We start from the raw sequence: 144,179 nt of genomic DNA, 5'->3' as shown, positions 1-144,179 counted from the left end.
GCATATCCATATGACTAACACGAAACCCAGCTACCAGCATTTAGAAAGTCCTTCCCCAGTGTGTTTTGTTTAGGATTAATTTTAAAAAGGAGTGCCATAATTTTTGAAGAGGGAACTTGCACAGGATATGGTTGGCAGACAGCTCTAAGCCGTACATTCGCTCTCCTTATTGCCCCCAGAGCTAAGATGTTTTAAAAGACAAGTGCATCCATCTGAACATACATGCTGTCCCTGTTCTGCACTTTTCAAGCAGTTTGGCCAGAGCAAAGAAGCTTTGACATGGATGGAGGAATCCCCTGAGAACTGCAAAAATGAGAAGAAGGGAAGGATTTGAAGTCTGCAGTCCCACAGGGATGCAAAATAGGCAAAAATTCAGTGAGTAAATGTCAGTTCTGAAGACATGATGCCTAAAAAACTCCTCAGGAAAAAAATCAAGTGGATTCACATCCTGATGGACCTACATGGCACCGGGGATAAAGAAGGACCCCACAGATGATGTATACTGAGCACGCAGAACTGAGTATATAACAGAAAAATTGATGATTCCATTTTTTCTTTGTGCTTTTATGCATTCAGTTGCAATGAGAATTGAATAAGCTATACTATTTTAATAGAAAAATTTTAATTTTAAAACCCCCAAATTAATTCCAGGCTGTTAGACCGGTTCCATTAGATTTAGTGGCTTTGTTCAATGATCTTCACCAATCACAGTCTAAGGGCCTAATTTGAGAAATAACAATACTATGTAGGCAGGGGGTAGAGCTGTGACAGTAGCATTAGCCATAGAGCGTGGGACAAAACCGAATGACCCACCTTCACGCAACAGCAGCTCAACAAGACTTTTTATATCTCAACAGAGGTAGGATGCTGGTGCTGGTGTTGGTGCTGCTCTTCTCAGAAAAGGAGGATGTTTGTTGTCTCTCAGGTTGTTCTGATTACATTACAAGGTACCAGATTATCCAGTTCCAGGTGAGATCCACAGTGGATGGTGATAATTTCACTGACAGGTCTATACTTCAGCTTGGGTTGCTGGCATACCCCCTTGACATGTGCTGCAAGATAGGTAAGAAAACACATCCAGCTCCTGCCATTCATTATCAGTCTGACTGATGGGGAGCTGCATGGGTCTCACTGCATCTGCAGAGATGAAAGGCACCTCTCCTCCCATGTCTGGGTCTCAGTAGCCGTCTCCTAAAAAGAGCCTTAGTTCACCAAATAGCTCATTGCTCATAAGCAGTTGTATTATCTACTGGCTTGCAGTGGAATATGATCAAAGAAAGTGGTAACACATAAGTAAATGCCCTCCTTGGGCTTTACAGTAAGGTTATGTTTGTGTATTGAGGTTTACATGCACGCATTTTCTGGCTGAGCCACAAGGAAAGATGAATGAGGAAGGATTTAGCCAGATGGGACTTTGCCACGCTTGCCGAGATGCATCCAACTTTTTAAAGCAAGAAGGCAAAACCAGAATGAAACTGTGGAATTACCTGTTGGTTTCATCTGTATCCTCAGATGCCATGTGGAAATAGATGTGGAGAAGGGTCAGCTACCTCAACCTGAGCAAAATCTAACACAGGAGAGCAGATTGGACTAATTCTGCTGGCCATTCCTTGGGTTAGCTTGTTACCCTTTCAATGAACAGGCATTATTGATGCCTTGCAATATTTTATATGATTAGTTTTAGAAGTCATTCATGAAGCAAAAACCTGCACAAGAATTGCAGTATAAAACACAATAAGAAACAGTTCCTGCTTCCCCAAAAGTGTGTGTAGCAAATGGCTAGAATAAAAATTGTGGCAGAGACGGTAAGAAAGAACCAGAAACAACATTCAGGTCTTTGCAGTCCCTTTTCTGTGCCATATCAGACAGACCATATTGAATAGCCCATGGAAAAATAATTACATTTGGAATGAAGTGGCATTAAGAGAAAAATTGCAAATTCATTCCCCGAGTAGCTCCTCTGAAGCTGGTGGAGTTGCCCTAGGGATGAATTTGGTCAGGTATATGTCAACTGGCCATAAGACATAATTGAACTTCTACCTTTGCCAAATGAGCAAATATACACACACCATTTATTGCTGGTTCTGTTGGTTTAAGAGGTGCTCTGTATTTCAAAGCTAACATTCGTACTGCTTGTTGCTGTGGTTGTCTCTTATTAACACAGCAAATAGCTAATGAAAATCTATGGTCTTGGAAAAACCCAGCTCATAAGTTAGGACTTTAAATTAGTCTGCCTGTCATGTATACGCAGCATGGTACCCCTCTACTTTTTGTCTCATTCAGTCAGCCCATTTATAAGGACACAAAATCACCGGGTACAAAGGTTGCAAGGAAAATTTTTTCCAAGAGGAAACAAGCCTGGCTCAGCTGCAAACAGCTCATGCTCTATTTAAAGTCAGGCAGCATTCATTTCTCATGCCAGAGAACCCGATTCATCCAGGGCGTTACTCCACAAACACCAGCAAAGTTCCACCAGAGGCTAATTTAGTCTGAAGTACTTTAAAAGCTTGCTTAATTTATACATGTTTCAGTTTGGCTTTAAAGCCGTCAGCCCCTTTGCTTTGCCCGCTGTCTTCTCCTGCAGGGCAGGGTGCTGCTGCACTGACTCCCCTCAGCCCAGGGCAGTGGGGCTCGTCCTTGCTGTCCCTTGGCAGAGCTCAGAGGGAGATGGCTGAACACTATCTCCTTTCTGAGCCTCTGTCCTTCCTCAAGTGTCCTGTGCTGCAGAAAATGTGAGAGCAGCCAGGCAATGCTAACAACGTGACCTGTTCAGCAGGCAAGTCTGTCTCCAGTTTTGGGTAGGCATATTCTGAGATGACACTTCCTTCAAGGAAGCCAAGTTTGTTTTGAATAACAAGGTAATATCTCTTACATACGTCCATTTAGCACAGTCTTTCATTGCCACAGATGCAAGGACAAGTTTGTGTAAAGCAATAACAAACTGTTAAGTTCATCTCAGCAAAAATTCCCATCCTGCACCAAACACTAATTTAACCCTAACATTTAAACAACATAAAAAAGTTGGATTGTCTGAAGTGTCCTTTAGCTTCTTTTAATCTTGAATGTAACACATACATCTCTTAACAGAACATTGGACTTGTGAACGTCCACTCTAAAGATGCCATTAACACACGGTATGAAAGCTTGGCCCACTGATGAGGAGATTGCATCCAAGCTGTAGTCACCCGGCTTTTCCTAACGGGAGCTATATGCAGGTCAGATTTGCAGAAGCTCCTCCCAGGCTAATTAAAGCTCTGAGCTGTTAGGATTTTTTAAACAAGGTTTCTGGCCCTTTACAAAACATGTGTGCTATATATCCTTAAACATGACATGTTTTCCTCAAGGAGTTCCTTGTCAAGAATCTTTGTATTTAATAGCGGGTGATGATGAGAATATGCCCTAAATGAAACGTAATTGAAAATGAGATTATGTAACTTTACTTCCTCAGTAAGTAGACTTTCCCTTGACATATTGTAGTCAGGTTTTGCACTGAAGTCTTTAATGTTAAGCAAACTGACAAATACAAGATTTCTGTGAGAAATTAAAAAAGCCCACCGAGATCTGATTTACATCTGCTGGTCTTCGGCAGCAGGAGGAAGCAGAGCTGTGTTCCAGAGGAGCAGACTTGAAAGAATAAAATCCAGTGGGTGACGAATTATAAGAAAAGTTAGTTTAGTGTAAAAATCCTGATGTCACTCAAATCAGACATCAAAACAAACAAGCTTTAATTTACTAATTACCCTATTGGCTGTCAAATAAAATTTTAGTCACTATTAGCACAGCTGCATACGCTCCTTTGCAGCAGCTCTTGAAGAAAATGGACAGAGTTTTTGTTTGATTATAGACAGTTAAATGGAATGTGGGTTTTTTTTTTTCTATCCAGGCTTAAGAACATGAGGCAATATTTTGCCTGAAGATTTTCATACCCTTTCAGCAGGAGTCTGATTAGCTGATTCTCCCATTCAAACAAAAAAATAAGTGTTAATTTACAGTTTTGAATAACACACGAGTCCCTACACTTTAAGTGTCCATGCACTGTCAAAACAATAATGGAGTTTGTTGCTTACAAAATACCCGCTTCCAAAAACACTATAAAGAAAAACTAGTGTGCTACTCTTTCAATGGACCCAATTTTTTTGTTGCACTTAGTCTGTGATTCTGCAAATGATATTATTGCTGGGAAAAAACTCTGTGTTGGGAGCTCCTTTTTTATTTATTTATTTTTTAACCTTTAGAGACTGACAATTTGCACTACTGAGTAGCTATGGTAATAAAAGTTATTCTTCTCTGGTTGCAAAAACTGATAGGAGTTAACACCAGCGAACAGTTTCATTCACCATGTTTATCATAAACATGCAGCAGGGTTACTAGCTTGCTGGGTTTAGTTGAAATACTCTAGGTTTCCCTTGTACAGCTCCTTTCTAGGAATTATGCTGCTACCTGCTCCACCTTTCCCATGTTTGGCAGGGGGAGTAACACTTCTGTGCTTGAGTGCAGGCCACGTGTGAACGAAATGATCAGTAAAAGTAATTACAGTATCAACAGGAGCTAAGCTTCTGCTAATACTGCTGTTCCCATCTCAATTTTCAGTTAAACCAAAACACTTTCTAAAGTGTCTAGGGATGAGGCTTAGGCATCTGATATTCAGATTAGAAATATCTTTTTGCTGGGGTGGTCCCCTCTGGCCGTGTATTTAAATATATATCCAGGTGGAAGGAGATGCAGCTTTGGGTAGAATAATTGCTCCTGCTGTGCTGTGGAAGTTATGATAATGCACTTATGGGAATCACAACCATAGCAGCTCAGCAGTGTTTGAATGGCCAAGGAGAGAAAGAAATAAAACAGCTGTTGATCTTTGAGCCGAACAAATAAAAACCACTCAGATTTTGTTGCTGCAGCTTGCTGACACAGGTCCTGCACCTGAGAAGCTGTGATACACTGGTCAAGCCTATGCAAGAGGGAACTGGGACTTGATCTGAACACAGTTGCACCATGTTACATTACATGAGAGGAAGAGGCAGCCTCGATACAGAGGGTCACTTCCTTACTCCCCCATCTGTGGGGCAGTTAAATGTGGGACAAAAATTCTTTCTGACTGGTAGATTTGCACATCTGCATCTCTGAACACTGCAACAGGTGAGTAGAATGACCCTTCTTCTTTGTATATTTTCATCTGCTTAGCTAGGTTTGTTGACTAGAGCTTCACTGTGATTTAGGACAGTCAACAAACCAGAATTTTCCTTGTATGAGAACTGAAGATGACCTCTACAGCGTATTCCTTAGCAAACAGGTAATTCCACCAGTCTATACCCTTTCTTACATTTTGCATGAAAAGTTACTATTTTCTTTGTCTACTGCATGTTCACTTCATTATCCTTAGAGGTTGCACCCGAGGCTTAGAGATGAAGGAGGGCACAAAGAGGAAGGCAGCAGAGTGCCGCCATGGCAGCCGTGGCCCCTCATTCCCAGCAGGGTGAATGCCAAGACCATCCTGCTGAAACTCTCCAAGTCCAAACCATGGGTTTTACATTTGTGCAGTGGTAAATACGCATGTACGTGAATGGAACTGCAAGTGCTCTGAAGCATTAATAGACTGGGGAGCTGGTACCTGTTACTGAGGAGCTGGGGGCTCCCAGGGACCTCCTGGCATCAGTTTTGACCCTTAATGTCCCAATTGAGGTAAATAGGATACCACCTTGACAGTTTAAATAACTCCAAACTCAGGATGGGCTGAGCCCCATAGGCACAGTTACGCAGAATGGGCTGGGACAACCTCTCTTCTCAGGTTCCACACCAGATGTATGACTACTCAGGCTTCAGTTTGTCATTGGGGGGTAAGGGGCACAGACTGGGGACCTCCAATCAATGTGCCATGGGCTGTTCTGGTCCTGAGGCTGGCTGGCATGGGATGGCCTGTGTCCATGTTATTAAGCTGTCCCTCCCCCCCAAGACAATTTAAAAGGACGAATGATTGATTTCTAGTGCCTGGAAACATTCTTCGGTACTATTTAATTTATTAGTATGGACAGAGTTAACGTGAACTTACTAACAACCAAGTCCAGACAAGGAGCTGCAGTCCAGCTGTGGAGGAGGAGCATCATCAGCCACCCACAGCCAGGAGGCAACAGCAGAGGGATCAGAAGTATTGCTCCAATTTACAGCAATACTGCTGGTTTGCTGTGTTTGCTGTTCCCTATACCAGGAAAATTTAGCTTTTATCTCCTTTTGGACTCAATGGCTATGAGAGGAGAAATATTGCCACGTCTGAGCACTCAGCCATGTCATCAGGTTTCAGGGTTCCTTTCATGGGATAGAGGTTGAGCCTACATTATTTAAGTAGCTGTTTACACCCAGCCACCCATATCTCCAAGCACTAGGTTATTGCTGCATATATTCTGGAATAAATCTATGTGAAATCAGAGAGCCAGTTTTTCCATTTTTGGTAACTAAGTTATTTTAAAAATGTGGAAAACCCACTTATCTCTGGTCATATGCATGCAAATCTTATACAACTTTTAATTAACAGAAGGGATAATTCATGATGATGGAGTGCAGTCTGCCAACTTTTCATGACAATGCCATCAAACCCTAGCATACAGCTCCCTCCATTAGAATAACACATTTGAGCAGCCCCAGTGGAGTCCTCTGGCCTTTCCAGTGAAGCTAACACCTATTTTTTCTTTTATTTGTGCTAGTCTGTTCCTTGGACTCTTCTTATCATGCACATATACCATTTTCTAGCCTGATTCTCCCCTGTAGTACTTAGCTGGACGCTCCTCATCCTAAATCATCATCTATAGGCAAGGATGAAGAATTCATTTTGGCTGAGACTGGGAGGAAAGTTTTGCTTGCTATCTATCATCTATCTATCTATCTATCTATCTATCTATCTATCTATCTATCTATCTACCTACCTATCTAATTCCTTCCTGGGTCTTTTTGTCCAGGGTTTGCTCTGTTTTTTATCTTATCCCCTGCATTGCTTTGTCCATGTATCCCCAGGATCCTTTTTTTCCTGTCAGTGCCTGAATGTCCTGTCCCATTCTGCATGGTATATTCTTTGCTTTTCTATTTCCTGTGTTTACCAGTCCTCATGTAGCCTCATAGCTTAGAGAAATCGATGTAAAATTATTTTCCCATTACATGTGCTCATTTTCTTTCTATGACTGCTGCATTTTCTACTTCTTATCTGTATTAGTATGTAAATATAATTTCAGATTCCCTTTATTTAAAAGAGGGGCAGCTAGCACAAATGGCCAGCAGAGCTATTGAAAAGCCACCACAGGACATACATCTATATGAAAGAATACACTGCTTTTTGATAACGGTAGTTGCAAGGTCATTAGTGGCAGGAACAGGAGACAAACAGTGTTAATAATAGGCTAGTGGGGAACTGAAGGGACTTCATGCTTCCCATGAAAGCTTTTAGGACTTTTTTGCAAATCCTTCCCTAACAGGAAAGGGATGAGTGGACTGGGAGATTTCCTCCACTCTGGGTAGTTCTTGGGTACACCATAGCCAAAGCAGGATGCTATAAGGATCAGTGTTTTCTAACCCGGCCTATGAATAAGTTATACATTGACCATGGAGGCAACAGAGCCACCTTTGTCTGCCCTCTCCTACCTGCAGACCTCCAAATTCAGAGAGGATTTAGATTATATCTTTCAGAGTAATTGCAGAGATCCTCACTCAATGGGGAAAACAGAGGGATTATAAGAGATGGAAGAAGACAACAGAGAAAGTTACAGTATGTTTCCTTTGACCCTTTGCATATGAAGTCTTAGTATTCACAGGCCTCATCCACCTGGATGGAGGTGCGTGAGGTGGCTCATTCCCATGTGACTGTGACCTAGAATTCGGCTCAATGACATAACTGGTTTAAAAACTTGGGAACATAATTTTCTCCAACAGTAGCTCAATTAAGAATGTCAAGTACTTGGGATCTGGCTTCCATTTCTGCTATTTACAAGTTTAATTTAGGTTGTGTTAGACCTCTATGAACTTCCAAATAAGCAATTGTGATCAGCTGTTCACCGACCAGCTGATCAAGAACGGCTTGTTTAATTAGGGAAGAAGAGTAATTAGCTTGTCAACATTTAAACCCCAGAAGTCTGTAGCAAAAGGGTACATCGAAGGATTCCTATCACCGTATTTATTGACCTTTAAACCCTTCAGCTCTTCTGTCATTGATGTTTAATCGAGTCACTTAGGCTGTCAGGCTAATAATTAAGATAATGAAGTAGACTAGGACCTTGCTTTACTACTTTGTTATTCTAACACTAATTTTAGAATGCTAAAAATAGGTTCACTAAAAATAAGACATTGTGGGTGGGTTTTTCTCCTAAAACAATTGAGCTTCTGTTACTTCCCTCCTGAAACTATTAAGACATTATTAGATTTCAAAGAAGTTGTTTTGTAGGAAATGTTAATCATAATTTTTATAGTGAAGAAAGATCGGATTTGTTGCTTGTTTACAAACACGTTTCTAAACATGAAGGGAAAATCACACTTAGGGTTGAATAAGTGCATCAGGAAGGTGAGTCTTTTTTTTTGGAAGGACAGCATCTTTAAAAATCAAAGTCATTGCAGCAGAAGCGATTGCTGCTAAAATGTTTTAATATTATGCTGATTGAATGGGGTGTCGGTAAGGACAATTCATGTTCTCCAGATATTCATCTGAGCAGGTTTTTTTAACCTTGAGTTGCTCAAATTTATTTTTAAGCATGATTATGTTTACTAAATTTCAGTGTGCACACACTTCGGCTTCAGATAATGTTGATATAGCTGCAATTTATTTATCCTTAGGTTATTGGTATATTTGCTTAACCTTACAATCATTTTAATATAGTTGTATTTTGTTATAGCTAGCAGTATGCACAGATGAAATCCGTGTATGACTTTGCAGGAAAAAACATGTTACTAGAATCAAATTCTGAGGAGAAATAGAAAGCATCTAAATATGCTTTTAAAAATATTTGCTTGACATATTTTTAGCAAATCACTTTCTGCAAAAACCTTCCTCTATTTTGGTTATATTTGCAGATTTTTTTCACACAAAAGCCCAGTCTCTTCTGATACTCCTTCATGCCCAGAATGCTAAATCTATCTATGAATTTTTGCTGTTCTTTTAAAATATACGACATTTTCTTCTCCAATCTAGATAATAACCTAGATATTAATATTTATAGGTATATATATTTATATAGATATATAGGTATATCTCTTTCTCTCTATATATAATATACATATAATGTCTAGATAATAATCCAATAATGTACCCTTAATACCAGAAAAGAGCTCTATGAGATTTCAGGCAGTGAAGAACATTGAGAAATATGTTTTTTAAGGAAATGTATCAGAGGCTGTTTTGTGCATAGGAAAATTGTGTTTCAATGAGATTTTACTTAATGGGAACAACATAAAATAAATTCCTTACACTTTGGATGTTTTGTCCCCCAAACTTTTATCTCTTCTTAATTTTAAAATCCTCTGCTACAGCACAGCAGTTTGACCTGTCAGCTTAGCAGCCGTAAAGACGCCTGGCTATTTTATTGGCTGTCAGGTCAGCTATTGCTAATTTTACTTTTTCCTCCTGTTGAGAAAAATAGCTTCCTGAGTTCCCATCTCTTCAGAAGGAATAAATTCTCCGAAATGGAAGCTGTGACGACAGCCTTGGATGTCCTAGAGCCTGACAAATTTCTCAGATTCTCATTTTGGAGCGATTGTACTAGATAGGGGGAATAATGCTATCGTTACTCAGAGTCTGTTGAAATCCCTCTCCCTCCCAGCCCCCTCCTGACTTGTGATTTAATACAGTGTGCTATGTCTAACAAAAAACTCCTTCAGGCTGAAACTGTATCAGTTTTATTTGTCTGGTAACCACTGTGCACACATTAAGACACAATACAAACAACAGCAATGTCTTTGAGGCTGTATCCATTATTTTCTGCACTTTCTTACAGTGCTTAAACCTGGTGGCAGCTTCAGCGTTAAATAATTCAGAGCACTTCTATGCTCCTGCATGGTGGCGGCTTGTACCCTCTTCTGGGTCACATCTTTCTCCTTGTGGATCCCTGGCTTTGAATGAGATGAGGTTTTGCTTTTAGTGAAAAGTTCTTTCTGGAATTTCTTCACTATTACTCCAGGCCATGCAGGCTGTCAAAAGCTTCATTCAGTAGCAAGATTTTTATCTGACCAAGCTAACTCATGCTGACCTCTCCCCAGAGGCCATCCTTATGAAGGTACAGTCCCCTGCATCACTGTTATCTTCTGACACATCAATTCCCATACTTCCCTTTAACATCAACAGCTCTTGAAGCTGGTAGGCAGCATGGAGCATCAGCCTCATGAGATACTTTTCTATTTTCAGTCCACAGAATCCTTTTGTCAAACATTCACGAGTTCCTCAAGTTGCAGTTTTAGGGAACAAGGGAGTTCTGATATAGAGATGAGGGAATATCAGAGATAACCACAATTCCCAGGTACACTGACTCTCCCTGTGCTCATCAGGATTGCTTACTGAGCTTTATGCTGTAAAATGAGATGTCATTTTGGTGCCCTGTTTTGTGGCTGCTGGTAAAAAGCACATGAGAGCACACATGCCTGGGAAAGCAATATCTGCATGTCAACGTGCCTGCCGTCAATGGATATCTCAGTTATGCATGGCTCTGGTGGAATATATAACAGAGTATTATTCCCAGTACTTCCCATACAGAGAAAAGATCTTTTGTGTCATCAAGTGCACCACATATAGATTGCAGAACTGCTGCAGACAGTGGACTTGGGGGTTGCTATTTCATAATAAGATATACACCTAGAGAAATACATATCCATTATTAAGCCAAGAGGATAGTTTTTTTCCCTTAATTTGCAAGTGTTCTGGTATTCCACAAATGATAAATTTTGCAGTTTTTAAGAATTTTGCTTCTGCAGGCATGTTACATTAAGTCCATACTTTACCTGCATCTCAAAATTATTTCTCTGATAAGCATCCTCTCCACTCACTAATGATAATTCTGAATTTGTCCTTGACAGATACCTGGTATGCATCTCTGTCCACATTGAAACAGATGCTGCACTTTACTTTGTTTTTTATTTCTCTTAGAGGTTATATTATCAGGAAATTCACTACTTCCATCCAAACTTGCAGGCTTTCCCAGCTAGCATTGGGCTAATCAGCACCTCACTAGACTAAGCTTACACAGGAGCCTAGTCTCTGACCTCCGTGCAGCTGAGAGCTGTTTGCACCACTGGTTACAAGGGAACAAGGATTGTGTTCGCAGCCCTGCTGTTCTGACCCCAAAGAACACAGTTAAGGACATATTCCCTGCCTATATATTGCATATATACATAAACACAGCCTCACACAAACAGAGGTACAGGAGGCACTCATCTACACTGTGTAGTGCTCCTTCGCATCCTTGCTTGCACACTGAGTGTGCGGTGCCTCCAGGTGCTCCCTGCTGTGAGCACCTCCACTTACCAGCACAAACCTCCTGTGACAACTCATCTGAGCCTACACCTCTGTGCCCTTACACTAAGTCTTTGCTCCCAGACACAATGTGTTACTTCACTTCTGACATACAGGCAGGGAACTCAGCCCTCCTGTCTGCTGGATTGACCATGCAGATGTCCAGCTATCTCTGCCACCCTCAGGACATCAATCCCACACCACATTCCCAGTGCACCAACAGGTTTTGTACCTGGATAAAAGCTGTTTGTTTTTGTCTCTTGCTGACAGCTACCTGTTGCAAGATGGCATATGCCTCATCTGAGGAAGGGCTTACCTGACCTCCATAAATCCCAGAAATGTCCTCCCTCCTCTGCCCAAATAGCTGACGACATGTTCTTGGGCAAGACTGGACTCTGCTCCTCTCTGGCCAGGCCCCTTGGCTCCACTAGAAAGAAGCAATTGAGGCCTTGGCCTATGGACTGCAGAGCAGATGGGGAACACTAGCATTGTACTGGCTTCAGAGTCCTGCATAGCAGAAGGGAGTCAGACAGTGTCACTGCAACATATAGAAGCAAACTAGCTGTAAGCTCTTTCCAAAATTAGTTTTTTACCCTGTAAGCTCTTTCCAAAATTAGTTTTTTACCCATGTTCCCCCTTCCCTTTGTTACAAAGAGACACTGTAAAACAAACGTTACTACTGGGAACCCGCTGCAGACTTGCTGCATGACTTTCCTACTCTTAGGTAGATGTCTTGACTACCTTATAAAGACATCTCCCTGGCACTAGGCTTAGGCACCTGCATCCTGCCCTAGATGGCAGTAGTAGGTAAAAGAGAGACACGGAGCATTTGTCTTCAGTGTGTATCCTACCCTGGAAATGACACTGCAGCAATGCTTAAGCCTGTATTTAACAATGCACACGGAAATGAAAACTTATTTAGGTTGCACTGTCAGTATGTTGTAGGCACACCAAGATGAAAAACCTTACTATTTCTGCTCATAGTCAGAGTCCATTTCTCAAGGCATATTAAGATTCCTCTTGCATATTATCTTCTATAGAACATAATTATACGAGCCCCTCATTAGTGAATAGATTTCAGTGTCTGATGCTGCACCACTCTGGGCTTACTACAGAAGGCTTAAACTACCTCACGCTGGGTTGCAAGTAGCACATGCTCGTACACTGGTGACTTGGGTTAGTGCTGGTTCAGCACTACTCTGAGTAACACTGCAGACACTCATCCAGCCTCCTGTATTTGCATTCCTGGATATTTCAGGAACACATCTGAGTTGCATGCTTCACCGCAGCTGTATTGACTCTGAAAGAGAAATGATGGCCTTAAAAAAAACCTATGTCTCTAGCTCAGTGAAGGGATTTCCAGATTCCGAACTGAGCTTCTTTAATGTCAGAGATATTATAGATTCTCTTCAGGTACTCAAAAGCTATTCCTTTTGTTTAGAAAACACCTTTATTAGACTCTAGGTACCTCAGAAATATTTTGCCATGAAAAAAAGCTCAAGTAACTAAGAACTTTGAAGGAAGCCAGAGTCTTCACCACAGATGCCTTTAATCTGAGAAATACCTATGCTTTTATTTATACATCTGTATTATATATATGTGGGTATGTCTGTGCATACACACATGAAGATATTTATTTTAGAAGGGTTTTAAATGTATTCATAGTTTTTCTTTCAACATGGATCCTTTTCTTACATTTGCACTCATCGTACTTAAAAAATTTATAAATGAAATGGTACCAAAATTTACAATTCATAGTTTTTTTAATCTCACACATTTTAAAAATAGCTGCTTTTCCCTTTGTGGGAATGCAGTGGCATCCTGCCATCGCCTATGCGCACAACTGCCTGGCTGTGGGATTCACTAAGCAGGCAAAGCTGAAACAGTCTAAACGACTATATGATTTAATGAATTTGACTTGAATGTATGATAATATAAACACAGTGTATATGCAGCTGATGTGTCACAGGGGATAAAGGCTTTCCTAGCTACTACAGTAGCAGCACCACATTTTCCTGACAACAGCATGATGACTGCATTTTTGAATGCTTGAGTAAAGAAAGGGTTTGTATGTACAGGGAGAGCTTGGTTTTCTCTGGAATAGCTGGACGTCCTGTAGGTGCTGAGCTCAGCTTACATAAGATTTTTCTCAGAAGGCAAGCTCGGAGTTGGCTTTATGTCCACAAGTCGGTATTTGTTCTCTTCTCTGTGCCAAATCCTTCATGCTCCTGTGTACCAAATTGATCACTGGTTTATTATTGTGAAAACAATAATTTGAGTCCATATTTCAGCTAGCAGTTTCTTTTTTATTTCCTCTTTTTTCCCCTATTGCTTGTAGTTTGCCAGTGTTTGCCTCTGTGAAGTGACTTAAGCATACACATATCCCTGGACATATCCCAGACTGGTTAATGATACCCTTCCTACCCCGAATGATTCATCCTTTGCTTCCAAAATGGGAAGTCATTTCTCTTTTCCTCTCCTAAGGACTCTCATGTAGTACTGCTGAAGAAAAACTATCTGCTATATTTAAATGGCATGCGTGGCTATATTTCACTGGTATTTGAACAGCCTTTTCAGGACTGCTTCAGATGAAAGCACACGGTGTGTATTCCTGTTGGTATTAGCCAGAAATGCCACAGAAAAACTTTATATACAAGCGGATGCAGATATTGCTCCCTAAGCAAGCTCCTGGGGCGGACATCCAAAGGATCTTGGTGCTGCTTGTCTTCTTCAGCCTGCTACTGGCATACAAAGCCCAGCTGCTGTACCTAGAACAGACCAGCTTCCAGAGCAGCCTTGATTCTCCAACAGACAGCTCTCAGCCCAGGGCCGTGACACTGCTTTGCAGGACCTTAGAAGGTATCTTTGAGAGAGGACTTTTTGAAGTCCTGTTGCCACTTGCTAGTTCCCACCAACTGGACATACAAATAGAAGCTGCTGAGATTCTCCAAAGTAAGCAGGATTCTCTTCAGATGATGTCTGAGGGTCACGAGATTTTTCAGAAGAAAATTTCTGGTGAGCAGATATTGTGGCACCAAAGTTTTTTAAAATCTGCTAATCTCAACAATAGTCTCTCATGAATAAGAATAGGCACTTAATTAAGTGGAACCATGGTGCCATGACTTCCAGCTGAGATTTAGCTAGAATGTTTCAAAAGTGTCTGTCACTAATATCTAAACACTGTGCAGGGATTATAAAAATGCACGGAGAGCCACTCAGAAGGACAGAAGATCAATTCAGAGATGAGAAGTCATACCATATTTCATCAAATATAATTCTATTCATTTATTCAGTTGTAGCCCTTTGCCAGCCATTGTAGGAAGCAACAAATGTGTTATTCAGAAGACACGAGGCTCCTCCTAGAATAAGTGAATAGCACTGGCTCAAATCCCACTCAAAATTTCTGGGCTCACCAAACAGCATCCCAAGGGCCCTCAGAAGATGATGGCTCCACACGTGAAAGTGCAGAGGTTATGCACCAATGGGAGACCCTTCACTGGGGGAATGGTGCTTAGCTTAGGAATGCACACACTATCATGTCTGGGGCTACACACTGGCATCCCTTAGAAGGAACATCCCTGCAGACAAGTGCCCCATTATCGAACTACTTCCCCCAGGCTGTACAGTTTTACAGGCTTAGTGTGATTACATTTGACCTGCCTTCAAGTCCTTGAAAAGTGCCACTTCTTCCTGTTCTGCCAATTCCCTGCCTGAACCAGCCATGGTAACCCTTTGGTGCACACAGAGAGGTCACTCAGCTCTGCCACTGTCCTCATACCTCTTCCCTTCACAAGCTCTGTTCAGTGCTTCTAGCTCGAGGACTACCACAGCTCCCCTAGGCAACATCCACCACAACACAGACCTTTTCTGCTCTCTTTCTTCCATCTGTTCTTCTCAACCTCTCCACCAGTTCTGCGGTTCTGTCACAGAACCAGTGTTGCAGAAGCACTAGTCTTTCTCATTCTGTCCTTCCCTGTGTAGCAGGTCACTGCAGTGCTAGCAGGCTCGTACTGCTGAGCTCTTCCAGCACATCATGTAGGATTCTGTCTGTCTGACCTGGTTCACCTAATGTTTTCCTGCAGGTTTTGGAAGGAAGTAAAGAGAAATCAGTCTCTGTGACTGTACAAGGCCTTTTTGCTCTGTTATCAGTGGTAGAAAATCTGATTAATCAATGAATTACAAACTCAAACAAGTGTTGAATGAAAACCATGTGCTTGTAATGTGCTCTGAAGTTCAGGAGCACTCAGGAGGACGTAGAAGAGCAACAGGAGAACCACAGGGCTGAGATCTCTCCCTGGAAAATGTGATGTATTGCCTTCTGAGTGGTCATGTCATAGGACAGTCAACAAAAAGCTCTCAGAAAGATCCCTCTCACTACACTGCAGCATTGGATCAAAGGAAGCATCTTATCAGATCTCTTTGCCCATCCTGAGAAGGCATGGCAGGTGAAGCAAGCATATGGGACTGCTGGGTCACACCAATGAAACATGTTTGTTTAATGTCTTTTTTCTCAAATCCTGAAAAGATATCCCAGCTTATATCCAAAATTCATATAAAGATCAGAAGTATTTAACTCAGGTTTGGTGTAATCTATTACAAAAAGAAAAGCTGTAAAAGGTAAATTTAAGCTCAAACTTCGAAATGTACAGAATGCAAAACTGGACACTGAAAGGACAAAGAGCTGACTTTGTAATAGCCTAGCTTTTCAATATGTTTGCACAGAAGTCTTCACAATAAAAGAGGGCTGATAATCTTGCTAATTCTTTCAACCTTATCATGGATTTTTAAGTACTTAAAAAGTCAAATGATAACACACTTCCATTGCAAGTCTTGAAATTCCGTTTTAAAAAGATTATTATAAATTTCATAGCAAATGAAAATCTCATATTGTTTGAGTGTTTATCTCATTCACTCTTGGCCATAGTGGGTTAAAACAGAATATAGCAGGCATATACTTGTCTAGGAGCAGGGCAGAAATAGCCACTTTTATCATGAAAGACACTGGATGTAACTACAGAGTCAAATACTACCCTCAATTCTGGAGATGAATCAAGAAATAAAGAGGTTTAGATCCCATTTACTGCAATATTTTTTCTTATCTAATGTAGGCAATGGAAGTAATTTCATGGGCACTAAGCCTTGCCTCTTTGCTTGAATGAAAACAACATGGAAGTATTCTGTAACCACCAACATAAATCTGGGTAGTCTTCCCAAAGAAATCAGCCAGCTGACCAGGGAGAATGATTAGGCACTTTGCCTATGTGTCTTCACTGCTAAGTAAATCCTAATGTGCACAAAGAATTAGCAGCTGGGCTTTGTCAATGTATTAACTCCTGGTTTAATGGTTCTCACACAGAAGTAAAAAGGAGGCTTTCTTGTTATAATGACAAATATCATTGGCATCACCGAGAACAGCACAAGCAGAACTGAGTGATTTTGAAAATCCCACCAACTGTATTTTCAAACCAGAAGCAGCTTCACTGGCGAGTTGTGCACTATCATATAACATAATCAGCACAAACATCTTTTGTGCTTAGACTACAAGATAAGAAAGAGAAAAGGGAAGATGGGATGGAAGAATGTTTGACATGCAAGGTGGAGTGCATTGCGCTGCATTTCTTCCCTCTGCTAAAGCAACATTTACTATTTTGTCCTTTTTTTTCTCCTATTTCCTTTTTACATCATTACCAAAGCAAAGTTGGTTATTTTTGTCACTGTAGCATCTTTACCCCAGCCAGACACTGAGCTGAATAACCACCTGAATCCACTGCCAAGCCCACTCTGTGGATGAGCTGGCAGAGGATGCTGTTGGAGGCGAGCAGCCAGGACCCCCTCCCGAGACACTACATCTTGTCCTCACACTGCCTGTGTGCCCTTGCTCACCTTGGGCCATGGCCTCCCACCTGGATGGTGGCTTTGGGCTTCCAGCAAAACAGGATAGTGGTAAAGGAGCCTTTTGGTTGCTTGATCCCATTCACAGACTGGATCCATCTAGGCCTCATCACCCACCAGAGACTGTTTATTTTTTCACGTCTGTCACTGGCTTCATGGCAAAAGCTGTAAATACTGCTTTTTATCCTGCTTAAAACTCAGAAGGAAAGTGAATGTTGTCTTAGAACCTTCCAGACTAAACTCCTTTGAGAGGAAAACAAAACATATTTTGCATCCAGTTACTAAGATTTTTCCCCAGTGTGTGTGAAGGGCTATTTTGCAGAGGTGGAAAAGGTCCATGGCCCATAGGCCTACTGATATGGGGTGCTCATACCCTCTGGCTGGCTCAAAGCAGCAGCAGGGATGTTTATTAACCTCCCCAAGAATGGAAATTTCTGCATCTATACTATATTCAAAACACTTTTAATGGGATCACTGAAAAACCAGGTAAAGGATTAGTGTGCAGCTACTGGCAGCACAAGAGACCAGGAGGAAATAGAGTAGATTATATTCACTGAGGGATCAAAGGGTTTGGTGGGAGAACTTTGTGCTGATCAGGTGTGAGGCCAGGACTGCAAAGTGAAGAGCTCAGCCTGATGCTCATTTCAAGAAAAGAGTTATAAAAGAAAGTAAAAATCAAAGTATAGCAAAAAATGAGTGGGAACTTCAGGGACTCAGCATTTGTCCTTTTGAAGGTTCTCCACAACTTTGAGATAGCCATGGCACAGGCACAGTTTGCAGGAAAAGCCTTCTTTTATTCTTTTGGGGAGCTTTTTGCTTTCTCATTCTGAATTTGTGTAGCAACAGCTTAGTGAAGTGTGTTTTGGAATTGAGAGAATATGCTTGTTCATTTACTCAGACACTGGTTCAAAATAGCATATCCTTCCAGTCATGGAATATAATGGTCAAGAAATAATAAAGGCACAGAAATATGCATCATTGTGGTAGTATTTTGCTTTTTTATCCCATTTCAATGTTTGTCACAGTTTCTCTTGCATGGATTTTCTGCACAGATTTCCTCTCCTCTTTGTTTCTGCTAAGTGGCCTTTCAGCAGAAGCCCCTTTGCTTTGCAGTGACCATCGGCACACAACACAGAGAAAAGGTGGAGTGGGCAGGGATGCTGCAGGGAGCCTGGGCAAGTGCATGCACCTTCACAGTCTCTTCCTCTTCTACACCTCCACTGCATGAGCCATAGCTGCTCCTCTGTGCTTTGGAGAGGTCCCTTTTCTCCAAGCACTGACACCCTATCATTTAACACGAGATGAACAGAAACAGTGATTTGGTGTTGACTTAGCCCCAACTGCTCACCTATGGAGCTGGATCATGGGTGTAAGTCTCTGCAAATAGGCACTGGGCTAGGGAAAAACTGTTCGGATATTGCAATTGTAAAAGCTTACATGTAAATGTGAGTGATTGTACATGCTTACAATTACTAATTTCTGCTAGTAGGTAAACAGAAATGTCAGTGGTTAGGGAATAAACAGATTTACACATCCTGTGTGGAAACCCGGGGCTGTGCACTTCTTCCATTGTTTGCTATTTACATTATAAAAATCAAATTGACAGTTAGGATGCCAGAGGTTAAAAATATTCTGCAAACTTAGCTGAAAAAAACCCAACTGTCAAGAGTTCAGGTATTTTCTATTTTATTTTATGTGCTGTCAGTAATACATTCACACTTCAAGAGGCTCTCGTATAAATATTTGCTTGCAAATGCCAGCAGAACGGAAAACTGCATAGTGACTCCTGATGCTTTGAATTCGGATCAAGACTAAACTGACCAACTGTTTTAAATGGAATGCCTTGGTAAATCCAAACAATCTCATTTACTCTTTATTGTCCAAGTATCTGTGGAAAAAGTGTTTACTTTGAATTTTGAATAAGCCCCTATATTTTCAAGTATCCTCTGCAATGTGGTATAGTTAGAGAGCTGCATCCTCAAATGTAAATCAGAATAACTGCAGTGAACTTACAGGAGAGATATTGGTATAAATGAGTTGAAGATCTGGCCAGCCTAATCTCTGTGAAGAATTACCTGTTTTATTTTTAAGCTGTTGGTAAATGAAGTTAAACTGTGATGTGATAGTAATAATGTAATTGGTAATTGGCTTCTAAGCTTTAACAGATTCTTATTGTAATAGCTATTCGGAGGCAAATCAATGGCCTTCACTGATGACTTACAAATACACTCTGAAATATCCTCTTTCTTTTGCTGTGGATGTTCAGAGGTTCAGGGTCAGAAAAATTAACTTTTCTTCCCTGTGGACTCCTGTCTGAAACCTCAACTGTCTTGAGATCAAAGAAGGTCCCTTGTCTCTGTTGTCATTTTGAGTGACAGAACAGCAATATGCAATTCAGTAGATCAACCCCTACTATGAAAATGATAATACCTCCTCCTTAGTTAGATCAGTAAAATCAAAGTGATGGTCTAACACAACTTAATTTCATCCTTCAGAAAGACGTCATTCTTGAGCTCGCTGTAGCTTCAGAGATCTTTTGTTGGTGACTGTTTCCTAATTAACCATTTCACTGCCCAAACCTGTGCTTCCTTTGTCTGTTATCACTACACTGCATTTATTTTTTCATTTGCTTCTTTTTACCCCATCTTCTGATAGCTGGAAATTTTTAATGAAACAATTCAGAGGGAAACCTGCTTATGGAGGCCATCAGGAAGCAGTGAATTTTTGTGGCAGCAGGGTCAGAAACCCAAATTTCTGTAAAATCTGCAAACAGTGTCAGTGAAATTCTTCCTAAATCTGTGTGTGTGTCACAGAGATCTTCCTGGGGTCACAAAACCCCATTTTACATGCTACAAGAGCAACCTGCTTTGTTAAAGCTCAGCACTGGTGAACTGGTGTAGATGAGAAGCACAACTGAGCTTTTGGACTGTATCTGGGAGGTGATTTTACAAGGCATCTGGGGGAGGCCACAGATCCACTGGAAAAAAAGAAAGTGTACAACCTCCCTTTTGAAAGTGTGGTCACCAGTTTTCCTGTAGTTAAATTTCTCCTACAGGCTCACTTTTAGATATGCTTAATCCTGAGTGTACTGGAGGTGTGAACAGTAGGATACACACTTGGAATATTTCTAGCATTTTGTCACATTTGTGATCCCAACATCTATGCAGCTGGGATTTGTAGCTGGAAATTGAAGAATGACCATGTGGGATCAACTGATTTGCTCTGCAGTAGGAACCAGTATCAGCTGCTTCAAAGGATGATGCCCAAATCCTTGCAATAAGGTTTTACAGCACAGTGTGTCCCTAAGGCAGTTTACCTCTCAGCTGTGCTTGTTAAGGATGGTTCATGGAAAGGCATGCAATTCTGAAGTTCTTGTTATTTAATTAAAAATATTTTCCTGCTATGAAAGTTCTACAGAAATATACTGTTCATGTAAATGTCCAATGCTTGCTTCTTTGTGTTTTTAATCTTGTTAAATTACTGGCATCAGGTTAACTTCAGTAACAGGCTCCCAGTTTCCCTAGCACTTCCAGGCAAAAGTAGTTCTGCCTTTCTGCCTGTCTGGAGATGAGAATACTCTTTCCAAATCTTGCCTTTGCAGGAAGGTCTGAGAATTACTTAGATGAAAGCCAACTATTCATAAGACATGGCTACCTCTAAGCACACCAGTTCCACCACCCACTTCATAATTTCACAAGTGCTCTTCTAAACTCATGGGGGACAAGAAAGAAGTAGCTAGGGCAAGAAAAGAGAGGGATTTCATTTTAAAAGAGTATCCTTTGCCTTACCTTTCAGGAAGAAGAGAAAGATCCAGAGAAATATTTATAGAACATCAGTCAATGAGTGAGCAACAGTTCATTAGTGAGGAACATCAGTTAATGAGTGATTCCTTCCCTGCTTTTAAATTATTTTTTGTTTTTTATTTACTTCCTTACTTTGGCCAATTTTTCTATTTGTCTTGCCAATAGCTTGTATGGTCCTTGACCCAAAATGTGAAAGTATTATTTCTATTTAGTTTGAATGGTAGATTCCCTTTCTCTGATTGCTCCTATAGCTGCTCTCACTCAGAAGGACCCAACACACTGAGTTATCTGATGTCTATTTTGTTACGACCACGTATTTGTGTTACTGTGGCCTTAAACACCTGCCTTGGTCTTAGGATTAATGACCTTAGGTTGGGTGCTAAGTCCAGCAGGGAGTCAGTTCTACTTTGCACTAATGCACTGTACAGCAAGTAAATCATTTTAAGGCCATGAGCATTGCCAGAGTAGTACAGGAAGGTCAGGCTCAGAGTATCTGTGAACTTTGGCATGACGCATTTGTTAACTTTTCCCCCTCAAACTACAAGACTAGCCAAGGCTGAAGCAGAGGCACTTCTGCTGTCTTATATCACCAGTTCTGATAAATTCACACTGTCCCTTTAGCACTGCAAACTGTCCACACAAACCCTATCTTTCACCAGCCTTCAAGCTTCCAGCTACCAATGCCTGTAGTTGCTGGGAGGAGGACTGGAGGACTGGAGGATGCAGAGCTGTGGCACTTCCTTTGGTCTCTCAGGGAAGTCTCTTCACATTTGATCAATCAAGCCATGTACACTCTGTATCATGATGACATGTCATGTCAGCTGGATAATAAAGTGCCACCTTAAAACCGGAGGCAGTGCAATAAGATACTCTTCACTGTTCCTAACTGCCCTGTCTGATTTTGGAGGTAGAAGCATGTACTGTTTGAGATGCTGGCCTGTATAATGTACGAGCTGCTGCCTATCTGAAAGCAAGTGGAAATGATAAAACCATGTGTATTATGAAAACAAACCACTGGTTTTATTTATTGATAGTATTTCCTCACAAGATTTTTCCATAGGCACAAATTCCTGTGACGTTTTCAGGCTCCTGTACCTAAAATACCTGGATATTCATTTCCGTCTGATGAGAACAAGAGATTGTTTCATGTCACAGCATTGGATTTGCTCAATTTGCCCAACTGAGTTAATGTCAGGATTTTGTTTATGTTGAAAGTTCAGGATGCTTATTAGCTTTTGGGAGAAAACACAAAAGCCCTATTATATACCTCTACTGTATTAAAAAAAAAATCTTTGATGTGCTAAGTATGCAACTTTTTGAAGTTTCAAATAGTATAGTAGGCGAAGCGTGGAGCAGGGAGCCTTTACTTTGGTCCCTGAGACTATTGACCTGTGATCTCATGCAATAAGCAACTAATAAAAGCAAAGTTTAGATACTGGAACAGATTTCCTTATAAAATTAGACATTTTCTCCCCTCTAGTATCGCAAGTCAGGGTATGTTTGTAATTGTTTTAGCAGCCTCAGAGTCTCAGCAACTCCTGCATGCTTATAGAAATTAAACTACTTTCAAAGGGAATAGCAAGCTGTACAGTCAGAGAGAGAGAGAGTTTAAAACCCTTCACATTCATTAAAATGTATTTGAAGAATGATAAATCTTCTCTGCATGTCAGACAGCCATCTTTTCTGCCTTATTTTAAAAGCTACTTTTCAGAGATCGGAGAGTAAACAAGTATGCAAAGGCTTCTTTAACTGCACAATCTTTTTAGTTCCCTCCTCCTCTTCTAATAAAAGAGTGTTTATGGCTTCATACACAGGACTGGAAAGAAAAGGATGCCAGTAAGAAAGATTAAAGGTATAAAAACCACAGGCTACATTTAAAACTTACTTTAAAAAGCTTTATTCAATAAACAATATTAAAATTAATTCATTTCCCTTTTTGTTAAAACCAAACTATTTGTAACTTCTTTTTTGGTTTCACATTTATATGATTTTATTACTTGGCATCAGCTTTTATCCAGACCTAATGAAGGTTTGGCAAAACAGAAGTGCAGTAATGGCATTTTCTGTGTTAACTGAACATACAACATCAGATGATATGTTTTAGAAAAAATTTCACATTTAACTAGAAGACTAAACAACTTTATGCAGACAGCATTAATTGATCCTAATTCCTTGATGTTAAGTGGGATAGCTGCTTCTACTGTCAGATCTAGGGTACTGTTTTCATAAACACAGATTATTTAGAAAGAGAAGGAAAATCTTCAAGCATTGTAACTGTCACCATTCATTGGCCTCACTAAGGCAGAAACAATCTACATTACCAGACTCCCATAATTTTCTTTTCAACTTGCCTAACCATAAAACTATAAGGTACCATGTCTATATTGTCCTCAGTGAAGGACTATATCATTTATGTATTTTTAGGATATGGTATTAAGAATGCTACACTAATTTAGTTGAAAGGAGACATAAACCACATGTAATATATTTTGTAATTATGGCAACTGACTTTGCTCATTCTCTGTGTTCAGCCATGCCTCCTATTCAGGGCAAAGGGAACAATGTTGCTCTATATTCCCTCTGGTATGTGTACCATGGGAGTCATCATCTGCTTTAATATTGCTGGCCACCTTCAGGTAGTCCTTTCACCTTCCCTTTCACTCACAGTTGCCCCTGTGCTCTGACAGCCACAGTAAATACCTCATCCTGAGCCATCCTAAATCCACTCCTGATTCCATCTGACCTTCTAACCATGATTTTCATGCAAAGCAAATATGCCCTAAATGATCTGGGGTTGTGCATTGTCCTGCCTTTCCTACAGACAAAAAGCCTTTGGATGTAAGAATCACCTTTTCGAGAGGCATCTTGCATCTACTCTGAAAATAGGTAGATACCTAATGATTTTCTGATATCTTTAGAGCACCAAGTATCACCCTTAGCATATCACAACAAATAGCAAGTTTTTTTTTTGAGAAAACATTCAGAGAGATAAAGCATTATCTGAGGACTTAATTTCAATTCCTTCTCTCATAGGTTTTCTGCATGACCTCAGGACATTGTGTTAGGATAAAATTTCCAAGAGGGTTTTGGACATTAAGCCTAGATCTAGAAAAAGGCTTATGTGATTAAAATGGAACTTAGGGAGGTTTTAAGTACCCGTGACCGAGACTGCAATCCTGCCAATTCCTGCTCAACTACAGCTTAACCTTGGAGGCACCTAAGGAGCATATGGGCCTGAATTTTTATCTTTATGTTTTCTTAAAATGCTTAAGCAGTGTAAGGTACTGCAAAAGACATGAAGACACCTATTCTGAAGCACACAAACCTCCTTTAGCGGTATATATGTAAAATAAATACCTAGTGAAAGGGACAGTGGTTTGACCATAGGGACTGGGTGCCTGTTTTCTTTTAATTCTGAGGTTGTAAGTGATAATATTAGTGACTTAAAATTAACAAGGCTGCAATATTCAGATAGTCCCAGGCCAAATTCCCAGTTATTTTAGTAGGAGCTGACAGCCCATACAATTCTGAGATTTGCTTTTTGGGTGCATAACCTGTTTTTGAAGATGTGACTTACATAATTTTGGCAATGTTACTTGCATTATATGGACCTCAGTTATTCATCTGCAAAACGGGCTTGAAGGTGCTACCCTGCTAACCAAGATTTTAAGCTGGTAAGTACATTAAAAAAAAGTGTAGCTCCTAGGCACAAATGGAAATCTGTAGCAGAGTAGTTTGGGTTTAATTCTACCCAGTTAAAATTCATGTTACATTAAAAATAATTTTAAGTGCAGAATAGCCCCAGGAAGTATTAGGAATGAAAAATGCATAATGGTGAGTGCTGGAATTGCTATGAAACAACCACCTTAATATTCTGGCCCTTCTCTGAAATTTGGACATGAGCACTGCCTTTTTTCTTAAGCTATTAAATCAAATTTGTCAAAAAAGGAGAGCAAACAAGTGCCACATATCAAAAAATGGATGAATAGCTCCTCAAAAGTCTTTTGACATCTGACAGAGTAGTGTATTTGTTGTGCTAATGTGACAGTTATTTGTGCAAAGCTATATGCTGGTCACAGCAAATTATGTACACTGTAGTTTTGAGGGAATTATTATATTTTGAAAAATGTCTCACTGATGGTCTGCAGAATCCACACAAAGAATAGGTATCTAAATATTGCATACATCTTCCTGATATAAAGAGATATTGACCCCTGGAACCAACGAGATCTTAAAGCCAGCATTATTTCTTTTCAATCTGGCACACTTAAAGTTGGTTTTGTTTTGTTTTCTAGGCAGTTGTTTTACTAGGTAAGAAACCATGTTCATTATTTATGCATTATTTCCTCCTTGCTTATATGTGTCTTGTCCAAATTAGTTTAAAGGAATGCTTAACAAGGAATCTTTGGGAACCAGTTTTTTTTTTTTAAATTGTTTCACAGTCTTACTGACATTTCTGCTTGGAACTTACTCCTGTGACTGCTCTCAAAGACATAATTTATTCAAATAATCACATTAATCTTTAATAACTGCAACAGTTCCCATCCAAGACTTTTCATTGTAACAGGCAGTGCTTAATCCAGCTCTCTACTCTCTTCCTTTTGCCTCCTCCACACTCACTCATGCTAGACATCTTGCTCTTCATTTGCCCCCCCAGGCTTCCTAGCCCCAGGTGACCACCAATACCAGAAAATACTGTGAGATCATCCTGGAGCTCAGCTTCTGGCCAGGCAGGTGAGGAAGCTGACAAACTTAGCTGCTTCTGTGAGTTATTTGTCCTGCAGCTATGAGAAGCTCTTCCTGACCACGCTGGTGTATGCCTGGGGGACACCTCTACTCAAGACTTCTTGCTGTCCTCACACCAACTTCTTTCTGCAGAGCTCCTGCTCCACGAGCACCGAGGACAAAACAAGTAAGCATCTTGACAATATATATTTTGCAGAGCAAGTCACTGAGACTGCATCACTGCCTTGCTAAGCCCTGTTTTACCTTACGTACTCTTGCCTGCTTCTTGCTAGCTTAAGCAGCTCCTGCCTGCACACTGTCCTGTTTAGCAACAGCCACTCTCAGCTGCTGCCCTGGCTCTCTGTGTGGAAGACTTTTCGGCTTGCTGTGTATACTGAGCTGGTTGTTTGGTTTGCAGGGTTTTCCATATCTGAGCTCAGCTGTGTGGTTTGTTTAGCTCTTGGAGACTGGGGTTGAGCATTTGAATTCCTAGGTCTTGTGTGTCTGAAGCGAACCAGCTTGGTTTTACAAAAATATTCTATGGTATGACAGGGTCTTGAATAGTCATCAGTGTTCAGCAGCAATGCCAGACAGCAGTATCCACAGGAACCGGGTAATCAATGGAGATTCTAGTCATTGACATGCTAATGGTATAAAAAATTAACTCATTCTAGGAAAATTAATGGTACTTTTTTCAAAAAGGTTGTGATGTCAATATTGATAAGTGCCCCTTGGAATATTAGCATAATGGAAACATTAGTGATGGCTGTGTCCCTCAGGGAAGAAAATAATCTGTCACAAGGAAACATAATGGTAAACTAGTTACAGTATAATAAAAACAGCATATACTTAAACCTAAAGGCTTATTTGTATGTTACAATTACTACAAAACCTCTTACTGTATAATTGCTAATGACTTAATCAAGTGTTTGAATTTCAAGCCCCCTCCATGGCAGCAAATTAAGACCTTTTGAAACTGGAAGTTCTTTGGGGCAGGCACCTATTTTTGAGAATGGGCATGTGTACTGCACTGCAAAAGCCCACCCAGCTCTTTGGGCTTAGGATATCTCAATAATGTGAACAGTCATTAAGACTAGACCTCTCAGGCACTCAGATGAAGAAGAAGGATTTGCCTTCTAGGGGTCACACAGTGTGTCACAGCTCACTAGAATATATATAATGAGGTATGACATTTATGCCATATTATCTTCCACTAATTGGTCATTACATTGTTTTTCCTTACTTTTTTTTGGAAAGTAAAGTTATAATACGTGTACATTTTTTAAGTATCTGAAATGACATGATTTTTCACACCTTGCCGGCAGGAAGATATCAATAAACACAAGCAGTTAAATTTATTTTTATGTGATTTTCTATAAGCTAACATTGATAAAAATATCTCTGCTAACTCCTCTTTCCAGCTTTCTGTAGGAGAGGAGATGCTGGTTTATTCAGGAGCTCTACTTCCTTTACTGTAAGAGTCCTCTGTTGCACATAAATTAGTCTGGATAAATATGAACTGTGTTGAGAAAGTTACTCCAGAAACGCTGGTATGTTGATGTCTGAGAGTCATGCAGCCAGTGGGAGCAAAGATGTATAGCGCTGTCATTTTTCACTGGGGGAACAAAGGGACACACTAAGTTACTACGTCTCTTCTTTGTTGATATTGGACACTTATTCCGGACAAAGTGATCCAGAGGAAGATAAATAAAAAGACTTTGATTTTTCAAAATAGTGACTTTGAATTGGCCGGAAAAGAAAAATAAAGCAAGCCAGTACCATGTTACCACATGCCAGGAGACAGTGGTAAGTTTTTATTTTTATAGCACATTCTGGAAAACATCAGGGAAGGAAAAAAGTATCATAGAATCACATAATTATAATCCTCCATATTAGGAATTAAAATACATTTTTATTTCACTTCTCTTATGTTGTATTTTAGAAGCTTTTGTACATCTTAGATAAATAACAATACTAAAAGTTAAAGAGATGGATGAAAAAAAGAAATATAAAATATGTTTGCATTTTGATGAAAGGAAAATTTCAAAGTAAATCTGCCTCAGTTTCTGTACTTATACATTCAAAAATTGTCTTTGATGTTTCTGTTGGCTGTAATGGGGCTCTGGGACACATAGGAAGCTCTCCCCACGTGACTGATTGCAGAACTGAGACTTTATGTGGTAGGTCTTTGAATGTTCATCACTTTACAGAGAAAAGGCTCTGGTCTGCTGGTTACCGCAGTGTAACCAATGCAAGTCTAGAAAAAGGGGAAATGGAAGAACTGCATCATTTTAGTCCTTGTGTCCAAAATAGTAAGTCCATTAAAATGTCAGCTACATAATATACTTTTTGTTATTTTACAGTGAAAGTGGCTTCTGGGCTTTTGTGGAAACCTTCATTCTTCCTTCTAAAGTTTATAAAAACTCTGTCAGTCTTAGATTTGATCCTAAATGACCTCGGCTGACCTCAGTGGACTACAGATGTGGATTCTTCTGGCCCCGCTGCCATGCATTTTGTCATTGCCTTCAAGATCTTACCTGTGAAAGGGTAGCTGGACTGCGCTGTGAAACCAGTCTGACATTCCATAGACCTGAGCACCATTGAGAACCGAGTGCACCTTGTAAATAAGAGAAAAGCAGAAGCTGAAGCTTCTTCAAGCCAGGGTGGTAACAAGCTAAACCAGTGCTGCAAAGCCACATGGCTACAAGAGTTTCACGTGATGTGACGATAGAAGGGCCAATGTGTGCCTAAAATGGGCATATTACAACAGTTCATCATTACTGAACATGACTAATAATTGCCTATTGATAATTCCATTGAATGAAATCCCTTTTATATCGGCATAAAGGTTATTCTCACACAGTGTAGTGTATTACCAGCAGAGAAGTTCCCACTTGTTCCCAGCAAACCAACTTGGACATCAGAAGCAATACAATCATATTTTCCAATGCTGATGCAAGTGGTACAATGCCCCTGTCTCATCAGCATGCCTCAAACACAAGATAAATGGAACAAAAACTGTGACCAAAGCACCAAACACTCCACAGAGGTTATTTCAGAGTTATTTCCGATGGTAAAGAAAATGACAAGCAGATCTCTAATATTTTTTTAGATGAGGCAGAATTTATAAATTACATATATATTTTTGCCTTTTAAATAAATAAATAAACAAACACATTTTTAAAATCCTACTGATTGATTATATCACCCCTAACACAGAGAAGGCCCAGTCTCTGCTGGAGTCACTGCTGCTAATATAAAAGGAATGAAAGAAAACACCAGTAGTAATGAACAGCTGACAACCTAACTGGGGCATTCAAATGCTTAGAAACCCATGGCCTTTAGGAAAAAGTGAAATCAAAGAGATCATAAAGTTATCAGGTCTTTTGAAGTAATACAAATATTTGCAATCAACTCTGAAAGTAAAGAGGTAACTTATCTGATGAACAAAGCACCTAAAAGAAGGGAAAAAATGATGACGCAATATAAAGAGAGAACTTATTTCAGGATGTATGCACAGCAACAGTCTTTCTGTCTCAGGCAATACAGTATTCTTATTACTCAGAAGTAGTCATTCTTTCAAATCATAATAAACATTACCTACAGAACACAGTTTTGAGTTAAAAAAAAAAATCCCAGAAAGAAAAATTCACTGGAGAGAAGTTATCTTCTCTTGGCTCCAGCAGCATTTTCTAAAATTCAAACACAAATTGTGGGCTCAACACAGTTTTATTCTAGTAAATGTAACAGGATGGGATCTTTAGTATTCATAACAAAAAATAATAATCCTTTTGGACTTTTACTGAGTACTTTAATGCAGCAGCATTTTGTAGTGGTGTGTTCTAAAATGCAATTATGTGCAATGGAGAAGGGCATCTCTTTTTGTAGTTTTAGATATATTACCTTTCAATTTCTTTGAAAGTCAATCTGCTCTTCCATTTTTTAGAAAGAAGAGACTACCAAATCACTTTTTTTTCTGGAACAATCCTTTTCTTACAATATAACAACCATCTCCTTTGTGAAATTAATACCTTCAGCTGTTATCATTGTCCCTTCAAACTCTTCTCTTTTCAACCCTCTATCACCTTGACTTTTGCGTGCTTTTGCTTGATCAGTGTTTTGTGATTGACATTATGGAAATCAAATATATGATATCCACAGTCAGATATCAACAAATACAACTGTATCAGAAATGCCAGAATGGTTTATTGCTATAATTCCAGATACATTATATGGACTATTATCCGCTTTCATTCTTAATAACCTTCCATGTTGTTTGCTTCTGCATTCTGTTTTCTCCCTGGCAGACTTTGATGTTTCTAGCAGGATGCTGAAAGCAGTCTCAGGACTCTACATGAGATGGAGTGGGCTAAAAGGAGCAGGTACCCTTTCACAACAATTTTCTGCATTTTTTTAATATCACAGAGTGAGACAGCCTTTACAGAGAGAGAGGAAGTACACAGACTAGCATTTAAAATACATTCCTCCTGCTCACCATCACTCCTATTTCCTATAGACCCTAAAGAGTCAAGTTCTTAAACTTCTGAAGCGATTTCCCCACCATTTCCTTCATGCACATGTCCTCTTCACCCTTGTTATACATCAAAAAGGAATCCCCGTGGACTTGTTTCGGCTACCCATAGCTGTAAAGAGGCAAAAGAAATGCAGATAAAAACAAAATAAAATTTAGGTGTAATATTATGAATATTTTCTTAATAGCAGAATTTCTTACCAGTTTCTAAGGTAAATGTTGACATCTGTATCACTTAAATCCATTCCAGCTGGACTGGACAAACCACTAAGAAACTGAATAGGGTGGTCCCATCCTTTGGATGCAAATGGCTTAAATAGTCATTGCTATCTCCACTTTCTAGGATTTACAACAGACAGCTTTTAGACAATCAGATAGGATCCTTTATATGAATGTGGATTTGTCTAAGCAAAGCTCACAGCAAATCATCAGAGAGATGCTGGAATTTGTAGTTATTCAGTTGAGGAGACACACTTCTGAAAATCGCTTCCTGAATCGGTTACAACTATGGTATGACATGAGTGAAGGACACATGAGTGGAGATGAAGAGGATACCCCTGTCATGGCATTCTCATAGCTAGTGGTTAACTACTATAAATGCCAGAACACAGAGTGTGGGCAAATATCAGCTTTACTTAAAGCTGTAGTCTGTATATAGGTTTTGGATCAATGTCTAATTTTATTTTAGAGTCTTTTCCACTACAGCAAATTATCCTGTTGATTCCAGAAGGATGTTAACTCACATAAATCAAGGCCACTAGATCTGCTCTGAAGAATGAGTTGTTTCCTTAACAAAGTCTTGCTGTGCATATCTTTAAATCTGAAATTCTAAGCATTGCTTATGCTGTCATACACCCCTTGGCAGAAATTGCCTGCATGGGACCTTAAGGAAAATACACATCACAAAAATGTCCCAGTGAGTAAACATGTTTGTGACCTGAATCCACTTTTGCTTTCTAAAGGCTAGTTTGACAGAGTCACAAAACCTCAGACTCCCCCGGTTCATTCATTGCAATTGTTGTTCATAGCTGTGGTTGTTTTCCTTCCGATGCTCATTCTCCTTTTCCTGCTCTGTGGACTGTTTTGCACAGTTCACTCAGGCCATGAAAATAGCTTCCCCTGGAAAACAACACTGAAGATCTGCAGCTTAAAAATATCACAGCGGTACAGAAAGGATTGCAGAAAAACAGAAGAAAAAGAAAAGTTTTCAGGAATGTCTTTCAGCTTGAAAAGTGGTCCTCTTCACTGAAGGTGATACACTGAAGATAAACTGATTTTCTCAGAACTATCAATAGATACCTGTAATGGAAGAATACTTTCGTATTTGCTTTGCATTAATGAGAGCTACAATTTACAGTTAACAATGCCTTCAGGTTAAAATAAGAGCACTGTTTTGTTTTGTTTCTTGCGGAGTAGTGCACATTAACAATTTATAATTAATTGACCTGTAATTGAACCTTTCAGGTCAGCCTTTGGTTTATTCTTGGCTAACTTTGTCCTTCAACAGCAGTAGCTTTAACAATCATTTTTTTGTGCATCTATTAAAAATCTTTTACCATGACTTCCAGCTAAACAGCCTGGCTACTGCAGCTTGAACTCAGAATTTCTCCCAGGCATCAAATGAAAACAGTTGCATATATGTGATTTCCACTCCAGAGAACTGTAGGAATACATTGCAGCACACTGAAATTTCAGTTCCCACTAAAAATGAATGGTGTGTATTGTCAATGCAATCTATTTTTATTTTTACTTATTCATCAAAAGGACTGTGCAAACCTAAAGGTGGGATCTGTGATTCTTTCTAAGACTGACTTTTAAATTCAGGACTACACCACTCTCACCCATGAAACTAATTATGCTTTAGGGTACCGATCATCATGAGGAATGAATTCTGTGACAAAACCATTAAGAAATAGTGTATCCTTACATAACACTGCTAAAACATGAGTGTTTAAATAGCAAATGCAATCCATGAGATTTTGTTTTTAAGTCCGGGATCATAACTTTAACATCAGAAGTTGTATTCAAGTAAGTGTTTTCTATTTTCCCTGGCAGTGTAGAATTGATACCTCTTTTGCATTTGCAAATATAGATTCGTAACCCATTTGCACCCTACATCTACAATTAGTTCTAAATTAAGAACAATTACATCCGTACAACTGGATGGCAGCTGAAGCAAAAGGCAACAAAGAAACTAGTGATTTGTACAAATCCCATTTCTAGTTGGAAAGCTTTAGATTATTACACAACTACTTCTACAACTACGTAAAAAAACATTTTGCTTCAGAAACTTTGGTTCTGTCTTGCAAAGCAAATATTCTTAATGTGTTTTAATTTTCTGTCATTCTCTAAGGACAAATGTACCTCTGTTTGAGACTTTACAGTGTCTGATCAATGATTGTTTCAAGGGATGTCAAGACTGTCTACACAGCCCATTCTGTGAAGTCATTTACTTTTCTAGAAGACTGAACGTACAAAGCATTTTAATTCTGACAACGAAAAAAACCAAACAACAAACAGCTCTTTCTCTGAGCTACTTCGTGTAACCTGTCCTTTTCTTCAAAGCAAGTGGAATCTCTCATCTAGCCCTTTGATGCAACAAGCAATCACATTTATTTTTCAGGTGTTGTACTGTTTCTAATTGTACCTACTTACATTCTGTGTCTCAAAACCCAAAAAGAATGCAATAAAGGAAAAAAAAAAAGATTATACAAATAACTTACCCATCACACAATTGGCAATAAAATACAGGGTTTTTTGGGCATTTTCCATTATAAGATCTTGGTTTCAATTGCTTACAGATTAACCCATCACTCTGGGCCACAATATTCCATGGTAACTGGCTGGCTTACAGTGACTGTTTTTGAGTTTTAGAAAAACCAATGCAGTCATTTTGAAGAACAAGATGAAAAGAATGTGTTTTCAATGGTATGGAATTTTCAGAAAGTTACCTGCAGCATCCACCATACTTTGGAACACATGCACGAAAACTAATACACATTTAATGCTTGTGTTAGGGATGTGCTTTAGGACCTCATGCCAGTAAAATGACTTAATTTGGACAAGATTTTGAAAACTTTGGAAAAGGTGAAATCTGCAGATCAGCAGTAATGGTTTGCTCAGGGTTGGTAGCTAAATTCTTAAAATATTTGTTCTACATTGGGCCTGCAGGGGAAGGATGTAGGCTCTCTGAATTTCCATGGAATGATTGTTCTTTGCTATTGTTGGCTAATGCAGCATTTGAGATCCAAACTGAAATTAGAGAGTTTCTTTTCTGCTTCCAGTAAACAACAGAGTATAAATGCCTCATCTAGGGAACAAAAGTAACAACCCAGAAACGTTGTGTTGGGAAACAGCAGCAGAGTTTGAGGTAAGAAAACTGAGACTGAAGGAGAGGAGTCATTGACAAGATGCAAAGGGAATGGCAAAGGACTTCAATCACTGTGCTAAGGAAACTAGATCAACTGAAGAGGAATGAGTTTGCAAATACCAGGATCAGAAGCGAGTCAGAGTGGGGAAGGCTGCACAAAGGCAGGAATAATGAAATGGGGACCTAGAAGAAAAAGAAAAATTGGTCAGATACGACGTTTCATAAAGAGTAGATGTCGGGGAAAGACCAAGATATTTACTGCACCAGAGCAAAACGAGTTAGGAATAAATCAGCAGCCACCAAGCAACTGGGGGGCACTGCAATTTCCTTCTGCAGGTATTTCTGAAGCTTTCACAAGCTGTCATGTACCACACTGTGTGAAAATCTGTTCAGTGTTCAAAGTCCATGATAGATCAAGCCCTCTGAGGCAGTGCTAATCCCTGGCCCGTAAAACCTTGGGTGAACTATGAACTAAGCTGCTCTGCTCTAACAGAAACAGGCCAGGTAAGGACAGGAGTGCATACATTACCCTGAGTGCCTGCAGAGCTGTGTAGGGAGGCTGTTGTGGAGTTACAGTGCTGCCAGACTCTATTAATGAAAAAAACAGCTTTGGGATCACATTCCCATCATTTAATGGATCTGAGACAGAGAATTTAGGGTATCTCTTTCTGTAGTACTAGGCAGGTTATGAAAAGACCTGACTAGGCATTTCAGACCCTCTAACAGAAGCTGGATACAGGTTAGTTATGCAAAGAGAGGCAGAGGTACTGACCTCTGAAAAGCTGGCAGGAGTACTTGGAATCCCCCCTGATACGCAGAAAGTAGCTGACAAGTAATGATTAACAGATTCCATATATCAACCCTAGATCATGTAATGATTGTGTTAATGATTTACATAAGCATTTCTAACTTGGTTGCAACAAAGTGAGTATCTTTCATTTTAGCAGCAAGAATATAGATCTGCCTGAAGGAAAATTGGAAGCTTAACTATTGGGATGCTTGACCTAAGTATCTGAAGTTCCTCACTGAAATACAGAGTGAGATCTTAGATGCTCAGGCTCGACTTAATCACTCGTTGAATGTTTCTTTCCTCCAGACATAATACTTCAACTTGGACTAATAAGACTCTCAAAAGATTTGTTTCGTTAAGCTTCACTTAAAATAAGCCAATGCAAAATTATATAGACAATCCCACAAAAAATGATCAGAACTTATCTCCTCAGTTCTTGTCCAAAAAGTACTGAACAACAGGCTCTGCAACAGGCACTGCAGGTTAGCAAACTCGGGTCTTTCAGAATAAAAGGGAGAGCATGTTCTGGAGCTGAAGGTTATTTTCTGCTCATGGCCAGCCTTTGCAGGATATGGGTCTCCTACTTGATATCAAGTACAACAAAGGAATACAGAGAAGGCTGTTAGTTTGCTTAGTTTTTAAGGTCAAATACTGAATAAACACAGCCAGAATCTTCACTATATACCCAGGAGCTTCTTTGGAACCAATGCAAGCCTGACAGAGTGGGAGATAAGCATCGCATTTTGCAACCACCTAGAGTCAAGAAGTCTGACAGATGTGTTTCATTCAGTACCAGAGTTCCAGCTGCTAAGTGTTATTCTGTATGGGTTTCTGAACAATATAACATTAGAGGCTTCTTCAGCAGTCTCCTAAAGCCACAATTCCCCAACAAGCCATACAGTTAAATAGACATCAATACTCTTCTGAAGTTCCAAACGTTCTTCAGGTGCAACTGCTATGTTGACCTCATCAAGCTCAGTCTTAAAGAGGCAAAATGTAAGTGAGTAGATCCACACTCAAAGAAAGTGCCAGTCCCTTATGGAAGAATAACCAGCCTGTAGCTCCTCTGTGCTGGTTATCATTTTAGCATCTGTGTTGTGCCAGAGGGTTCAGCAAAAGTTTCGTGTGTTCTCTCTGTCAATACAGACTACCTATTTGCGCTATCTGGCTGGATCTATTAATGAGCCTTGCAGTGATTGCACATGATCTGTACTGAAAGGGAAATATTAGAAGAGGAAAGTACATAGGACTCCAGTGCATTTTATGACTACTTTTGTGATGCTCCTACAGAGGACTAAATTAATGGATTCCCTTACCAGGTGATGAACATTTCAATGACGTGCACTTTAAGCCATTCTTTATTAATATAAACAAGCAAAGCAGTAATGACAAAGTGGTTCTCCTTACCATGGCAGACATGAACACTTCTTCCCTTTTGCAAGTTTTTCTCTCTTTTTCTGGAAAAGGACACTTTGGTGACTCACATCTGTTACTGCAGTAGAAGCAGTGGAAAAGAAGAGCTGGATGGATTCTTTTCTGCCACATATATCACCCACAATATCTAATAGAGGATAAATCATATTCTAGGATGGGAATTTTCCTATTGATTTCAGTAAGCATAGCAGGGGATTTTCTGTATTTGTTGTTTAAATCTTGCTACACACACAAATAGTGGACTAAACAATCAAAACATCTGTCTCAGGTCAACTTTCAGGAACTTAGCCGAAAGCCCCTAAAATCTCCTTTTGATACGTAGAGTGTGGACATCTGGCTGGAAAAGCTCTAAGCCACTGAACACAAAAGCTGAAAGACATATTTTTATTAAGTCACCACTGATCATATGGCTCACCCTGAAATATTATGCCTGAAGCATGAAACCATAAATCCAGATGGTTTCTTCCCACCTTTCCAAGGCTGGTTCCAACCAAGCTGAAAACAACAGCAAACCAAATTATAAGAGGAAGCAATCTATCAAACAAGCAGCTATTCAAGCAGAGGAACCCAGAAAGTCTGATTTCATGTGGATTCTTCTGGAGTTTAAAGAGTATTTGGGCTGACTTCTTCCTCTGTGGTTAGGCTTTCTTAGGGTATGGATTCTTTGGAGCTTATTAAGAGATGTGTAGTCTGTTCTTCAGCAGATGCACTAAAAAGTCTTTATTCTTTACCAGGATGCTGTTTCTTTTACAAAATCCTCTGAGACTGCTGCTTTTCAGGCCTGGTTGAAACTGGCCAACAGCTGACTTTTGACCAGACACATACAAAACCAATGTGATCAGCTTTTCTAGGTAATGAAATTAAAAACAAGTGCTCTGAGTAATTAGAAGGTATCATCTTCTGTAGGTAAACACACTTGTTATCAATGCTGCCAGTCTTGTAAGTCATTAAAAACCTTTTGAACTTTTGTCTCTATTCTGCTTGTTTTAACAAAGCAAATACCAATAGCTGTCACACACTAGTAACTAGAGCTGTAAACACCTAGGTGGGTGATATCTCTAGAGTCTAAGCAAAGCACTAAAACAGAGGAAAAACTCCAGCTGACTTTATGGGATTTTAAACTAGACCATCTTTCTTCAGCTATGGAAAAAGATTAGCTCATTATGGGTCCTCTGAAAATGTGTACTAATAGCTACTAGCCAGTAAATCACAGAATCACAGAATCCCAAGGGTTGGAAGGGACCTCGAAAGATCATCTAATCCAACCCCCCTGCAAGAGCAGGGTAACCTAGAGTACATCACACAGGAACTTGTCCAGGCGGGCCTTGAATATCTCCAATGTAGGAGACTCCACAACCTCCCTGGGCAACCTGTTCCAGTGCTCTGTCACTCTTACAGTAAAGAAGTTCTTCCTGATGTTAACGTGGAACCTCCTATGCTCCAGTTTACACCCATTGCCCCTTGTCCTATCACTGGATATCACTGAAAAAAGCCTAGCTCCATCATCCTGACACCCACCCTTTACATATTTGTAAACACTGCTGAGGTCACCCCTCAGTCTCCTCCAAGCTAAAGAGACCCAGCTCCCTCAGCCTCTCCTTATAAGGGAGGTGTTCCACTCCCTTAATCATCTTTGTGGCTCTGCGCTGGACTCTTTCAAGCAATTCCCTGTCCTTCTTGAACTGAGGGGCCCAGAACTGGACGCAATATTCCAGATGTGGCTTCACCAAGGCAGAGTAGAGGGGGAGGAGAACTGTGGAAAATAAAAAAGGATGAGTTTTGGCTAGAGAATGAAAGAAAACACTGAGTTTCAAGATGACCAAATATTTGTATTTTGACACACATAAGTTTGTTGAAGCTAAGAGAAACTCAGTACTTTGTACAAAAATTTGCAGAGGTTCTATTCCTGCAAAATCTTGGCTAATTAAAATCCAGCTGTCCTCTTGCACACAATGTATGATCAGTGTGTGTAGATATTCATACCTACACTTTACAGACACACTATTACACTAGTAAATGATGCCACGCTTCTCCTATGAGTTAAGTTTAGTGAAAGTAGTGTGTCTATTCAAATACACTAACATTCAGGCAAATGGATTTATTAACAGATTTCAATATATCTTGTTATGGATAATGCTTTATATTCCAGGCATTTTGGTACTAGGTTAACTTTATAAATAGCAAATTAATTTACTGTGTTGAAAATCTGATCTACTGTTGCTCTTTATTTTGCAATGATTCACAGATTTATTAATTTATTTTTTTTCTCTTCATAAGTGCTTCAGAATTGAGAAGTTCTAATTCTTCTTTTGGCATTTTAAGTTTATGTGGCAATTTTGTTTACTTAACAAATAAAATTGCAAGAAAAAGGTCATTTACCCCTTGATAAACTTCCATCTTGTCAACTTCTGTCTATGAATAATGGCCAGTGAGCATGCAAAGCAGCTGGTACAAATTGGATCTGGTGTAAGCAGAAACAATTCTGATGGTATTGTTAGGAGCTGGCATTTGCACTTATGCAAATCTTTTACTGGTTCAGAATAACAATGATTTAATGCAGCAGCACAGTTCAGCACTTGACATGCAAACACAACTGTTACTGTAGTTTATTTTTTTTGTACTCCCCTTATGAAAGAAAAACCAAGAAAAATATTGGTAACTCCTGTTTCTGTAATACCATTTACATTCACTACTTAGCTTTAAAAATGTGACACTATTAGTACACAGTGTGATAAATATTCTAAGCATACACAACTTGTGCTAGGTGATAAAATATTCTGAGCATGTCCTAAAATGATTCTCTCATCAGAGGTGGCTTGTTACCTTCACCATCAGCAGATACTGATAATTAATCAGCTGAAATGAATCTTTACAGAATAAACAAATCTGTTATACATGAAGGATGATTATGTTCTTTTGGCTGTGAAGATTTTTCATAACTTATTCATGCCAATGGTGTGCCTGAGGTATGAAGTATTTTTCACTTATTAAATAAATATAGCATCTTTTGTTTGGCATGTATCCCCTCTGTTTTGTGGGCTTTACCAATGTAAATCGGCACAAATCTATCGGCTATGCTGATCTACATCAGCAGAAGAATTAACCCTCTATTCATCATCAGCATCAATATTTCCTGAGTTATTTCAGATGCATTTCTAAAACACAGACCTGGTAAAGCACTTTCGACTGTTCCATTTTAACAGCAATGTCTGTGTAAATGCTATTATCAGCCATAAGACAGAATCACAGCTGTCTCCTTTCAACTTTGTGAATTCTACTCTCCTGAAGACGAAATACACACAGTGGGGGATAGTGTCGTATTTTGAGATGGGAAAGCCATGAAAATATGCTACCATTTGTATGGATTTTAAAATGAATTCATATTTCTACACTGCTTTTATGTTCGCTTTTCTGTGAACTATTTAAACAACCCATTTGGTTTTTCACTGGCAGATAAATTTTAGTCATGCATGTGAAAGTACTTGAAAATCTTATGTTCTAAGGAACAGGAAACAATATCATGTTTGGGTGACCTCTACAATCACAGATAAACAACAGGGTTTAAATTACAAATATGTGTAATAAGTTAAAATAAAGGTAAAAAAATGAAACAATTACAATTGTCAATGTTATAAAATAATAGAAAAACAGCAAATATACTTGAGGAAATCATGATCTGTTGTGAATGTGTTTCAAACAGAGAAAGAAGAATTGCAAATGATTCATCCAGACTGAGTCATGCTTTATTTTATTAGAGAAATTCTCAGGGTTAGGCCTACTGTGTGAGCACAAATTCTTGGATAAGATTCACTAGAACTGATGTGCTAACTCACATCAGCCAGACATCCTTTATTAAAAACAGACAAAAAAAACCCCAACAAACTTCCCCCCCCAGTCTAAACACAAAAACACAGAACAACAGAAAACCCTAACCAAACCCTTGACCTAAGGAAGGGAATGCTAATTCATGCCTTTCCTAGAGGCTTCACTGAGGGAGAGGAGTCAATAGAGTTTTAAGGACTATTTAAATAAAATCTGCTCATGAAAACCTTGTGCTCATTTCTTTCAAACATTCAGCCCTTTCCCACTGGCCACTTGTTTATTTGTACAATAAGCTATACCTATAGGAAGACATACTTGGTGCAAGTTTTATGGTAAGTTATCATACAGCATGTTATCCATATAACACAAAGGAAGCTGTCTGGAAGAGTTACTATGTTGTGGGGCAGACAGAAGGTATACTGAGGAAAACAGCTCAATAATTTGGGTACTATCATAAGTCTTGTGTGTCTTGGGTCAGTCTTTGGTTTACCTCAGCCTTTCACTGAGTTACAAGGTGCACCCAAATCTTTCCAGATCCAGTTCTTTCCAGATCTCTCCAGATGTACTCAGACAATTCCAGATCCAGGAAGATATTTTCTTGCCTTTAAGCTACATACTGCAACACCTACATTTCAGGCATCTGTCTGTCAGTGCAGAATCCAGATCACTGTAAGAGAAATCATAGGAGTTATGAATGTCAGAACAAGGCCTAAATTGCTAGTAGTCTGAGCTCTGCCTTACACTAGTCAACAGAAAAATGCTGATTCTTTATCAGCCTTTTATCAAGCCTAAAAATCATTAGCCCCAGGCTGTCAGTCTCCCCAGGCTAATCTTCAATAAGCTCAACAAAGATCATAAAGTCATAGAATCATAGAGTAGTTAGGGTTGGAAAAGGACCTTAAGATCATCTAGTTCCAACCCCACTGCCATGGGCAGGGAGGTACCTACTGAGATACAGTTGCTTTGCTATACAGTACCGTAATAGTTAAAACAGCAAGCTGTGAATCATCTATCATTCTCTCTTCTACATGAAAACAGTCAAAGCCTGAGTTTTCACTTCAGTGACAGTGTCCAGATACTAGGTTGTAGCTTATTTTGGAAACAAGCTACAGGTTGTCCTGCAAAACCTATTCTCACATTTAGAAACAAGAAGATGGCACAAGAAGGAGCTAACTCTAGGTCTTTTCTCATTGCAGAGGCGAGTCCTGGAATGAGTTTTCTGAGTTTTATGCGTAAGACAAAGATGTTGGTTGACGAGACACAGTCTCCTAACTTCTCCAAGAAATGCTTATATTTTTTGTAATGAAAACTGACTCAGTATTTTACCCTCATCCCATTGCAGTTTAACATAAAGAAAGAGTCATGCTTCTCTCCAGTCCAGCTGTTCTTGGATTCTCCTCTGCACAATGACACAGCTTCAGTAGAAAGAATGAAAAATGTTCCTCCCTTATTCCCCAGAGCAGTCTACGGCTTTGTGGTTAACACATACTGAAAGGAGTATGATACATGGGCCTGAACCTAACCTCAGCCATCAGCGGACTTTGAAAACAAGTTGCTTATGTAGCCAAAGAGAGTGCTGTAATCCACTGTGGTCATATTGCATGCCATTTTAAAAGTGAGCAGTAGCCTTTACTGCCTTTTCTATGAAGATAAGGAACCTGGACACAGCCAAAGACCTGCCAGGCCAAAACCTTTATGCTGATTGCACTCAGGTTTTCATGCAAGCTAGGCAATGATCAAGGTCCTTGTCAGAACCAAGACACTGCTGAAGGCAGGACTTAGGTCAGCTGGTGCTCTTGAAGGCTGGGAAATTAAGTTGATTCAGACTTGATACAGGAAGGGATGTCTACAGGTCATCTAGTCCACTCTCCCTGCAATAGACAGGGACATCTTCAACTAGATCAGGTTGCTCAGGGCCCCATCCAACCTGATGGGTAAATTCAGACTAGATATAAGGAAAAAAGTTTTTACAGCGAGGGTGCTGAAATGCAGGAACAGGTTGCCCAAACAGGTAGTAGATACCCATCCCTGGAAACAGTCAAGGTCAGGTTGGACTGGGCTCTAAACTGTACTGATTTTCTTAGCAGTATTAATATGGGAGGAAAAAAAATCCCACTGAAGCCTGTTTTCACAAAAATAAAGCTCAACAGGACAGACTTTCAGCCTCATATATAAATATATTGGCTTCTGTATATCCACAGAATGTTGTGTTTGTATTCTAAGACAATTCTTATGCTATTTTCTTCCTGTCATTTTTCTCTTCTTAGTGGTATTATTAAAATAATCCAAGATTGTTTTCTGTTGTTGATAAATGGACTGCTATTATCTATTCATTTATGACAAGGTGACAGTATTTACTTATCTAGTTTACAGATAGGCACTACATAATCTGTTTTTCCCGTTCATTTGAAAGGTGTGGTTGGAGGAAGGTTCCAAGTCTGCTTTGCGCAAATGACTGTTTTCTGGGTCAGGGAGACGCAGCAAGAAGAAAAAGGCTGTGCTGTCTCACGGAAAAGCTGTGTACATGCAGCAGGCACATGGATGTGGGGCAGGTAGAAAAGGAAGAGAACGCAGTGAGTGGGAGGGTTTTTATAAGAAGCAGATTGGAAGGCTGATGAGAATTGAAGGAGGCAGATATGTTGCCAGGCCTTGCAGGTGATGGAAGAAACTTTCAAGGGACATGAGAAGACTGTACAATTTGCTGAAAACCGGCATGTTATTTATTAATTGGATTGAAAGCAAACATAAAAAGAGCCATCCTGCAAAAATCTATAGTGGGCAGATGCATTTATGAATCTATATAATTTCTATACTGTATCCCTCTAAGAATTAAAAACAGTTAAAGAGTTAACTCTTCTGATTTATATTGTAACAGATCTGTCTTGGAGATCCTTCGCCTTTTTAATATATTTACGATACTCTCTTTAGTGAAAGTGCTGGAAGATCTACCTCAAAGCTATGACTAACCCAATACCCCATTATAAACACAAAACCTCATCCTGAGCTACTCTTATAAGCACCCTTTAGTTACATGCACAAGACAAGCCTGCACTACCAACCTCAGGTCAGCCTGAAATCCCCTAAAGGGCCAGAAGCTCCGAGGCCAGTCACAGCGGGCATCGGCAGGGCCCTGGCCACAGCCTGTGCGCCAAGTGGTATGCTGCCAAACACGCGCAGACAGGCTGTCTGTAGACAAGTCTGCAAACTGTCTGTGAGGCTGAGTGTGCCATACTTGTGGTCACATTGGGTACAGCCGTGGACTCTAGTGGAGCCGCTTACGTGTCAGGTTCACATGGAGTTAGGAACTAGACTGGTTTTGAAAGCATGGTTCGTTCTTGGGACATCCTAGAATGAAGCCTTGGGATACAGCAATTGGATGAAAGATCCCTCAAACAGCAGTCTGACTTGCACGGTGGTACACAGCTCTGGGCAGGGTTTGCTGAGGGGTGCAGCACCAGCCTCACCTCTGTGAAGGTGTTTCCCATGCTTCCACTGCTTGCCCAGGTGCCCGGAGGCATTTCCTCACTTTAATAATGAAAGTCACATTATAATAGGTAACACGGTCACTTGGGACTCTCCAGCAGCCAGAGGGGCTGCAGGGCCCGTCAGGACTCCACGTGCCCTTGGGGTGACCCGGAGGTTGACAGGCCACCAGCCATAAGCTGAGAAGACACGAGGCAAATCGGGTGTCCCTCAGCGGGGAGAGGCAATGCCCGCCCTGAAACGCCTGCAGCCCGCTGCTGCCTCAGGCCGCACCTCCCGGCGCCGCGCCTCGCTGACCGCAGACCCGCTGCCCGCCGCGGGTACAGGCAGTGCCGGCCCGGGCGATCACGCGGGCCGCAGCCGGGCCGGGCGCGGTGCAGCCAATGGGCCGTGCCTGGGAGAGCGGTGACGGCCGGCGCTGGCGGGCTGGTGCGCAGGCGGGGAAGCTGCCTGCCGCGGTCGGAAGGGAGGGGAGGGGAGGGGAGGAGGGGAAGGGACGGGAAGGGGGTGGCCGCGCCGGGCACAGCATGGCTGCCAAGGTAAGTCACCGCCGGCGGCGGACGGGGAGGCGGCGCGGGCGGCGAGCTCCCGGCGTGCGCCAGCGCGGCCGTTGGCGGCGGGGAAGGGGCCGCGGCGGGAGGCAGGCTGGCGGCCGCCGCGTTTGACCTCGGGCCTGTCCTTGGCGAAACCCGGCGGGTGGCGCCGGCTCCTCCTCGCGGCGCCGCGGCCCGGGAGGAGGAGGCAGAAGGCGGGTGGGCTGCAGGGCCGAGAGGGGCCCGGGCCGGGCCGGGTGCAGGGCAGCGGGGACATCCCCACCTGCCAGCCGCGGGGAGCGGGCCTGCGCTCTGCTCGCCATGCACCATCCGCGGGTGCTGCCTGCGGGGTGCAAGGTAGCTGGTCCCGCCGGCCGGGTGGCCCTCACCGGTGCGGCCCTCACGCTGCCCCGCCGGCAGCTCCTCCAAGCGCGGTTAGGCCCAGCCGTGCTTCGGTGAGCGCCCCTCTAGACACATACTTGCACAGTATAGGCATGCATAAACGTATACATCCATATGTGTTGTGTGTACACCTATTTTTTTTGGGAAGATGCAGTGGGTCCTTACGACCGCGGCTGGCAGGTCAGGACCTCATGGGGCTAGCCATAGGTAGTGATGTTGGTGCCCTTGCAGGTCTTAGCATGATAGTCTGCTTTTGCTTTTTCTCCCATTTCCCCCATATACCTGTTTTTATCTTCTGTTTTCACATTCAGTTATAATTTCCAACAGTATTGCTTCTTAATGCTCTCCTGTCTGATACCTGTTAGGGTTTTCTGGTGTTTCAGAAGGATAAATTAATTGAAATACTTTCATCAGTTGTTTGATAACACACTTCCACCTCAGAAAAATAAATATTAGCCTTTACTTGAATCAGGGCCATATGAAAAGTTAGGTATTCCATTTCCAATGACAGATAAAATTCTGTGTGGTTTTGGTGTTTCAAAACCTACTACTAGGCCTTAATTTCTTGAATACTGAGACTTAAATTGAGCCAAATCCTGGTCTTGTTGGAGTCAGTGATGAGACTTGCATCAAGGAAACATCATAAAACTTACCCAAACAACGCAAAGCCTCACGTGTACTTGGTGTGAGCAGTCATGCATTCTGTTATCTCGGTGAGTCCATGACAGCTGTTGTCAGCACCTACCTCACTAAGAACTTGGGTAATCTGGAATGCATGCTGTTTTAATGGATTGGGCAGTATGTGCTAGGGTATATGAAACAGTCATCCCCAAACATTATGTTTATTATTTATAAATCTTAATTACCCTGTCTAGCTTTTTGATTTTTTTTTTCTTTTGGATTGCCCACTGGTTCAGTTGCATCTTACCAAACTGTCATTGTTAAAAGACTTAAAAGTCTTCCATTCACTGAATTTATGAACCTGTTGCTCATCTTTTCCTCTCCAAGCAGCAGTTCTTAATCTGCAATGCATTTGAATTCACACTAGTCACATATGCTTTAAAAATGTTGTACATGTGATAAATGTTTGTCTAATCAGGTAGATATGTGTGCACTATGCTACTTTGTTGCATGGTATCCTTCTTTTGGCTTGGCTTACTACACAGCTCAAATCACCAGAATCTATCCAAGCATATGTTGGAAAGTCTCACAGTTAAGGAGGAACTGAATTGAATATGGTAGGTTTCTGATTAGGCTTGGCAGAGAAATACCTGATAAAGAGAGTAATGGCTTGTCACTAGTGTCATGAGCATCCTTGGTGCATTGCAAGAGGGAGATACAGCACTTTGTACTACAGTGTTTACAGCCCTCACATAGCTTCAAAAGAAGGCTTCTAGCTGCAGGTTAGAACGTGTTTTGAGAGACTTATGTTAAAAAAAAACAACAAAAGAGCAGAACTAGGAGCAGCTAGAATGGATTAATTATTAAGTTACCTTGTGAGACTTCAAGGGTTTTTATCTTCCTGAGGTGAAAGAGTTGCCGTTAAACACTGGTGAATTTCTATTTTTATTGAAGTCACTGGCAAAATGTAAGTAGCATTTTGTACTCTGATGATAACTGAGTCTGAGCTCAGGTTCTGCAAGCACACATATGAATAACTTTGCCATGTAAAGAGTTTCTGGGCCTGAAGTTACTCACATGTGCTTGCAGGCACGGGCCTTGATTTGTGTTCTAACTTCCCCACTGATGCATCTCAGTAATGTTTGCCTTTTTCACCTCAGCCAAACAATGGACTGGTGAGTCGAATGATTTTTCTAAAATCCTTTCAGTACCTTTTCCTTGTCAGTATCCTGCATGACTGCTTCCTTTAATTTTTTTATTATAACCTTTTAGACATATGAGTCTTTGGGATTGAATATAATTGTGCTTCACTTGCAAGATTTCAAATGTTGACATTTTAAGCAGACTCCAGGAGTTCAGTCTGTCAAAAGGAAAACCCAAACGGGATACTGTTAAGGCCACATAGTTAAGTACTCAAGTATCAAGAAATGGGCAAAACTTTTATGCATGAAATCTTTAAAGGTCCTCAACAATGCCATTTTATTTTCTTTGTTGTATGTTACTCAGTGTCTTGCAATTTACACAACGTTTTAAACGGCGTATATTGCACATCAGTGTATTTTCTTAATATTTGAAAACATTTTCTGAAAGTGTTTTGTGAAAATTGCTCTGTAAATTATATTTGCACAGATTGCCAGTAAAAACGCAGCTGAGATGTTGCAGTAAATTTTTACCCCATTGGTAACTAAATTACCACCCTAGGTACTGGCTTCTTTCTCTGAATTGCAGAGAAAGCAGGCTATGTGGAAAGCCTTTCTGGTAATGAATGTACAGAGCAATAATGATCTATATGGTGTGTTATGCTCCATTTCTTCATTTTGAGTGTGATTACATTTTAACAATGTAATCATAAAGTTTTTTCTGCCCATTATCCACATACTTTTAGAGAGAAGTTACATAGTCTAGTTAATGCCCTTGGTATTCACCTGATGTGTATTTTACAGAAAAATTAACTGTGCCTGTTGTGTCAATGTAAGCTACCTTTGGTCCATGTACTGCTACGCAGTTCTGGGTATAGCTGTTACCTTACGCATGTGCCAACTGTGATTTACTATCTTTCTAAAGTCCTGCTGCTTGGTAATATATAAACTTATTTTCAGTGGAAGTTCTAAGGTACTTCTCAAGGAGACCACTTTCCATGGCAAATTTTGCCTTTGCCATGGTGCTACTTTTGTCTGTTCAACTTAAGATCAGAAATGAATATTTATGATTGGAGCTAGTATATATATATTATATTTAAACTTTGTATTTCATAACCACTAAGCTACATTCAGAACACTTAAAAATTGCATAATGGAAATTCCAAACTTAAATAATTTCAATAGATTAAAGTAGATAAACAATTGGAAACTGTAAAGCAGTGGACTGACTTAGCATGGAAGCACTTATACTTCATTAAGCTTCATCTCTGCAGTGGACAGTGTATGAATAAATTTTGACACTTGTCTTAAACTGCATATTATTCATATATGAGTTGATATTTAAATACTGTGGAATATCTCTGATTTCTAATGTAATTGTGCATGTGTGAACTTTTATCTGTTGGGCACATACTGGTTACCTCTATTACTCAGAATGTATGAGTTATTTTAAGATTATTGTCTTATGAACAAAGTGAACACGGATACTACATGTGAAAAAGCTAGTTGTAGCATGACTGTTCGAGTGAAGGCATGAACCTTACATCAGTACCTGGTGGGACCACTTGCATGTTTGATTTTAAGTGCATGTGTAAGTCTTCTGAAGAACAAATGCCTGTCAAAAATATGTCAATAAGGTAACACAAGAAATTTGTTGCTGACATACTTACATGGTAATATTTGGAATGTTTCTAATGCAAAGTAAAGAAAATCTGTTTTGCAGGTTTTTTATATTTAACATTCTTTAATTCTCTTTGTGCTTGTGTTTTTCTGGGGCTGTTTCCTAAGAAAGCTGTATCAATTATATGTTCTTTCTGGTTGCTGCCATATTTACCTATAAAATCCTAAACCTTAAATATCAAAAAAAGTTTGTCCCCATCATAGGTTCTTTGTATGTGTTGGTGTTAATATAGTCAGACATTTCCCACTAAGCAACTCAGTCCTGCAAGAGGCATCACTTTGAATGAATTAGAGTTTGATGAAATATTGATGCCACTGCCCTTGGCTCTGTGGGCCTTTTTGTGTGCCGAAATGATCCAATTCCTGCACTGAATGGTGTGAATTAATGAGGTTTGGACAAGCAGTGGCTGAAATACAAACACCATGGCAATTCAATTTTAGGTGAATATGATTTCAAACAATGCCAGAAGTGTTAGATGCTGGTGCAGCCATGCCACCTTTATTATTTTGCTGCCATTCACACCCAGTGTGTCCCTTTGTGCATTTTATAGCTCCATCATGCCTTTTCATTCATCTCCTCCCATGCTTATGTCCCCTGTGCTATCAGTAGCATGGGGGTGCCTGAGAACAGACTGAATGGGATCATGCCATTTTCCCCTTCCTCCATCAAACTGGAAGAGAAGAATTGCATTGCATTGCATGTCATTTTTTTTGAGTCCTCAGAAAGGAACAGGTGAGGGATCTTAGCATTGTGATGGGTTGCTGTGTCCATGAGAGGAGTGGAGTCCCTTATGGACAGGTTCCAGCTGCTCAGTGAAATCAAAATTGTGGGGGAAAAGTGGTTGGTGAGTCAGGAGAGAACAATCTCTGTTTCCCTGAAGCATCATTGTGTTTGTGTACTGTAGAATTAATAGTGTCATGACACTTAATGGCACCACAGTAATTTTTTGTGGTGTGATAACACCTCATAAGATCCATGTGGAAAGTGATGTGTAGTTTTGGAACTGCACGTAAGTGTGTAAATTGTTAAGACACCTTATGTATCATAAGACTTTTTTCCACTTTCCCCCTCAGAAAAAAAGCCATGTATTTATGCTGCTTATGACTTGTTACTGCACCTTGACTTCTTAAGAGACTAGAATTTGCCTGTTAAAGGGACACTGGATTTCTGTGAGCACTGATAACTTAAGACCTTTTCTAAGTGCAAGGTAGCATGCATACTGTCTAACTGAAACAGAGGAGAAAGCAGATAATTTATTCCTCTTCCCTGTCCTCCTCACCATTGTTTGCGTGTTTGGTTTCATTCTGTTTCTTTTACTGCACAGGTCTTTTCTTATGACATTTACCCCTAGGAGGACTACTTGAGTCCTAGTGCCATGAGGTGCACAGCAACTTAAGGGGCCCACTGGCAAGAATAATGCCAGGGAAAACACTCATGGAGCAACTATTGTGGAAAAAGTCCATACAGCACTGTTTTGCAGTGAACACCGAGTTATTACACTGGGGGTTTTGCCTCCACTGAGTTTTATCTATTTCCTTTTGCTGCTTCCACCCCCCCTTCCTCCTCCCTTCATTGTCAGAGCAAGGCAGGGGCAAGAGGAGGTGGTGCAAGAAGTTGGTTTATGTCTTTGGTATGTTAGAGAAGTACTGATGGGATCACGTGTTGCACCTGCCAGTAGTTGTTACAGTTTTTTGAAACTTGCTCTTTTCCATTATGATGTCCCTGTAAGAGGATTTGCTGGATGACCTCACTTCATGTCTAGCTCTAGCAGAGTGTTACTGGACCCAACACTTACGTGTGTATCCTTACACGCATCTCGTCTGTTGTGATGTCCACGGGAAAGCATTTAAAGTTACCTGGATCTTACCACTTTGGGAAGTGAATTCTTCCTTCTATGCAGTTTTGTGTTCCGGGAGTTTAAAGAAGCTCTTCTAAGTGTGCTTCAAATGATACGTTAAAGGCGCTCTTCCTGATTCTATAATGTAGACAAGCTTACAGCCCTGAATGTTAACAGTGTGTCTTCTGACCAGCTTGTTTAGGCCAGTATCTATTTTATTTATCTATGTTGTCCAAGGACTATGAGAAGGAGGTATGTGGTACTGTATTTCCTGGAAGATGGCATGAATGTGCTGCTTGACTTTCGCTTAATTTTTGCTTTTGACCTGTGGAATTGCTTCTGCTTTGGCTATAGAATGGCTTCATCATACTGAATAGAGTTTGTGTGTTTGTATGGTGCCAAACCTGAACTTGCATGAAGCCTCTGGGCACTACTGTGACTCTGATAATCATGCTACTTTGCTTCATCTACAGCACAATATTCAGAAACAATGATATTTTATGGTGGTGGATAACTAGGGGTAGTAAAATGTAAGGTTACATTTTTTTTCTGGTGAATTCTCTTTTTGGTAAGTATCTGTAACTCAGTCATTTGCAGGGAGATAAGAGGTCTTTATAAAAACACTCTGTCTTCTATTGCTTTGGAATAAAGCAATTTCAACTCAGGCTTTGTTAAAACACTTAAAGGAACACTCTCTGTTTTCATAACATTTCATGCTATTTACAATACCTTAGAAACATTCAATTGCAGTTATATTCTTTACCAAAAACGTTACTTGGCCTGCCCAAAATCCAGTCTGTTAAAGAATGAAATTGCCCTTGAGGAGTGGGTTGTTGGAATTTTTCTTCTTCTCTAAAGAAGTCAAAAAAGGAACATCTGAGAGTGGAGGAGTGAACATGTGTACACCAAACTATGTTTGGAGAAGAGACAGAAGGAACAGAGCTTGCCACAAGCCTGATCAAACTCCTCGGGTTAGGGAGTTGTGGGGTGCCCAACCTCAGCTGCTGGGTTCATATTCTTCCGGTGTCTTGCATGCTTGGGCAACCTGCAAGAACTATTTCTATACTGACTAGTAAGTTCACTTTTTGGGTCTCCTTGGAGATCTGCCTTACTTCTTGGCTTACTCTTGGCCATGTGAAACCAGAGCCTGGAGTTTAGGCTGATAAGGGTTTTTTGGTGTTCTCTAGATGAACATCTCCCTGCCTTTTATCTACTTGGCTTTGTAAGTAGAATTAGGAAACCTCTCTGAGGTGGCCTGCAACAGATACCACAACAGCCAGTGTGCTGACTAGGGAGCATCTAAGTCAGCCAGTGGGAAATGAAAAAGGTGGGGATGTCAAACAGCAAAGCTTAATCTCTGTTGTAGTTAGCAACATGAGGACCAGGGTGAAGAGTAGGCTAAGAATTAGGGCACCTATCTGGGAGGTGGGATATTTGGATTTTTTTGATTCAGTGGTGTTTATGTATTTTGCAGGAATGTTACTTCTACATGCCACAGCTTCAGAAGGTTGTGGTCCTTGATGCTTGCTACAGCTAAGCCAATGCACATTAGATGTGTTGCATGCATGGTTGCTGGGCTGAGTGGGGATGCCTTATCAGTGGGCCTGAACTGTCTGTACATGCTGAGCCAGGGCTGTGGCTGTTCTGGATATACACCTCTGGAATACTGTAAATCTTAAATTGCATGTACCTTTCTGCTCAGACAAGGATTGTCTCTTGCATCATGCTGTGACTGAGGTAATGGAGTGTGCTGATGGGTCTGACCCTTGAAGGCCGAGCTAAGTGGAGTTTGCAAATACACAAACATCATTTTTATTTATATAGAGTGCAATGAGATTGGCAGACTTGTGCCCAGACAGCCAACCCTTTTAAAAATAATTCTTAAATCTTTTCAGTATTATCATTGCTTTCGTAGTTTTAGGAGGGTGACAGTTCTTTTTTGGGGTCCAAATGTAGGCTGGACCAGGCATATGGGACTGTTTCTTTGCCTGTTTTGCCTTCCTAATGATGCTGGGCTGATTGTCTCTCGGCTGAACTCTCCTGTAGCTGTCCTATTGGTTGGGTTGATGTGGAGAGATACCTGTTTACTTCCTGAACCAGGAACAGGTTACTGTGTTTTTTAAAAGCCAGTGGTAGACATGAAGCTGTGATTCAACATGGATAATAGTAAACATTGAGTAGCAATAGTAGGGTAATGTAATGGTGCTGGGGTGAATGCTTAGGATAGTTAACTCACTTGGCAAGAAATAGCCCAGCTTTTTTTTTTTTTAATATACGGACTTAAACTGGTTTTGCTTCCTTTAAATCATATCAGTTCCCTAATATGGAACTATAATAGTAATGATATGCTGCTTTTCTAGCAAAGCATTGTAAAGTTATGTGGATGGCATGCTCTAATGTAGCAGTGAGCACAGAAATGCCTTAAGCTAGAAATGTGCAAAGGGTTGTCTTGTATGACAACTGTAGAACCATTTACTGCCTTGCGTTTATAGATATTTGTGCATTTTCCACTGTTCAGCAAAGAAATGAGAAGAATATTTTTTTTTACCAGAATTAGGTCTGCAATTTGCTGTGGAACAGGTAGTTTGTTCACTGACAGCCCTTCATGCTTGTCTCATGATGCTATAACCATAGGGGTGCTAGAGCTTTTCCCCTAAATGTAAGAGACATGGTGCAAGAATGTAACCATGGGGATATAACTGTAAGTTTCGCATAGGCAAAATTGTGAGGTTGTCAATTGTCAATTGGTCAACTGATACACCCACTAGTTATTTAAATGCCAGTGGGCAACAGTCAATTTAAATGTTCAGAAGCAGGAAAGTAAAAATGGAATGGAAACACCAAGAAAAGTATGTCACCATTTTCCTCTTAAATATTTATACTGAAGTCTTCGAAAGTCTTTTGTCCCATTTTCTCTATGTAGCCCAGTAACTCTACTGATGGGAGTGTTTTTGAAAGGCAAACTGTGATGTGAATTTTCCATGGAAGCAGAAATAAAAAAATCAGACTACCCTTGCAAATGATTTAGTGTTGTGTTGTTTCTGGTTTTTGGAAGATATGTCTCTGATTGGCTTATTTATCTATTCAAATGTGAACTGACTTTGCTGTAGAAGGAATAACTGCCTCTTGTTGTAGGCAAGTTTATGGTTGCATTTGCCCTGATTAGCCTGGCTGGTCCCTATGTGTTTTTCTAGCAGTGCTGGTCAATTATAGCTAAACACCACACACAGAAGATGGCTGCAGTCTTAGGCTGCAGGAGTCAGGCAGCTGGTGAAATCCTAACTCTGAGGCATTTTTCCTCCTTTAAAAATATGGGAGAGTAAAAGGGTGAACATTAATGGTGAAGATGATGGAACCTTGCACATGATGCAGTAATCCTTATGATTTTATTCTTAGATTGGTAGATTTTGGATTACTGATGCACATGTGAATTGTTAAGCAATATGGCATTTTATGAATTATCCATATTAAAATGTATAAAGGTAAAAATGAAGACCCTACAAATTTGTGTTAAGGTTACTTTTGCCTTTATGGCTGTGACTCCCACATCACGTCAGTCTTGCTCCCTACCAGCCAGTCCATGTTAGCATAAGTAATGTTGTTGCTTTATTTATCTCTTCAGCAAGAGACTCAGTCTCAAAGTCTTTGGACCAGAACTGGGGGGAAGTTAATATCCCTTTGGGAACAGGCACCTGGACCTTGTATAGGAGTCCTTACTTTGTTGTTTGTATTTTTTTTTTTTAATCCCAAATATCATATTTCCACAATTTATCCAATTTAAGGTTATTGTGATAAATAGTATTATTGCAACTTGTGATTGCTTTATTCTAACATATGTTTCCATTCTTAAGTGACACATTTTCTTTACTCTCCACATCTCCCGTATGGGGGATGAAGAGTGCTTTTATCCCTACAGCAGCCTTTCAGTTTGTGTTTCACAGTTTGTGATTCTTCTTAAGCACCATTGCTTGAGTTTACTGAATTTAGGTGTAGACTTTTTGGGAATCTGGGGCTTGCCATCAGTTAGAGCTTCATTTTGTTTTAGTTAGGGCATAGTTACACCACAGTGTTTGCTGTGAAAGCTGAGAATTTTGGTTCTCACCCAAGATGTCAGTTAACTAGTGTCCAAATAGCTCTTGTTTTCAGTAGATGTTCCAGATTTTAGTCTCCATAGTCTTTCCACGTTTTTGGCATTCTTACCATTAATATTTTGGATAGTTGTAATTGCAGCAAATAGGGCAGATAACTGCTCTTGAAACTGTTAATTCTTGCTCCACAAACTGTCCTTATGGCAGGTGAAGACTTCCTAGTTGTATTAGTGCTATTTTAATTATTATTTCTCTTTGATTAAAAATAGGTACAAAGAGTGGAAAAAGATGTTGACAGTGCATCTTAGAGCATACTGCTAGATTAATTAGATTTGATGCAGTGTGGGGAGAAACGCACAGATGTGTCTTTATTCAGACATATAGGATCACCTTATTTGTGAAGTGCAATGATTCACAGGAAGCAGATCAAGAATGTACTACTTCAGCACCTCTTTCTGGTATCTGGGACAGGAACGTCTGACAGCAAAACAGTCTGGTCAGGAAGGCAAATGGTTACTGATGCATTGTAAATTGAAGAAGAGTCTTTCAAAACCTGACCTTTTAAATAAGTGCATTAAATGTTTTTTGACTAGTTTATCCTGTTTTCTAAAAGCTGGCAGAATACAGAATTAAATTCACCTGCCGAGGTCTGAGTTCTGGTAAACCAGCAATGATAATCCTAGAGTTGTAGTTATCCGTTGAACTATCATTAGCTGAGATTAGCCGCAAATTATATAGCTGGAACTTGATTATGTCTTCTGTTCAAAACAGAAATATTAAGAAAATAGTTTTACTTGAAGGGTATTAGCATGTAGTCTTTAATTTTTTTCCAGTCTTCAGGTCCCACCGTATATCAATCCCATGTGAAGATAATACACTCTAAAACTCTTCAGCTCTAGTTAAAAAAAAAAAAATCTCATGAGTATAAAAATTTCAAGGCTTTTAAAGGCTATTTTTGCAATTATAGGAACCTATCAGAAGAGTAATACATGTGCTTTTTACAGCTATGATTTTTATATCCTTGATGATTAGGGCAATTGAAGAATTGCAAAGAGCAACCTTAATTCCAGAGCTAGAATATGGAAGAAAGTGTCATGTAACTAGATGACCATAGTTATTAGACAACCTTATAAACAGGTAGAAGCAGACTTTTTTTCCCCCTCCTCCTTCAGATGCCTTTATCTAATTAGTGCTCTGGAGTATTAAAACCTTGGCTGTTGAGCGAAACATCTGCTGAGGAAATTTAAAACATTTCTGAGCAGTTGTGGACCTGTACAGGGAGAGAAGTGCAGGGGATCAAACTCTGAATGCTTCTGATAGAGTTGAACAAGGTATTTTTTTAATCTGAAAACTTCAGGAGAAGGATGAGAGTTCCATTTGTTATTTCCCCAGTAGAGTTTATTCTTTCTCTCTCTGCATTTGTGACACAGTTGTCTTGTTGGTACTTCCTTCATAAGTGAAATTGATTTACTGGAATTCAGATTATTGTATTGAATGCCATTGACCACAGATTTTTCCAGCTTCATGCACAAGTTTGTATTTATCTTTTAACGTATTTCAGTTTCTGTAGGTAAGTACTGCCTGATCTTTATTTACTGAGGGTTTAGAAATGTGCCTTCCTAGAGCCCAGTTTAATTTCTGTCAAAGAGAATAAGTTTAAACTTACCAGGAACTGGAATATTCAAAGAAGGTTCCTTGGCATGTTGGAGTTCTTTTTGGTTTTTGGTTTTTTTTTAGTGCTAGCTTTGCAGAGATGAGGAGAGAGCAACAACTAGCATTCTGCTCTTTGTTTTTCTTTCTGGCTTTGTGTACTGGGGAAAATGTCTGTAGATTTCAGAATATGGAGTCATAGAAGAGCACACATTGTTCTGCCTTTTTCCTGATAGTTTTTGCATACTGCCTAGAAGTGCACCTAATCAACAGGGGAGGATGCTCACACAAGGATGATCCCATGCCAAATGCCAATCATCCAGCCAGCAGGAGGAAGAAATTATAATTGTCTTCGTATTTATGTTGCTATTTCTTATCCCAATTTGCCTGAACTCTCTCAGGCAATAGACTTATCACTTATTTGGGGTTTTGGGGTTTTGCCTCACTCAATGGATGTTTAATTCTGGGAACTTAGCAAATGTGCTCACTTCATCTAAGTGAAGTGGTAAAATAGAATAGTTTTAAAGGAATAAATTAGAGTAAATTATTCAGTGTTGGAGTAGCTTGAGCGGCATTTGACTGTATCTTTTGTCAAGGATTGATAGGTGTTAATCAAAATGCAGGTAACATCTCCAAAACATAAAAGGCCATTGGCAGGATCATGACACAGATATTCTGTGCCAGTGCACGCAGCTCTAGTTTGGAGGTCTGTATTCAAATGTGTGCACACATGGTGGTTTCTTGCACTGAGAAATGACATCTCCTGCTTTAATGCTTCTTCCAACTTTTGCATGTTTCTGGTGTGGCTTTGTGTTTTTTTTTCCTACAATTCACATGCACCAGATGCCCACTACACCTTCTTAGTTGAGTCTCCGGACTTGTGTGTGGTGTTACAATGTGGGAAAGAGACTAGGATGTTGTCCTGTATCAGTACCAGGTCAGAAGGCTCCCTCCTTACAGGACTTAATTGAAAGGTATTTCCTGCAGTAGCAGTCTAGTGTTGTCATGTATGCTTTGTTAAGTGACTTTCCTGGGTCATCCATACATCCCGTGACCTGATAGATAGATCTGATTTTAGGATAGCAGAAAAGAGGTCTGAAAATTAGAATTGCTGAACTAACAGCAGGCTGTTTATTATTGTTATCATCTTTGCCTTAGGAGTATGAACCATTTCCGGTCTGCCCTGGATCCTTGGCTACTAAAACCTCTTGGTCACGTATTTTATTATTGTAGGTTTTTATCATGTTTGACAACTACTGTTTGATGGAACATCACTGATTTAACAAATCTTTAGTAGAAGAAGCCCTTAAGTGAGGCACTGAGTATGAAAAGCCATTAGAAAAAACTGTGGTATGTAAAAATACAGTGACTGGTTGATTCCTGCTCTCAGCCCATTGTGCAGTCTGAATCTGACTAGAGAAATCTTCACGTGTTTAGGGAAGAAATTTTTGAATAATTTCACATTTCCATTAAAATAGTTTTTGTCACTGACATCAAGTCAGCCTTCCTCCTTCCTGTCACTTCACCTGTCTAACGCAGCATGCCATTGTGTGTCAGTCTAACTGGAAACTACTTTCTAAAGATCATGAATTAGTCCCATGTTGATGCTGTTTAAAAGGAAGAAAAACATGGCAACAACAAACTTCCTACAAATACTTTTACTCTGTTCACACGCCCAAATCAGTTACTCAGTCTGCATCTTTTCTTTCAAGACTGACTGGTGTGAAGCAGTGGATTCAGGCTTTTCTGCATTGTGAACACTGTGCTACAAAAGTTTTGGGCTTCTCTCTTCTCACACTAAAGAAAATAAGGCACTGGAACAAGTTGCACACAGGAGGTAGTAAATGCTTCATCCCTAGCAGTGTTCAGAGCCAGTGCTGGACAGAGCCTTGGGTGATATGGTGTAGTGTGAGGCGTCCCTGCCCATGGCAGAGGGCTGGAACTAGATGATCTTAAGGTCCTTTCCAACCCAAACCATTCTATTATTCTATGGTAGCAGCGGTAAACCTCTTGCGATTTGCTTTTGGTGTTCTGTTACATGTAACTTACAGATTCAGTATCTCAGTTATGAGAATAGCCCAAACACTTAATTCTCAAGTGTTTAAATATTTAACCCAAATAATGTAGAATTAAAATAGCACTTACTACTTCCTTATTCTGTATGCCATTGACAAGGATAGTAAACCAGCTTTTTCCCTTATTCTTGTGGCTGGGTGGGGTAAGGCAGAAAAAAGAACTTTTGAAAATTATGGAAGGAGCTTAGCAAAGTATGCACAAAAATACACTGTTTTCCTTCAGTGCTCTTAGAAACTTTTATACACAATATGAGTCTACAATTCTTTTATGGCTTTGAAAGCCTTGGTATGGCTTCGAAAGCCTTGGTGTACTTTGTGTTGAGTGTGACCCACAGTTTGATTAAACAAAGGTATATGTCATGAAAATCAGTGTGAGATCTCTTGGCTTTTCTCATTGCTGTTTGAAGACTTTCTGGGCTGGGAGGGATTGTGAAAGCTGTGAAGGGTAACTACTGATAGATCGTCCAGAGTATTTATGAGGCAAAGCATTGTCTTTTGTGCATTTCAAAGGGCTGGATCAACTGGTCAGGAAAAAGTTTCTGGAATTTTACTGTTCTGGACAGCTGATTACAAAAAGTGAACTACATTGTCAACTGATACCAGTGACATACTGTGGGGTGACAGATGTATTGCTCTGAATTCAGGTCAGGGTGCTGACATCAACCCAAGTATCCAAGGAATTAAATGGAAGATCTCCTATTTAGATATTAAAAGAATAGTGCCAGAATTTCTCTAGTATCTTAAACTCTACTCTGCATTTGGTTAATCTGGTATTTTTAGGTCTTGGTTTAACTGCAGTGCCCCCAAAGAAGATGGAAATACCTTTCTGGGAGGTGGGGGAGGAATTCTATTTAATTCTGTTTTCCCCTCTGCTAAGGATGCCTACCTGAATGTAATTTTAGAGATTTTTTTTTTCTTAATTCCTATCTTTAAATCAGAATGCTCAGTTTGACATCATCATCGTTTCCACTACAGCCAAATGAGCTCACAAAGATACTTTGAAGGAAATGCAGTAGGAGTAAATTTAATGTTTTAATGAAACTGTTATTGCTTTGTGCAAATATATGTAGTGGAATAGACTCACAGATGAGAAGCCCAGATCATTCAAACTAAAATCATAATGGTTTCTAATTAAAATGTATTAAAATGCTGGAAATGTTTCTGCAGTTTCTGAAGAAGATGAGAAGGTTTTAATTATTGTTGTCAGGTATCTTACAACTTTACGAATCACGGAGAGTTATTGTGAACTATTTAACAATTTTGACTGAGTTGCGGCAAGTCAGTGGCAGATAAACCTTTAGTATTACAGTCACTGTCTTACATAAATGATTTAGATCTCTATTAGATTATTTGATATTCCCTGCAAATTGTTTCCAAGTACCCTTTTTGATAGGTTCAGCTTTCAGTTTGGGTCCTTAACAAAGATTAAAGCCAGGTTGAACAGGGCTTTGAGCAACCTGGTCTAGTGGAAGGAGCCCACGGCAGGGGATTGGAACTGGGCAATCTTTAAGGTCCTTTCCAACCCAACCTATTATGTGATTCTCTGAAGGTCACATGCTCACAGTGACCTGTGACAACTGTGTAATCTGCTAAAATTTACAAACAAAACATTTGTTTACTGACCTTTGAATAAAATAAAATGTTAAACTGCCTTTACTTTGTAATTGCCCTGTCTGCAGGGTGATGAACTAATAATTTTAAACTGAAACACATATGATGGCAGTCAGACAAACAGTGATACCATTGCCTGCAGGCAAAAGAAGAGTATGTTTGCAAACTCATATTTTGGCATATGTATTTTGAGATGACAGGTAAAAATTGTCAAGGGGGAGACAGGTATTTTGTTATGTGAAAGTCTAGGTTTTACATAGTCAGGTTGACTGGGAAAATTGTGGTTATCTGGGAAAGGTGGATAGTTACTTTGATTACTTTAGCTTTTGCATAGTATGTCCATGCATCTCATGACCCAATACTCAGCTGTGCTGAGTGCTGTGCAGATGAAAAATAAAAGAAAAAAGAATATTATCTTTTTCCTTATTGTTTTAAGTAGCACAGTGTTATTATTTGCCCAAGTATGTGATGAATTTCTGCTGTAATTTTCATTAGCTTTGAGGAAGGGTTCCTCAAGAAGATTTCCTTTGAGTCTCATCATTTAAAGCCTTTACTAAGTTTGCTTTGTGTGTGTGATGCTGTTTCCATTCTGTGGTTGTCTGTTGTTCTTTTTAAGGTAGTAGAATTGGATCCATGCACACATAAGGATTCATACCCCCTCCCACATCCTTCCCAGTTCTTTGGGCTGCTGAGGTGTAGCATTTTAAAGAGAATTGAGTAGATGGATTTGAGTATAAATAGGATCTTGAAAAGTGAACTTCTGTGTTCAAATAAGAAAACACAACATGAAAACAAAATATATTTGACTGTCAAGTTATTCCTACATAATTCCTGTCATGCAATTATTAATCAAGACATGTAATGTATAGGAACTTTGCTCCAGCACATTTCTTTTCCTTGCTTATTCACAAGCGTGAAGTTGCAAATAACAGCAGTTAACTCTAGCAAAATTTGAGACAGACCTTTCACAATTTATAGGCATGGATTGCACATCCATATAATTTCTTTTTTTTTTTCCTTATCATGGAATTAGTAGCTGTTTTAAGAGCAGATCATTCTGTTATGATATCCCTGTATGGCACTGCTCCAGGTTTGCTTCAAAGGGTAGCAGGTTTTTGTTTATTGCTGCAAATGGTCCTGCTCACTCACTGGGACCTTGTGCCACAGTATAACTTCCATTGCACTGACATCCAGGAATCATGGTGAAACCTTTTGTAACACTGTTCAAGGTGTCTTGGAACCTTGAGCACCAGGAGCATGGGGACTTTGGAGAGCCGTGTGACTTTTATGTTCCATTCAGTGATGGCTCTCCCAGAGCTCACTCATACTCTGCACAGCTGTGAGATGATGCTTCTTGCCACCTTGTGAGAACCATGCTGTTAGACAGCCTTCTGTCTTAATTGTGACTTGCCTGTAGCTTACTCCTGGTCCAAATACATGTTTAATGCTAATAACATTGGATGCCAGGTAAAATTAATGATGCTCTAATAGTCTGCCACTTCTCCTGAATAGTTTTTGAGTGATAACAGGTATCTAATCATGCTTCCTTTAGGAACTGCTTTTGATCTTGCTGTTACGCTGGAGAATTTTCCTATCCGTTGCTTCTCTGAGTGAGATGACTATTTTTCTGCCAGATGTAAGCTGGAAATTTAGCTCTAGAAGGCAAATTGCCAGCACTGGGGTGACTGTTTTTGGAAGACAAACATGAGGAAGTTGATATCTTGAGGTTATGGCCTGTGCATTGGTTGTACAGTATCACTGTTTATAACATAACAAGTGCTGGGAGAATCAAAAGGGAGCATTGATAAACTCAGGTGAGGTAGCCACTAAATGTTTCAGCAGGTTGACATTTGTCATGATTAGCTATGCCTTTGTTTCTGAAAGGTGAAAGGAAGCAAAAGGGAGAGCAAAGTAAGAGTGTTAGCATCTGTCATCCCACCCATTTATGGTGAACAGGAAGGTTTTTTATGAAAAAATACCCATGAGTGAATGGAAATGACATTTGATCATTCACTTTAGTAGCTCATTTGGAAATAAACTGTTTTATTGAAGAACCCCTAATATGTCTTATGTGTAATTACTGCATTTCTGAAAGTGAGTGGTGAGCTCTGGTTTGCTGAGATACACTGGGGTATGTTAATATTACATAACCGCCATAGCAAAGTAGGTTGCTTGTGTATCTTTGGATCACAGTCCTGAAGATCATCTGAGTAACAATGTCTTGTAGAGCAGCTGTGAAACAGTAGGGAATATTACTTTGAGGAAGAATATGGACTGGTACAGTCAGAGTACTGTAGCACTTTATCATAGATAGGTAGAGAAAGTGAATGAATGGAAAAGCTGAACTTTTTCTGATATTTCTGATGGCAACATGAAAATTGAAAGAGGAGTTTCTGGTTTTCACAAAGAGTTGATTTTCAGGTTCAGTTTCTCGCTGTAGTGTAGTACATCATGTTCTGTTGTAGGAATTACAGCAGTTGCTTCTATGTCCTAGTCCAGAGGCTTACTATGAACTAATAGTCCACTTTATTCCTAACTGCATCTTCTAATACATGCTTGAAGTTTGGAGTGGATAATATTGGTCACAGTATGACTCTTGTTAAACAATTTTGCTGAGCAATGGCAATGTCTAGCTACTTTTAAAAACCTTATCATCGGGCTAGTTTTATGGTCTGGTCCCTCTGTTTTCCAGGTCTTTAAGTAAGAAAATTGTAGAGGTACGCAGTCGAAATGTATTTTAGCATTAATTAGGTATCTTTGGAATTTCTTGTAGTAGTTTTCCTTAAGATATATACTGCTCCCACCTTAGTTTCTTTACCTGCTTGGAAGCATTGTGCAAACTAGACAAGCCTTTTCCTATGTGTATGTATGTGATCAGTTTCTGTGCAAAAATGCTATAATTTATTGGGAATCTCCTTGTGTGAGAACTGTCTGACGAACAAGCCAGCTGCATTTGCTTTGGGACTTTGAAAGCAGGATCAAAGCTAGCAGGTAATTGCCCAATAAAGTATGTCTGTTAGCTTTGATGCACTTGGGGGAAGTGAGGCTTCCACTTACCATGGTGCAGAAGCCAGACTGGGAATTGCCCAGAGATCTATAATTGTGACAGAGTGAAGATGGATGTGAATGCTTCTGCTTGGGATTTGCTGTCTCTGTTAGCTAGCAAATTTTGTTCTGCTTCAGCATTGTGTGGGGTAGACTCATAACAACTATCTGGCTTCAGTTGTGTTAATTCTGTATCTCTATGCACTGAATTGAGCTGTAGGATCTGAGAAGACTTTGTTGATTAGTGTTAGTAACATTTCTTAGCTTAGTTAAGTGTTACTAGACAAAAGAATACAGTAACTGCTACTTAGGGTAGGGTTACACTTTTGCAAAATACAATGTTCAACTCAGGATGAGAACTGTTCCTAGTAAATAAATGGTTCTCAAAGCTGGATGTGCACAGACTGAAGATTGAGTGTACCTGCTTAGTAGTTACCAACTTCTTTTACAGTGCTTTTTACCCTAAGCCTTAGGTAGGTATGCCAAATGCCATCTGAGTATGATGTCCTAGGAGAAATACTCAGCTTACCATTAGGGACATCTGGCAAGAAGGTTCTTTTTGATCTACATTCTATGCCAGCTCTCCTGGCAGTTGCCTGGTTCCCTGGTTGGTGAGCTGATCCACAACTTGCTTTCAAACTTGCCCATGATGCTGAGTTCTCTGTAGTTGGCTTTCCATTGCAGACCACAGTCACGTTCTTTCACTTAGATTCTGTCAAGCAGAAGGAACAGCAGTGCTTTTCCTGAGGTGAGAATAGGTAAAAGCATGTTGGGCTAATGAAAAATGGTTATTTGTGCAGCTGAAACAGGAGGCAGTGCCCTGGGGCAGGTGTTGGTGCTGAACACTTATTACTTCTGATGCTGTATGTAATGATGGAAAATGACCAAGGGGAGTTCTTAGGTTAGAAGAATGGTTGTGTATGTTTGTGGTAGTATCATTGTAAATATGGAAGAAGGGCAATTCTCATCTAAGTAAGCAAGTTAGTTGTATTGCAGTACAAACTGGAGTGTTGTTTTAGCAGAATACTTAGTATGTACAGATTTCTGGTCTGAATTCAGACTTGGCCAGAAACTGTGCTTTAATTGGTTTCCAATATTCCAGTCATTCATTTAAACAAGAATGTAAGGTCAGGCCCTGGTTTGATCTCCTTTGGAGTTGCACATTTTGAGTGTATATGTATACTTTTAGCCAGAAGGAAACATTATGATGATCTAATCTGACCTTTTACATAAACTGGGCCACATGTGTTCTTGTGTTACAGGTGGACTCAATAACTTGTGATGAAACTAAAGAGTACCTCTAGAAGACATGAGGTTTCAATTCTTGATTTGAAGTCTTTTAGTGGTGCCATATACATTATGTTCTTTAGTTGCGTTTATGAATGGAAGAACTTTTAAAAAATAATCTAAATTTCAACATGAAGCTACTAGAGCTTGTGATCACTTGTAATAAAACATTTTCTCTCTTTCTATGTTCCTATAGATAGTGTTCTCTAGAATTAAACAGGCTGAGCTCAGCAGTGCCTGGCAGTGATGCAGTCCTACCACAGCCCTATTTTTCTACTTGGAGAAGGGCTATTCTCCAGCATCTTACCAGCTTGCTGTCGGGAGTTTTTAAAGGCAGTGAGGTAGAGGGGGACATATGTATCTCTGTCAGCTTTCACCTTCACACTTAAGCTCTATTCAGATTAGTGAGGAATAAACAATATAAAAATATTTATCTCTTTATCTTTGATTGGTACTTGCTGTTGTCTCAGTAAACCTTCTGAAATACTGTAGCAAATCCCAAGTATTCCTGGTTCCCAGTCACCCCTCGGCTCTATCCAAGTGGTGGCTACTAAGTGGTCTTTACAATAAGGTGAGAATGTCAGGCATTTTATATTTGCCATTAGGTTAATGCTATATTGGCATTTATTCTAATTTTCCTACTGCCCTTTTTCTCTTATGCCCACTCATGCTGTTGTTCCGTACTGGGTGGAGCACACTGCATTATTAGTTCTTTTGTACCTTTTGATACCACTTACCATCTGACAACCTGTTGTTTCTGTATTGTGTATGACAAATATATTGATAGAGTTGATTGGAAATGTAACATAATTTTCTTTGATTCCCTATAGATTCTGTTTTCTTGTGTTTTGTTGTGAAGTTGTATTTTTCTGGGAAGAGTCTGTTTGCATTTGTTGTTGGGGATGAAAATGAGACTGAAAATGCATGTCAGTGTAAATTGAGCATAAGTCAACAAGGAGAAAAGAGCTCTGCTGGAGAAAATGGGCTGGAATTAAGATCAAGGTGCAAGGGAGTCTAAGGATATGAGCAGCTCCAGCTTGCAAATCAACCCATGTTTTACTGTCCCTCACTTTTACAGAGCTTTCCCTTTCTTTGTGCACCCTCTGTCTCCCTTTTCTGAACATCATTGCTAATGGGAGGGATTCAGCATTTTGAAATTCAGTTCTTATGTTGCCTATGCTGGCTTGTTCTTCAGATACATTATAATGCACATACACACCTAGTATGTTGGCTAACTTTCAAGTATCTACCTTAGGAATGAAAATCCCTGCTGACATCTTCTGTACACTTTCCCAGTCTTTTCCATAGCATGTCCTGACCTTGTTATAATCCTGCACTTCAGTTTCTGTACTCCCTGTTGTCTCTATTTTTTTTTAAATACATGTTGTTTGTTGGAGAGCCTTCTGCACCGAACCTTACTTAATGAAGGTTACTGGGTTTTTTTTGCAGTGTTAGTGTCTGTTACAAATCATCTCTTTGTAAAGAGCAGTAACACATTATTTCCCTCAGATCTGCTTTATGAAATGCATCTTCACACAACTCATGCCTACCAGCTCAGATTGGTTTTACCTTGGGCTGTTTTTTGTCTTTAGAGATAAGATAAAGTAAAAAATGGAGAACTGTTTCTAGTAAGAAAATATCACCTAAGCCCAGTTGTATGAAAATCAGTAAATATCACCTGAGTTGACGGATGGAGAAGCAGCTTGTGTGTGTGGGTTGCCTGTCAGCAGGCATGCTACCTGTTGGCTTGCAGTCTTGTTGGCATCAGGTTACTTAGCCCACCTTCAGCTGCTAACGTAAGTGGGAACACTTTTTGGAATGGTATTGAAAGCAATATTTCGACCTTTTCCAGAAGAAGAATCTGCTAGTAATGCCTGTCATTGGGATCGGTTCTTGTGTCTGTGTGTGCAGCTTCACCTTTGCCCACAGCAGGGGGATGGATGAAAGGCTAAATTACGTACTTCTCCTCTTAGCCCTGTGTGGCTGCATGAGCATCAGTCCTCCAGAATCGGTAACATAACCTAATAGAAGCTCTTTTCTTTAACTGGAGTCAAGCAAACCTTTCAAAATTTAAATTGGTGGATGACACGTGGACAAGCCAGTTGACATGATGCAAACCATTTCCTTCCTCTCCTGTGTCCTGGGAAATGGAAGAGTGTGGAAATAGACTGTGGGAAATGAAGGGAAGCCATGGTCCACAGCTGCTGATTTTGATGCCTGTCTGCAGTGCCTCAATGCATTCATTGACCTGGCCAGCTTCAATATATTTCTGTATATGGTTTGAAAGAATCTTGCTGTAAAAAAGCTGTGAGAAGCCCCATGGCTGAAAAATGGCAGCTGACCTCTGAGCACATTTTATCTCTGAAGTTTCTCAAGATTGTTAATGTCAGTGAAACCAAAGGAAAAAGAGTAAGTTAAGTTACCAGCGTGTACTCTTTTCCTTTCTTTGTCTCATCCCTGATTTCTTTAGGCTTAGATTTCTGGGACAGGATAAAATTTAAACTTTAAGGCAGGTAAAGTGTGATGCTGATACATTTTTAATTGCTAAAGGTCTTTGGAGCATCTTTTGTTTGCCTATATAGTGGCAAGATTCTGAATTGCAGCAGTATAGAAATTTTGGGGTATTTTTCTTTCTGCAAAGTTCCCAATTGTTCTAGAGTGCCAGATTTTTCCAAATGGGTTTAAATTAAATCTCTGCTTACTACACAGTGGTTACATTTAGGACAGCTTGTACTTTAGGAAATACACTTTTTTAGATTCCCAGGTTCACAATTACGCTTTGATTTTTTGCAACTGCCTCCGCTCGTATTTCTGCACAAACACAGAATTGGAGCTCCAGCTGTGGACTCTGTCAGTTGAGTCCTAGTATAATGTCAGGTGGGTTTTTTCCCTTTTAAAAATGAAAAACAAACCCAAGCTTCTAAATTTTTTTAAGAAACCTTATTCCTATACTTTTCTTAAAATATTCTGGGTTTTTTTTTGGAGGGAATGTTGTCTTTTTTTTTTCTTTTTTTAGTTTTTAAATGACCCATTTAGAGTGAGGAAAATCTTACTAAAGATTCTTCGTTAAATTTACATGTGAGAATATGATGCTGTTGTAAAGACTTGAACAGTTTCCTACCATTTTCTGCAGTACTCTAGTGTGCTACTAGAAATGCGCTTGCAGTCACATTCACCTTTTATGGTCTGGCATTGCTCTGGTGAGTCCAGAGAAGTAGTAGTCACATTTTATTGACAATGTTTCTGATATTTAGTTCTTAGGTGAGGGTAGGATTTTACGTCTTGCCCTGTGGCTGTTTATTCTCCATTACAGAGTCATTTTTACAAGTTTTCTTTAAAATGCAGGTTTGCTTGTGAAGTAATTTTTTTATGAAATTAGAAGTAGATTTATGTGCTGAATTGACTTAGATGATTGTTGCTATGTTGGCAAGCAAGATTTTATCAAAGAATCCTGAAGGAGGAAAGGGAAACTAATAGCAGACACAGACTGAGGGAATGAATTTACGTAATGCCAAAAGCAGCAAATGGAAGGCATGGTATGCCAGCAAAGAAAATACCTGATGAGCTTACTCCATAGTGAATATAGAATATTTCTTAATTCAGTATTTTTTTTTGGGAAAAAAAATTAATTACTTTAGGTTTGTGGTGCTAAGTGTAACTTAGATTTTAGCTGGAACTGGCAAGTTGTCTGATCTGCAGAAGAATCTAAATAGTTTAAAATGTTGCAAGTAGGAGGCAGAAGTACCAATGAACCAAATAATTACATTGGAATTCAGAATTTTAGGAAGTTGCTTTTTTGTAGCAGTTTGTGTGTTTTATTCTTGCCATCTATCAGTTGGGGGCTGCATATGGTACTCTGAAATCCTGAGATGAAAGTATAAAAATCCATATGATAAAAATGGTATAATGCGGAATCCCAGCAGAGAGGTATGTTGGAAAGATTTGATACTTGAATGTCTTTGCGACTTGTTAATGTGTGCTTGTTTAAGAATGGCAGGGTTGCATAAGGGAAGCAGTTACAACAAAATGTTGAATAACAGTGTAAATGTGAAATGAGTAAAATAAGCATGGCCAGCTAAAGCAGTACCTAATTTATCTAAGGTGATCGTTTATTTTCATCACTTGTTCTGTTGTTTGAATGCTTCCTTTTAAATGACACTTTGACATCTTTTGTATAAATTACGCATATTGATGTAATTGTATTTACTTGTAGGTGGCTCAAACCAAGAGAGCTGATCCAGCTGAGTTGAAAACAATATTTTTGAAGGTATGTATAAAGTAAATATTTTACTCCTTCTGCTTAAATTTTTCATCTTTTGCTTCGTTATTGCAGCATACAACTCTTGATAGCTTTTCCAACCATTAATCATTCACTGTATTATTACCATGTTAGACTTAAATACCATTATCAGAATTGAACAATGCTCACCAAGAAATCAGATACATTCCTGAGTGATTATTGTATTGACTCAGAAGAAGTATTACTATCTTAGAAAAAAAACCTAATTGTTCAGAGAATGTGGTGGGAGTTTCAGTACTGTTCGTACATGTGGTAAAATGTTCATGCAGACACCTTGCTGTTAGACCACTTGGTAAACTTTTTTCTCCCATCCTTTCTTCTTTCTTTCCTTCTGTCAGGGTAATCTCTGCTTCTCTGAATAGTAGAAGTGTTGGGAAGATCACCTTGTGAAGTGGTGTCTGTATTTGTAATTTAACTAATATTGCACCTGTGTTGGACTGCTGTAGAAGTATTCCAGTAAAGAAATTACTCCAGTACTTGTTTGTATACTTGAGAGAAGGGTGCTGTAGTATTTTGCTGGAAATTGGCTTTCTTTGACCCATTTCCTGAATTTAAGTTCCTAAATTAAGGAATTGAAATATTCCTAACCTTCCTAAGGTTTACTAATACAGTGTCTGTATTAATTTGGTAGTCTGGTATGAAAAAAGAGTATAGAAATCGGTGGGCCTGAAGAGTGTATATGAGGTGAGTGCCACAGTGCTACAGGGGGCTGTTGCATTGATATTATATCTATGAAGGTGTTTTGTTCCTTAAGAGAGCTCATATTTTTCCAAGTTCCTCCCTCCACCTTCTCTTTCCAGCTTTGTGCCCCACTCTCCATGTACTTTTTTGCATGTTTTCCATTGTCCCTTGTGAGCTATTATTAACAATATGTGTAGGTGTCGCTATGTATGTTGCCAGTATTTATAGTTTTATCATATACTGTCAGTATTTATAGCTCTGAAATCAGATTTTCAGTTGAGAAAGCCAGGATTTAATTTACTAAGTCCTGGAACATTTATCTGTCAGGAGAGCAGAAAGGCTTGAAAAAGAATGGGGTAATTTTGCAGGTAAATCCATGAAGAACAGGAGCAAGGCAGCAAAAAAGGCAGACAGGGAGTAGACCTCTGACCCAAGAAGATGGTAGCATTGAGGAAGAGAATAAACATGGTAAAGAGAAGCCTGGTCCCTTTTTACAACATGAAGCAGTGCTCAGTTGTGCTGAGGCTTGGTTGGTTGGTTGGTTTGCTGAGAATAGTGTGAAAATTGTTTCCTACCTGCCTGTGGGTATTCACCTCACTTGTATTTCTGAGGATTTGTACTTCAGTTAAGAATTAAAAAATATGATTGCCAGGTAGGAATGGTATTCTCTGTGAACCTGTCAGTTTAAATACAGGTGGTTACAGTCAGCTGTTAGAATATTTAGTACATCAAACCCACAATAAAATGTTTGCAAATCTTATTTTAAAATGGGGTTGAACTGGTTAATGCTTGACTATCTAAAATGTAGGTAAATAAGTTACCAAAAAGCCATTAAGTACTATTGTATAATATCAAGTTCTCTGTGGGTATAATTGCCAAAGTGGGGAAAAATACAGTTGTGAGGAACCATTTTTTAAATGTCTCTCCTCCAAAACCAATAGAATTGATGTTTTTCTCTTTTTGTTATGATAATTTCCAAGAGTAACTCTACTTTTTCTAAGTCTTCTGCCATAACCCTTAAGAGATTAGATTTTAGTCAAAGTGATCAAGCTGACATTTTCCAAGGTCATTTTCTATATGTAGTATAGAGTACGTGGTTGGATTTCAAATACACTTCAGTAAATCACAATGACAAGAAACAGGGGGACACTGAAACCTTGTGCTGTTTTCTGTTATTGAGTGCCCTAGCAGGGGGTTAGCCTGGATGAAAAAAATGAAATATAGAAGCATAGGCTGGCTGACTTATTTGATTTGTTTCTCAATAGCAGCTGTGTTAAAAGTTTCAGGGACTGGGATTCTGAAAGATTCTGTCTCCTTGCAAATTATTACACTGGAATCAATTGATCTGCTGGTTCTTATAAAAGTATACAATTCGAAATTCCTTGCAGTGTATCAACTAGAATGCTTGTGTTACAAGCAGTGCCTATTGAAACAGGAATCCTTAAATGCTAACCAATATATATAGATGCCAAAGCAAGTTATGGTGTTTTGATTTCTTTCTCTGAAGCTTTGTTTTTTGAAGATACTGCTGTATCTGAAGACTGTATTTATATAGCACTGGAAGAAAATATTCTACTTACTGTTACACTTTGGCATCCCTCTGAGAGTTATATACCTACAGCAGGTATAACGGTACTCTGCAGGCACCAGCGTGGTGGTGTAAAATGGAAACTGGCAGTTTCCTTCCCTTAGCAGAGGCATAGCAATGTGAAACAAAACATGTCTTTGAAGTACACTACAAAATACCAATAAGCATCTAATTTGTTTACTACTTCAATGTGGATAATGCTTTGTGGGGAGCTGCAACAATGGTTTACCATCCTGCCTTGCCTTAGAAAAAAAAAAGAAATTAGCAGTTGTTTCCCTGTGCTCAGTGCACATCTGTCATCCCAAGACAGACCTGTTTCCCTTAAAAATAACAAATGGTTCTGCAAATGTTGCCTGGGATTTCTTCCTCTTAATTATTGTCCTTTTTTCTTTGATTAATTAAAAAGCATTTCTGGGTTGATTTCAGATTTACCCTGTAGAAGAAGCGAAGGCTTTAAATTTGAGTGATGACTGAGGAATCAGTGTAACACAATTACACTGTGTGAAACACAGTTTCATTTATTTATGCGTTATCTTAAAAATATCTTAATATGCCTTTTCCTTGATATGTAACATGTTACTGGAGGCTTCCCTTGGGAGCAAACATGCTTGGGTCTGTTGATAGCTGTTTTCTGGAGCAGTTTGCCATTAGTTATGGTATAAAGCAGGAGTAATGTATGCCAGGAGTGTTTGATAAGATGTTGGACCTCTTTTCTTGTTTCTGCAGTGTGCTGATCTGTCAAAGGTCTTGTTTGCTGTTACATTTTTCTGCAAAAATGCTGTTCTCTGGCCTTCTTTCAGCAGTTCAACCAAGGAGTATCTGTAGATTCTCCTTTACTTAGGGATCAGTTGTAGCTGAAGGTGATGCTGTGTTCCTCCAAAACAGCACCCCCAAGTGGATAGTTTTGTGGGATCGTTGACTCCACTAGCACTGCAGTGTCTAAACTCATCCCGAAGTAGAATGGCTACACAAAGGAATTTTTTCAGATAAGTAAGACATGCTGGAGTATCCTGTTGCTGTCAGTCTTCCAGTGAGCCTGAGATGCCAAATCCATGCATCCAAACACGCGTGTGCTTGTTCGACTTCAAAAAAGCATTTGGTACTGGAGCATTTCTAGACTGCCATGGGGAAATTGTTGACATAAACAAAAAATAATATATCTGCAACTCTTCTGCCTAGGAAGCCAAGCCTTCAGCTTACTCCTTCCTGTTTGGGTGTAGTTGCTGTAGGTTCTTCAGAACAGGACTGTCGTCTGCTGTAACATAAGCCTGCTCCTGATTGGAAACTATGGTGGTGGTAATAAATGCCTTGGGAAGGATGTATTTGAGGCACTAAATATTGTATTCATTTAACAGTATGCAAGTGTGGAGAAGAATGGCGAATTCTTCATGTCTCCTAATGACTTTGTCACACGGTATCTGAAGATAATTGGGGATGGTTTGCCTAATGCAAGCACTGTACAGCTCCTTGCAGGTGTGGTGGATCAGACAAAAGATGGGTAAGTGTTTTTTTGTGGTTTTCTTCTTTTCTCCTTCTGTTTTTCTGTTGTTCATGTGAAAAACACAAAACCATTCTTCTAGAAAAGTCTGATCCCTGTAGGGTGGTGGGGTTGAGTTTTGTTTTGGTTCCAGGCTCCCCACCTACCCCCACAGATACATAAAGGAATACAGTATCCTTTAAGTGGAAAGAGTAGAAACAGGGTTTTGGGCTGCAGGTGCCACTTAGCTGAGCAAAGCTTTTTCTGTCTACTATGTATTTTTAATTCACTGAAGCTTTCATGTTTGTTGGCTGGCTCCCTTAATTCCTGCTTTTCTTTCCTTCTGTCAGTCTTTCTGTCTCTGTTTACTTTGTATATCTGTCACAGGCGCATTCAAATAGCAATCCAAAATAAGTTTAGATGGTGTAGGAAGAGATCATCCAATAAAGTGCCCCTGCTTTGTTTTGCTATAGCACTGTTAAGGGTTTTTGCCTGTTTTTTCCCTTAAGAGGGAGGAGGAGTACATAAGGTATTTAGGGAGCCACTTTGCAATTTTGGGAAGACAGCAGTGAAGTTGGTTGCACATGGTTTGCATTTGAAAGGCTGACTTTGCCAATAGGCAAGATTAGCTACCCCTCCATCTTCCTCCCCCCCTTCTTTAATGAAATCCTAGCTTTTGCTTTTGGTACTTGCCCAGGCAAGCTGTCTTTTCACCCTTATGAATGCATTTTTTGAACCCTGCCTTTAAAGTATCTTTAAAGAAACTTTAGAATAATTAGCTATGGACTTAAAGTCTGTAGTTGTGGCAGTTTTAGAAACCAGAAAACTTCAGGCGTGACTCATATTGGTTGTTGCAGAGAGTTAAAATGTAAGATAAATAAAGCATGACTAGAGAATGCAGGCTTCCTAGGGAACAGATGTGTGCATAACAGAACTTTTGCAATAGTTTCTGCACTCTCTTTTCTAAATGAGAGCACAGCTGCTCAGCTGGCCTCATGTAACTGACAGCTGGGCACCTTAAACCTTGCAGGTCAGTTAATGTGATGATTGTTACACCTGGTAAAAGATTTATGTAGGAGGTTATATTGATAACACTGACATGATGGCAGCAAGAAAGTGGTGGCTTCAGAGAGCGCTTGACTGAAAATGTTAAGTATTTCTCAGATTTCTTCCCTTGGTTTGATGCCTGCAAAAATGGCATTTTCCAAATTGCATGGCTTCAAATCCATTTTGTAATAAGAGGATTGAAAGTATAATCCATACCTTGTGATTTGGATCTCCTTCACAAGCAGAAGCTGGTGTTAGAAAGAGTGAAATGTAAAACTGTAGCCTATGTGAACTTGTTGACAAGTTGGGGTTTCATAACTTGGCGTGATCTTGTAGGAGTTTTGCGGTGTAGTGTTGAGATTTCTAATTGATGCTTTCTGCTATGGGTTAAGGACTGTTTCTGCAGCACAGACTGTGCAGTGACAGGGGACTGGATGTTCCTAGTGTGTCTTTGGAGAGTCTCTTCTGGTATTCAGGTTGTCTTCTTGTTTAGCTGTTTCACTAATACTTGAAAGAATGGGAAAGTTCAGAAAGGGATTAGCATCACCTCTCTCCCAGTGTAGCATTTTTTTGCCATTTGGCCAGTCATGTACTTTGTTCTAGTGGTGTAAAAAGTAATTTGGCAGTCTACAGCTCCTAGTTTTAAAGTGAGGTACAGAACTGCTTTTATCAGTGTTTGTTTTTAGTAGGCTGGTGCATATGTATTTAGAGACTTACACATGTTTAAGGTCATGAGAGTCTGTTCAATAATTTAGCTTTATTTCTGGCATAAAATAGAAGGTAGCTTGCAAGAGCAATGGCAGGTTAATTTTGTTATAGTGTTAATGACTTAAAGTAGTGTGGTTCTGAAAGTACTGCTAGGATATTTCTAGAAGCATTTATCCACTGTCTTGGATCCCTGTTTTACTCTGAAGAAGCATCTGTTCTTCATGACTGGTGAGCACAACCACTTTTCAGTGAAAGGGTCTGAGCCCAGAATCACTTTTACAAATGCTTTTCAATTCCTTCTGATTTTGGTGAGAAGTTAGGTATAGGTACCAAGTGTAGTCAGTGAGAAATACTAACATGAGTAAATCACATTGGTGAAAGGCAGAACTTCTGACGCATCAGCAGAGCAAATACATGGGCAAAGAGCTGCTTACCCCAGAGCTGAAGAAATCCTGACTGTGAAGTGTAAAGAACTGTAGCTGTTATGTACAATCTCAGGCTTCCTTTGAGAAAAGGAAATGCTTTTCCTGCTGATGGCTGGAGAAGCCTGTCAAAATAGTTGATTGGTAATAACACAGATTTTCATGTGGCTGTAGTTTGTATCAATGAGGCTTAAGATCCTTTACTAGTTCCTGGTCTTAAGTTTCTAATTCCTAGTTTTAGTTAAAAAAAAAAAAAAAGCTTTACTTGGCTTCAGCTGGATCAGAAACTCCCCCAAAATACAGTGCTTTTCTCAAGGCCTATCAGCAACAGGCCAAGCATTTTCCATCCTGCCTACTGTAACATACTGTTTTTCAGCCTTTTGTTGTAGTTTTAAACATCTGTCTAACAAAATAAGTATTTACTACGCATATCTGTTTGGACTAAAGTAACTAACACTTTACTTAGAAATACTTGTGTGCTTTATTTTCAGGAAGGACAAGCTACTCAAAAAAACACTTGGAAATGCCAACATTTTCTGTTACTATTGGATATAAATTTATCCTCTAATGCACCAATTTACACTAAGTTTACCTAGATTGTAGCGTGAAGTAATAGATGTAGCTTCAATTTATGTCCCATTATGTTACCATGTTTAAATTGCTGATACAGTTAAAACATATGTGTTGATTCTGCAGAAACCTCTTCATCATTGCATTTGTATGTATTATTACAGCAGGTAACAGCTTTTTTTCTTTGCATGGCTACATGCAGACTTTTTCTGGTGGGAATGCATCATGTCTACCTGGTGTCTAGGTAGCATGGGTGTGAGCACCAAAAGAAGCAGCATGGAAGAAAGGAGAGATTAGTAAATAGTGGTTTTGCTGCACCATACCCAGTTATTGTGTTTGGTCTGTAGCTCTTGTGTGTGTATGTTTTTAAAATATCAAGATTCCAGCCTTCCTGAATGTATCATTCAGTACTGGCACTGCTAATGAGGATGTGACGGTGAAGGAAGACTTTGACCAGTTGGATAGGATATCTTAGACTGAAATGAAATATTGTAAACATTTTTGCTTCCCCTTCTTTGTGCTGTTAAAATCACTAGGCTTTTCTCTGCTTTTGTAACATAAATGAGCATTTGTTTAGGTAGATAAAATAACTCCTAAGTAGTATATTGAAGTCCCTGTTAATATGTGCTGTTTAATGACACCTAATGATATTCAGTGAAGGGTTGTGCTAAACCCAAAATGGTGATGCTAAACTGGAGAGAAAATGTGTTACCCAGGCAACTACCCTTGTGCAGTATAGAGAAGTGAGCATATGGCTATGTAGTACACATTATTTCAGCATCTTTAAGCATTAAGAATCACACGTGTAATTGACTGTGAAAAATTACTGCTCAGTTACTGTATTGTATGGTCATAATAGAAGTAAATGAATACGTCGTTGTTAGAATAGATCTGTTGGGAATCACTAGCAGGCTAGTCTACTTAGGGAGCAAAAATACAATAAGAAGAAAATAGCTGGTTTAATTAACATGTAAAAATTGGGTTAATTTGAATTCAGCTGGCACAGCAGATATTAATGTCTCTTCTTAACAGTCTGGCTAGAACCACACAATTTGTACACTTTTAATCTTCCTAGTACTATGAATAAAGGTTTTTAAAAATGGATATGGGGTTATTTTATCTGACTTATTAGTGGGGGTTATTACTTGGAAGTGCTGACAAAGAATGCTTCAAGTATAAAATCTTGAAGCAGTGTTAATACAAAGAGTTTAATCAAATCCAGGCCTAATAACATGGAATACATTCTTAGTGTGCTGCTGGATTCTGCTGGGATAGGCACTGTAGCTTTTCTGTGCTTTCATCACTGTGTTGGGGTCTGTTCCATACAAAATGCGTTTTTTTCAAAATTATGTTGACAGATATTTTACATTTTTAATTCTAAACAATCGCATTCTAGAGTCTCATTGCCTGCTGTCTGTTTTGTTCTGTGGACTTTATATAGTTCTATATAGAAGAGCTCAGTGTTTTGTGTCTGTTTGCTGTTGTGGAAGTTGTCAGATATGTAACCAATAATAATGGGTGAGGTTTTATAACCTCTTAGTTACATAATAACAATAACTATGCATAAATGTTAAACTAAGAAGCTTTTGATATATTAGTTTAAAATTGAAGGAAATGTATCTTTTAAAATTTCTTTTGGCTTAGGAGAGATGGAAGTTTTCTTCCATTTAAAGACGGAGTATCTGTATTCTGTGTCTTAACAGTGGGGAGTACTGAGAACTGCCAGAGTGTAAAACAAACAACTCAATGGCCTGCCCTTGTGCTGACATGCATATGTAGCAACTCACTTTTGTCCTTGCCAGTAAAGCTTAAGGCATGCTTATACGTTTACTGGCATCATGAGTTGTAAGTTTAGTATTAAGAATACCTAAGGAGGTTTCTTTTTATTTATTTCTCACACTACATAATAACCTCTGGTGGCAAATTCCCAGAGCTAATTATTTGTTAAGAGTATTTCTGACTCTACATGTGCTTTCGTTTACTTTTATTTAGTGCATATATATTGAGGGAGGCAAAGTAGAACAGCTTTTTGGCCTTTTCTGTGTCATGCTTTGTTTAAAATGCTCTCTTTTGTTCATCATCTCATGTTTTCATGTTCTTCATGGAAATCAGCCTCTGTTACTCTGTGGCTGTTTGGCTGCTGACTTGAAGCAAGCACACTTCTGTGTGACTTGAAATTAATTCCCTTAAGACAGGGAGTCTGGAAATCGCTGCATAGTCATGGGTCGTCATAACTTGATGAAGTGAGTGTCTTTTCCAACCTGTTCAATCCCTTTGTTCTTCTGTGTTACTGCATACTGAATTGAAGAAACAGCTGCAGTGGTTTTTTTTTTTTTTTCTGAGTTAAAGTTCTAAGGATAGAGTTAGTTTTTAATAAAAATGTTTCATGTGTGTTTTCTGACATTTGTTACGCTGGATTTTGTGCTTCTCAGAAATAAAACTTTGTTCCCAAGCTACTGCCATGTGAACCCATTAAAGCTATGTGCTTGCTACACTGACAAAAAGCAGCCTTCAGAGAGGGCAATCTTAAACCTCCCAGACTGCCAGCAGGCCCTGCAGCCACACATTTGAAGACGATTTTAAACTCTACAACCTAGACATTAAAGAAGTAGCAAAACAGAAGAATGAATGGTTGGCTTTTGCCTTTTTCAGAATGGGAGTTTGATCTCCATTTGAACTCTTGGGTGTGACTCTGAGAAGTTAGAACTGCTTAGGGTGTTTGCTGTATCAAATCGTCTGCTGGAAACAATGCCAAGTTGTCTCATTATGTATTTTTGCTTATTAACTAACTTAAGGAAGGGCACATCTGCTTTTATCTGTGCTCTGCTACTGTGCTTGTGTATTGGGAACCTGGCTATAAAAATGAATTTGAATAAAGTGCTCTTGGGCTGAGGAAGAGCATGCAGACTACTGCTTGAAATTTGTGACTCAACATGCAGGACTAGAGGGCTATGATGGATGACTAATAAGTTTCTAGCAAACAGATAACACATTGTGATCAGTTCCTTCTGAAGTGAGTGGCAGCATGTAGGTCTTGAATGGATTTGCTTCCAAAAGCCTTAAGTACTGAGTCTTGAGGGAAGTTTTATCTTTATTGGGTGCAGAGGGAGGTAGGCTCCCCCAGAGGGCAGTTCAGTTAGACATGAAAGCTGAGGTGAGTAGCCACGCTGAGCACTGTGCTTATTTTATGTTCTGTTGTGACTTGCTGAGAGGAATAGTTCCGTGTTCAGCAAAGGCATTTCCATCTAGTGATATAAAAGCCTCCTGACAGAATTGATGATAGGGCATTTTAGGATAAATCTTAATCCTTATTGTGCACATTCTAGTTATGGTCTTACTTCTTTTGTATAATCTATGCTGTATTGTATTTCAGTTTTCTTCAAGCAAGCAGTTTCATAGTTCTTGTTTTTTTCCTTCATTCCTTAGGTTGATATCCTTTCAAGAGTTTGTTGCATTTGAATCAGTCCTGTGTGCTCCAGATGCTTTGTTCATAGTAGCCTTTCAGCTGTTTGACAAGACTGGCAAAGGAGAAGTTACTTTTGGTAAGATTGTTCTTAAATGTATGCTCTTAATTTAAAAATCCTACTTATGCCAAAATGTATTTCACCTTCTGTTACTGTAGGAAACACAGTGATTGGTAAGAGAACTACACTAGTGCCAAGCAACTTTCTGGCTAAGCTTTTTTTAATCATTTACATGTGTACAATATGAAGTCAAGGTCATAGTCATCTTCATGGTTTTCTTTGGACAGCTGGTCACTTCTCTTCCCCAGCATGCTTGTGCAGGTCTTCAGAACAGCAGTCAAAGGTGACTGTAGGAAGTGATTGTAAAACCGCAAGAAGGTTGCCAGAAGGCTTGGGTGAATGTTGAGTCTGAAATTACCATGAATTATTTTTTGTTTAAATTGGCTATATTTCAAGCTGGCTTAATTTTAGGGCTTAAAACTTTCTTCTGTGAGATTTTACAGTATAAATTCATTATTAGCCACCTCCACAACACCAAAATTCAGCTGTGCATTGGAAGTGTGGGGTTTGCACTTACAGCATGGGAAATACGCCAATTTAAGACTTGATTATGGGGACTGTTTATTTCTAGATACCGTAGAGACAGCTCTTGATACCTGGAGGACTATCTGTGACCTGCATAATGATAGGGGCCATTCTGTTTGAAAGAAGGATTCACAAATTAGCAGTTTTGAATAACTTCAGACATTGAGCTTGCATTTCAAAAAGTAGGAAGGATATTTTTTCTCTCTAAGTACCTACACTGAATAGAATTGCTGTTTCTAACCTGCTATTTTTGAACACTGTTATCCATATGTTCTATTAGTTGGTTGTTAAACAGTTTTAAGTAAAAGGAAAGGTAGGTGACTTTGACTCTTTTCTCTCTCTGAAATGTGTGGTTCACATGTCCTTTATGTTTTGCTAGAATTCCCCACATGTTTTATGCCCAGTTAAAGAAGCTTTTACCATTTGAACTGACAAGATCCCTTTACCATTGCTTGAAGCTTCATTGTATTCCATCCACCATCTCCAAAATCTGTATTTGAAGTTATGGCTGGTGAGAAGACTTGCTGTCTCTTCCTGTGACTGTTTTGGTTTCTCATTATTTTAGTTGTCTGTTGAGGTTTATTAAAGATGTGCTTTTTGTGTGAAGTATTACTTGTTAGAACAGCTTTCTAAAAATTACTATGGATGCTAAAAGATTTGAAAGAATTTCAGGAAAAAGTTCTTCTGATCGTAACCTTGATGAAGGAAGTATTTTATGCCTAACAGTCATGTGTATGAACAGAGAGGCAACGAGAGATGGCATGCTTTTAAATTAGGAGGGTGCACATATTTTGCAGAGGTTTTGTTCCAGTGCAGACAAACCAGGGTTCCTGGAATGCCTGTGATGTGCAGGTTCTTGTCTGCGTCAGAGCCTCCGGTTGCTTGGAGCGCCCGTTAATAATCTAGGAAGAAGTGTAGTCGTTTGATCTGAATGCTGAATCAGTCCGACTTAACTTTTTAACTCTTGGCATTCTTGTTCCTATTTTTCCTGCTGGCAAATGCTTCCCTTTGGGTTTGACACAGTGATTCAAGGGATTTGTTTGGCATTTGAGATTCATTGAAGTCCTTCTAGTGAGAGAAACTCATATGCCAGGCTCTATTTAAGGTATTTGAAAGAGGAGACATGCTAACATTGGCAAAACTTCAGATACCTTTTTTAGTTCCTTCCTCTCCCCCTTTGAAAGCATAAATGTATTTGTAACTTCTGTATTGTACCTTGTAGCTACCACCCCAGCAAACGCCTGGAGTGGGGAGGATGGGATCCCTGTCTCACTGTTGTGCATTCTCAGCAGAAGCAGTTGACCTTTAGACAAAGCTAGTTTCCATTTTCTATCACATAAGAAAAAAATGCTTCCCCCCATAAGAAAAAAAAACCCTAGTATTTTCACAAATAAATTATTACATACTATCCTGTAACTTTGCCACTCAGTGCCTCAGTCATGCATCTTTGAGGTTAATTATGAGATCTTTTTCCATTGACTTGAATGAGAGTGGGATCAAGTCCTTATCAAGGTTAGGAGACTTAAATAGGGGTTTTGTATACTGTGGAATTACAGTGTGAAAGGAACAGAAGAAAAGGGAAAGGATCATTTTTCACTATACTGCTGTTAAGTGTAGTATCTCAAGGATCCTGTTATAAGTCTGTATCTCATTTTATTGTTGCAGAGAAACGGCATGGCTTATCTGTGCAGTCATTGTTTTCCTGTATACTGAGATAACGGTACAAATATTTTAGCTGATGCTGAATGGAATATAGGGCTTCCCAGCTGTGAACTTCACATTTTCTGCTCAGCAAATAATCCAAATCTTATTCTTCCACAGGTGCACTTAACTTGGCACCTCTGTAATAAATTAATAATGGGCTTAACGTCAATGAGCTGTTACACTGAATGCCGCATCAGGCTGTGGATGTTTAGAGGAATGTTCTGGATAAAGAAGCTCCAATATTTAATTCTTTGTACTTACGTTTCATTGAACATGCTTCATTTATATTATCTTCTGGGTTGGAAGTACCTTTGCTTTTTAGCCATATGTTAACATTGCTACAATTTGAGATGTTTCATTTCTTTCATGTTGAAAGTTAACTGTACCTGGTTCTTTGACAGAACTTGTATCTATTGAAAAGGGCTGATCTGCAAGTGGTGTGGGTATGTGGAGGAGGGTGTATTCCAGTTTATTGCTTTTCAAAGCGAATGAAATGGCCACTAGTAAATTAGTGGCCAGCGGCTGATTGAGAGTACACCTGGCTGCTGCATCATGTCATAGATTTACCTGCTGCTGAAGTGTCAAAGCTTTGACAGGTTGCCAGGAGTTAAAGCTCTCAGCAGGAAAGCAAGAGGAAGTTTAGCTGGCTTTTAAATTCGAGGCAAAGAGCAAACCATTGCTTCTTACTGTTGAGTGTTGACAGGCACATAAAAGCTGATAATGTAAGTCCAGCGGTTTAAGAGACTTAGTAGAGTTGCTTTTTTTGTCGTATGACTGTATTTTAATGCCTCATTAAAGAAGCAGAACCCTTTGAAATTCTTTACTAGATGGCATTTAAAAAAAGGTGAGATGGTTGGGTAAAAATGTCAGTGTTTAAAAAACTAAGTCGTCTTAACCTCCATCTCTAATTTCAGATGGGTAAATGAAATCATGGAAGCTAACAGTTCTGAGCTGTGAATAATGCAGTGGTGATATCCAGGGACCAGGAATTTCCTATTCTTACACCAGCTCTCACAGCCCCAGTGAAGGGCAAACTAAGTGTTGATCATGTTGGTTTTGCTCACAGAGAAAGGAAAGGCATAAAAAGAGATGTGATTGCCTGAGTCTGCTATCAACTGGCATGGAAGTGGAACCTGGCATTAAAGATTTTCTATTCTGTTTTGTTTTAAAGTAGAATTTCCAACCAGACAAATTTTTGCTCTTGTCGTTACAAAATATAACTGTGATATAGTGTGTATTCTGGTTTTGGTTTTGTTTGTTCTTTATTTATTCTTTTTTTAAGGTCACCTAATTCAACCTGGAGCCTTTTCAGAATGGATGCTGTGCCATGCTGCTTTGAGAAATAAGAGTATGCTTTAAAACAAGTTGGTCCTTTAACTGAGAAATAAGTAAAAATAAATGAAAAAACAAACCCCCCCCCAAACACAGCAAAAAAATAAGGAAATGGGGAGCCCCAAACCAAAGTTGTTTGTTTAGCTTAACATCTGCAGGATCCAGCAATGTATTCTGCTTTTGCCTGAAAAACAACTTTATTTACATGTAGACAGCAGCTATTGTGGGTCTCTGCCTCAGTTATTAATTGTGTCAGTACAGTTCTTAGATAAACACATTAATGAAGGATACAGCTTACTAAGTACTCCTGTTTGCTTATTTGATATTTGAATTGCCTGAATACTTGTTTGTAAACTTTCTAAAAGCTCATAGCACTTAAGGGAGGTTTAAAAAACTATACCGCTATTGTGATGAAATTCAGAGTTTTTCCTCTATGACAACCTCTGATACTTATTCAGTATGCAGACAGTTATTACAGGAGTCTCACAATTGCTTTCTTGACCAAAGGATTAAGTTCAGACTATGTGAGCTAGTTCTTGCTTTTGTTAGAGAAGATTATTTATTTTATGCTTTGCCCTGTCATTGCTTGGTATGACTTGACTCTTCATATGGGGTCTGTAATTCCTTTTATTTTTCTTACACAACAGCTAGATTAGTAATGTGCAGCCTGATACATTCAATACCATGTAGAGCAAGGAAAAGCTAGATCTGAACAACCAAAATAAATTGCCAAGGCTGTAAGCTTTGATCACTTGATAAATTGCAATAGTCAGCTTTTTCTTCAGTGGGATTTCCATTGCTGGTTGAAATTGATCAGAAGCTGTTTGTAGCTAGTGATCTGTTAGCTTACAGTGAAGCATTTGTTGATTTGTAAATGAGAGTTGTCTAGATATGATGGTCCCAACAGCAACATCACAAATGCAAAATTTGTTTAGTCTCTGATATTTGTTGTTGCTTGTACTGGGTTTCACACTTATAATGGCCAGTTTTAATTAAAAGATGATTAAAAGTAGACTTGTTACTGTATTTATTCTCTTCAAAGTTATTTGTGAAATCTTCTTGCTACTGTCTTTGGGTAATTCCATTTCTAGACACATGTCAACTGGGCAAGTTTGTTTTGTTTTGGCCCTTTTTTTTTCTTTTAAGATGTTGTGTAACCAAGCAGACTTTCACTAAGGCATCTTAAGTAAAAGAAAGCTGGTTCAGTCATAAAGTCATTTTTCATTTTAAATAATAATGCGAAGCTCCATCCTTTTACACAGTTGTGTTTCAGTTGGTCTAGAAAATACAGCTGAGATGTCTGGTTATCTCTGTTTGTTCTTTGTTGTTGGTTTGGTTCAGTTTTCTGTTGCTTACTGACAGACATCAGGTTGAAGGCTGCACAAGTCTCTTGATCATTGCCAAAACCCAAGGAATGATCAAGGAATCATCAAACAGCTCAGACTAGAAGGGACTGTGGCAGCCATCGCGTTCAAGCCTTTGCAGGGCCATCAAGACCAGGTTGCTCTGAGGGCAGCACCCAACCAAGATTTTAAATAACACTGAGGATGGAGATTCAGTGACCTCTGTGATCATCTTCCAGTGTTCTACCCCTGTTACGGTGAAGAATAATTGCCTGATGCCTAGTCAGGATTGCCCATATTCCAGCTTGCATCCATTGCCTCTTGTGCATCTCCATTGCCGTTGTGCATCTCTGTTTTCCCTTCACATTCCCGTTGGGTATTTGTAGACAGCAGTGAGGTCCTCCTTTAGCCGACCCTTCTCCTGGCAGAGAAAACTGCATACCATCAGCCTCTCCCTGCACATTGTGTGCATCAACCCCCAGCTATCTTATATGGAGAAAATAGAAGTGGTATTTTATTTTCATGAGCCAGGTTATGCTGTTTACCTTGGTGGAAGTGATCAGGGTTCTTTATTATTCTTCTTCAGGGCAAAAGGGGTAACTTCAGTTTTTATGCCCTCATGGGGCCTAGTGCCTTCCAAACCTATGGTCTTTGGGCGCTGGCAGTTTGTTGATCACTTCTAAGGAGGCCAGGAAAGGTAATAAAGAAATGTAAGGCTCTTGCCAGTAAACTGAAATTACAGATACCCACAGCTGAATTGGAAATATTTTTAAGAGATTGCATCTTGGAAAAATGATGAAAACTTTTTCGGTAAGCCAAGTGTGTAATATTGCATGTATAAATTAATGTTATTTCCCCTTATGTCCAAGGAGGACAGAATAAGCAGGCAAGCTTGGATACAGAGTCTTAACTGCTTAGAGTGACAGTAGTCTTGGAAGGAGCTTGCCTTTTTTTGTGGGGTATTTGCTATGTTTTAGCAGAGGCAACAGAAGTGCTCAGGTATCTCAGCCAAAAATCAGAACCAAGCTGAATTGAGCAGTACAGATATGTCAAGAGGAAGTGAATTCATATTTTTTAGAATTGACAAGAGCACAGCCAACCAGAGCAGGGGGAAGGTAAGAGGATAAAAAACCCTCCATGATAACATTTTCAGCAGGGAGTGAAACTTGAAGCTTGTCATGGAAGACACATGTATGTTCTCTGTGGTAATGTTTTTATTAACATAAAATTAATCTGCAAGACTGTTCTGTGTTGAGAAGTTTGGAGAGGGCAATGAAGCTGCAACCGAATGAATTTTTGTTCAGTAGCTGGTGCCTCTCTCCTAAAGGGAATGAATTTATACTGAAGTTTTTGTTAGAATTTGCACTGCACTTTATGGTTTGCTGGGGGCTTTTGGGAGATCTTATGGTTGTTGTCATCTTTGAAGTCTACTTATGACATCTGAAAATACTGGTTAGGAGTACTGGTCTTCATCTCACCTCTGCGTACAGCAGGTGCTACACAGTGTCTGTTGCTTCTTCCAACCACAAAAAGGATGTGGTTCCCATCTGAATGGAAGTAGCCCTTCTAAGTGAGAGACTTCAGCCTCCTGCTTCTCTGCCCTGCTGTGGCTGCCTCTAGGAGTGCCAGCACACCCCTGGGGCTGTTGCAGAACAGTTGCTTTTCTGCCTGGGGATTGGTGACAAGTCAACCAATTCATTTTATGGGTGCATCTGAAGAAGTATCATAAGCTTTTGCTTTCCATTTATGTGCTCCAGATGTTAGTATGTTACCTGGAGGTGAAAAACCATTGTTAATGCATCTGTGTTTTGATATTAGGTGCAGCTTTATTGCACTTCTTTAAATGATCAGTTTGTACTACAGAAAGAACCACCCTGATTTCTGAAACTTTTCTCATGACTTATGAGCAGTATTTTCTGAGCAACTGAATGTAGATGCACACCAATTTCAGACTGGTGTGCATGTGTTGTATGGTATTGTGTCAGAGATCTGAAGAACTGCTCAGAAGCTGTTTGAGTTCAGTTGGTCAAAAATGCACTTTTTATGAAAGGCTAACTTTAGATTTGCACGATTGACTATAATGGCTCCAATTTTAAAAGACAGAGGTAACAGCACTTCCAGTTGGTGGGATAATTCAAGAATGCTACATGCTCAGATAGCTAAAATATTGTGCTTTGTGCTGCTACTTCATGCTTCTTTAAAAGAAAACAATAGGTATGGAAAATGTGAGGAAAAGCCAAGTTGAGAGTAGATTTCAACTGTGAGGTTGCTCTTTGGTTAAGAGTAGGCTGAGGGTTAGCCATCTTTCATGTCCTGTTGGGAAAAAAAAAAGCCCAACAGGATTACTAGGCAGCATTTGGGGAGGAACCAGAAGCTTCCACACCAGAATATATTTAAATTGTGGCAGCAGCAGTATATCACTTCAAGCTTTATTTTTATTTTATTGTTCTTTCCCCATCCTCTTTTCAAATTGTCCTGGAATTACATATTAGGAGATAAAAAATAAACCAGGCCTAAGAGCTAGGGAAGTGTTTTGTTATTACAAATTTTAATATGAAATTTCAGGTAGCAAAATACACATAATTCTGCTGTATGTGTAATTTAGTTTTCTAAATTGGAAAATCTGCTGTTACCTAGCAGTTAATGACTATTTTTTTCCAACATTTGGAATGCAGAACCTGATTTGATAAGCTGATAAAAGAAAACAAAACTGATAACATGTTGGAAGTGTTGAAAGTGAAAATTACAGTTTAGGTAGTTTTGGGGGTAGATAGTTAGACATTTTAATTGAACTAAAATAGTTTTATACTAATACAGTACTGTTGTGGGAGTACATTTTGTGGTGCATTTGAAATTGAAGTATTTAAGTGGAGGAAAATGCATGTTAATGCTTTGCAAGAATTTTTTTTTTTTTTAATACCATCTATCTAGCAAAATAGCTGTTAAGAAATAGAGCTCTCAAGTGCTGTACTGGAGAATAAAGTGTAAAGTTCGGGATAATTTCTTTGAGCCAGGAGTTTGCTTTTATCACTTTGCTTGGTGTATTAAACTGCTGTAGGAAACAATCGTGAATTCTGACGTGAATTTGTATTCCTGGACAATTACTGTGAAATTAGCTTTTGCCAGTGTAAAAAAAGGTGTCAGTCTGGATTCTGAAAGTCCAGTGTTTTTAACGTCTCCATGATAGGAATAACAGAAATGAGTCCAGATGATGTGATTTCAGTTACCCACATGGAAATGGGGACATTGAATTTGATATGACAGCTTTGGTTACACACAAGCAGCACTGGCTTATGTTAAGCAGTGGAAACTCCTGCTTGTCCATTACTGTTCAGCACTCATCTGCAGCTGGACTAGCTCAATGTAGTTAAATTGGTTAAAATTACCATTTTTATTATTTGAATTTAATTTTGTCTTTGGGGACTTTCTCTGAATTTGGAGTAACTAGTCCTGTGAAAACATAAGCTACCACTTACACATGCACACATATGTACACAAAATTACCAAATGAAGTGAATTACAGGGGATTTTCGGGTGTTTATATGCAAGTGTGTATGTGCAGCCACATTTTTCAGGTGCAGATGGAACTGATATTTGTCTAAATGGATCAGGTGCACTAAGGGAGGATTTTGCTCTCTTTGGAAGGAATCTGTTTTAAAACAGTAGCAGTACCACACAATAGTGTGCAGATAAATTGCACTGACCAGGGCTGCTATCTTTTTTCCTATCAACCCCCACCCCTCTTGAGTTGTATAATACAATCCTATTAGCTTCAAATTATGTGCTCTGTTTCTACTCTGCCAGCTTTAGTTTGAACGTTACTAGCAGATACTTTCCTCATAATATTTTAAGAAGGAATGAACTTAATTAATTTGTTTATTTATTTAAAATCAGAATTGCAGAATAGGTTGTGGTCCGTGTTTTGCAAGGACTTAAGAGGCAGTGAAAATATAGCAGCAATGTATTATTCAGGGTTTCTAACCTGTGGAAAAGGTGTCTGTGATGGCCGTTTGTGCTCTTATGTTGTTGAGGGAAGTTAGAGGCATGAGTACCTTTCCTTTCCAATCCTTAGTAATGAAGCTATTCCAATGTGTAATTTACAGTTATTTAATTTATGAAGCTATTTCAACTTGTTTCCTTGTCAAAGCTGCAGGGAGTTGAAGAAGGTGACTGTAGTGCTTGTACTTCCAGAGTATTGTACCTCATCTGAGTGAATGGGGGTGAGTAAACTACCCAACCAACTACTTGGACTACCTATCTTTCCACATCTTAGCTGGGCAGATATGATCTTGACATATGTTTTCCAAAATAAAAAGTCATCATTGTAGAACACTTAGTGCCAGACTGTAGCATGATGGAAATAAACTAGCTGTGCATTTGATGGTCTCAAGAATAAATGAAAAAACCCCAACAAACCAGAAACTCCAAACAAAAAAAAAGCCAACCCAAACATTGAACAAACCCCAGCAATTCTGGTAAAACAAGATAATACAAATTAAGCATTTTGAGTGTTTTTGACTTATATATGCACATGCCTCTGTACACACATGTTTTTGTACAAGTTTATTGTACTTTTCCTGTGGCAAGGAGCAGCAGGGCCTGGTTGCTCCTCCATGCAGGTGGGCCTCCAGCTGAGCAAGGGTGCCAAGAGGCCAGGGCATAGGTACAGATCTCACTGGCGAGGGGTGCAGTTCCGTGCTACCTGAGCAAGGACAGAAGAACAAGTCTGATGCAGTGACCAGGATCAGCCAGACAAGTCCACAGGGAGAAGGCAGGTCCAAGCTGAGGCTGGGAAGTTAAGTCGGGTGTTTCTGGTTACCAAAATGCAGGAAAATCCTACAGCATGGCTCAGGCAAAGAGGATCAAGGACCCAAGATGAGGCTTCTCCTAGCTTTTTCTCCTGTTTGCCTGGACCCTGATTCCTTGTGCTCATGGGTGGGTCATGGGGAAGAGACTACAGAACCTGATGGTGCACTCAGGGTCATGAAGCTTATGGAAAATGTGGAGTTGGCTTAAATGGGCAATGAGGACCAAAGCCTGTGGAAATCTTTCTGTTCTTTAGGTCATGTCTTAATTGGCAGTTGGCTAGGTGCTGGGGTTTCCTAGTCATGGTGGTGAAAGAGCTACTCTCATCAATAATTTAATTTCACCAACTGGACTTCCTACGTTGCGTTTCTTCTGTGTAGAATTTAAATTAAGTGACTTTGTAAAAAATTACATTTTTTATTACAGCCCTTTAAAGGAAACTGTTTCCAAATGCATGAATAGAGGTGCTTAACCATTAACAAAATATGATTTTATAAAGGTACTACCTTTTGTCTGAGCAGAATGACAGGGATTTGCATATGCAGGTTTTAAAAACCTTATCTCTTTATACTAAAATATCTATTTCACACTCTTTGCATTAATTTTGCTTAGTTTAGAATCATAGAATCATAGAATAATTATGGTCAGAAAGGACCTTGATCATCTAGTTCGATACCCCTGCCATGGGCAGGGATACCTCACGCTAAAGCATGCCACGCAAGGTTTTGTTTAACCTGGCCTTGAACACTGCCAGGGATGGAGCATTCACAACCTCCCTGGGCAACCCATTCCAGTACCTCACCACCGTCACAGTAAAGAATTTCTTCCTTATATCCAATCTAAACCTCTGCTGTTTTAAGTTTCAACCCGTTACCCCTCGTTCTGTCACTACAGTCCCTAATGAAGAGTCCCTCCCCAGCATCCCTGTAGGCCCCCTTCAGATACTGGAAGGCTGCTATGAGGTCTCCATGCAGCCTTCTCTTCTCCAGGCTGAACAGCCCCAACTTTCTCAGCCTATCTTCATACAGAGGTGCTCCAGTCCCCTGATCATCCTCGTGACCCTCCTCTGCACTTGCTCTAACAGTACCATGTCGTTTTTATGTTGAGGACACCAGAACTGCACACAATACTCCAAGTGAGGTCTCACAAGAGCAGAGTAGAGGGGCAGGATCACCTCCTTTGACCTGCTGGTCATGCTCCTTTTGATGCAGCCCAGAATACAGTTGGCTTTCTGGGCTGCAAGTGCACATGGAAGCCAGCTCATGTTCATTTTCTCATCGACCAACACCCCCAAGTCCTTCTCCGCAGGTCTGCTCTGAATCTCTTCTCTGTCCAGCCTGTAGCTGTGCCTGGGATTGCTCCCACCCAGGTGTAGGACCTTACACTTGGCATGGTTAAACTTCATAAGGTTGGTATCAGCGCACCTCACAAGTGTGTCAAGGTCCCTCTGGATGGCATTCCTTCCCTCCAGTGTATCAACGGAACCACACAGCTTGGTGTCATCGGCAAACTTGCTGAGGGTGCACTGAATCCCACTGTCCATGTCAGTGACAAAGATGTTGAACAAGACCGGTCCCAACACCGATCCCTGAGGGACACCACTCGTTACTGGTCTCCAGACGGACATTGAACCGTTGACCACAACTCCTTGTGTGTGGCCATCCAGCCAGTTCTTTATCCACCGAGTGGTCCACCTATCAAATTGATGACACTCCAATTTAGAGACAATGATGTTGTGTGGGACAGTATGTTCCTGTTCAGGGCCTTAAGAATATGGAAGCAGTTACTTCCAGAAGGGTTTGAAAAAATTAGTGGTGCATGTGGAACTCTTACTAACTTATGAGAATTCTTCTCTCTTCAAATATGTTTTTTGTTTTCCTCTGTACAGAAGGTACCCTGTGTTCTTTACAGAAGTTGCTATTACTAAGAGCAGCTGGTTAAAATAATTTTTTCTCAAGGCCCAGGGTTTTGGTTCAGATTTTCTGTACTGTGCAGAAATCACTTATTGAGTAAAGGTATAACATATATAAAGTGTATAGAACATACAGCTTGTGTTGAATAGAGCCTACAATGACAGCTATTCTCCAAAACTGTTGCAGCTGTTTTGTAAGGGCAATGAGATTTTTGTCGATGATGAATTTTTTCTAGCTCTACATTGAGAGAGTATCAACTTTGAGTTCATGATGACACGGCATGGAAAAATTATGTACTTGAGCGAATAAACAGTTTGAAAGAATTTCAGGTGTAATGGATCAGGTATTTATGGACTGTACTCATTAAAAAGGTTTTAGTAGCTTGTTCTGTCCAGTGACTTTCTTGAATGTAAAATGTAGTGGGATAATGACTTCCAGTTTTTTCTTTTAAAATCTCAAGTTTCCAAATAGTTAATTCTTACTTGGGGAATACTGATGGTCTTTCTTGGGTCAAGAGTGCCTGTAGTTTTTCCAAAGCATTTTATTTCTAAGTATTTCTGAAGTATTTTGTCTCCAAAGCATTATTTCTATTATAATTTTTAATCACATCATGGAAATGTGAATGCAGTATACTTGTTTGTACAGTAAGCATTTAAGTATAAGCAGTCAGTACAGTGGAAAGAAGAAAGTCCCCAGGACTCCAAAGACCAAATACCTCCACTGTGAACCAGCAGGCAGTTCACCTGGAGGGAAAATGGAACAACTTTTTTGTACAGGGATCAGAAACCAATGACAAGGTACCTGTTTCTTAATTAGAGGTAGCACAACACAAACAATTATTTGGTTTAGAACCTTGCAATTTATTTTAAAATTGAGTTTCAGAGTTTAAGTTTTTAAAGATTGACAGAAATGACAGCATGGATTTATAACAATTAATATTTAAAGTCTTCAGCCTGTTGTTTGTTTTGCTTTCCAACAGCTCTGGTTCAAACAGTGCAACACAAAAATGGTTATATCTTTTGCTAGATTTTGATCTTGTGCTCTTATGGCTTCAGACGCTGGAGCATTAACATTTTGTCTCTTTAAAACTAAACCTGAAACATTAGCATTTTAATGTGGATTCAGAAGCTTCCATTTTATTGAATCATAGTATATTTTGGGTTGGAAGGGACCTTCGAAGGTCATCTAAGCCTTATCTAGTCCTACCTCCCTGCTGTGAACAGGGACATCTTCAACTAGATCAGGTATTTTGATTAAATACCAGTTTAGGATCAAACCACAGTTGCCCAGAGAGGTTGTGCAATCTATTGTTGCAGATACTCAAGCCTTAGATGGCCATGGCCCTAAGCAGCCTGACCTGGTTGGACCTTCTTTGGCAGTAGGTTGGACCAGATTGCATCCAGGTGTCCTTTTTGTCACAAATTATTCTGTAACTGTGAAACATGTTCCTTTAAAAAAAGGTCTAAGCAAACAAAGTAACTCCTGTCTGCTGAAGAACATTGCTGCTTCTCTGTTTTACTGTGTTTAGTTCAGTGACTTGTGGGTAGCTGTGGAACTTCAGCTGCAGGTTTAAAGCAAAACTGCATTTTAAAATTGTCCATTTTCGATTTTAATATTGGACTTAGACAATTAGGAGATGATACTGCTAGAGCTGAACAATATCTTGGAGTGAATTTAAGTACATAATTGAATACCTTTTGATGGTTAAATCACAAGCTAAAATGATCTTTAATGTCTGAATCTGTCAATCTGACTACAGGTGAGACTGAGTCAGTGACATTGTGGTAGATGAATGGGTGATGAGACCTAACAAGGAAAGAAGAAAAACACTGTCCACTGAGCATGTGTAGGAGTTTGTGAACCGTTAATAGTTGCAAAAAGAAAGTACAGGGTATGACCCCACTTGGAGTATTGTGTGCAGTTCTGGTGCCCTCGACATAAAAAGGACATGGAACTGTTAGAACAAGTCCAGAGGAGGGCCATGAGGATGATCAGGGGACTGGAGCACCTCCTGTATTAAGACAGGCTGAGAAAGTTGGAGCTGTTCAGCCTGGAGAAGAGAAGGCTGCATGGAGACCTCATAGCAGCCTTCCAGTATCTGAAGGGGGCCTACAGGGATGCTGGGGAGGGACTATTCATTAGGGACTGTAGTGATAGGACAAGGGGTTACGGGTTGAAACTTAAAACAGCAGAGGTTTAGATTGGATATAAGGAAGAAATTCTTTACTGTGACGGTGGTGAGGTACTGGAATGGGTTGCCCAGGGAGGTTGTGAATGCTCCATCCCTGGCAGTGTTCAAGACCAGGTTGTATGAAGCCTTGGGTGGCCTGGGTTAGTGTGAGGTGTCCCTGCCCATGGCAGGGGGGTTGGAACTAAATTATCTTAAGGTCCTTTCCAACCCTAACTGTTCTATGATTCTGTGTGTAAAAAGACAGTGGCATACAGGATACCTTGTCTCATGCCATCAAAGAATCAGTAGAAGCACAATAAATAGTCTTCCAGTCAGCTGCCTGCACTGTCTAATCCAGCATGCACTTTGTCAGAAAAACATCTTAGTTACCAAGTCATACTGACATCAATAAACAGTATGATTTTGAGAAGATCAAGTAGTATAGGGAGTTCTCTTACTGTTGTGTGAAATATCTGTACTAATGGGGTGGCCTGCATTTCCAACTCATAGCAAAAATTAAGTGTACATCTCTGCTTGAACTGTTCAGAGGGGTATTTGTACTTACATGAACTTCTGAGGCGTGCATGTGCTTTTTAATCTCTAAAATAGACAAGGGAATGCAAATGCCCTGGATATAGACTTTACTGTATTTATAGCTGGCTGGATAAGGTTTTAAGTATCATTGCTATGAGTTCTTTTACTATTTGTAATACCAAAAATTAAACATCATATTTTGTCTTGATATTCTGAAATTGCCATTCTTTTCACTTCTTGATATTTGATTTTCATGAACTGGAATTTTTCTTTTGGGCCCCAACTAAGGAGGGTTTACAAAGCACAGAGTTGGGGGTCGAGATGCATTTGTTCCTTCAAGATAGCTAGTGTATGATAAGGAGCTAAAATAAAATTACAGAGGTACAATCAGATGACACTCCATACCTTTCATATGCTAACAATTGAATATTGTGAGGAGCCTGCCTTGATCAAAAGGAATTTGAGGCTGCTTTTATACTAGCTAACTAAGATTTTCCTATTTCTTTCATCAAGTAAGAAAGTACCTTTTCTCTTTCAAAAAGACAGATATGGAGTCAAACCAAACATAGATTTTAGTAAACAGTGAATCGTTCCTAATCTCATCCAAGTAATATCAGTATCTTTCTCTGGGGAAGTTGTGGAGGTGGGATGAAAGGTAAAGAAACCTATGAGCATCTGATTTCTGTGCAAGAGACAGGTACCAGATTTATCTTGGGAATATCTTCTTTCCTCTGGAGAAACCAGGAGGAGGCAGCCTTTATTTTCTCCCATTTGTGTGTAAGACAAGCTTGTCTTCTTCATGGTGGTTGCCTCCTTTGAAGGAAGTCTGGCAGAAAGCAGAAACTGCATAAAGGTTATCTCCAGTGACATGTGACAAGGAGCCTTGAGCTGTGTCACTGGGAAGCATGCTAAATACAAGACTCAGTAGAGGGACAGGACCTCACCCTGAACCAGTTGGCTTTATCTCCTTTTTGCCTTGAGAGGAGAATTTTGCTTCTGGAAAATGCTGGCAGACAAGATCCAAGCCAGCTGTGATGGAGCATGAAGACATGAATGAACAATGCTGTCCTGGGAGCACTGATGTGCTTGGAGAAAATTCTCATAGGACATTAGGACTTGAAGTTCTGAATTTTATGAATTTGGTGTTAACTGGGGTTAGTCTTTGTAAATTAAATCCAAGTTGTCTTTTCACCACTAATTCCTTGGGATCAGTGGGGGCTATGTTTTTAAAGATGAAATTACTGACTGTGTTGAGGGATGGGAAGAGGTCTGCAGTATCATCTCTGCTCCTTCTGTGAAGCCCCCCTTGCTTTAGAACAAGCTGTGCTGGTGGCTGTACCCAAGCTGCAGTGTTTTTGGGTCTGTGCAGAAGAACACTTACCCCTTTCACCACCTTGGGACCATTTTTTCCTATGTCTTTATCCTTCATTCACTAAGGTACTTCCTGACATCTTCCCAGCTCTTGGCCATGCCACCCTGCTCTCAGTTTTCCTACTTCCTTGTCTAAAAGTGGGAATTCCACCCTGGCTGGGTCTCCCCAGGTCAGCAGAGCTGCTGTGCCTGGCTGGCATGGCCTGAACCAGAAGCCAGAACTCAGCTTATGCAGGAGACGGGACCTCATGGCCCCAAGGAGTTGGCTTCCACCCTCACTTGTGGCGGTGGGGTGAGCTGGAAGGCTCCCAGGCCTGCCTGCTAGGCAGAGGCTGGCTCCAGCAAGGTGGCTCCCAGCTTGTTCTGAACACAGGCAGGCACAAAGCTCCCATGATATCTTTGACCCCAGGCACCAGCCATGCTTGGGAACTGGCTTCCAGCTCTGTTGCTCACAGAGACAGACAAGAGCTTGGGGTTTGGGCTTCTGGTCTTTATTCCACAAAGTGTGAAGGGAGCAGGAGACCAGCTCCTGGCCCTGCCTGTAGGTAGGGAGTGTGCCCTGGGAACCATCTCTCTGAGCCCGCAGGAACTAGCAGGAGACAAGATCTGGCTCTTGGCTGGCATTGCTGGAGAATTGTACAGCAATTAGGAAGGCTTATAGCAGTTGGGAGCCCTGTCTTCAGAAGATACCTTTGCTCTGTATTTTTGGCCAAGACAGACTGTTACATTGAAGTGGGCACTGGTGTGTGAGACAGGTACTTCCTCAGGTCTTGTTGCTGTTTCCATTTATTAAAATATGTACTATCCAGTTCCAGCAATGTATGGTACTTATTAATGATTGTTCAACTTGGTGTGTTTCAGGTAGTTGTTTCTTTACCAAAAATGCCATGTGTTACCAGAACCTCTGCCAGACTGTTGTCCAGTTATGATTAGTAAACTATGAAGCTTGCATTTTGTTGAGATTAAACAAACTTGTTGCGTTGCTTCTCTCCTTGTACCAGAGATCTAGGGTTACATTTTGCTTAGTGCTGGAGGTGGTGATAAGTTTGTGTTCCTGCCTGCCATGTCCCCCCATTACCTGTCCTGCATGTCACTGCTCCAACTACAGAAAAGCAGATCTTGAAATGCTGGTATTTTTGTAGTTGATTTCTTTGAATGTGGAAAACTCTGGGAATAGTACAGCAGCCTGAATTATAGTCACACAGAACTTTCATTGTTAGCAGCTTGAAAAGATTATGCTGGAAATTGGTTAACTTTAGTCTTGTTTCTATAAGCTGACTTTTAATTTTAGTCTTTTCTTGCTTGAATTGGAAACTTCAAATATCTAGTCTCTTCTAAGCAAATACTTTGAGTATAAAATTCACAAATAAAAGGTTTATTCAGAAACTGTGAGGGTGTTCAAAACTTTATGATGACTTTGGTAAACAAAAAAATTAGGTTTGCTTTACGGTATGTTATTTATTTATGTGAACAGTATTTACTTTCCTGCTAGAAAATGTCATATTTGTTTATATGCTTGTCTTTTGTGGTTATTTTATTTCATTATTAAATTAACATTTTTCTTTTCTTCCCAGAGGATGCTAAGCAAGTTTTTGGCCAGACAACGATTCATCAGCACATTCCTTTTAACTGGAATTCAGAGTTCGTACAGCTGCATTTTGGAAAGGATAGAAAAAGACACCTAACATACCCAGAGTTCACCCAGTTTTTACTGGTGGGTCTAATACAATACAGTATGTCAAGAGTAATAAGAAGCATGTAGGAATGAAACTGTTTCAAACCTGCTAAGTACCACGCTGGTAGGAAAGTTAAAAGGTAGACCAAGTGTAGTCTTTTACAGTCAGAGTGCTGGATAATAGTGTGTTGTTAAATACAGTATGCTTATGATAAAACTGCTGATTCAGGCTAGCTGGGTTTTTTCTTCTGCTTTGTTTTTGGCAGCTGTGTGCAGGAGGTGATCTTTTCTACAGTGTTGTGTAAACAGACATGAAATTAAAAACCTAGACCTCTAATTCTGAAAATCTCCTGTATATTTAAATCCATTATTCAAACGTTACATGACAGTACTGAACATTTTGGACCCAGTTATCAGACTGGTATTAAGAAATAGTTCTGTCTGTAAGCAGCATGTTTACCAAATGTGTTTACTTCAGTGGTATCCATTAGAGATGCTTTGCTGCAAGCCCTTTACACATACTTCTTTACTTTTGACCTTTTTTGAATGAAGAGTATCTCAGAGAAATGCTACTTAGCCTTGCTTGTAGTATATAGAGAATAAAATACTGTCTTGCTTTTGCAAGGAATTCTTGGCTATTTATATGTTGGGGTTCTTTGCTACAGAATGTAAAATATTGTGCTAATAAAAAAATAGTTTATCTGCATTTCAGCAATACTATAAAAATAGTCTTCAGTAGAAAAAGTGATTCTTGAAGTGATGAAACACGTGAGTTTCTTATTTGTATTCCTTCTGAATACTTACTGCTTGTATTAGTATTTACACTAGAGAGTTTTAAAATGGAAACCTGCTTCAAGACTGCAAGGTTTCTTTTTCTCTTGTTTACACAAGTATGTTAGTTCACAGTAGGAGGTGGTATCATTTTGATGAGGAATAATTAAGATAATGCTATTGAGACAAATGTTTCAAATTGACTTTGTAGAACAGAGCCTAATTAACTTGGTATGAAGAGGACGTCAGGTATCACATGATTAAACTGTATTCCCTTAGGTTTTGTATTGACTATTGTAACTCCTAAGTAGCTGAAGTATAAACCAGTTTTGTGGCAGAATAGTGAACTAGAACCAGTTTTGGATAAAAAAAAACCCAAATGTGTTACTAGATTAGGAAAAATGCCTCTGGCTACATGTTCTGGTGTTCTAGGATCTCCTTGCAATAACAGAATAAGCTCTGGTTATGTATCCTGATTTTGGTGGATTAAAATCACAGTTTTAACAGTACCACTCCTATTTGCCTCATGTGTCTGTCTGTTTAGAGATCTGAGGAAAATCTGAAATAAAATCCAGAGTGAAAAGAAGGACAGTTTTTCACAAAGAAAAGGGGGGGGTGGAAACAGTGAAAGGGATTAGAGCCACAGACCTCAAAGAGCCTGTAACCTCATGGCTTGGCCTGTGAAAGATTGAGTTCTTTCTTTGTGTCTTTGGGTTCTTTCATGTTTGTTTTGTTTTTTGTTTTTTTTTTTTTTTTTAATTAGGAAAAGCAAGAGCTGAGACAGGAGTTTCCTAATTTTGGACATGAGTCCTAACTACTAGGCTTTCTCATCCTGTGGAGGGGTGTCCCTCTTTCCTTGTCTTAAATGACTTTTCTTGGATGTGATCTTATTCTGGGGAGAATCGTATTTGGTTTTGGTGTGTCTTGCTCCTGCCTCTTTTTCTTTGTTTTTTGTTTTGTTTTTTGTTTTTTTTTTTAATTGGCTCTACTGCAGAAGTGAATCTTAGCTAGTTGTCTTGGAGAATAAAGGATGCTGAAGCACATCAGTGGTCCTCATGAGCCAGGCAGCTCTTTTGGTGATGATCTATAGAAGGAGGAAGAACATAAATCTGGAGAATCAGACTGATGATTCTGGGTGTCCTCTAGAGAGGTGAAATACATTCAGGAAAAGTTCTAAGGCTCCTAATAAAAATGCTCTCACCATTGGTGCAGACAGCAAGAACTTTCCCATAAGTGGATTGTCCTGAGACTGCTGAAGCTGTCTGCTATCAGTACAATCTGTTAGGATGCTCAGTCTGTCACTGTAATTGGGTACATCTGTTTATCCACTTTCTAGAACTGTAAATCTTTGATGCACCCAAGTTTCCCTGCTGATTTTTGCCTTGCAGCAGTGTGTTACAGATACTGAGGCTTGGGCACAGAAATGACACTCAGCACAAACTGTAGAGTTAATGTTCTCAGGCACAGAAATCTTCCTTTAAGCTCTGTAACCTTTGGTACTCAGCCTTTCCTTCTGACATTCTGCCTGTGCATGAGTCAGCCTCCTTGGTCTGATGTCTAGACCTTGGACCTTAGACAGCAGGAGACCACAGTGGCTACCAAATTACCTTTCTGCATTCCTGATGTGTGAATGCTCTTTACATTGCACTTAACATGAACCAGATGGTTCTGTAAGGCGCTTCAGGTACTGCTTTGTAAGTACAATGCAATTTGCAACTTTTAATGAAATAATCCAGCTAGATTCAAATTCATTCACGTTGGGTCCTATTATGCCACACAAAGTTTTTACATATTCATTATCTGTTGCAGCATTTGGGCTAATCATCACTTCTGGCAAAGCTGAAGGTACATGGAAAATAACAGTAGTATATTTTATCCACACACAAGATGGAACTCTTCTGGCTTTAAGTAAGAAGAGTTTATATGGGATTTTGAATATTTATATCCTACCAGCAAATTTTTTTTGTCTACAGTAACAGAGATGCCCAAAAGTATAGCCTCCAAACTGCTTGGCTTTAATACAGTTAACAATCTATTTGCATCAGCCCAGAGCTCAAGCTGTGTTGTTTACCCTCCTTCTCATTTTGCTAGTTTAAAATTAGCTCATATATCTCCACTATATATCCATCACAATTATATCTGTTTGGATATGGCCATGTTCCATCATCACTTAAATGGCAAGTCTGCCTCACAAACAGCAACACTGGCCCCTTTCTCAGCATGTAAAATTTATTCTGCAGGATAAATTTTAACATATGCTTATATGTGGGACTGGTAAATCCATTTCTGCATTGTCTGGGAATTCATTTGTGTCCAAAATATTAGTTGATGAAGTAGTACTCTTTGTAATTGAACCCCAGGATCTACTCCAATGGAAAGGATTGTGCTGTATCTGATACCTTGTGGATCCACTGGGATGGAACCCAAACATATATTTCTAAGGGGAAAGTAAAGAAGCTTTTAATGAGCTGTAAGTGAAAGCTGAGCTAAAATCTCTAGATAGGAAATAATTTAATGAAAATTGTGGTGCCAGCATGCCTGCCATGATGTGCAAATTAATTTTTAACAAAGTCTTACTTTCCTGGGGGAATTCTGGACTTCCAGCATCAAGGGAGAAGCTTGTTTTCCAAGTATATCTACGTTTATAGAAACTCTAATTGGAGAAGATTCTTTAGAATGTGTAATTTGTATTGCAACGAAGCTTGTATTTCTTTAAATCTTATTCTGTCTAGGTAAACAATATTGGACTGAAATAGGTGAAAATATAAACATTATTGCAAGTCAAGTAACATCTCTGAACACCACAACTTGCTTTCTTGTTTTTTTGTTTATTTTTAAGGTGGTATTTTCTATATTAGCTTCGTATAGACAGACTAGGCAATGTTAGAAGATCTCATAAAGATTTCCTTGATAAACTGCTAGTAGCTAGTGAGCCTCATTTTGAAATGTAGTTAGTCATGCTGTGAGATGTCTTTCACACTTGGAGACTGAGGGAATTAGATAGCCTTTCTTTTGAGTTAAACACTTCAGGAGTTTATTACATTGTCATGCAATGTACAGCGATTAGAGAAATGTCGTGTCTTTTTTCTGTGACAGACTTTATAGGTGAAATCTAGTTTTGAGACTGAGCATGTTACCATGTAATGGTCCTCATGGTCTTGTATGCCATATTGCTGCCATAATTTGGGAAAACCATGTGATTGAAGGTCCCCGTGCTTTTTTATGCTTGGTGCACTGGAAAATGCATAGCACAGCTCAAAATAACTATAGCCTAAAAAGACCCTCTGTTTCTGAGAAGGTGGGATGAATCTTCTCTATCTATTTGCAGTATGCATAAGCAGTTTAATTTCTGTACTAAGGAGGAGGTACAAAGAGGGAGCTCCAGAAGATTGACCGTCATCTTATTCAGAGTTTTGTCTTGCCTCCTATCTACAGCTAAGTGACTCTTTCCTAGCTGACACAAACATGGGCAAATGGCAGCGCTGAGTCCTTGACCATGTGTTTAACCAAGTGGGGTAATTCTTCTCTCTATTGGTTCCACATGTATGAAGAAGATTGAAAGGAATCACATTAGCAAGGAGGGGATGGGTTATTTTGGCTTGTACTCAGCTGTAGTACTAACAGCCTTTTGGCAATTAGCTGGTGATGACAAGAAACATGCACTTAACATGTCTCTCTGGAACGTGAGCCCTGCTTTTCTCTGAGGCTGAGACATCACTGTCAGCCAGGGTCCCACCAGAGGTATATGCACCTCCAAACTTGCTGATGGGTATACACAGATGGGAACAGATGGGACTCCTGCAAGTGGTGTCCAGGTTTTCCACTGCGTTTTAGTGCTGGATTCTGGCAGCACAATACTGCCAGCAGTTTTAGTGGTTAAAACAAAATGAGAGAATAAAGCAATTTTCACAGTTTCACAGATAATCCTTCTGCTAAATTAAATTTATATTTTTATTTGGCGATGCTGCCACTGAATGAAAAACTTCATTGTTATTTGTTCATATGTTTCCACCTGCCAGGTGTGAGTGTTTAAGAATACAAGAGTTACCGTACCTGATTCCTTTCAGAGTTCTCTGCCTTCCGAGTAGCTGCCTACCTCAGGCCAACAAAGTGTTTCTGTCTTCACGTGCTCTTCCCATCACAGACCTCCCAAAATTGCTCACTTCCAAATTTCTGTTGAAATTACAGTCACAATTGGAGTGAAACATAAGCTTACATGGCTGCATCCAGCCACAGTGAATTACTGCTGAATTGTAACACCTCCATGTAGGGGGCTGTAATGTAAAGGAAACATGACAGAACTGAAATGGTAACACTTCAAATTATGACCCCCGCAAGCATTTCTCATCAAAAAAATAATTCTGGAGTGAAATGCAGTTTTGAAACATTATTCAGTCCTTTCCTCGCCACCCCTTTCCTCCTTCTGCCTAATATATTGGGAGGTTTTCATCATGCCCTTCAGGTCAGGGTACAGTGTTTTAGTTAGAAATTAGGATTAAAATTGCAGAGGTCAGGAGGCTGAAATGAAAAAAACTGTGCACCCATGGCTTCGGCATGAGCTGAATGAGCAGAAGGAGGAATGGTGTCTGCAGGCCTCTGGCAGGTGTAATCCTACACCGGCTTTATTTGCCTTTACCCTCCACTCTCGATTCCCTTGGATGCTGCTGTGAGATAAATACCAACTTATATGTGAATACATTGTGCTGGTGATTCTTGACTAGCCTGAGTCTTGGCTTAATATGATTTCTAAAGCATGTATTTGCAAATATAATGGAAATAACAGATAGTGTCATGATACACTGCAGGACTTGCTTAGGATTGCTGACATACTTCTGCTCTGATTCCATTTTCTGAATAACTGATTTGATTATGAGGATATACTCAGACTAAGAACTGTATTTCTGTGAAGTTTTTATAAGCTTTGAAATGTAAAGGGAAGACAAGGCAATGATTTGTTTTCCTTCATTCAGCAGAGAAATATAGATTGGAAAGTCTAACCACATCATCACCAAAAGTTATTTCTGCTTTTTGCAAACCTGTAGGACTGAACAAAAGACCTACATGCATTATCAAGTTACTATCTGTGCAGGATTGTTCCTTTTAAATGAAAAATAAAAAGAAAGCAGTCTTAACAGTAATTTATGAAGAAAAGGTGAAGGCCACAGTAGAAAAAGATACAGTTTTGAGAGATTAAATGCCTTTTTTCTTCCCTCTTCTCACAGGGGTACATTTGAATTACAAAATGAGATTATCAGGTGGTTGCATCAGATAATGCTTATGATTGATCTCTGCCTGTTACTACTGCTGAAATATTGAGAACTGATCTTTAATCAGTCACAATACAAGGAGTTCTAAATTAAACTGCTGGTGTCTTTTGTAGACAAATAACTTTATGTTTTAAATGAGGATGCTGAGGATGCTTTTGAGGGAATGCTTTCAAGATTAGTGGGTGTCTACGTGGAAATCTCTGATGATTGCATTGTCCTCATTCAGGGAGTAGCAAATGCTTTTACAGAAAGTATTTTGACCTGCTGTGACTCATGCAATAAACTGTATAATGCACATCATGGAACACTTTAATGTTCATGAGTGGGGATTACCTGCACTGGTGTGTTGATACATGTCCTCTATTTCTCAGTTAAATTGCATGATCTAATGTCCAGACAACAAAGAAATCACGATAGTTGTCCTAGATACTGAGCTCAATGACAGAATATGCCACTGACAGGAAAGTCTGAAAGTTACGCATACAATATCCAATTAAAATGAGATTGCATGTAGTTGTGTTTTGTTATGTATGATGTATCTTTCAGGAATATAAAATCTAACTATTAAGGTGATGATTTTGAAACTAACTTTTTTTTTCCCCCGTGTGTTTTCAGGAGATACAGTTAGAACATGCTAAACAAGCTTTCATGCAGAGAGACAATGCTCAGGCTGGAAGAGTCACAGCTATGGACTTCAGGGACATTATGGTCACCATCCGGCCACACATGCTCACACCATTTGTAGAAGAATGCCTAGTAGCTGTGAGTAGTTCTGGTATTCCAACTTGGCATACAGATGTGGGATTCCTTTTTTATGTACCTCAGCCACTGTATGTGGCACATAGTCTCATTTACGGATGCATGGGTTTAAGTTTAGCAGTTACTATCTACACATATGAAAATTAACCCTTATTGTGGAATATGTATCCTCAATGTTCCTGGTCTGCTGTGACAAAGGACAAAACATGTAGATGGACCGAAAAATAATGGCCTACTAATGTAGTTTGCCTGACTATTTCCAGCCATTCCATCATAGGAAACTGTCAAATATGTCAAAATGCCATTGCATCCCACTTAGGAAGTCATCCTCAAAGGTCCTGCTTTGTAATGTCAGTTCTAAGCTCCTGAGAGTAATTTCTGAGACCCTGGGACAGTGTATAAACTGGAACATCACCAAAGGACATTCACTGTGTATTGACTGATAGTTGTTACAGTTGAGTGTACGTTTTTTTCAGCTTGAACTGCATAAACCAAATTAAATACTGCAATTCTGCAGTTTCACTGGAAGAAAAAGAGGTACATTTGATTTTGGCAACAGTTGCTAATCTTGGGAACTTGTAGCAGCACTTTCCAAGTAATCCACTGTCTGGCCATATCCAGGTTTAAAGAAATCTGTTCTGCTTTGACTTGCAAGGGAGAATTCCAGGGAGATGTGTGATGTGATGAGAACTGCAATGCCTGGACAGAATATTGGAAGACATATACAGCAGAAAGCATAGCCAGAAGACTCGGGGACTGACAATGAGATCTGATACTTTCTTCCTCTGTTCTCTCCTCAGTCTTGTTATCAGATTTACTGGATCATATGCTCTCTCACAAAATATGAGATAAGATTTTTGATTCTCCCTTAAGGTCAATTACATTTTGGCAAACTTATGCATTTTTTCAGATATATCTTTCATCACCGATCTTATACTTTAAATAGGGAATTGACCCAATAATTTTTTTGTGTGCAGACCCAACACCACTTTTAAAATAAAGGTTTAGCCTCAGTTCTCATTTGAGAATGAATAACTGTTTGAATCTTATTGTTCCCATTTTGTTTCACTGCCCAATGTAAGCCTGAGAGCTTGCTGCTGGTTTTCCATGTCTTGAAATGCCTGTGAATTTAAATGTTTCATTTGACCTTTTCAGAATATGTTTTGATTTTGTGGAGATTTTCTGTACAGTAATATACTTTACATGTAGAAGTAGATTTCCTCATTACTAGAAATAAGCCGACTTATGAAACATTTCCAACTGAAGCAGTACTGAAACTTGAACGTTGTAAATTACTACTGGTTATGTTGTTATAATCCTGCATATGTGGTTGTTTAGGTTCGTAGGGTGGAGAGAGTTTTACATTCTGATCATGATTAGTTTCAGTAACATAAGAATCTTTCATAGTTTTCTTTATTTTGCATTTATTTTTTTTAAAGCCAGCCTGTGCTACTGTTGCTCTTGTAAAATAATATTGTTTAGAAACCTTTATTTAAAGATTTTTCTTAGTCTTGTAACAGCCTCCTTTCTCTTTTCTTCTTTTACTGTCTCTACTGTAGGCTGCTGGAGGTACCACTTCCCATCAGGTCAGCTTTTCCTATTTTAATGGATTTAATTCTCTCCTTAACAACATGGAGCTCATTAGAAAGATCTACAGTACTCTGGCTGGGAATAGAAAAGATGTGGAAGTCACTAAGGGTTGGTAGAAATGTTTGCAGTCTGGAAGTTTCCTTGGGAGTTTCATTGGGGTGGGTGGAGGGAAAGACCTCATCTGTGTGCTTTTAAATCAATGGGAGGGGGAGAAAGCCTGCCTCATTAGCGTTCCTTGGTAGGCTACTCAGTTTTGTACACTCCTGTTGGAGTCCACCCTCCAGGTTTTCCATTTTGTTTCAATCAGAAAAAGGTCCCAGTAAACTGGCGGTGGGGGCAGGGTGAGGAGAGTATGTAAAGATATTTAAAAGTTTAAAAAACTTCCTAGGACTCCTGCCAAATTGGCAGCCTATTAAAGTGACCTTCAAGGGTAGTTGAAGAATTCCATAAACTTGTATTGGCGGCACAGTAAGCTGATCTACAAGCTTGGAACAAGATGTTATCTGCTATATCTAACCACTTTTATAGAGAATTCCCTCTGCAATGCCAAAGTTTCATTAATGTGGCCTACTGGGACTATGCATGAAAAATTCCACATCTCTTGACTCCTGTTTTGTTTTTTTTTCTGCTTGCTTTTTAGTATTTTTTTTTCCCTCTGACCTGCAACTGATTGATACCGTATGTCAAATATCCTAAATCCTGCTGATAGTGTTAAGCTTTAAGACCAGAGAGTTGTACTTATTTACATGAAGGATAGACCATTTAAAACATACATTTATGTAGTGGTGGGTCACCCATATTCCCCTTCTCCCTCCCTCACCATACTAATACACATATATAATTAATACTAAAATATAAGGCAACTCTGGGGTGCTCTGGATTATTTGTTCTGGTTTGATTAGTTTTTCTTTTCTGTATTTTTATTCTGTTGCAGAGGAGTTTGTTCTGGCAGCTCAGAAATTTGGTCAGGTTACACCCATGGAAGTTGACATCTTGTTTCAGTTAGCAGATCTGTATGAGCCACGGGGGTAAGTGGAGAATTATCCATCCTTCTAGCCTTTCCTCCTCTCCTCTTGGAAGGGGTGGGAGGTGGTGTTGGGGAACAGGAGAGTGTAATGTAGTGGCCACATGCTGGTAACTTCTTGTGATGTGTATACCCACCTCTAAGCAAATGCTAAGCTGAATCTATTTCCTCAGGCGCATGACATTAGCTGATATTGAAAGAATTGCTCCTTTGGAGGAAGGGACATTGCCCTATAACCTGGCTGAGGCTCAGAGGCAGGTAAGGACAGAAGCCAGTGTAATGCTATTATTGGTTTGTGGTGCCAGGTAAATAAATAGCCACTGTCCTTTTGTGTTGCCAGAGAAGTTGCTTTTCTCTTGTATTCTGGAATATCTGTGAGGAAAAGCTTGTTAGAATGTATTTTTAACTTGTGTCATGTCCTCTCCATCTGCTCTCTGTGCCCCTTTTTCAAGCTGCATTTTGTCAGATTAAATGTAATTTACTTTGGAAAGATAAAATATATATGAGTGTCATCCAGCCATTCAGTATTAGTTGTATACTTAATTAAGGTTTTCTGTTTTGTGATTCTGTTCTCTCTGTTCTTTTTAATGAGGAAAGAAGACTTCCGGCTTCAGATATGGATAGTAAATTCAACATCTAGCCTATTAAATGGCAGCCCTTGTTCTGAACACACATGCATGTTCCTGGCTTCAGAGTATTCTCTGCTTTGCTGAATATCAGTATAGGAGAGATCATGTTTAGTCTACCATCACAGTCTCACTATTAAATATATATATATGTAAGCATCAAAATATATAAAAGCATTAATATTCTCTGCATTTCAAAGAACAAACTAATATTGACTTTTGATGGTATAACAGCAAATGAACTTTTGTTGTGTTTGAAGGAAAAGAAATAGGAGCGTTCTTTAAATGTCAAACCTGTTGATCTTTTAGTTTTTGTATTATTTTTGCATATCTTATATTCTCATTGACACAAGTTTCTATGCAGATGGATTTAAAACTAACCCTCTGTTTCTCTGTCTCTATTTTAAGGCAGCCTTAACTTTGTGTCTTGTGAGACTTAGGGTTTTTTTTTTCCTGCTCTGGGTCTGTGCAGAGACGCCAGTTTGACCACAATGGGTTGATGCAGACAACATTTTTAGGACTACCAGGCCTTAAGCCAGGCCTCTGTGTGTGTGTGTACACATGAGTCTCTTCTATTTCTCTTTCTTCTTCTCCCTCCCCTACATGTGAACACCCCCAGCACTGCTCTAAGACAGTATCTAGGGTGGTGGTTTTCTGTTTGTTTGAGCAGTGACTAAATGTTGACTGTGCTGGGATGAACTCAGATGAGTTGGCTCCCAAAAGCTCACCATCTATTCCTAGAAGACTCTTAAATGAGTTAAAAGCATTTACATTGGGCTGAATATCAAGTAACATAAGTTACAATAGGTGGCAGTAAAATGTAGCCAAAAATGCGGTGCTGTAAGCAGCAGCTTCTTCAATTTTTGCTTTGAGGCCACTGTCTTTGCTAGTATGATTTACACCATTATAAGAGGCTAGGACATATAAACCTACTTGAATCTTACCATTTCTTCTACATATGTGTCCATCCATATGTCTCCATCCAATTCCTTTTCAATATCAGCTGCTCAATGCTGAGACTAAAAAGATTTTCTGACCAACTACACTTACATTGGAATATTAGCTAAGACCTAAACAGATTTTCAGGAAAAAATTGTATAAATATTTTTATTTTGTTCTTTTACTTGTAGTATCCTAAAAAAAAGAAGTACTACAAAAAGTGATACTAACTATGGAAGACTTAACAACTCTGCAGAACTTCTGTTCTCCTAATTCTTTTCTTTCATTAGATAGCAATTTTAAACTGGGAGCTCTTCTGAAATATATTTTTCATTGGATTGAAACTGATGGACTGTGAGCAAAATGAAATTGGAGGGGTGCTTTGTGAAACCTTATTTCCCTTTAGCTAATCTGTATGAACAGTGCTTGCATACTTGTTTTGATAGCTTGAGAAGTAATAGCTATACCTGATTCTGGTGACAGTAGAAAGAAATTCCAAACTGGAGTTGCTTTTAGCTGTAGAAAATTAATTACTTAAGATGCAATATATGTGCCCTCATATGCACACATAGACTATTGATTTTGGAGCTGTATAATTTTGTTGTAGTGTCAGTCTTTATTTTCTTTGATATTCCAATCTGAAGAGGCTACAGTATAAGGCTCTTAGAAACCAGTGATTGAAAACAAAATCTCCACTGTATTGTGGGATTTTTTCCAGGTATCTATATACTTGTATCTGTCCATGAGATGTTCTCTTGTGAAATACGATGTTCTGATTATTTTTGTCTTTCCTTTTGTTTTAAATCCTGCCTTGACAGAAAGCTCCAGGTGATGTGTCTCGACCTATTCTCATCCAGATTGCGGAATCAGCGTACAGGTTTGCCCTTGGTTCCGTTGCTGGAGGTTAGTCTTGGCTGAGGAAAAGAACATTCATCTTCACTCTCTGGATTTTTAATTCTTCTCTTCTTCCCCTTCTGGCTTTCACTTTAGTGTGGAAGTCTTCTGAGTCTTTCCCTTAGAGTCATGTCTAAGGGATGGGATAACTGTAAGTGGAAGGGGTCATCTGGTCTACAAGAGTTTCGTAATTTATGAGACATTGGAGTTTTCAGGTGGTGTTCCTATCTGATTTGTCACCAAACCAGATTCAGAAGAATCAGATTAATAATAAGGTATGGCCAGAGAAATGGTTTTGGTTACAACTGTGGGAGGTAGTTCAATGTATCCAGAATATATTGTGGAGAAAAAACATACAACTGATACTTGAGATGTATATGTGGAAGGTAAAAGTTGCAGTCAAACCCTGCAAATGGAAAATCATGTTTTCTTAGAGCTTGATTTTTATTTGCAGCTGTTGGAGCCACTGCTGTCTACCCAATTGATTTGGTAAAAACTCGAATGCAAAACCAGCGCTCTACAGGCTCTTTTGTGGGAGAACTTATGTATAAAAACAGCTTTGATTGCTTCAAGAAAGTGCTACGTTATGAAGGTTTCTTTGGGCTTTACAGAGGTAAGTTTAAAAGGTGGTATATATTAATGATAAAATACTAGTAAGAGTTCAGTGGGATTCTGGATTTTTAAGCCTTTTTTGTTAAGACTTCAATTTTGCCTAGTTTGTGTTTTTGCTTATACTCCGTTATAGGTGCAGGTTTTGCAAACTTGATATATAAAACTTCATTGTAAAGAGAACATTTCTGTAGGATCTCTCTGTCCTTTTCTCATCTGCAATTGGGCAATAATAGTAATTTCCTACAGCAGAAATACACTGTTTGTCAAGTTTTTATTCCCTCAGTAGTCCTTAGTACCAAGGATGTTCTGTCCTGTGTGGTATGAAGGAAGATCATCATTCTTTGTTTTTGTTTCGGTGTTCTTTCTTGCCTGTTTTCTTTCTATTTAAAAACATAAAACCACAGAGAATGTATGGTACCTTGTTATTAACCAGAACTCTTTTTCTGATACCTTTTGTGACAGAAAGGTCTCTCTGAACCAGTTGCATGTGCTTCACTAGTCATTGGGAATAGTCATCTTTATCAAGTTTCATGTATACCTCTTGTTAGCTTTTCACTGTTGAGTCAGCCAGAGAGATTAGCTGGGTTTCAGCCCACTAATATTTAAAGTAACCAATGCACTCAAGTTATGAAGTTAGCTATTCCAGGTTCCATTCGTAGCAAATGGAAGAAGTTCCAAAAGCTCATTTACTGTGTTCAATATGTAAATCATCCTCACTTTGGGTATCTTGGGTAAGTGCCTGCAGGTAGATGGTAGCTTTTTTATGTTCCGGTCTCAATTAGGGTATCAATGGTATGTGTTCAGGTAACACAGAAGTAGCCAGAAATAATCATTAACTACTACATAAGACTGCAGTTCTTCTCTGTCAGAGAGAGAAAGCAAATTATATTTCTGTTATCCCAGTTACTGAGATCTCTTACTCCCCTCTGCTAAATTCACTGGGGAGGATTTGAAACTTGTGTTACTTATTTCATTTTTGGCCATCTTGCTTTGAAACTTTATTTAACTTTTGAAAATCAGAATATTGTAATGAGAAAAATTAATTGCTGAAAGCAGTTGAGAATGGAGGATTTCAGTGAAATGTTATGATCTGGCAAAGCTATATGCACCTCAGAAAAAAAGTTAATAAGGTAGTGTGTGAAACAACATTAAAACAAAGTGATGTGATAGATATGGACTCTTTAACATATGACCTGAGTTACTAGCAGTTGGCTAAGTAGCTCCTCTGCAAAATACAGACTTTGTAATTACTTCAGCACTATTGGAGATGGGAAGGCTCTGTTATTATTGACTGAGTTTGAGGCAATTTTTTGAGTAATAATCTAATAAGGAGTATTGACATGGTTTCTATTCTGTAAAGATCTATACAGTCAGAATTGTAAGAAGTCCCACTTACAGAAATTTATTCCCTGCAAAAGTATGTCTGCTTCTTCGGGGATCCTGAAAGAATAAATATGCAGAATTTCACTGTTAGCTTCTTCTGTCATATTGAACCTCTGAACCAGTATTTTTTTTCACCTGGAAAAAAAAACTCTTGGAGGTGTTTTAAATGCATATTCTTAATTCCATTTGCTTGTCATGTTTTTGGAGGGATTTTTTTCATGTCTAAATCTGGGGACCTTTAGGAACCTTCATCAGTATGGCATGTCCTTCTATTCCCTATCCCCTTTACTACTTTTCAGTCTTCTAAGGAGTACTGCATAGTGAAATCTCAGACAGTTTGGTGGAGCTGAACTTCTAAACCCAGGGCAATAATCTAATTTCTGGATTATATAGTAGAAATCACATAATGGCATAGAATACCATCATTTCAGAGGCAAATTGAGACCTGTGTTTCTGCAGATTCTCTACTTAACTTCTCTACCCTGATTTAGCTTCTCTTTTTAAAGAGTCAAATAGGAAAATCTCCTTAAAAATGTGAAACTTCCTCTGTGCAGTTCTGTAAATTCGGACTGTTACTTGCTCTCTAAGGAGATGATGTTGGAGAAGCTTGAGCAACTGAGTGCAGAATGAAGGTTACTGGTTAAGCTTCAGAGGATAAGAAAATTTGAAAGAAATATTTTATCGACCAGTTTACTTGACCCTGTTTAATGTAGTAAATTTAATTGCAAGAATCATTTCATTCTGGTCTTAAATGTTACACTAGGTAAGGCAAACTGCAGAGTACATTAATTTTTGCTGCTCACGGGTAACTGATACTCTTTCTTACGCTGTGGTGTGTTCGGAGTTAAGTAAATGTGGGGTTTTGTCACCACCGGAGGAGGGGGCAGTAAGAGTTCTGCTTAGCTGAATAGTAATGTAAAACCTTTACAAAAAATATAGTAGAAACATTTGGAGCAGTGGTCTCTTTGTCATGATACACTGCAAGAAAGCAAGTAGAAATTATAAACCCTGCTCTGAACTCAGCCATTTCAGATGATATTTTAATGCAAGGCACGTATTTCCATCCAGTGAAGTGAACCGATTTTTCTTTTTTGTATTATTATTTTATTCCAAACTTGAAAAGGGCAAAACCACCATGTTCTAAACCACCTTCTCAGATAAGGATAAATTACACCATCTTGTGGATATAAAGAGAGCACTAAATTTTGTTTAGTGTCAGTTTGGTTCTAAAGGTAGTCAGTGTTTCCATTGAAAAGATACTTTGATTTAAAAAAAAACAACCAACAAAACAAACACGATATAAGCCTCTGTCGAATCTTTATAATTGTTCATTATTTGAATGCTGTGTTCTTGGATTTATTTTTTTAACACTGTACATCTGAGATAAATTTTTTATCTGTTTCTCAGCATGGCTAAAAGGATTCTCATCTTATGTACCTGTAATTTACTGTTGCGTCTACATTTATACCTGAAATATATACTTAGAAACTCACAGGTATTTCCATATATGCAAATACAAAACAAGAATTTTTGAAGCTGTGATTTGTCAACATCTCTTCCAGCTAATAAGGTCACCTACATTTGTTATTTTAATCAGATGTCCACCTGACAAGTCACTAAATGCTTCACAGTCTTAAGCAGTGCCTCTAATAGAGATTTTTTTACCTATACTGGATAGAAATTTTATGAGAAATGCAAGTACCAGAGATAAAATACAGCTCATTAAATTGCTCAGTAGCTGTGTTGTTAATGTCACTCTCCTAGAGGGTGGAAAACACAGGAAATGCTGTAGAAGACTGTCATCTGTGATCATTAACTGTTAAGGAACTTGCTCATTTTATATCTTCCAGTTGTTCTTCTAGCACTGCAGTGACTCCAGATGCCATCTAATCTTAGATTTTAATCATTCATTCATCATCCAGCTTCATTATTACAGATGCACTCCCATGTTAATGATACAAGACGGTGGCAGAAACTTTCCTCCAGAAGTAGGCAATGAAGTACCATTTTTGTAGAATGGAAGTGCAAGCTTACTCCTACCCAGAGTTCAGTCAAAGCAGAAAATCTTCAAGAAATACCTGATTTCCAGTCTGAGAGAGCTGTGCTTGAATGGCAACTGGCGATTAGTTGTCCAGTCTCTTGTGTGAATCCTGTAATAGAAAAATATGGCAGTATTGCATTGCCTCCTTTTCTATCGGGTGTCCAAATGGTTTCACATAATTTACCTGGACTGAGAACAACTCCTTCAGTCACATCTGTTACACAGTGTGGAACTGAAATTTCACTGTTAGACATCTGAAAAATACTTTGGCCAGATAAAATTTGTTTTCTTGGTTCCATTACTACAGCTGGGCTGGAGGAGCTATTGCATGTATATTCACCATGTATTTAGTCTGCTTTCCGCATGTAACTTGTATGACATTACAAACTAAATGCAGATCTTGGTGCTCTCTCTCACATACACCTTTAATTTTTCAGAGTTCTATAACTGCAACAATATGTTAGCTATGAAGTGGTACATGGTAATTGCTACTAAAAAGCCTTGGATGTATAAAAATGGGTTGAATAACATGTTTGCAATATACCATAGTAGCAGGCTGCTTATGTACAAAATGTTGTTCTCTGGTGTTGTAAGAGGCATACATTTTTAAGACACTGTCAGACATTTCTAAGCCTGTCCTACATCTCTGTGTGTGTCATATTGCTGATCTGCTAATGGACAGTAACACTGAAAATTCCCAGAGTGTCAGGCTAACCCCAAAAGGAAAATTACATTTTCCTATGTATCCCCTTATGTGCTTTTTTTCTTCCAAAACTTACCATATTTATCATGTTAAGACATCTTTCAACAGTGTTTCAGGGCTCCCATCAAAACAGTAAAGAAAAAAGAATTTAGTTTTGGTGGTCATAACATATAAAATGCACAGGTACCACTTGCAAAAAGCTTTATTACATAGGTATGAGAGCAAAGAAAGAGTCCCTCTACCTTCCTAAGCTTCTGGAGGCAGAAGGCCTAGCTGGTGTCTGGCAAGGCTTTAAAATGTAGTATTAAAATTAATGCTGCCTTTTTTAGAATACTGTATGCTATCTTGCAGTAGACATATACAGCATTATCTGCAATTAAACTTTTGTACTATAAAATTGTGTGTGAAGTAGAGTCAAAGAGGAAAATGCTCTCCTGCTACCACAATCCAAATGGTACTATTCTCCAACATGATTTCCTTATTAAAAGCATCAGAAGTAACCAGTAAAGCTGATGGATGGTAGCAGGATGGAGGAATACACTAATCCAGTGCACATACAGTTTTGCCTTTGTTATTCTGAACTGAGCTCTTTGGGAAAATGCCATTTTGGCAAGTTAGCTTTTAGAGTTGGAACCTTAAATGTTGCTTTTCCCCAAAAAATAAAGCCATGGAGAGGTAAAAATGTCAGGCTTTGTAGGAAGCACATAAATGTGCTGCCTGAGCTACTAAAACAAAGCGTGTCTGCACCAGGAATAGCTGCAGTGATTTTCTTGCATTTCCAAATGGTGTCCTAATTTCATTATGCTGATGAATGCCTGCAACACCATTCAAGCCCCAGGTAGTTTGTAAGCTTTGCATACTTTGAAGTTGTGGCATCCAAAAGTTTACGAAATATTAACTGTTCAAGCAAGTGAAGCCAACAGTCAGAGATTCCCGCTACTTCCAGTTCTGTAGTGCATCACTTCTAACAAAATCAAATAGGAAATTCCGTACCTGGGAAGAAAGCAGCATAACTTCCTTTGTTTAAGAACTAGTAAGTCAGCTGGGCAAAGACCTCAAGAGTGCAGTCACACATGTTTGAATGTTTTGCGTTGTTTGGATTACTGTCCCTTTGGGTCCTGCCATCCGATGCCATTTCTTTTACCAGAAAAAGTTACTAGACTTGTGATTTTTGAAGTGGATTCATCATGTATCTCACAAAATTAATAAGAAAGTCTTAATTTTTGTGTGATAAAGCAGAAACTAAATGTTTATGACAGAATACTGTAACAAAGTTGGCAAATCTGTATTAGTGTTTAGGCATTAAGTGAACTGATATTACTGATTTAAAAAAGCTTTAAAAACCGAAATGAATACATATATAGGCAGCAGTAGCACTTGAAGTGGTAGCACAAAGTTGGTTCTCAAAATGGAATGTTTAAGTACTCTCATTAAATTTAATAACATAAAATTGCTGTAAAAATTGCCCATTTCTAGGTGATGATCTCTACATTTATTTGTTGATATGTTTAGTTAATACCAAGTTCCTTACTGTGTTGAATTTTCTATTTCCATGTTACAGGTCTGTTACCACAGCTATTAGGAGTAGCACCAGAGAAGGCCATAAAACTTACTGTAAGTTTGCAAATAGATTGTTTTCACATTTCTCCACATTGTGAAGTGTACCTAATTACCACGTTAACAATTTTTATCCTTATGTGTCAGCTGCGTAGCAGGGCATATTCCATCATCTTTGCTTGATACAAACTTAATTGCAAAAAACACAAAGCAACTGTTTATGTCTGACTTGTGAACATCAAAAATGGCATACAATTCATGTGCAAATATATATACAAATGCATTTTAAGAATCTTACCAAAAACTTGGTTTTGGACTCGCTCCGAAATTTAACAAGCTTATTCAACTTGTTCTGCTCATCTGCTTGTTTGTAAGCAGTGCAGGCTTTGGTTTCACTTCTTAGCAAAAATGAATAATTATTTATTGGACTTGGAGAACTTTTGGTTTTGTATCTCCATGTGGTCCTGTATGTTTAATTTTCACACAGAATCACACAGAATCCCAAGGGTTGGAAGGGACCTCGAAAGATCATCTAATCCAACCACCACATTTTAACACAACAGCAGATACTATAAGCATGTAGTGAAATGTCCGTAAGAAAGGAACTTGTTGTATGCTTTTTTCCCCCCTAAATATTTTACTTCTGTAATTCTGCTATTTCTTGAATGATTTTTTAAGGCACTGAAGAATTTCATATAACCCAATTTTAATGTATTTTTTATTAACCCATAAGCTAGTATTCACCAAAGCTAGGAGTATGCATTTAAAAATAAAAAAGGTACTTAATACTACTAATTTAATTACTGTTGTGTTAAAATTTATTATTGAACATTCTGATATTAATTTGAAATTATATTTACATTTGTAAACACAGTGAGCTTTTCTAAAATCCTATTTTATCATTAATTTTCATATAATGAGTTTGTTTAATTAGTGATTGGTATCTTTTTTCAATAGTAAATATTTATAATTAAGATGCAAATCTTTGTTAGAAAGGAAAACATAGCTTTACAGTATTTCATTTAAGATCTAAGATATGTTTGGCATATTACTTTGGAAGCTTTATGGATGAATTTGCATTTTCAGTTGCAGAGTTTGCAGCTAATGAGTATTTTCTCCAACCTTTTAATTTATCAGCTTTCATAAATGTTTGTTTTTTAAAGGTTAATGATTTTGTGAGAGATAAGTTTATGACTAAAGATGGCTCTGTCCCACTGGCTGCAGAAATTCTTGCTGGTGGCTGTGTAAGTATCTTTCATTTCCTTCATAAGAGATTCATGAAAGTGCGGGGTGTAAGATTAACTATGTGGACTAAGGCTTTTGTTTAACCACAGATCCTGTTCAAGAGCAGACTCTTCTAGATCATCTCAATTCTTTCCTAGATAGGCCAGCCATGCTTGATGAAAGGGTAAATGTTTCTGTGCATCGTGCCTTTTAACTGTGCTATATAATTCTCACAGCTTAGAGTTGTTTCCTTGATAAAGAATGTGTCTTTATTCATGTTGGCTGTAGCTTATGGCCTAAAGAGGATTCATGCTAACCTTTCCAGAAGTTAATCATTAGTTACTACTTTGTGGCACCCACTCTGCCACGTCACTTCTTTCCTGATGTGTTATTGCACCCACTAATTTTCACTTTTTGCAGTGATACTGGCTTTTTGAAATGGCAAAAACTACTCATGCTTCTTTGAGTTCATAGCAAACGTAGGCTGTGTAATCTTAACTCGGTACATAATGCATTCCTGAATGTAGGCTGTATTTAAAACCCACTAAGTTTTTAAGAGTGTTTTGCTTGCACAAAGTAGTATCTTAATGAACAACTGGCATACTACTGGGTAAGTGATAATACTTCACAGTTTGGTCTAGTTCTGTCTGTTCATATTACAGCTTACTTTATCTGGTGTATTGATTTTGTTCAAGCAAATGTAAATACTTTGGGTAAAATGAATAGTTGTTCAAAGACCAGTGCACTTTACAGATAAAGAACACTGTTTATTTAAACCAGCTTTGATCACTGGGGCAGAGCAATGTTGGTATATTTTCAATCTATCTTTGTTTCTGCTGTCATAAGACTGATGAGGTCACATTTTCAAGCAGCTTCTACCTATGTTAAAAACTACAGTGAGCAGCAACTTAAAAACAAGTGCTTGTGTTTTAACCTCAGTAGGTGCGGAGATTTGTGCTGTCTGTGCTTGCAGAGCGCGTACTACGATTATCTGAGCCTCAGGGTGCAGTGGCTCAGTTGCCTTGCAGGCTGAGAAGCCCTGGCTTTCTGTAATTCTCAGGAGATGGGGCAGGATTTGGCTGCTGTCTCACTGCTCCTTCTGTTTGATCATTGACCTGTTGTAGACTGCCAGGTAGGATCCCCTTGTTCTGTAACTTTAGGAGCATTCAGGGGAGAAAAAAAAAGAAGGGGAGGGAGAGAAGAATGTGGGTCTCTAAAGCCCTAAATAAAAAGCATGTTGTAAATGAAGGAAAAATGCAATAAAGCGCTTGCAGAGTAAAAAGTGTTTGCCCCTTACACTAATAAAATGTCTTATGAACATAACAGCCATAGAGAATTTAGCAAAATTTTCATTTAAAATGTCATTTGATCTAGAGTTTTTATTTTTACAGACTCCTGTGAATTTTTTAATGCAGTACAAAAAGCACTCTTTACAGAGAGCTGTCATTGATGAGAATGCTGCAGCAAGCTTTTTGCCAGTAGTTCATTGTAAACTAAGGGTCTGCTTTAAGAGATAGGTGGTTTGAGACATATTTTAAATGTGCTGTAAATGTTGGCTTGTCCTGTTTGGTATTTGAAATATATATATATATATATTATCAACAAGATGCTGCATAAAGTTGTAGCAGTAGACGTGCGGTGGCAGAATGCCCTGAGTTTTCTTTTAACTGCAGTGATCCACTTAAGGGCATAGTTTAGTGCCAGGTAGATAGGTTGCAACTTGTCTTTTCTGCAGGTGGTCTTTGGGTTTTTTGGGGTTGTTTGATTGTTTGGCTTTTTTTGTTGTTAATTTTGGTGGTTTGGTTTTTTTTGTAATTTTAAACCCAATTCAGACTAGCAACAGAGACTGTCATTACAAGTGGTGCAGAATGTTTTGGGGTGAATTTTTCTCTCCTGGTGTAAATACATGCATGAAAGACATGCATTTTCCTATAGCTTTCAGCCTTGTATTGGCCTAACTTTTTGTCCCTGTTTAAGCCAAGATGAAACCTGCAATTTCACTGTGGAAACAATAAGGACATCATTGAATGCTTTTGAAAATTTGCAGTCTTGGATTTTTACCTCATTTCACGATGTGGTAATCACATGTGTGGGAGGCAAGAAGACAGGAGTGCATGATGTGTTAGAATCTAAAAAGGGGCAGCCAACTAAGATGAATTTCGTAAAAGACACCTGCCCTATCACCTTTCTGCTCTCTCCATCTAATTTTCAGCTGTGATTGTGTTAGAAACACAGATGTTATATTTTCCTTCTTGTGTGATTCTCTTTCCTTGGAGTGTATTTATTGCTTATGCGAAGGCTGTGTGCTGGGATGTATGCTAGATTTTAATGTTTTAAATACCAGTCCTGTGAGTACAGTATAGCGTTAATACCTAAGAAAGGGAGAACAAGCACATACTTGGATGGTTTGGGTTGTTCAGTAACACAAAGGGCTTTGAAGGGGTCAGTATCACCTGTGTAGCTCCACTCCACTGTTTGCCCAACCATTGCCAGGCATTGACTTTTAAGTCCCCAAGGAGTTAGCTTTGCATCATGATTACTGAGAATTAGTACACATGGCTGACTTTTGCACTTGTAACTAAAGCTGATTGTTTCATTGAACAAGCCTTTTTCTGTTTTGTAAACTGTTTTCTCTCCTCAAAAAAAATGAAGAAAAGAAGAAAATAGATCTTTTATTTCATGACCTTGTGGCACTTAGTTCAGTTAACAGCCTGTTTCATAGCTTTTTATTATGTAAAGATGAAAGTGATAGATTGGTTGAGATTTATTTTTTTGGAGACCCCCCAGAATATAATTTAAAGTGTAACCTTTATATTTTTATACAGACTCTTAAGGAGGGTTGCTATGTAAATTACTAACTCAGTTTCTATCCCCTTTGTAAGAAATTTTCCTAGTGAGTGTGGTATTTGTTACCCATAAATATATATATAACTTCCTGATTTGCACAATGCCTGACACCCACCATGAACCCTGGTCTCTGCTGTGCATTTAGGTTTCTCATCACTCATGCGAATCCTATATAGTTCTTCTTATTATTAGACTACTAAAAAGCTTCAGTTCCAAGACATAATGATACTGTAGAGCTGGGATCTACTGAGTGTCTAAACCACAAATCTGACTTAACCTCCTTTAATGAAAAAGTGCACAAATGTGCTAGGTTTGTTTTCTGCTAATGCTGTTAACTTACCTTCAGGGATTCTTTAATAAAAGGATGCTCTTGGGGAAGCTGTAAGTACAGCTTGAAATCTTTTCCTGTACAGTGGTAATAATCTTGAAGTTTCTGTAACCTTTTTTCATGGTCTTTTTTTTTTTATATTGTGAATACAAAACAGTCACCAGCCATACTCAGTTCAGCTGCTTGCTTCTTTTAAACTTAATTCACAGAAAGCTTTTGTTAAAAGTAACCTGATTTTTTTTCTTTTTTTTTTTTTGATACAGCAGTGGCCATTATTCTTTTATTTTGAATTACATTAACAAATTGAAAACTCTGTAAAAATGGCATAAATATTATTTTTGGGTTTTTGATGTGTTGCCTATAATACTAAGCTTTTAGGTGAGATGGTCACATTGCTTATTAGTTCCTTAAATAAAATAGCTTCACATTTAATTGAAAAGATTACATTGTGTGTCTGGAAGTAACAAGGAAAGACATGCAAAATGCAAAATAAAGAGTGATAATAAAACACAAAATACAAAGGAAAACAGAAGTATTATAGTGTGAGTTAAAGAAATAGCTATATGGTTCCTTGTCTGCATATATTAATACAATTCTATAGGTAAATCAAAGGCTTTATTTTCAGCAAGAAAAGAGAAAACTATTTTGGTTTATTAACCTTTCCTTGTGCTTTCCCTCCCCTTTCCGAGCACACACAGTCCTTTCCTTCCCAGCTGCTCAGTGTGTGCTCACTATTAGCCAGTTTAAATCATGTAGCACAGTACAATTACAGACCCTGTACAGATCTGCTTTTAGTTAAATTGTCAAGACAATTTTAGGCATATTTCTGGAGACTTTATAGTAATCATAATAAACTTAAAACATACTGGACCAGCTTGGACAACCTCAACCCTGCTATGGAACATAAAATTTAGATATGGTTAAGATGGAGTTCATCTAGAAGGTGCAAAATCCTGTCCAGAATTAATTTTTATAAAGGAGCATGATGTGAAATTCCAGATCAGTTGTGCCAAATAACTGATCCAGTGCAAATAGTTTTATTGAGCTGCTTACAACGTTTATGTTTCATAAAGTAATAACGATAAGTCCACATCTGAGCTGCATTTTCTCTGTGGCATTAAAGTATAGATAGAGGGTGTATGGACTGCAGTTCCCACACTTCTTACATCTCTTGCAAAAGTGCAGACATTTCAAAGTTGTAGGCTAAAGGAGACTGAAGGTGTCATTCTTGTTTTCATTATTCAGAAACCTAAATGTCATAAAATTCTGTTCTGTTTGGCAAGGGAGGCTGAGCAATAGGGAAAGTGAAACTGAGCATTATGTGTACCAGGGGGGGAAAATCTCTGCATGTATATCTGGGGGAAAAAGAAGAAAGTAACAATTGCTATCACAAAGGAAAGTTTTGGTATAGTTTATTGAGATAGTTAAGTAATGATGGTCGTCTTGATGATTGCTCATATTATATTTGAAAGCAAATGGCATACATCTCTTGAACACTTAACAGATTTATTCTCAGAGGTCTGTTCTCCCTGTAGTCAGGGAATGTAACTTCCATTACTTTCAAGGAGAATTCTACCTGCATGTGTAAAAGCCTAACATTCACATTTCTTGTGTAAGGAAAAGTTCGAAACCTCCTAATACATTTTTTTCCTTGATTAAATTTAAGGCTATTTTCTTTTTACATAAAATTGATGTTGTTAAATAAATTAATTAGATTTAAAGTCTGTTTAATATAATTACTATAATGTAGCTAAATATACTATAATTAATAAGGTCATTTTTACAGTGTAGTCTTCTGAACCACTGTAATTGTAGCTATTTTTAGCATACTGAAAATACTTACAACTAATTGTAAACTTTTGTTACAAAAATCCCAGGCTAGATCTGGACTTAAATTTAACTTCACATTTCCAAACCTGTAGTACTTCAACACTGCTCTGTTTTATTTGTCTCTGATTAATTTTCAGCTAATCTTCAATTTAAACCTTATAGTGAAGTTTTGGAAAGCAACATACAGTAACTTGATAGCCCTTCCAAGAGGTTATACCAAAGGGTGGGGAAGTTCCTGGTGTAGAGTTCCTGCTTTTCTTTGACCTCACCCCATATTTCCTTGCAGGTTTGGATGTTTTAAAAAATAGTTTGCTGAAATTTTCACCAGTCATACCTGTTTAAACTGGCCTTTCCTGAAAGCAATGAGGAGTTGTGCAGAACATAATTTCATTCTATTTTGAATTTTTCTTTCTAATTTTAATTTTTTCAAAGGTGTTCTCCCATAACAAATTAGAGGTACTTTCCCGTTTTGCCTCCTTTTCCTTTCCTTTCTCCCCTGAAAAATAAGAGACAGATCAGGAAGGTGAGGGGGGCAGAATTTTTTGAAATGTAAAAGAAAGCAGGGATGAGTAGGCTTAGGTTGATATGTTTATGATTGAAGAACTAAACAGTTCTGAACTCTTAAAGTCCATTTTTTTCCAACAAACATGCTTAATAGTGTTTCCATTTGAAATGTATTCTTTATTTTCCCTATTATATTAGAAGTAACGACTGCAAAATTTTATAGAACTATACATTACAGTATAAAACATATATTTGTTTTAATAATTATGTTTTATTACGCATCCCTTTCTTCTATTACCCCTTCCTTTATTGGCAGTAAAGTATTTTAGTGCTTACCAGTGCAGGTTAAAAAAAACAACCCCAAAAACAAAGGCTCAAACTCAAATCAGGAATTACAATCTAGCTTTCTGTGAGAAAAGGGAAGATATTTATGATGTCACAGTAATTTATGATGTGATCAAGAAATAATGGGCTACAGTTTTAATACAGCTACCATGCCTTAAGACTTGAAAGGTCTGTAAATCATTAAATGATTCTACAACTAGTCAAAATAGACAAGTAGAGCAGACAGAGCCAAACGTTAACATATTTGACAGGTCTGTAACTTAATTGCTTTTATAATGCCAATCAAGTAGGCTCCACTTTGATTTTTTGGCTAGGCTTCTGAGAACTGAATTACCTTTAACATGGAAAATATGAAATCCACAGTTTTAATTTTTTTTTCCCACTGCAAACTTGGTCAGTGCTTATAACCAAACCATACTGGTGTTTGTTTCTGTTTAGCCTGGTCATTAATACACTATTGCAAGACAATCGTAGAAACTTGTATCTGAGTCTTGGAAACCTGTATGAAGCAGTAGCAGGAATATACTGTTCAGACTATTTGCAGTTCTATTTATGAGCGTATTTACATGAGCATTTGAGGGAGCTTGCTTTGAATTTTATATATACTTGGGCATTAACAGGACTCTCCGATTCTAGTAGCATTTACTGCCCAAAGTAAAACCTTAGACAGACCCAGAGAAGCCTGTATTCAGAAGGCAAGAGAGATTAGCTGGAGAAAAACACAGTTCTGCCTGAGCAGCATGAAAGCTGTTTCTGTGCTAGCCTGGTCAGGGTAGTGAAAAGCAGATGATTGAGGGCTCAGGAAATCTCCTCGTGATCTGAAGAAAAGGTATTTACTGTATGAACTCCCATTGCTAAAGAGCATTATCAGAATCCTGTATTGATAGGAACGTAGATGAGAGGACACAAAATAGCATGAGATGGCTTGTCTGGGTTTTTGAAGCTTGGCGTTATTGGGAAAAAAAGGTAACATAGAACCAAGCTTCTGAGAACCCAGTGTGCTTTGCCCTTGATGTGCAGTGCCATGTAATTGAGGTTGTCACCGTTGAAATCTGTAAAACAGCCACTTTGGACACATGTCTGTTACTCGGTAGCTCTCGTGGTAACAGGCAGCAGCTCAACATAATTCATCTGATGCTCTTGGGATCTTTTGCCATACAAACATCAAGACTTTCAGAGGTAGTTTGAAGCGCTGCAGTGACACTCCATAAATCTGGCTTCTAAGCCTTGTTCTGTTGTAGAGTTAGTATGTGATTTTGTGGTAAATCACTGAATAGTCCTGTCTGTAAGTTGCCCTTTTATTACACAATGAGGATGGTAATTCTTCTATTCTTGCATTTTTGATTTAGATTTTTTTTTTAATTTTTCTTTTTTATTACATGGAACAATACTTTGTGTCTGCACAATGCTTAGCACTTCAGGAACCTTGACTTCAATTAGGATTAATGGACTCTAGCAAATGCACAGGAAAGCAAGCTGTAACTGCAAGGAGTAAAGGCCTGAGACAGTGTGTAATATTCAGTATGACTGAAAGTGATAAAGAGTTGACAAAAAATGTTGAAACGTGCACCTGCTCGTCTTTTTGTAAATTGAATGAGTAACCAAGGCACTGTGGACAATTTCTTTTGCAGAGGTTGATTTTGAGTAATTGTATAATATGTTGCTTATGTATTTTAAGGGTTGCCATAATTGCTATCCCTGGATGATATTGTTGGGAAATACTAACACTCTAACAGCGGTAGTAATCCTTTCTCCATCCATGAAACCTTAAAAGGTGATGTGTGACAAGTTGGATGGAATGGAGAAGAAAGATCTAGACTGACCCTAAATTCTCTTAGCTAAGAACAGGAAAAAAGCTTTGGTTTGAAGTAGGTAATGAGGTAAATTAAAAGCGCAAGAACAGCTGATGGACAATAGTGGTGAAAGGAAAAGAATGTAGTACTCTCTTCTGGGATGGAAAACACAGAATTTTCTTCCTGAATTGCAAGCTGTATTGTCTTCAGAACCTACACTGAAGCTTTCAAATGGAGGTGTGAAAGCCTTAGTAGAGCTGGGTCTGGTACACTCATTACTTATCTAATCTCGTAAGTGCACAAAATGTAGTTACATTAAAAAGCACAAGAATTTTTGTGTCTTAGTGTAGTGGGGTTGGGGTGAAAATCTGTTTATTTTCCAGTAAAGTTTGTTACAAAATTATTTGAACACAGGAAGAAATAGAAAACATTCCGAGTTCTTAAACTGGAGTGTTGTTAAGTGGTTGTTATTAAACTAGGGGGTTGTGTTTTTTTTCACTACAGAGTGGGTTTTATTTCCCCATGGACAAAAAAAAAAAAAAAAAGAAAAAGCCACCTCAATGATTTCTACTTTTCGCTTCCGCTCAGTAAAGTAGGAAATTAGGAGGCATGTGATAGTACTGTATTACTGTACAAGACTATACTGCCATCGAGAGGTGTTGGGTGATATCATACCAAGTGCAGAGCTGAAGAACTGCAAAAAATGAGGAAAAAATCCAAACAACCCAGCTTGTTTTTAAAAATTCACGTGTGTGGGTGCATTGCCAGCTGTTCATTTGTTAAAGCACATTGGACTCTTGCAGGTGTGCCTGCTTCTAGCTGTGTGTCTGAGGAGTTTTTGGATGACAGAGGTATTTCCCTTTTGTTTTCTTGCTTTATATCAAACAAGGATATAACTGCTTGTGATAAGGTCAAGTGTTAAATTCTTTCAGAATCATATGAGCCCTTTGTGGGCCCTTACAAATAATTACCTCTGCAGTACTTCTAGGTATCTGTTCTATAAATACCTCAAAATTGCAGATTTTATTTTAATCACATGATAATAACTGAAAAGTAATAGATTTGCTTTTATAGCCAGATCATTTGTTTCTTTAAAAAATGATTGGAAGAGATGATAAGGGATTTAGATTTGAGGCTATTTGGGTTTGTAACTAAAGTATAGAAAAATTGCTGTTGCTGGAAACTATCTGTATTAAACAGTTGACGAAGTTGATTTTTGTGACACTTAGTGGAGCAATCATTAAGCTTGAGCAGCCTGAACTTGCACTGTGTTTATTCTGGCCAGAAAGAGTAGTTTTTAAATTCAGACCTTCGGGAGCACATTTCAGGATTCTAAAATGAGATACACTTTCAGCTGCAAAAGCCATCTTTGGCCAAACAGAATGAATGAGCAGGATGGTATGATGTGCTGATGATGGTTTGTCTGTTTCTTTCAGTAACATTTATACCAACACCTTGAACAGGCTGGAAAAAAGATAGGTTGATGAGATTTCTTTCATTGCATTCACTATGCGAATACTCAGAAAAAAGACAGAAGCAATGCTGTTGTGATTCAAGCTGCTGATTTAGAGATCAGGATATCATGAGGCTCTTACAAGTTGTGTGTGTTTCAGCTATGGGGACATGTGCACTGGGTGTACAATTAACCCCTTTACTTCAAATCCCCTTCTTGTAAAACCAGAGGCATTGTACTTTCCTCACAGGAGCACTGGGAGGAAATACAATTAATATTTATGAGACACTTGCATGCTATGATGATGAGTAACACAATAGGAGCTACCAGTACTAGATAAGCAAGAAATCATTTCATTAGAGAGTATAGTAGCCATCTCTGGTTTGCTTCCCCCCCATTTTAGGGGTAAGGAGCTGCAGTTACCAGCACAGATGGTTAAATAATAGAGTGATAAAAGCTTCCCACCAGGCAACTATACTTGTTACTGCTAGAACTGCCTTTGCACAGGCTGATAAAGCAGCTTTCCTATCCATCACAAAGCAGGCAGGTGGTAGAAACCCTCCTACTGAGACCCTCTGTCAGGTATTCTCTGGCTCATTGCTTTCAGTTATTCACAATTTGATTTTTGGAGTATATCTTTGATCAAATTCAGAGGATGACTAAGGTTGTTCATGGAGTTCTTCACTAACACCCGGACAGTTCCATGGAAAGACTTCATTGGAAATTTCCAGTGTCTTTCTTCAAAACTTCTTAGTGGGCAGCAAAACTGGCTGTCTTTCTAGTAATGCCTGGTGCATGCAGGTCTCAGGTGTTTTAAAAATTTGAGTGCAGCAAGCTTGATTGTATAAAGTAGGTAAATAATAGCATCCCCGTTTTTCAAATAGCGAGAGGAAGTCTTGTGTATTTACCCATAGCCACAAATACCTAATGCTGCAAGTGTCGAACTGGCTAGGTTGGATATGCAGACATACGCATTTATATGGGCTAGCACTTGAAGTACTGTTTGAATTCAGAAATTATTTACCTTTATTCTCCTTTAAAATCAGATAGATGTTTCTATTTTAGTTCTTTAAATATGGCATTCACTTAAACATTTTTATAGATTTAAATGTTAAAAACATTTTAATAGATTTTTAAATTGCTCAGTGTTCTGGTGCATTATTATTAATAATAGTAACAGTAATAATAATACATTAAACTTAATTTTGTTGTCATCTTTTAAATTTTAATACAGTTTTCCCGTAGTGAAAATTGAAGGAACACTTCCCATGGAGTCATGGCACAATGAACTTCAAGAATGTCATACTGAGGAAAAGTAGTTTATTTGTTCTAACATAGATCAGTTGGTAGTAGCTTGTAAGTAGTGTGTTTCGGAGGAGGACTCTGGTATAGCAAACTTGCAAATGAACATTATCACCTGCAATTGGGATTTTTTCCTTTTAAGAATGAAATATGTGTGATGGCATGTGTGAATGCTTAATATTTGTATTACATAGAGCAAAATGTTTATTTTATAGGCATTTGTAATTCACCATAAGGACAAGTGAAAAAAAAATCAAGTTTTTATTTTGAATGCTTGCTTAGTATGTTTCAGTTTCAGTGCAAAACTAAAGTCAGCATATGTGCCAAATAATTTATCAGTCTAATTTCTGATGGCAACAAGAATAGCAGTTTTATATGTACCAGAATTCTGGTTTGGTAAAAGCAGTTAAATTAAATTATGCCAATTTGAAAGTCAAAACCAGTTGAGTTACACAAGAGCATGCTTTTTCTGGTCAAAATAGGAAACATTTGGGATATTTTGGGGGTTATGTAAAGACTTTAATTTGTAACCACACTGTGTATGCTCAGGCTAAGTAGTAGGCAGGAGTAGTTGTTCGTGCGATTTGCTGTTTCTTCAGCACATTATTTAAACCATATTACTGCACATATTTTTTATTTTGAATGATAGTTAATCTGAGCTATGATTAATTCTTTGAACATTTGGATAATTTAAAAAAGATGCGCACATGGTGTTTACATACTAGACATGGCTAGATGCAAGTGCATTTATATGCAACTCATTTCATTTTAGTCATTACCTTCTAGAAAGAAACCTCGTCATTTTGTGGTGGGGAGGGTGAGGGTTGCCCTTAGAATAGTTTGTGTGATTTCAGAACCTAGAGACGGGCATAGCTGTTGGGCCACGTAATTAAGAAATTAAGAGAAATTAGAATGACAGTCCGTTGAATTTGAGCCAGATGAGATTTGAATGAGTATGTTTTGAATACACTTAGGTAACCTTCATGTTACGTTTTCTTTTCTTGTTTCGAATTTTTAACTCAGGATCTGTTAGTGGAGCAAAAAGGTTAAGCTGTGTATTACATATTGTGAGATGAACTTTATAGGAACTGATGGGGAGTCTGAAATGATTGCCACTGTTGTGTTTTAGGTGTAACTTTCAAAATTGATTGAGTGATGTCTTCCCAACAAATGGAGACTGACACATTAACAACATTTAGTGGTTCTTGATTAATAGAATCCTTCAGTCTATAGACCTTCTTTTCTTTATTACCTGGTGCACAAATAATGATGAGCTCAGACTCTTGAATTGGACAGCATTTAATGGCACTGAAACTGGTAGTTCAGTTGGGTTTTTAAAAAGGTACAGTATATCTGATGTTCTGGTCTTTGGAATCCATGTGTTCTTTGTTTTATGAAGTCATGCCGAAATTAAAAAAGCCTCTGCCAGACTTTTGCTCTTCAATAGTATGTTTTCACTTTCTATGTACTGGCATGCACATCTCAGTTTCTTTACTTAGTTACTAATTTTGCCTTTCACTTTGTTACTTGCTTTACAGTGTTCTTGGCTTGTCAGGATTGTATAGCTTTGTCTTGGTGAATGTATTCTTGCAGCAAGAGTTGACCTGGTGTCTGTCTTATGTACTGCGGTGTCCTGCAGTGGCTGACTGTCCTGGGTCACACTCACCTGCTTCCTCTCTGTTTTCCCTGACCAGTCATCTCAGGGTGGGGGTGGGGTGTGTTTCTTACCTAGTGAACTGCAGTTCATCAGCTACTAATACACTAAAACTCATGTCTACTAATAGCTTAACCAACTACAGCAGGATTTAAAATGTCTTCTCTTAAATGTAACAGGATGTAGGCTACGAATAATGTCACACATTAATGTATTGCCTTCCACTTCTATTTCAGGCTGGAGGTTCTCAAGTGATCTTTACCAATCCACTGGAAATTGTCAAGATTCGATTACAGGTGGCTGGAGAAATTACTACTGGTCCACGAGTTAGTGCCCTCAGTGTATTACGGGACTTAGGCTTCTTTGGTCTCTACAAGGTATGGATTTTATGTACATATATGAATTAAAAGCCAATTATTAATATTTCAGATCAAAGTATCATTTCATTGTTCTCACAAACTTTCATAGGTGGACATAATTGTACTTTAAAATAATTCTGCTTGTTGTATCTTCAGTTTTCATTTCTGAGGGAAGGAAATGTCTGGTTTTAAGCATGTGATTTTTGTGAATCTTACCATGATTTCTCACTTCAGCAGGTGTGAGTATTGTTCTCTGAGGATTAGTTTGTCAATTCTCATATTCTACCTGTAAAAATAAACTTATTTTTCATCTGCTTCATGATATAGAGCTTACAGTTTTGGAGCTGTGGTTTTTCTTGTATGTTTGGTTCAGCAGTTTTCCCAGATGTCATTGTTAATTTGGTGATGGGAATTAATTGCAGCACAGTAATAGTGAAGAAATACAGTGGGCACCCCACATAAAAATAAACTCCTAAAGCAAGCTGCTTCTTGTTACTTTAGAAGAATATTGCCACAAATAATACCAGAAAAAGCTGCCTTTATGAATGTGTACTGCAAACTCTACAGTTCTGCTTTCTACATTATGGTTCTCACACAGATACATAAATATGTAGAAATAAAGTTAGGTTTGATGGCTGCAGCAGGATTAGAAACGTCTTCTGTTTAATAGGATGTATGCTGCAGATAATTTAAAGAATTAACATACTGCCTTGTACTTTGAGATGAAGGAGACAAGATACAGGGGAGTATGAAAGGTCTTGGAGTACTCTGAGATAGCCATTACATGCAGTATTGAAACAAAAACTATAATAAATGCCATATCCTGCAGAGCACCATGTGCTGTTCATCCACATTCTGCAGCCTGCTTCTTGGAAGGAAGCTTTCACATCACTTGTTTGTGTATTTCCAGTGCAGCAGGCAGTATTCCTCTATTTCTTATTTACAGCAGTGCATCTGTAAATGAAGATTTTTTCAAAAACCACCAAATAAGCTTCATCCCTCTCCTCCACAATATTTAAATTTCATCTCCATTTTTAAGCATCCAGTCCTTTTGAATTGTTCTGTTACCATTACAAAGAGGAAGCCTGCTCACAAGTAGATGTATGTATCTTTTGGCCTGGAGAGAGCTTGCAGGTCTGAATAGGATTTAATGAGGAGTTGTTTTTCCCTTTAAATTGACTTGCTAATTTTTTAGGTGTTTTACTGAAGCTGATGCTATTGTGTAAACTCCTGGTAAATGGCACAGTGTTGATCAGGTCAACATTTACAACTGAAAACATGGATATGGTAAATGGTCTGCAACCCTGAGGCTGTGCAGGAATGGAGGGCAGTTACTGATTTTTATTTGGGCTAGTAAAGAGAAACATAAAATTCGAAGCTTGATGAACTAGTTTACTAAAGTTAGCATTTTTTAGATTTGTTCCCCCCCCCCCCCCCAATAACTGCTCTTGGTGGCTGAGCAGAATTTGCTACAGTTTTACATTTTCAAATGTCATTCATGTCTTGGATTATAGTATGAATTATTTCTGTTTCCTAGAGTACATACTCAGTGAGTATTTGTAAGGAATACAGCTGAACAGGAGCTGGTTACAGCAGTGTGTTGTATTGAAACAGGCAGTTATTTAATCACATGCTACACAGTTTAGTTCATTAAGTCCATTTACCTCCACAAGAAAAGCCACAGAAAGGTTTCATTTTGGTTTTACTCTTCTGTTGTCTCTGTGTCTCTCTCACTCCTCCACCCCGCTCTTTGCATTCATGTCCTTTTTTATGTTCAGTTTGGATTCATTGCCTACAAAAACTTGACTAATTTGACGAAACTAGAGAATTTAACCTGGCAGTCACAGTCATCCACCCAGCACAACACAGGCAATGTCAGAAGGCTTGTGTCCAATTGCAAATGGCAATCCTATCTACTTCCTGTCCCATATGCCAGCAAGAGAGTTGGTGCAGTCACATAATGATTTGGAACAAGAAACTCATTAAAACTAAAGCCTCCTCTTCATTATGGCTTAGTTTATTTTGAACTCACTCTGTAGCTCCTCAGCATGGTTGTACCCAGGCAAAGGGAGGAATGGCTTCATAGCATGGTGAGCCCATCAGTCTGTATCAGAGAAGTTTTATGCTCTCCTGAGATGCTTGTGGAGCAGCAGCGTTAGGGCAAAGACAGTCCTCTCCTGAATGCTTGTGGTGAAGTTGGTGGTGCTGGTAAGGCCAGGCAGGGATGAATAACTCATTGCATAAAAGTCACCAACCCCAGTAAATGCTACCCAGAGGAGTCAATGGTCTAAAACGAATTTCAGGCAAAACTAGGTTTGGTATGTGCTACCATCTCAGGTGGTGCTTCTAGTAAATTAAGTGAGCATAATGATCAAATGAACATCAAATAATAATAAATACCAATGAGAACTGAAATATCTTGGTACATTGGAATGCTTTTACTCATAGTGAGTCATAGGTTTAAAACTATAAAAGGGGAATGAGGATTTTGTGTCTTATCTCAGTATTTTTCATGCTGTTCACTCTTAACACGAACAACTCTCATTTGCATCTTTAATCTTTGTTTTAGCTTTGTCTTTTGTGTCTCAGGACACAGGCTTGTCTCTCAAGCACTGAATGTACTTGCTTTAGCAGATCTAAGTAAGACATGCTGCTGCATAAGAACAAGAATAGGTACTTGTTTTAGAAAACAGTTTTATTTGTGAATCTTTGCATTTATAGGCTTAATGGTTCTTCATGTGAGTAGTCCAGCTGTTTAAACACTGGCCTATTTTAGCCATGATTTTGGACCAACTGATTTTCTTTTGCAAGTGTTGAAAGCAAAATTTTAGATGCTTCAATTCAGTAATTTTCATTTGAAATAAATGGATGCCTTTTTTTTCCTGTTTTCCTTAAAGAAATTATTTTTAAAAACAAGTAAATCAGTATTTAATTTCATAGTTGATAACAAATGTTTCTGTTTTCTTTTTTTCTGTTTGGTATGGCCAGATTTTTTTTTCTTTTGTGGTCAAAAGAAAGCAAAACCAACAAAACCTAGCTACTCTTATCAGTTTTTCTTCAATTCCATAATGTTCCTCCTTTTTCACTTGACTTCTTAAAAATCTTTGTAAAACTGCTCTAAGATGGGTTGACTGCAGTTTTGTATAGCAATTTCCACCAATAACCAGCCAAATAATTAACTTCTGATGACTGGATTAATGGATATTGAGTGCCTGTGGTGCTGTGTCCCTGGAAAAGGTGAGGGCGGCCACTGTCTAGATGAGGCCAAGTAGGGCAGCATAATATGAGAAGCTGTACAGAGGGACAGGATCTTCTGTTGCTTACAGGATTTCCTTAAAGATCTTGCTTTGAGTTGGTAAGAAAAGGGATTCCCTCAGCATAATGGTTGAGCAAAGATCAGTGATTTGTCTGTACTGCCAGAAGCAGAGAAAATAGCATTATTATAGAGATAGACTCAGTGGAGGGATATCTCATATTTAACAGGAAGATGGAACTCAGAAGATGTAATGTGAACTTGTGACTAATACTACCATAATGATAATTTTTTAAAATGCAGATGTTTTTAAGCAATTGTTTTTTTGTGATGAATGAGAACATTACCAGTCAGTCTGCAAGCTCATAGGAGGGCTTAAGTGTTTCCCTTGCTCATCAATGTGAGTTTACTCCTGTATTGGTAAGTTACAAACCTCTTAAATCAGGATTAGTCAGCCAGTCTGTGGCACACTGGCTTTTCTGTTTCTCTCACTGCTTTCGTGTTTCACTTACAGTGTTGCAAGGACTGCAGTGAAAATTTTCTTTCCACAGTTCACAAATAAATCATCTTGAAGGCTGTTCTTAGCACCATGGATCAGCCCCTTTGTGCTCTACTTAGTTCCTGTGAATCTTTAATGCTGAAATTCAGGTGAAAATCTGCAAGTAGTCAGTGAGGAAGAATGCATTTTCATTAGCTGTAACTGCAGCCAGAAGATGCAAAGAATTGCGTATGTCAATCTTAGCTGCATGAGGCAAATTCCTGCATGTCCTAACAAGGTGCACTGCTTGTTTGAGTTCTTATATTTTGCATTCATTTCCACCTATGAAGCATTTTCTGTGGATTTTAAAATAAAATGCCCCCACAAGCCTATATAGGTAATTTCTGTGTTCCTGTCTTGCATTAACAGAGAAAACCAAGGCATAGACAAACCTCATGTCATAGACAAATCTCATGTCAACAAATTAAGAAAGGAAATGCTGTGTAAACCCTTTTTTGCATCCAGCTGAATGAATCTTATTGATTATGATCATAATTATCCTAGTATTCTAGTCCAAATGCGTAACTGTTTGAGGTTCACTGAGAAGCTAGCTTGCATAGTTTTGATGCCCCTTTGAATTACTGAGATTAATATTTGAGTAATTCAATTGGCTTGTTAATGTGGTGCTCTAATTGTGCAATTCAACAGTAGTACTGTGCCGAGATAGATCTCTGCTCTGTGTTCCACTCTACTTGCAGACCTGATGCGTGAATCACTCAGCCTCAACCTGTATTGTTGTATGGGGCTTTTCCAACCCGGATGCAGGACTTTGTATTAGCTGATTTGAATGTAATGATGTTCTTGTCAGCCTGTTTCTGCATCCTGTGAAGATGTTTCTGAATAGCAGCCCTGCCCTATAGCACACTAGCTACTCTCTGAGTGCAGTATCATCCACTAATCTGAGAGTCCAGCTCATGTTCCATCTCAAAATCCTTCTTGTAGTCAAGGTGTACAACATCCATTGCTGTCCCCTCATCCATAAGTCTGGCAAACAGGGTGGTCAGCTGTGATTTGGTAAATCCATATAGGCTGTTCCTTACCTATCTCTTGCCTATATGCTTGGAAATAGCTTCCAGGAGCATTTGCTCCATAAAGCTTCTAGGGACGTAGGTGTGCCCAATCTGCTTCTAGTTTCCCCGATCTTCCTTCTTGCTCTTCTTCAAGATGAGTGTGATGTTTTTCCAGTCATCAGAACCCCCTTGGCTGACTTGACCTTTTGAAGGAAATAAGAGCCTCACAGTGACATTAGCCAGCTATCTTGGCACCACTGGAGGTATATATTCTGGTGTCACAGGTTGTCTATATGCACATGGCTTAAGTGCCCTGTCTGTAGGTAATGCTGTGCTCCTGCAGACTTTTCTGGTAAGCTCATGGAGCTGAGAGGCCTGAGGGCAGATTTTACTAGTAAAAAGCAAGGCAAAAGTGATTTCCTGCCCCCATGGAGCAACAGCCTCACAATTTATTTAGTTGTTCTTTTGCTGCTCATGTGCTTACAGAAGCCCCTTTTACTCCCCATTTACATCCCTTACATCCCTTACTGGGTCAAACTCCAGCTGCCCCTTTAACTCAATTGCTGCATGCCCAGGCAGTGGTTCTGTATTTCTCTGGGGTAGCCCATGTCCACCTCTGCTTCCTTTTTACTTTCTGCATTTGAGCTCAATCATGAGTTCCTTGTTTATCCATGTTGCCCTTTTGACATGGTTGCTCAGCTTTCTGCACAGTGAAGTGGAACATCCTCATGCTTTGAGGAGACTGTCCATGAAGATCAGTCTTATCTTGGTGTACCATTGTATCTCAAAGAGTATTTATTTAGGGGGAAATTGCTATCATGATGCATACAGGCCTAGGTCAGATAGTTTAGATTCTCTTCCTTCCCCACCAAGAACTAAAGACCAGTAGGTCTGGAGAAACAGAAGGGTCATAGTAAGCACAACAATTTAAAGTCAAAGCTTCCTCCTAGACTCACTGTCCCCTCACTGGGTGTTCAGATACTGGCAATTCTGTTATGATCAGCAGCTTAGAAATGAAATACATGTTAATTCCAGCAATAAAAAGATTTGACACATACAGCTCGTTAAGCTAACTGATGCCTTGAACCCCTGTGGTTCTTTAAGGCTAGAAAGCAAATATTTTTTTCTGCCTTTGTCAAAAACTCTGAACTACTTGTGTAAATAAGTATTTTAAAACATTGTACTTCTCAAACCCCAGCTGCTTCTTTGGGGAGGCACAAACCAGCACTTTTGGAGAAGGAATTTGTTTCCTCTATTTGTCATCTTTCTGCCAGTAATTGTTGCTGTGAAAGCACCAGTGCATGGAAGCTTAAGACTAGTAAATTCTGCTTTAGCTACAGATGTTCTGTAGATGACAGCTATTCTTAAAAATAGAGAGACAATATATCCCAGTCAGGGAAAATATAATTTAACGTAATGCAAAATGTCATTCGTGTTGGCACAAATGGGAAAAGATACATTTCTGGTTTTCAGTGGTTTTTATATGTTTCATTTAGTTTCTGGTCACAGTTGAATGTTGAAGTAATTGTACAAGATAAGCTAATACATTTTCTGTCTCCTGCCTGTCTTAAAGAGTAATATGTGTAAAGTCCCGTTAAAGACAGTTGAATTTATATTCTGTTGGTTTTGAAAGACATCTTTAAAGTGCTCATGTAAATAGGTACGCTAAGTACAGCTACTTATTTTGTACCTCACAGAAACTCATATCCATAAAATATCTGCCATAAAGTGTTTAATGAAATGTTAATCCTTCTATAAATAATCATTCTGAATAGTGCTTTACAGTATAACAGACAGTGCCAGAGCATAATTTTGCACAACAAAGTTACTCTGTGATCCCAGGAAGACGGTAAGTAATACATTAGTATATAATACTTCAGGGAAGGGATACAAGGATATGTTGGTTGTGGTAATGTTTATGATTACAATCACTGCAAGGTATTTAGCTCAGATTTGTGCTGTGGCTGATATTGCCAACACAGTTTGCATTTCCAAAACTAGTGGAAAAGCTTCCAAAAGTCTCTTCATTTATTTGACACCTGCATAAACGGGCTTCTGATATGTTGACCTGGAAGGCATAATCTCTGATGATAGGATGTGTACCAACCATTGATAACAGATGAGGTACTTCACCTCTTGAAGTTGTGGGTTTACAGCAGGATAATAAACATAGGAAGCACAGTAGTAAAAGGTTTGGGTTGCATTAATTTGCATCCACTGTGACTATTTGTGACTGTTCTCATATGTGAGAACCTGCTCTTCAGAAATTTTCTTTGAAAACCAAGAAAAAGGGGCTTTTGACTAGGAAGTGCAGTATTTTTTATCTGCAAACTGAGTCTGAGTTGCTGGCACAGCATTTGGAATCAGGCAGTTTATTCCTGTAACTTGATATGCTAAATCAGTTTCATATTTTGGTTGGTATAAATATAGTTGAGTAAAAACCTATAGCAGCTTTAAAGGCAATGTCATTTTACAGTATAAAAAATTACAGCCCATGAAAGCAAATGCCAGTAATATTTGACTGACTGTTACAAAACCTGTTAGGTGCTGTTAGGGCTCCGATTCCAAAGGGTTGAGTCTGTAGTAAAACCCAAGAAGAATGCAAAATGATCAAGAAATGACATGCTGCCTATTGTTTGTAGCTATAGGATCAAAATAACAATTATACATGCCAAATAAATTCTAAACCTGTAAAGGAGAAAAAGAGGGGGTGGCTGTAAGTACAGGTGCCAGAAGCATTAAATAACCCTCCCAGACAAGGTGCACCACTGTTGTCTTGAATGCTGCTAGGTCCCCTCAGTCTGGCATTTTTCCCCCTGCACTAGACAATGTGCATTCACTGCAGGAGACTAGGTTAAGCCTGCGTCTCCCAGACCTGCCGGCTCCTTCTGCCCAACCCGACACAGAGGTGCCTTTGTCAGTATAATTACCCTCCCCTTGTAGTAGAAATAGTTTGTTTAGAGCCTTATTTGCAGGTAGAGCTGGTATAAGCAGGAATTAGCATGCTAAAGAACCTGCCCCAGCACTGACTTGGGCTTATTTATCAGAATCTTTGACAATCAGGGTTTTTTTTTCCCTCCATTGGTTTATTCAGTGAGATACTATCCGAGATTAAGAGCTTTAAGGTTATTAAAGAGATTGAAGATGGGAGCCAACTGGCTGTTGTGTGAGGGAGGCGCATGTCACGGTGTGTAGGATCTCCCAACAATTTCATGCCTGGCAGGTCTGCACCTTGGCTGCCAGAATAAACGTGGGGCGGATGATCCTTACAGCTTTCTGGGGACTGATTAAAACTCCTTTTGGCTTTCAGCACGTTGTCCACATCAAAAAGGTGCGAGAAGTAAAATAAATGTTTCTTTTACTTTTCAAGATACTGTGGCCAATCTCCCTAAGCCTTCCTAATTGGCCTAGGCTGGTTGCGGATGATTAACTTGAAGTTAAATGAGGCCTGCTTTTAAACATGCTTTCCCAGACTTTAAACGGAACGATGGGGGGAAACTTTAGACTGTTGCGATGCTGGACAGGAGCCAAGCTGGGTTATTATTAAAGTGGATCCAAGTTTTGATCCAGGTTTTGTTTACACTGAGCCAACTAAGTTGATGGACATCCCTCCCTCTCTGTGTGCTTGAACGTATATTATTGGTGATATTAACAATATGCCATTTCTGCTCATGAAAAAGAGCCTTTTAATGAAGGGGGAAGAATAGTAGTAGCTTGGCTTGAGTTAAGAATTGCTTGCATTTGGAGTTTGCTTATTTCTGCAAGTTATTTTAACTATGTTAAGGTATTTCAGAGTATGAAAAAAATGCAGAGGAAAAAAAATGTGCTCAGTGTTTAATGACAGCATTGCAAAGAAAATAAAAGTAATGTGCCCTGAGGGCAAAGGCAGTGAGGAGATTTGCTCTGAGGAAAAGCATGCTCTAAAAATACATCTTTGAAGAAACCATGTTGGTCTGTGAATGTTTCGTTAGTGAGTTTCATTATTTTTCTGCGAGGTGAATACAGTGCAGACATTTCATCATTAAAAAGCTGGGTTTTTTCATGCAGAATTCGGTAAAACCCTAGTCTTTTTTTATGTGAAGATTAAAGGTAAACTGTAAAATGGGTTTCTGTTGGACAGGAGAGGCCAGAATTCTTGTGCCTCTGGTGAATACAAAAGATTCACCTTCTGTGTGCCCTCCAGATAAAGTATATGGGCTTTGCAGGTAATTTTGAGAAGAGAATCCCAGCCCAGCATCACTTTGTCCTGTGGCTGATAACCCCATTTGGCATGGGTACATAGCAGAGTGGCTGCAGCAGCAGCACTTCGAGTTCCTTTATGGCATTTTCCTTACTGTATCTAGAAAGACATAATGAGAACCAGTGACTGGCAGCATAAATCAGACAAATCCAGCAGAGCTACAAGGCAGAGGGTCCGAACAGCAGGGCTCACTAACCTCCGAACGGACTGTCAGGGGAAGCAGTCACTTCTCCATCTGAAAATGTCAAGAAATAAGTCGGGAAGCGCAGTGGAGAGCAGCCGGGGCTGGAGCAGGGCAGGTTGTGCTCAGCACGTTCGATGACTGACTCTGTGACACACAGAAGGTCTGACTAGAAGATCTAATGGCTGGGTTTTGATAAATCTGTATTTTCTCAGAGGCATTCTCTGACTGCAAACTGTGCTTATTAGCATCCCCTGAGAACCGTCTGGCAGGACCTGGTTTTCCCGTCACATATCCTGCTCACCTGCCCCTGCCTTGCCTTGCTGAAAGGCAACTTTGCAGTTTTTCTGGCACCTTGCAGCTCTTGTGTCTTTGCTTGATAACCAGCATCCAACTTGGATAAGCTCTATATTTAAACTGGTATTATAGTACAAGCTAGGCTTCCAGATATGTCCAGGCATATCATAAGATTTAATTGAATTCTGTGGCTATTAGCATGTCCCCTGTGAAATGTCTGGCACTGAGCCATGCCCCGGTAGACCTGTGTACAAGAAAAGCACAGTAACAAGGGCACCCCAGGAGGGCTGTGGATGAACCTCAAGCAGTTTCACCATGATTCCATTCTTGCTTCAAAGAGAAGAGGCTTAGGCTCATGCATTAATTGTTTCTTTCTCAAGCTTGAAAGATTTTACCCATCTGCCAAAGCCACCTCCTGTTTGTGCCTTCCTGCTGGTCTCAGTCCTGGTGTGTTCGGGCTCTGGTGTCCTCTGGATCACCACATTGAGGAAGGGGAGACTGCAAGTCCCTTTTGCTGTTGGAGCATGGATATCTTCTGGTATTCTATTTTGGTTGACCTTCCCCAGTGGCTTTTTTGTGTTTCTCCCTGCTTGGAAAACAGCTAATGGTTTACCACTACCCCAAAACTTCCCTTGCCAGTTTGCAACCCTCTTAGACTTGAGACCAGCTGTATGACTTGTAACTTTACTGGTTGGTTGTACCACTTAGGCAAATTGATAGTAAGGCAAATTTAACAGTAAGAGCTGAAACTTACTTGAAACAAACCGTATCCCAGATAACTTGTAATTTAAAAATCACAAGTAAATGATCCTGTTAGTGTTCTATGAAGGGGTTAGTGTTATGACCGTGCTCTCTCTTCCTTTACCTTTTTCCTACAATACATGTTGCATTTTCAATTGCAGTGCCTGTGTAAATGCATGGACAGGGCACTATTTTCCCTGAAGTATATATTGTAAGTGGGAATGAGAGGGGACAGACTGTCTTGTGGCTCGATCTACTTCAGAGACATCCTGAATGGCCACTATAGGTGCATGCCTGCAGTGTCAGCTATTTAAAACTCTGCAAAGGTGTTATCACAGTTTACCCTGACACATGACATTTTCTCTGTTACCAGCAAATAACTACAATACTAGAGAGTGAGGGAGAACAAGTAGATAAGATAAATACAATGACAGAAATTACTGAACAATACACAGGCTTTCCTCAACAGGGTGAAATACACGGATCTCTCAAAATTTTGAGAGAAGAAATTGCCTTTTCTATGAGCCCTTTGCAAGAAAACAAAAAACTGCAATGTTGCTCTGTTCTCTGATGCTCAGTTTATTGTGTTAAATTTAATCATTCTCCAGACTTGTTCTCTTTTTCAACACAGGGTGCTAAGGCGTGTTTTTTGCGTGATATCCCCTTCTCTGCCATATACTTCCCCTGTTACGCTCATTTGAAAGCTTCGTTTGCAAATGAAGATGGGAGGGTTAGCCCTGGAAATCTGCTCTTGGCTGGATCAATAGCTGGTAAGTGCCCAGATTTCTTTCTGTATGGCATTGTACTGCACCTGCAGTGCAATAGTTACAGCAGCGAGAACTTTGAAAAGCTAGGAACTATATGCAATTGTACTGAATTTTGCAACCTTGTGCTCAAATATCAGCAAGCTTCCATGCTGTAGATTGAGCTGAGGTTAAAAATATACTGTCAGATCCTCGTATAATCATAACATTCAGGAGGCAAAGAAAGGGAAAGATTTAAGTGCTGATGTTTTGTTATCATATAACATCATTCCTCATGAAGCTACTGTGCTGGTTTTGGCTGACTGACAAGTAAAGGTTTTTTTTCAAAAGGTTTATAAATAAAATCATGGCATTTGTGAAATTCTTTGATCAAAGGAATCTTGAATTTTGGTACATGGAGTCTAAAAGCCATGCTAGCAGTACAGCTCTCTGAGTACAATGACATAATGTGACAAAAAGATGACAGTTACTTGCTACCTACAGTATCCCATGCAATTACTTGGTTTCGTGAGGATTTTACCCTTATCATTTTATTAAATACTAAAACAGAAGAACTTGAAAACATTTCTGCTGTGCCATGGGTTGCTGATTCCTGGCATAGTCAGATGTGACAAAGGTGCCAGTGTGATCTTGAGCACTTACTTGGTTTAGCTTGCTACACAGCAGATAGGAGAGCAAAATCATGCTTAACTTGTCACAGATGCATTTAACTTGAGTGCCCCAGAGCCTAAGAGAAAAGATGAGAGACACTCTTTGTAGCCTTCTCTTGCCTTTGCTGCATAGATGCTTCCTGGCATGGCACCTAAGTGCTGCACCCAAAGGGGACCACCATTTGGTAGCTGCCCTCTGGAATGTGCAGCTTGAGAGTCCTGCTCCTGCTGTGTCCAAGGTTTTCCCCTTAGGAAGCAAATGGGATTGAAAAATTTGTGCAACAGGACGCTTGTGGGAGCATGTAGCAAGAAGGAGGGCTCCCATCTGCAGGTATTTCCATTGTGTTCTTCGGGGGCTGCTTGGTCTGTCCAAGCAACAGCTGAGTTCTCCAGCATGAACCCCCTTGACAAGCTGCTGTGACCTGCCAGGTGAGGAAAATGATGGAGTGGCATGAATCCAGCATAGAAAGATGTTTGAGCTTTGTGTTCTCATGTGATTTAAGCTTTCTTCTCCCTGGGGAAACTGTTAGTGGACAAGATACACAGGGCTGTGTCTCTTGAGGAGCAGGGGCCCTTTATAGCCGGTATTTGGGCTTAGAATAGAGCTAAGGTCAGTTAGTTTGTCTTGTTGAAGCATAGAACTCTATATTCAATAGCTCATAGTCCAGAGGAATCGACTTGACAGTAGGAAAACCAACTGTGTTAAAATGACTGCTGCTTAAAACCCCCTTGTCCTGTCCCCTCCCCCACCCCAAACCAGAGCCAGCCTCCAAGCCCCCAACAGGAGCTTAGAGCCAGCTTATTTCTCACCCATTTTAATGGAACAAAACAATTTTTGAACTTTAGATCATATTTACAGACTTGAAACATAAGCTGGCATTTTTAAGCCAAGTCATTTCTTAGATTTTCCTATTTTTCTCTTTCTAGCCATTGTCAGCTGATTGCAGACTGAGATAACCATCCCTTTGAAGTTCAGGCACAGAAGCAGTCTTTATTGTTGCTGATATGGCTTACCAAACTAGCTCTAATGTGAATTTTATCCAGTGCTTCCTGTGAATCCCATCCGAGGTTAACTCTCATGAACAAATTACAGTGTTAAAGATACAAAACTCATTGTACTGTTTACAAAAACAAGGAATTTATTTCACTGGGTACAAGTGAAGCATGGTGGGGGTGTATGTGTGTGTTGTTTGGTCACGAGAAAATCAAGGGGAAGATGAACCAAAACCCCCATAACCTCTGAAATGCTGGCTTGGTCTCTGGGCTGATGTCTTTGCTGTGGCAGAGGCTCTCGCCTGGTCAATGGACTTCAGAGGTGTGTGTGTGCTCTGTCTGGGCTTGGGAAACTCCACCTTTCCACAGCCCCTGCTGCTGGGATATTCAGGCTGGCTGTGCTCAGATGTGCACCTGCATCCTCTGCCAGTGAGCGTTGCTTGTGTTGGGTGTATTTTCTTCCTTTTCACTGCTGTTAGGGACACATGCAACATGCATGTCATCTAGCTTCTGGTTTTCCACTGTTCACTGGATGTCTCAACCTGTGGTGCCACGACATTTTCTGAGGTGATTCTAACATCAGCTACGGGATCTCTCATTGATTTGCTGTATCTTCCTATTGCCTCCATTAACTTCCTCCCCTTGCTCTTCTTTTTTATTGTCAGCTCCTGCTCCGCCATTTGTCTTATTGTGATTGTAAGCTTCTCATGGTAGTGATCTGTAAATTCCTGTCTGTAAAGTCTTGTCCTGTACACGTAGCTCCTAAAAACAGGAATAAAAACATCTGTAACTGCAAGATATCCTCAGTAATAAGGAATGAGGAATAAGGAGACGGAAGTCAACATGTAGTGAGCAGAGTAGTTTCTAAGTATGTCCTTTGGTTTTCCTTGAAAACACTGGTTGGCTTTTGAAGGACAAAAGTCCGGCTTTAAATTGAAGACTCAACCCGTATCCTGGTGTGGGTAAGGCTGAGCAAAAAGGAATTTCAGTGTTTCTGGAGTTCAGAAACCTTTGCCAGGTTTTAGCACTTGCCTGCCAGGCTGACCACTGTGCAAGTTCAGTGTGTGAGTTATTTTGGGGGGTCCAGGAGAGGAGGGGGAGGAGTTCTTATTTTGGTGATCTGCACACGCTTACATTTCTCAGATCAGCCTGCAGGAAGGGTGCTCTGGTGCTTGAAGCCAGACCATGCTGGTTTGGACAGATGTTGTTACAGAATTATTAAGCCTAAAAAAAAAAGCAAAAAAGATTTATGCATCTACATCTGACCAAGTTGGTTTGGAACAGATGCAGAATGGAAAAGTAATAAAACCAGAAGAGACAGTGTCTTCTGGGTGCAGTCTCGGTGCTTTATTTTTTCTTGGCTTCTTTTTTTTCAGTTCTAAACATGGGCAGCCCCTGTTTGGATAGGGATGGTTTTAGAAATACCACCCATTGGCAATTTGGTATTTTTTTTTACTGTCAGTTGATTATCTGCCAGGGTAAATTTAAATCTTCTTCCAAGTGTTCTGCTGAGGATCTGAGCTGTGGCTTTGCAGCCGAGCAGTCTGCCATGCCTAATGAGAAGAATGACCCTTTCTTTAAACCTTAGCTCTCATGCCTTGCTGAGCGTGCACACCATTATCTGGTTCTCAGTGACATTGCTCTGTGTGTGCACAGGCAATTCTAGCACAGTGTGCAGTCAGAATGCCAGAAGCCACAGAGGGGTGTGAAAAGGAAAGGGGAAGATCGACCTCACCTCCAAAAACTTTGTGCTTTTTGACTATGCAAGTTTATGGTTAGCACTGAAAAACCCAGCCGGTGCCTCCCAGCTCAGCAGGAAACATGTGATAGATATGATTGTTCCTTCAGGAGAAGCTTCTGGGTGAAGCCACATCCACAATGACTGCCTCTTGTTGCTTGTTCTCCTTCTCAGCTTCTGCTTAACTCAGTGTGGCTGGATTCTCCTGACATAGAACGAAAGGCAGGGATACCCCTGAGTGAATGACGTGTGTAGCATACGTGACAAGTTGGTAAATGCTCACTGATGGCTTCTGTATTGTGCAGGTATGCCGGCAGCCTCCCTGGTGACCCCTGCGGATGTCATCAAAACAAGACTGCAGGTAGCTGCCCGGGCAGGACAGACCACGTACAGTGGTGTGGTGGACTGCTTTGCCAAGATTCTTCGAGAGGAAGGTCCGAAGGCTCTGTGGAAAGGAGCAGGAGGTGTGTAAAAGAGTTTTGATTACAAAGAGATTTCCAGTTGTGGGTTTTGTCACTGAAGACCTCTTTTCTTTTCTTTCAAGCTCGTGTATTTCGATCTTCTCCTCAGTTTGGTGTAACTCTGGTGACTTACGAGCTACTGCAGAGATGGTTTTACGTGGACTTCGGGGGAGTGTAAGTATGTGGTGTCTGAATCTGCCTGGTACCCTGAAGCTGTGCTTGGTAGTGTGTGAGTCTTGGTGTTCCTCAACTTGTCAGAGTCAGGGTCTTGCTATTACCGAGGGTACATTGCAAAGACTTTGTAAATAATCTTTAAGCCACTACACTTGTGGAGGTGAGGATGATATTCCAGTACCTGCTTCACAGCAAAACATTACAATATTTTATATCACCATTTCAAGTTGAGGACCTGTGCTAGTGTAAACAGAGACAGTGAGAGGCTAAATAATGAGCTGGGGATTTAACTGCAGGGGAAACATAAGGTGCAATTTTTCCTTACTTCCTTTGTGATGCCTGCCAGGTCAGGATATGCTCTGCATTAGTCCTCATTAGTTTGGGGGAGGAGCTGTGCCCCTCATTAGGCAGGGCATTTGACATCCAAAAAAGTCTATAGGTGTCACCAAGACTGAAACCTGTTTATTGGAGCTTCAGCTCTGCTTCCTGCCTTTGTTGATAATATTGCTGTTCAGTGTGATCCCGAGAGCAGCTGCAGGCCATTTATGAATCTTTGGGGACAGTAATTTGAAAGCCACCACAAAAATTACTTAAACTCTGCTAGGTTCCTGGGTTGTTTGTGCACTGCAGCAGAGACTTACCGACACTGGTTCCCCTACATTGCAGTTTTGCTTAATGCAGTACGAATTTTATCTAGATTTGACCATAGTCAACATGAGGGCGCCTAACTGTTCTGAAAGGTTTTAAACCAGGGTATATCTCATCGCATTTTGGCATTTAATTTAATTACTTACTGGGAGGTACACTCAGATTCCTTTAGTTTATGGAGGACATTTTTTGTGGACACTGATTTTACTCTACAGAAATTAATTTATTTTTATTATTTTGCAGAAAACCAGCTGGATCAGAGCCAGTTCCTAAATCTAGGATCACGCTCCCTGCTCCTAACCCTGACCATGTTGGTGGTTACAAATTGGCAGTTGCCACTTTTGCAGGGATTGAAAACAAGTTTGGACTTTGCCTACCTCGGTTTAAGCCATCACCACCTACCTCAAAGGCTGCTGCAGCAGTAGGACCCTAAGTTTATTGCCGTAGGTTTTTTGTTATTAGTTGGGAAAGAGCCACTTTTCTAATTGGTAAATACTTTATTCCTTTAGCTTCTCATCATGTAACAATTTAGCTTCATTTGAGTTTTAAGATAATTTTCATCTGAAATGTAATCATTTGTCTTTGTGCTTCCTTAACCAAATCACTGTGAAATTCTTACCAGTTGTTTTAAGTTTGGGACCATGAATGTATTTGTCCACATCTGACATGTGCTTGCTTTGGGAAGACACTAATTTTAGGTTCTGTTCGCTAGGGAGGGCTGGGTGAGAGCTGTGAACCAGATCGTTTTATAGACAGTGCTCTGCCGCAGATCACCAGGGCGGATGTCACACATTGTCACTCAGATGGAAAAACTCAGTGGATATCACGGTGCTCAGAGTGGAATGGTTTCAACTGTACATGGAAATCAGTGATAAAGTCAGTGTGTGTCTGTAGAGGTCAGCAAATATATACCCGGTACCTAAGTATGCCAGTACAGCTTTGACTTTTCAAATATGTACACGCACAAGGTCTGTTTCTGGATTGTATTATGAAGCTTTTATGTGGAACATGTTTTTGTAATGGAAACCACATTTATAAATGTTTAGCCGTTGTATTATGTTACTGGTATCAAAATGCTCAAAGTGTTATTCTCCATAGTCTTTGCACTTTATGGCAGAACTTTTGGCATTCTACTACACATACAAGGAAATTTCATAACTAGGTGCCTATCTTGGGTTGCTGGTGTTTGGAATTCAGTTTGTATATGCACTTCTATAGTAAAACACTGCTTGTTTAAATAACTGCAATAGAAAATTCATGCACTGTATCAATGGTACCTGCCTTAACTGCTGGCTTGTAATTGGCAAATAGGTGGTTTCAGATTCGTATTTACTTCATTGAGTTTAAAGAGATTAAAATACTCTAACAGAAAAGATTTTACTTAATTTTTTGGTGCCTTGCACAGTGTTTAGAAAATTGTGTATTTATGAAGATAGAAATAAACCTTTCAAAGAGATGCACACATGGTATTCTGTTACAGAAATAGCATAGTACATCAGATGTCTTGTTCAACTTCAATTACAAAGTTAGGTTAAGATGAAGTTAATGTTTGGAACATGTAGGCTACAAAAACACCTGCAGCTTGAGAACAAATTCCCGAGTTCCCCTGTGTAGAAAAGACATCTGTTGGTGTAGGTAACACTGAAAAAAAGAAACCTTTCCTCAATCAAAAGCCAGGATTGGGCTAAGCTGTGATGTGTTGACCCT

General features: G+C 39.2%; 1 protein-coding gene across 2 annotated transcripts; it reads left to right on the top strand.

The window, feature by feature from the left end:
- The first annotated feature begins 43,774 nt into the window (after positions 1 to 43,774).
- On the top strand, positions 43,775 to 143,932 carry SLC25A13 (solute carrier family 25 member 13). 2 transcript variants are annotated; one of them, XM_034062477.1, is made up of 18 exons: positions 43,775 to 43,859; positions 67,503 to 67,556; positions 71,214 to 71,356; positions 77,509 to 77,624; positions 94,879 to 95,018; positions 101,633 to 101,779; positions 103,336 to 103,474; positions 104,301 to 104,394; positions 104,564 to 104,648; positions 106,774 to 106,858; positions 107,304 to 107,462; positions 113,150 to 113,202; positions 114,309 to 114,389; positions 126,662 to 126,802; positions 137,676 to 137,814; positions 141,495 to 141,653; positions 141,734 to 141,824; positions 142,716 to 143,932. In XM_034062477.1, exons 1-18 carry the CDS (start codon positions 43,848 to 43,850, stop codon positions 142,903 to 142,905), a joined length of 2,028 nt encoding a protein of 675 aa, XP_033918368.1. In that variant the 5' UTR covers positions 43,775 to 43,847; the 3' UTR covers positions 142,906 to 143,932. The 2 variants fall into 2 exon arrangements, with proteins under 2 accessions (XP_033918368.1, XP_005152963.1); XM_005152906.3 differs by lacking the exon at positions 43,775 to 43,859 and adding an exon at positions 46,033 to 46,051.
- The last annotated feature ends 247 nt before the right edge of the window (positions 143,933 to 144,179 follow it).

This window comes from Melopsittacus undulatus, chromosome 1, assembly GCF_012275295.1.
Source record: "Melopsittacus undulatus isolate bMelUnd1 chromosome 1, bMelUnd1.mat.Z, whole genome shotgun sequence".
NCBI classification, from domain to species: Eukaryota; Metazoa; Chordata; class Aves; order Psittaciformes; family Psittaculidae; genus Melopsittacus; species Melopsittacus undulatus.
This window is presented reverse-complemented; position numbering and strand designations above follow the sequence as displayed.

Excerpts from the sequence above, each read along its gene's own strand:
- SLC25A13 (XM_034062477.1), top strand. Across the intron at positions 103,475-104,300 it reads AGATGTGGAAGTCACTAAGG|AGGAGTTTGTTCTGGCAGCT; the intron begins GTTGGTAGAAAT and ends ATTCTGTTGCAG. Across the intron at positions 141,825-142,715 it reads TACGTGGACTTCGGGGGAGT|AAAACCAGCTGGATCAGAGC; the intron begins GTAAGTATGTGG and ends ATTATTTTGCAG.